The 144,179-nt window shown below is 44.8% G+C and overlaps 2 protein-coding genes across 2 annotated transcripts; both read left to right on the forward strand.

Moving 5' to 3' along the window:
- Positions 1-26,352: 26,352 nt before the first annotated feature.
- On the forward strand, positions 26,353-104,357 carry WIPF2 (WAS/WASL interacting protein family member 2). Its single transcript, XM_082271511.1, has 9 exons — positions 26,353-26,486; positions 62,410-62,443; positions 71,012-71,150; positions 73,183-73,315; positions 76,867-76,986; positions 79,814-80,437; positions 86,863-87,075; positions 95,623-95,724; positions 102,826-104,357. The coding sequence occupies exons 3-9, from the start codon at positions 71,088-71,090 to the stop codon at positions 102,864-102,866; spliced, it is 1,296 nt and encodes a 431-aa protein (XP_082127637.1). The 5' UTR covers positions 26,353-26,486; positions 62,410-62,443; positions 71,012-71,087; the 3' UTR covers positions 102,867-104,357.
- Positions 104,358-122,243: 17,886 nt separating this feature from the next.
- CDC6 (cell division cycle 6) lies at positions 122,244-137,450 on the forward strand. The gene is made up of 12 exons (XM_082272334.1): positions 122,244-122,369; positions 128,168-128,338; positions 128,421-128,690; positions 129,756-129,955; positions 130,163-130,335; positions 132,167-132,273; positions 132,412-132,551; positions 134,186-134,286; positions 134,657-134,721; positions 135,464-135,675; positions 135,766-135,906; positions 137,352-137,450. The coding sequence occupies exons 2-12, from the start codon at positions 128,170-128,172 to the stop codon at positions 137,436-137,438; spliced, it is 1,665 nt and encodes a 554-aa protein (XP_082128460.1). The 5' UTR covers positions 122,244-122,369; positions 128,168-128,169; the 3' UTR covers positions 137,439-137,450.
- Positions 137,451-144,179: the final 6,729 nt, after the last annotated feature.

Genomic DNA, 144,179 nt, shown 5'->3' on the forward strand with positions numbered 1-144,179 from the left:
ATACAATGTACGGTTAAAAGCAAACACACACACATCATAGGTTGAACTGGATGGACTGATGTCTTTTTTCAACCTCACTAACTATGTAACTATGTAAAAGAGAGAATTACAGGAATTTGAAAAGGGAATTGAAAACTTGAGGCCAAAGTAGCAGAGTTGGAAATATTCTCCCATTCAGCTGCACTTCTTCTGCCTAAAGTTTAAAATTCTCATCACAATTTCCTGCAATTGTAAAGTGTCAGCTTGTCGGAAGGTGCTCTGCCTCCCCCTGCTGGCGGATTTCGGAAAGTGCACCATGCTGACACCCTGCCTCCGGTGACACGTTAAATTTGTGACAGGCGGGAAGAGTGAGCGGGCACCGAGAGAGAGACAACCTGCTGCCAGAACTGCAACACATAGCTGGGGTGAGAGCGACACTGCATGGAACAAAATTTAAAAAAAAAAAAAAAAAAATTTTTTTTTTTTTTTTTTAATGATTTACAATGTCCCTGATTAACAGGGACAATGTAAATTACCCGGGACAGGCTCCTATTTGCCGGGATTGTCCCGGGAAAAAGGGGACAGTTGGCAGGTATGGACTTGCTACTTTATGGTGCATAGTCGCAATACCAATTCAGACTTTACCCTGCTGTTTTATTTAGATGTTTATAAGGTGGTCAATCTTCCACTGACCACCAAAGCAGAACTTCCAGTATGAAGTTCAGACCTAATTTTATTAAGATTCTTAGATCAATAAAAATACAACATATTTCAGGGGTTCAAATGGTCATCAGGGATACAAATAACACTGTTACAATGCTGTATTAACCACTTAAGCCCCGGAAGACTTTACCCCCCCTTCCTGACCAGGGCCTATTTTGCGATTCGGCACTGCGTGACTTTAACGGACAATTGCGTGGTCGTGCGACGCTGTACCCAAATGAAATTGACGTCCTTTTTTTCCCACAAACAGAGCTTTCTTTTGGTGGTATTTGATCACCTGTGCGATTTTTTTATCATGCGCTATAAACAAAAAAAGAGCGACAATTTTGCAAAAATAACAATATTTTTCACATTTTTTTATATGAAATTCCCCCAAAAAAATGTAAAAATCAAAATTTAACATTTTAGGCCAATTTGTTTTCTGCTTCATATGTTTGGTAAAAAAAAATAGCAAAAAGCATATTTTGATTGGTTTGCGCAAAAGTTATTGCGTTTACTAACTAAGGGAAAGATTTTTGTCATTTTTATTGTTTTTTTTTTTTTTAACGAGTAATGGCAGCGATCTGCGATTTTTTTTGCGGGACTGCAACATTGCGGCGGACAGATCGGACCCTTGACTGACATTTTTTACACTTTTGGGGGTACCAGTGACATTACTACAGTAATCAGTGCTATACATATGCACTGTTACTGTAAAAATGACACTGGGAGGGAAGGGGTTAACTTTATTGGAGAGGGAGGGGTTAAGTGTGTCCCTAGGGGCGTGCTTCTAACTGTGATTGGATGTGGCTGTGTGTGTAACAGCACAGATCAACGGTCCTACATAGCAGGACCGTATGATCTGTGCTTTTTAAACAGGAAAGAATGACAGGCGGCTTTGTTTACATTAGCCGCCTGCCTTTCTCCCTCTCCACCCAACGATTGCGAGTGGCCGGTGGACATCGGGTCCGCCGGTCACACGCGCGGGCTTCTTAGGAGACGAGCGGGGGCGGGAGCGCGCCTCCGGCGGTGCGCGCTCGCCCCCTATTGGCTCCCAGGCTAGTGACGTACCGGTACGTCACTTTGCCTGGGAGGGGCTGACCGCCGCCGTATATAGTCGGGCGGCGGTCAGCAAGTGGTTACGAGATCCTGTGCCCCATGCCTTTCTACTTCACCAATTTAGGGGACAGTCTTCCTCTTACTGACCACACACAAAAGGGAGCACTTCTCCACTGACCACCCATGAAGGGGGCACTACACCAATGTACTGTAATTGGGCACTTTTCAACTGACCACCAATGTAATGGGGCACTTTTCCACTGACCACCGATGTAAGAGAACTTTTTTCCTCCCACTAACAACCAATTTCAAATCTGTTTTCCATCTACTGACCACCAATATGATCTATAACTGGCCTTCACAGCAAGGAGTACATGGAAGGGCAACACATGAAAAACAAAACCAAAGAAAATTCCCAGCTTAACTCAAAAGCCAATCTGCTACTAACTGAATTCTCCTGTCTAACAGTCTGCTTTAAAAACAGAGGTTTAGTTAGCACACATTTGCAAACACATGCTGCAGAGACGCTCCAAGGCACCCCAATATTTCAGCAGTCCTAATTCTTGTAAATTTATGAGACCCCTCTATAGTAGAAGCACATGCATTCTAATGGATATATAGAGGGCAGGTGAGTCTGGAGGTAGCCCACCCATCCTTAAAGGCATAGGGGCACACAGAGGCACATAGCTCGTGAGTTGAGCTGGGAATTTTCTTTGGATTTTGTTTTCACCACCGATATTATTAACATTCCTTCACTAAAATGAAAAGAGCACTACAAAGACCACCAATGCAATGTGGTTTTCTCCACTGACCACTAATGTAATGGGCCAGTACACTGACCCCTAAAACCAAATGGTTTTTACCTATGCAATACTCTATCCATCCTTTAGAATTCTATCATGGAGCAGCACCAAAAGTGACGGTGCTTATGGCCGATTAATCTGTTGGGGCCTGTACTGAGGTCGAAATGATCCTGGTGGACATTCTTTCCTCAGTACTCTCCTTACCTGGCCACTGCACCCATCACACGGACAGATGCAAAGCTGAGGAGTTTTTTTTACTAGGGTTGGGCAGAGTCTGATGGGGAACTGAGAGACTGGTCCCCCATAAGGTCCTATGTACTTTTATGTGATTGCACATGGCAGTGGGTGGATCGATAGGCACTATTTAGTCCAATAGCGGCTTTCAAATCTGCCCACTACTGTGCGCTGTCAAACAAAAGTAAAGTGGACTGGATGGGGAACTAGTCTCTCAGTTCCCCATCAAGCTCTGCCCACTCAGTAAAAAGTAATTTCCTAAATATGGGCACTGCCATATGTGGGTAATGACATCACCTCTATCCCCGTTACCAGTGTTAATATTTAGCTTTCGGCAAGGAACTGTCCCAACTGATTACCAACAGATAAGTGGAGCTGGGGATACACAATCATACGAACAAATTGTCATATACTGAATTCTCCTGAATGTGCTCTTTATGGAGAAATCAGGAGCATTAACCCTTTTACTACCAGGTCCGTACAGCGTACGGACTTACAGCACTGCTTGCAGCTGGCCAGGGCCGTACGGACCTAATTTCTCCCCCTGCTATAAGCTCATGGCCATGAACGTAAAACAGTATTGTTCAGCAGACTGCGCTAATCAGAGTTATTAACTTAAAATGCCATGCCCCCCCCCCCATGCCCGCCGCTTCCCTGTCCCCAGCCTCTCCACCTCCCGCCGCTATCTGTCACATAAAATGAATCCCCCACCCTCCTTTCCTATCCCTATCCCCTTTATTGCCCTCTACTTCCCCCAGCACTGATTCCCCCCCCCCACACCCGATCTGCCCCCCCTCCAGCAAACCGATCCCCTGCAGCTACCTTTAGAAGCCGGTATCCCTCCTCTGCCACTCCTGCCAGCTTCAGGTGCTGCTGGGGCTTGGGGGATCACAGAATGTCCACCCCCCACGACCCCTGCACCTCCCATCCACCCCCCCTGGCGGCATCCTTCCCTTTCCCTCGTGCCACCTGCAGCTGCTTACGGTTACTGTGTCCGGCCAGCTGTCATGCTGAGCAAAGGGGAGGGGGGTGCTGGTGAAGCTGGGTAAAAGGGGGGGGGCTGGGTAAACCTGTGTTTACCCACCCCCTCCCTGTAGTGCAGTGGACTGAAGCAGCCATCGCTACTGATGGCTCCTATGTCCACTGACAGCTCAGCTGATCATAGTAAACTGAGAGTTTACTATGTGTCAGACTGACAGTTTAGGAATGGATAAGGAGTCTCTGTACAGACTGCTTATTCATTCATGTAAAGTGCTGCAGAGAAAGGGACTTTCTTAAGACCTTCTCTCTGTCTCAAAAAAAAAAAAAAATATGGGGGGTCTGTTTAGACCTCTGATATCTCACCAAAGACCCCCCCCAAAAAAAAAAAAAAAAATATATATATATATATATATATATATATATACAGTATATATATATATATATATATATATATATATATATATAATTGTAAAAAAAAAAAAATAAGAAAAAAAAAGCGGACTCTGTAAAGCAGATCTGCCTGCTCAGTGCAGGATCTCTCTGCTAATCAGTTTTCACCATTTCACAAAAAGGTGCAATTTAAAATGTACAAATATTTTTTATTTATTAACTCAATACAGTTTTAACTTTTAAATTTAGTAGGAATAGTACATTTTGCCATGTATGTATGTATGAATCCACTAATAATGGTTTTAGTGTATTTTTAGCGAAAATATTGGTTTGATAAACATTTGCGCAAATATTGCAGTGCCTTAAAATTCAGTAGCACCTTCTTTTTCTTCTACTGGCCATGTGCTTTCAAGGTTTGGGGGGTCTTTTATAAACTCTGAAAGCTGTATGTGAAAAAGGAAAACCTCTAGATTTTTAGAGAAATTTTTGCGTATGTCCGATTTCCACTATTTCTCAAAAAGGCGCAATTTAAAATGTACAAATATTTGTTATTTATTAACTTCATACAGGTTTATATTTAGAAGAAACTTAGTAGGGATTTTGTAAAATTTGCTGTGTCTGTATCTGCTAATAATGATTTTAGTGCATTTTTTAGTGAAAATATTATTTTGGCAAACATTTGCGAAAAAAAATTACGGAGCCTTAAAAATCAGTAGCACCTTCCATTTCTTCTACTAGGCCTTTGCTTTCAGAAAATGTGTAGTTTGGGGGGCCTTTTAAAAACTCTGAAACCTGAAAGTGAAAAATGAAAACCTCCAGATTTTTTGAGAAGTTTGGTTATTTACAGTTTTATGTACGTTCGGTTTTCCCCATTTTGCAAAAAGGTACAATTGAAAATTTACAAATATTTGTTATTTTGTAACTCAATACAGGTTAAGCTTTTATGTTTAGTAGGAATTTAACAGGAATTTTGTAAAGTGTGCTGTGTTTATATCTGCAATAAATGATTTTAGTGTATTTTTAGCAAAAATATTGATTTGGTAAACATTTGCGCAAATATCGTGGGGCCTTAAAAATCAGTAGCACCTTCCTTTTATTCTACTGGTCCTATGCTTTCAGAAAATATAGGGTTTGGGTAGGGGGGTCTTTAACAAACTCTGAAAGCTGTAACGGAACAATGAAAACCATCAGATTTTTAGAGAAATGTCGTTATTTACATTTTTGCGTATGTTCAATGTTCACCATTTTGCAAAAAGGCAAAATTAAAAAATTACAAATATTTGTTATTTATTAAATACAGCTTAACCACTTCAATACAGGGCACTTTCACTCCCTTCCTGCCCAGGCCAATTTTCATCTTTTAGCGCTGTCGCATTTTGAATGACAATTGCGTGGCCATGCAACACTGAACCCAAATTTTTATCATTTTTTTCCCCACAAATAGAGCTTTTTTTTGGTGGTATGTGATAACCACTGGGTTTTTTCTTTTTTGCTAAACAAATAAAAAAAAAGACTGAAAATTAAAAAAAGTTTTTCTTTGTTTATGTTATAAAATGTTGTAAATAAGTAAATTTTCTCCAGCAGTGAGCACTGATGAGGCTGCACTGATGGGTACTGATGAGGCAGCACTGATGAGGTGGCACTGATGATGAGGCACTAATATGCAACACTGATGGGCACTGATAGGTAGCACTAATAGGTGGCATTGATAGGCAGCACTGATGGGCACTGATAGGTGGCACTGATAAGCAGCACTGATGGGCACTGATAGGCGGCACTGATAGGCGGCACTGATGGGTACTGATAGACGCTCTAATGGGCGCTTATAGGGGGCACTGATGGGTGGCACTGATGGGCAATGATGGGCACTAATAGATGGCACTAATAGGCAGCACTGATGAGGAGGCACTGACAGGCATTACTAATGGGCACTGATTTTCATCCCTAATAGGCACTGAGTGGCATCTTTGATAAGCACTGATTGGCATTCCTGGTGGCCTAGGGTTGACATCCCTAGTGGCATGGGTTGGCATCCTTGGTGGGGCTCCAGTGGACATCCCTGATGGGTCTGCACTGATAATCAAGGCACTGATTATCAGTGCAGACCCATCTGTCCGGAGAGCCACCGATCGTCTCTCCTCTACTCGCGCCATGTCAGTGCAAACTGCGGAAAGCCGATAAATGGCACTTCCTGGTTACCATGTAATCAGCTGTGATTGGACACAGCTGATTACATGGTAAAGAGCCTATGTCATAAGCTCTTTACCGAGATCGGCGATGCGTCAGAGTGACACACCGCACCACCGATCGCCGTTCTGCATGCCCTCGCGGGTTCGTGCGATCAGCTTATCCTATTGGATGTCATATGACGCCTAGTCAGGATACCTTAACCACTTTGCGGCCGTCATTCTGCTATATGGTGGCGGGAAGTGGTTATGCTTTTATATTTAGTAGGAATTTAGCAGGAATTTTGTGAAATTTGCTGTGTTTATATCTGCTAAAAATGAATTTAGAGAATTTTTTGCGAATATATAGTTTGATAAACATAGCACCTTTATTTTACTGTGCAGGTCATGTGCTGTTAGAAAATATATGGTTTGGGGGGGGGGGGGTTATTTAACAAACTCTGAAAGCTGTAAGGGAACAATAAAAACCTCTAGATTTTTTGAGAAATTTGGATATTTCCTTTTTTGATTTCGATTTTCACGATTTCGCAAAAAGGTGCAATCTAAAATTTACAAATAGTGGTTATTATTTTACTTAATACAGGTTAGCTATTATATTTAGCAGGAATTTGTAAAATGTGCTTTATTTTTATCTGCTAACAATGGTTTTAGTGTATTTTTAGCAAAAATATTGTTTTTGATAAACATTTGCCCAAATATCATTGTGCCCTAAAAATCAGTAGCACCTTATTCGTATTTTACTGGTCATGTGCTTTCAGAAAATATATGGTTTGGAGGGGGGGGGGGTCTTAAACAAACTCTGAAAGCTGTAAAGGAAAAATAAAAAAGCAATGGAAAATTTAAAAAAAATGGCCTGGCCAGCTAAGTTTAAAAGTAGAGCACCGGGCCTGGCAGCGAAAGGGCTAAAAGAGAAGTACGGGAAATAATTTTTTTTCTTGAATCATACTTACCGATGTGGATGCAGCATTGGTCACCCACCGGCTCTAACACTGAGAACCGAGTGATCAAACACTACTGATCGCTTGGTTCTCACAGCCCTGACAGTCACCGGCTCTCTGCTCTACAACCCCCCCACCACGCGCACTCACTGAAGTGCTGGGCTGTGGAAGGGGCTCTCTGAGAGGCTGAGCCGGGTGCTGGTCCAGGCATGTGGGTGGATCCCAACCATAAGGTCACAATCTTTCCTGAGCCTGGATTGGCTCTGGGACGTCAGCCGACAGCGGCATTCAGCCCACTGTCTGCTGAAAACTGGTCACAGGAGTGCTGAACGAAATGAGCTTTGGCTGTACTTCTCCTTTAAAGCAAGGGGAAACATTTAGAAAATATCTCCCTGTTTTATCAAATTATATTTGCTATGCTAAAATTGTACAAGAAGAAATTAAGCCTGTCTCTGCAAAGTCTGCTATTTAGCTAGGCTGTTATTACCTAGGTTATTTCAAAGTCAAATTTACATAAACCCACTTGATTGCAGGTTAATGGTGTATATAAGTGTGGCATAGCAAGGTGCTCATGTTGTGCACACACTGGGGATAAAAAAATAAATGTATTTTACATCAACTCAGTAAAGTTTAAAAAATTCTTAATATAGTTTGTTTTATTACTTGCAGGGAAAGAAAAAAAAGGCCCCTTTTTCATTTACCAGTCCTTAGATGGGGTTACTGCAATAGTTTTTCTTTTTAAGACTAAAAACATTTTATGAAGTTCGAAAAATATCTTCTGATGTTGCCAGAAATGAACTGGAAGCAGAAACAATTGTATCTTTCTTGTGTAAACTACTAATCCCCCCACCATGTAATTGCGATGTCATGGAAATTAACAAAGGCAGACATGTTTGAAGTCAAGCCTGGGTGACAACAATGGCTCCTTTAAAAAATTTTCCACCCTAGTAGCCTGGAGTACCCACTATATATCAATGCCTCATATACTACAGCCGTGGTCAAAGGTTTTGAGAATGACACAAATATTAATTTTCACAAAGTCTACTGCATCCGTTTTTATGATGGCAATTTGCATATACTCCTGACTGGTATGAAGAGTGCTCAGATGAATTGCAATTAATTGCAAAATCCCTCTTTGCCAATGAAAATTAACGTTAATCCCATTAAAAGCATTTCCACTGCATTTGTGAAGAAGGCTTCAGGGCGCCCAAGAAAGTCCAGCAAGCGACAGGACCGTCTCCTACAGTTGGTTCAGCTGCGGGATCGGGGCACCACCAGTGCAGGGCTTGCTCAGGAATGGCAGCAGACAGGTGTGAGTGCATCTGCACCCACAGTGAGGAGAAGACTTTTAGAGGATGGCCTGGTGTCAAGAAGGGCAGCAAAGAAGCCACTTCTCTCCAGGAAAAACATCAGGGACAGACTGATAATCTGCAAAAGGTACAGGGATTGAACTGCTGAGAACTGAGGTAAAGTAATTTTCTTTCGATTGTTTGGAAAAAACCTTGTCCGGAGAAGAAGGTGAGAGCTACCAGTCATGCCAACAGTAAAACATCCCAAGAACATTCATGTGTGCGGTTGCTTTTCAGCCAAGGGAGTGGGCTCATTCACACTTTTCCCTAAGAACACAGCCATGAATAAAGAATGGTACAAAAGGGGCGTCTCCTCAGTGTTTTCGAGGCTGTGGTCAGGTTGGTACTATGTTCCACATTTGGTGGCAATGCCCCAAGGTGAGACGTTTCTGGATCAGAGTGTATAACTGCATATACTCTCTTACGCAGGTAAACCTGACAAAGTCACCGCAGCAGGCCCTACTGGGCAGAAAGGTGGACACAGCGACAAGGGCACAGAGGAGGCTCATAACATTTATTTTTACTGTGGCCAAAATTACGATTGCTAGATCTTGGAGGTCTCCTGTCCTGCGGTTTGAGCAGCTCAGACATAAGATATCCTGGATAATGATGAATGAGAGACTGTCGGCTCAACTGGATGATAAGATGCACATATTCGACAAAGTGTGGGAACCTTGGCTCAACTATCTTACTGGGTGAGGAGTCCGCTTGAGTCTGCGGGTGGGGTCCGGTGAGCGGGGTTGGGTCCATTTCTTCTTCTTTCTCTTGCCTTTGTTTCCATCTCTCCCTATCTTCTCCTTTCTCTCTATCTGTTATATTAGTCTCTCAGCAGACTATCTTTCTCAGGTTCTCTCAGTGGTCACCCGCTGCGGCTCAATCTTTTGATTTGGTTTCAGCCCAGTTTTCTAGTAGTAGCCTGTATGCTTACCAATTTGCAGTGGATGTCTTTGTTAGTTATTAGAGTTCTGGTGCAATGCGGATAGATGTCTCTATATACCTACTTGTGTGGGACCCCTCGGGCCCTTACACCGCACAGTTTCTCTTGTTGGAAGTAACAAGTTTTCTGATGAATTTCTTATGTTTGTCTACTTAAGGCTGTACTAGCCGGCCACTGAGATTGTTATACTGTTACCTAACGTTTTCTATTGTTGCCTTTTTTTACATATTTGTACTCTGAAAAACTTTCAATAAAAATCATTGAAAAAATAATGGTACAAAAAACATCCTCCGAGAGCAACTTCTCCCAACCATCCAAGAACAGTTTGGTGACAAACAATGCCTTTTCCAGCATGATTGAGCACATTGCCATAAGGCAAAAGTGATGAAGAAGTGGCTTGGGGAACAAAACATCAACATTTTGGGTCCATGGCAAGGAAACTCCCCAGACCTTAAAGTGTTTGTTAACCTAAAACAAAAAAAAAAAAATTGATCCTGCTCCTTTAAAGCATGTTATACAGCACAGTACTTGTGCTGTGTAATTTGGCCCCCCGTATAACCTAAAATACCTGGCTGATCCTGCCTGGCTATATCCTCCCTCCTCTAAACTGACCACGGTGTATCATGGCTGCTGAGCCCTGACCCCGTGGTCAGGTTACATTCCTCCATCATCTGCAGCTCTCCTCTCTGTCTCCTGCGTCCCCCCCCTCCCCTCCGTGCCTGTCAGCTCTTACCAATCCTGCCCCTCCTACTGCTGAAATACCCTTATTAACTTAACACAATCCCCTCTGTTATAAAGCCTGCAGGGTATGTTCTTTGTAAAAAGTCAGCTGAGCTTCTGCTCATTTACTAAGCTCTGGAGCAACTGCACTTTGCAAAGTGCACAGTCTATTTGCCTTTAGTAAATCAACCCCACTGTCTCAGTGAGGCAGATTCCTCTATTCACCTTGATTTTGTGGATGGAGGAATCCGTTTCAGCCTGCTGGGTGGAGGAAAAAATTACTAATTTAAGGCCAGTCTTATATTGTAAATGGTATTTTCTTTAGGCTGGGTTCACACTATTGCGAATTGGATGCAGGTTTTGCATGTCAGGAGCTTGTGACCGTCTCTATGGAGCAGGTTCACATATCTTGGGAGCAGCTCTGGTGCGAATTGCACAGGAGTCCTGTGTGTCTTCTGGTGCGTTTCAGGCCCAAATTCAGCCAAAAATTCTGATTGAAATCGGACCTGAAGCGGTGAACAGGAACGCACTGGACCCCCGCTGTAAGTCACTCTGTGAGGCAGTGTGAACCCTGCCTTAAAAACATCTTAAAGCACAATTACCCTTTTTTTAAAAATACGTTTATTCATGTGTAGCGCTACTCCCATGGGAGCTGCCGAAAGCGGATTCCCCTGGGTTACCCATAGCAACAACTTGGATATACTTATTACTTTAAGTGCTTGGCTCATTCAGTAAACAGTCCAGGGGATTTGGTTTTTGTTGTTTTTATTTTAACTTGGGATGGGAGAAGGGATGAGTGGGATACTCCAACTTGGTGCACAAACTTGAGGACTTCTGACTATGCTGAATGCGGCAAGGCTGCTGCTTCACCTCGCCACTGAAGTGAAGGGATTGAAAGGTGAATTACTTGGTAGATTACTCTTCAGGGTTATACTTGACACCCCCTTTATTCACTAACTGTGTGAGCTGACCTCCTGTTCACTGACCTCACTGGAGTGGTCCCCCTTTCTGGGCAGACAAGCCCCCTGGTACTCACGGACACTGTTTTTCCCAGGTAGCTCTGTCTGCAGCCACACCTGGTTCACTGGGCCGACTGCCTGTGACCACTTTCCTCAGCATACAGAAGGAGAGACAGCCGTCACCCTCCTCCTGGGACTCTGCTTCCCCCCAAAGACGCCCTGTCACATGTGCCCTTGGCTTTTATGACCAATCCCAGGATGCACTGCAGTTGTGCCCTCCCACTGGGACAGCCACAAAAGCCGGTGTGTCATTGCTGGGTTTCCTCCACTGTCCAACAGGCTCCCCTATTGGATACAGTGGGGACAGTCCCTCAGACCAAATGACTCGCACCTGGACACATGTAACAGGCATAACTAATAGATCAGGCTCCCCTGATAAGCAGATGGAGCATAATAAATGCTTTTTCCTAGCACCTATCTAGGTGGGTGCTACACATGTTCCACGCATACATGAAAAAAAAAAGAAAAAAAAAATATATATATATATATTTATATACAGTCTATACAATATTATCTAAAAACAAACCCAGCATGATGGGTGTCTAATATTGCGAGGCAGTTGTTATAATGAGGAACCGATCTCTCTTTAGACATATTAATCATTTTCCTTGAAGAGGCCACGCTCATTTGTAAAAAAAAAAAACTACCAAGAATCCTATGTTTTTTTTTTTTTAGTAAATCAACCAGACAAATCATCTCTATCCTGGAGGGGGTGTAACCAAAAGGGTACTATGACACATCTTTGGTGGGAATGTACGAAGAAAGATACGAGAGTAATAACATAGAATATTTTCTATGGGAATAAGGTCTGGAGACTAGCTAGGCCACTCCAGGACCCTAATTCTTGAACCACTCCTTTGTTGCCTTGGCTGTGTGTTTTGGGTTGTTGTCATGCCGGAATACCCATCCACGACCCATTTTCAATGCCCTGGCTGAGGGAAGGAGGTTCTCACCCAAGATTTGATGGTACATGGCCCCGTCTATCGTCCCTTTGATGCAGTGAAGTTGTCCTGTCCCCGTAGCAAAAAAACACCCCCAAAGAATAATGTTTCCACCTCCTTGTTTGACGGTGGGGTGTTCTTGGGGGTCATAGGCAGCACTTCTCCTCCTCCAAACACAGCGAGATGCCAATGAGCTCGATTTTGGTCTCATCTGACCACACTTTCACCCAGTTCTCCTCTGAATCATTCAGATGTTCATTAACAAACTTCAGACGGGCCTGTACATGTGCTTTCTTGAGCAGGGGGACCTACTGTTTTCTTTGAGACTATGGTCCCAGCTGCCTTGAGATCATTGACAAGATTCCTGTGTAGTTCTGGGCTGATTAATCACTGTTCCCATGATCATTGAAAGACCGAGGGAGATTGACAGTTTTTTGTGTTTCTTCCATTTGCGAATAATTGAACCAACTTTTGTCACCCTCTCACCAAGCTGCTTGGGGATGGTCTTGTAGCCCATTCCAGCCTTGTTGTAAGATTCTGGTACCTTCGGTACCCTTCCAGCCCAATTCTTCCGCATATAGCTACCTGTCCCTTTAAATCTCATGACGTCATCACTAGGCGCCGCTCTGAGCGGCTATTTCAATCGCCGGTTTTCACTCACAAGGTGTTCGTACAAACCGCTTGTTATACAGCCTTGTCTGACACTGCCAAAGCCTCCAGCTATTTCCTGTATCTCGTTACGGATCCTGTATCTCGCTACCGATCCTTCTCCTCATTACCGGACCCCTCATCTCTCTAAAACCAACTAGTGATAAGTACCCCACAGGGGATTCCTTCCTATCAACTTGCACTATCTACTCTTGTATACTAAAGACTGTTGCTATCTATGCATTACTATTTCTATCGTCTGCACTGTTACATAGATTGCTAGCTCTTGAGTCTACTACCATCTATATCTTTGCACTGAGTTAGCAATTCCTGTACACTTCATCTGCTGTCCCCTACCACCTGTTAATTGTACATGATTGCTAACCTATCTGCATACTATCTATCACCATCTGCTAACACTCCTGAACATTACTATTGAGCGCCTATCATTGCTATCACTACTCACGCCTGTCCTTTCAGCACATCACCTCGATACTATCGTATACAACCTATCACTCCAGGAACATCTTAACTGAGTGCCTGTATATTTGCATGCTGAGGCAGGCTGGGCCACAATGATGAGTCTGGAGAGTTGGATATGGTGATTCAACACATCTCTGCACGACTACTGAGTGGAAATTCTGCAGCTGCATATCCATTTCACTAAACAAACGCCGGAGCGTTACAGATTGTACGAACCAGAAAAAAAAAAAAATGGATTTAGCAGAATTAGCCACTCATGTGTTACAACTAACACAAAAAGTAGATGCACTAATCCTTTCCCTTACCGAAGTGAAAAATGAAAATCAGTCTTTGAGACAGCAGGTAGCTCGTATTTCACAGCTTACTGCTGCTCAACCTCGTGAGCCCAAAATAAACCCTCCTCTAGTGTTTACAGGTGATCGAAAAAAATTTTGTGAATTTAAAAACGCATGTCAATTGCTTTTTAATCTAAAACCTCGTACTTACACTACAGACCAAATTAAAGTCTGCACCACTATCTCATATTTGTCGGGTGATCCACGGGCTTGGGCAGACTCTCTCTTTGAGAAAAATGACCCTCTTCTTAACTCCTATCCTTTATTTTTAGCAGAACTCGCTAGCCTATATGAAGACCCAAATAGGCAGAGTACTGCTGACAGCCAATTGAGGGCTTTAAAACAAGGAAGGAGACCTGTTGAAGACTTCGTAGCAGAGTTCAAAAGATGGACCCTTGATTCAGGGTGGAATGATGCATCTTTGCAAACCTAGTTCAGACTCGGGTTATCAGAAGCCGTTAAAGACGAGCTCGCCCGAGCGGATTTACCTGGCACTTTGGATGCCTTAATACAACTCAGCATCAATATTGACAGGCGACTGCGAGAAAGAAAGGCTGAGAAAATGGGAATACCATTATCCAATCCTTCTCGGGTTTCGCCCGTTGACCCTACTCCTATGGAGGTAGGAACCATACGCCCACCATTATCGTCTACTGAACGAGCCAGGAGAAGATCTGAAAATCTCTGCATGTACTGCGCCTCCCCGGATCATTTGATAAGCGTCTGTCCCCTTGTCCGCAAAAAAGAGGGTGAGTGTTCACATGTCTTGCTGGGGGGATTAACGACTTCTTTTTCTAATCCCTATCTTTTTATTCATTTGACCTTACAGTGGGACCATAATAGGATCACCACCGAGGCTATGATCGACACAGGATCTTGTGGGAACTACATTGACACTAGTTTTGTTGCTTTAAATAAAATACCTATTATTTCAAAATCTAAACCTGTCTCTGTTAGTTTTATTAACGGTATTCCGTTATCTTCTGGTCCAATTACCAATCAGACACAAGCACTCCTTGCTACTGCTAACGAGTCTCATGCTGAGACCACCACTTTTGATGTATTACCTTCACCCCATTTTCCCATTATTTTGGGACTTCCCTGGTTACACATACATCAACCAATCATTGATTGGAAAACACGGACTTTAACCTTCCCCTCTCACTACTGCGAGACCACGTGTAACCTTCAATCATATAAAAAAATCCTGTCCATGGTGTCAGATGAAATTTCACCACCACCATGTTATCAGGATCTATCAGAAGTCTTCCTTGAGAAAAATGCTCATGTATTGCCTCCCCATAGGGACTACGATTGTTCTATTGATCTACTCCCTAATAGTAAACTACCTTTCGGTCATGTTTATCCTCTTTCTCAGGATGAACTTTCTCATCACAAGGAATACTTGGATGAGAATTTAGCGAAAGGGTTTATTAGACCCTCTACTTCTTCCACAGCTGCAGGACTTTTCTTTGTCCGCAATAAGGATTTAAGTCTCAGGCCTATTATTGACTATAGGCAATTAAATACCATTACGATAAAGGATCGCTATCCTTTACCTCTCATTCCCGAACTTATTGAACAAGTGCGTGGAGCTACCTACTTTTCAAAATTGGACCTAAAAGGGGCATACAACCTCATCCGAATCCATAATGGGGATGAGTGGAAGACGGCATTCAGAACCAGATACGGATTATTCGAATATCTAGTGATGCCTTTTGGGTTGTGTAATGCTCCCGCAGCATTTCAACGATTCATAAATGACATCTTCAGAGACTTACTTGATGTTTGTGTTGTGGTATATCTGGATGATATACTAATTTATTCTCAGTCCTTGTCCGAACATGTAAGACATGTAAGACTTGTGCTATCCAGATTACTCGCACACAACTTATACGTAAAATTAAAAAAATGCCTATTTCACAAGGAAGAAGTACTATTCCTAGGATACATCATATCTAAGAACGGTATCAAGATGGATATGAGCAAGATATCATGTATACTGGATTGGCCTGTACCAACAACTCGTAAGGCATTACAACGATTCCTTGGATTTTCAAACTTCTATAGGAAGTTCATCAAGAACTTCTCTTCTATTGTGAGACCACTCACACAACTTACAAGTGTAAAGAAACCATTCAAATGGTCTGAAGAAGCAAATAAAGCTTTCCGCTTGTTAAAATCAAGCTTCACTTCTGCTCCCATACTACGCCATCCAGACCCATCCCTTCAATACATCCTGGAGGTAGATGCGTCAAATATGGCTGTAGGAGCAGTTCTTTCCCAACGACCAACGAATACTTCACCACTCCACCCAGTTGCTTTTTTCTCTAAATCACTAAGTAGCCCAGAGGTAAATTACCCAGTGGGTGAAAAAGAGTTGCTTGCCATAAAATTGGCACTAGAAAATTGGCGACATTTACTTGAAGGTACTCGATTGCCAATACTCATATATACAGATCATAAGAATCTCCAATACCTTCAGACCAACAAGACTCTTTCCCACCAGCAGGTACGTTGGTCATTATTCTTCCTAAGATTCAACTTCCTAGTGACCTACACGCCTGCAGACAAAAACAAAAAAGCGGATGCGCTATCACGGCTAACCGAAGATAACTGCGCTGAAATCCCTTCACTTCCTATAATACCCCATGACCGTATTATTGGTGTTGTTCGTTCCTTGAAGGAAGAGATTCTGCACAGTATAGGACTGGATTCACCACCACCACAACTAAGTGCTGATGCAGAAGGCTTCCTCTACTTTAACGACAAACTCTACATACCTCCTGGTATGCGTACCAAGATCTTGGAATTATCACATGACGTACCTATGGCAGGACATATGGGTATGACTAAGACATTCAATTTGCTCACCAGGCAATTTTGGTGGCCTGATATGAAGACGTCTGTACAAAAATTTGTTTCCTCATGTGACATCTGTGCAAGGTCCAAAATTGACACTACAAAACCATCTGGTCTACTTTGCAGTCTACCAATACCCAAAGTTCCATGGGAAGTTGTGTCCTTAGACTTTATAGTAGAATTACCACCTTCCAAAGGATTTACTACCATTCTAGTGTCAGTGGACCATCTGACAAAGATGGCACATTTCATTTCTATTCGCAGACTACCTTCATCTAAGGAAACAGCAGAATTACTAGTGAAACATGTGTTCAAGCTACATGGAATTCCAAAGACTCTTTTATCTGACCAAGGTTCGCAGTTCATCTCCAAGTTTTGGCAAGCTCTATGTCATATACTACGAATTGAGCGAAAACTTACTTCTCCCTACCACCCTCAGACCAATGGACAAACTGAAAGAGTCAACCAGTGCATTGAACAATATTTGCGTTGCTACACCTCATACCTACAGGATGATTGGGTGGACCTCCTCCCTCTGGCAGAATTTGCTTACAATAACGCAACCCACAGTACTACTAAGCAAAGTCCATTCTACCTAAACTATGGGTTTCATCCCACACTTCTTCCACCACGCATCCTGCCATCAAGTAACCCAGTAGCCTCTGACTATCTTACCCAAATAAAAGACTCTTTGGGTTTACTTAACACCACCATCTCACATGCCCATAGCCAACAAAAAAGGTACTACGACCTCCGTAGAAGACCTTCTCCTCAATATGCTATTGGGGATCTCGTTTGGCTATCTACGAAAAACTTAAGGTTAAAGATCCCCAGTAAAAAGCATGGGCCTTTGTTTCTAGGACCTTTCCCAATTGAGAAGCTCATTGGGAGAGCTGCAGTTCAACTCACCTTACCGGCAGATCTTAAAATACACCCCATCTTTCACGTGTCGCTACTGAAACCACATGTTCCCAACCAAGGAATAAGACCTACCATCTCGCCTCCACCTCCTGTACAAGTTGAAGGCGGAGAAGAATTTGAGATTAAGGAGATTTTGGATTCTCGTATCCACAGAGGGAAACTCCAATATCTCATAAGATGGAAAAACTATGGACCCCAAGACGACACCTGGTTGGATACTTCTGACGTTCACGCTCCCAGGCTTATACGAAGGTTCCACTCCAAATACCCGGAGAGACCAGTGCTATAGGCCTTCCGGAGCCGGCCTTAAGGGGGGGGGTACTGTAAGATTCTGGTACCTTCGGTACCCTTCCAGCCCAATTCTTCCGCATATAGCTACCTGTCCCTTTAAATCTTGTGACGTCATCACTAGGCGCCGCTCTGAGCGGCTATTTCAATCGCCGGTTTTCACTCACAAGGTGTTCGTACAAACCGCTTGTTATACAGCCTTGTCTGACGCTGCCGAAGCCTCCAGCTATTTCCTGTATCTCGTTACGGATCCTGTATCTCGCTACCGATCCTTCTCCTCATTACCGGACCCCTCATCTCTCTAAAACCAACTAGTGATAAGTACCCCGCAGGGGATTACTTCCTATCAACTTGCACTATCTACTCTTGTATACTAAAGACTGTTGCTATCTATGCATTACTATTTCTATCATCTGCACTGTTACATAGATTGCTAGCTCTTGAGTCTACTACCATCTATATCCTTGCACTGAGTTAGCAATTCCTGTACACTTCATCTGCTGTCCCCTACCACCTGTTAATTGTACATGATTGCTAACCTATCTGCATACTATCTATCACCATCTGCTAACACTCCTGAACATTACTATTGAGTGCCTATCATTGCTATCACTACTCACGCCTGTCCTTTCAGCACATCACCTCTATACTATCGTATACAACCTATCACTCCAGGAACATCTTAACTGAGTGCCTGTATATTTGCATGCTGAGGCAGGCTGGGCCACAATGATGAGTCTGGAGAGTTGGATATGGTGATTCAACACATCTCTGCACGACTACTGAGTGGAAATTCTGCAGCTGCATATCCATTTCACTAAACAAACGCCGGAGCGTTACACTTGTGTAGATCTGCAATCTTATTCCTTGGATAGCTCTTTGGTCTTGGACATGGTGGAGAGATTGGAATCTGATTGATTGATTGCTTCTGTGGAGAGGTGTCTTTTATGCAGGTAACAAGGTGAGATTAGGAGCACTCCCTTTATAGAGTGCTCCTTATCTCAGCTCATTACCTGTATAGAAGACACCTGGGAGCCAGAAATCTTGCTGATTGTTAGGGGATCAAATACTTATTTTTCTCATTAAAATGCAAATCAATATGTAACTTTTTTAAATGCGTTTTTTCTGGATATTTTCGTTGTTATTCTGTTTCTCACTGTTAAAATATACCTACCATTAAAATTATAGACTGATCATTTCTTTGTCAGTGGGCAAACATACAAAATCAACATGGGATCAAATACTCTTTTCCCTCACTTTATATGGGGGAGCTGCCTCTTCCCTCCAAATGTTGATCTTTTTAACTGTTTACCCCCCTTTTTATTTCTTAAATCTACCCTGCTGCATTACTGGTCTGGCTACAGCAGTGCCAGAGTTTTTTCCTACTGAGTAGTGTTGACCCTTATGGACTCCTGAGATGTTGGAGAGGACCCTGAGAGGTCCGAAAATATTCCCATTGAAACCAAGACACTGGGATTGGTTCCAAGTCCTGTTCCTCTCTGTGTATCATCTCTCTCTCTGTATCATCTCCATAGATTTAATCTTGTTTATCTCACAAACCTATTCTGTAGTAGAGGGAGTATCCAATTAATGCCAATTTCTTGCTATGATGATACAGCAGCAGAGAGCATATGGAGCAAAAGGTCTTTCCTAATAGATTTAAGGGATCCAAGTAAGATTGATGGGAGGGTGATTTGGTTTAGCAGATATCTCCATAATTTTGTTTAACTCTTTATTTTTATTTTTTTTAGTAAGAAAGGTTTACAAAAGTACAAAAGATAATATAACACATCCTCATATAGAATTATACAAGTACAGAAGACAAAAATTTGACAAAAATCAAGTTTTGCACGGGTCAAGTTAATCAACCAGAGTGAACCTTATTGTTCCAAATACAATATAGCATTTCAACGTCTGACTTGGGGTATATGGGTATGACCTGTGGGATGTGTCCATCATTTTATTATAGATTTGGATTAGAAAATTTTGTTCCAGAAAGGGTTCGTAAGGGTGCATTTGTTCCAAAGGTGCCCTCAGCTGACAAACACCTCCAGCCCTTGTCAGAGTTATTTGGATCAAAATTATGCAAGTCACTATGACATTTATACCATCGAGATATACATTTTGTAATTCTGCTCTTGGTGTCTAGCAGACATTGATAGTTTATGATTAAACTGCAAAGATTTATTTCATTCAAATGGGGAGATGTATGGTCTAAGTTATTTTTCCCATTTAGAAGTGTGGGTCCTGGGGACAGAGCTCTTGGAGAAGTAATATAACATACAGTAAAAAATACATGGGTTAGTTTCTACTCCTTCAAAAGAAGACAATTGGAAGTTCGGTTTTTGGTGGAGGTGGGATAGGTTTCCTGGAAGAGATGAATTTTAAGGGATCACCTATAGGTAGACAGAGTAGGAGATGGCCAGAGGGATTGGGGCAGCAGGGAGTTCCAGAGGATAGGAGAGACTCTGGGGAAGTCTTGTAGAAGGACATGGGATGAGGTGACTAGGTCTTTTTTGATAACAAAGAGATGGTACATACAAATAATATATATATATTGTTAAATAACTGTAAAATCTTTAAACATTTAACATTAAAATTGTAATTACCCAAAATAGTTACAAATAACTATATATTATAGAGTCCTTTTAAGGGATGTGGACTTGTTTCAAAATCTTTGCAAAAAAAGTGATTGTCTCGTTTTTTTCTAATGAAATAGCCTTTGCCTACTGTTCTTCCAAGAAACAAAATCGGCTGTAATTCCAAGGCACTCTCGTATGTGTAATAGATGACGACTGCTTTATTATGATGTTGTTAAAGTATTTACATTGTAAATGTGTTAATTTTAAATTAAGTACAAAGTGACATCTTGATTCAGAATACAGCTGTATACAAGCTAAAGTCTCAAAAATTACTAATGCGGGGACAACAGGCTTTGATTGGAAAAGACAAAAAGAATTGGTTTTAAAGATTTCAAAACATTTTTTACTCATTTTGTATAGAGTAATAGAGGGTTATACCCCGGTCAGTTTTTTTATGCAGTTTGTTTCCCAGTATGGTGATTCCCCTTCACTTCCTGTCCTATAGACACAATAGGAAGTGAGCGGAATTCCCTCCAAAGGGAAGGAACTCTCTTGTTGTCACCAGAACAAGTGTCCCCATCGGAAGATTCTTCCTGTATTCCTCTTCTGGTGACAACGCAAAATTTAGGATATCTTTTGATAATAGGAAATTTTGGGAAATAACACTAAATTGAGGGGAAGTCTCATCTTAGATCATTGTCTCCAGAACATTTTTCCCCACTGGAAGATTTCCCCTCACCTTTTACTCTGTTTTCTCCAAACTTCTCAGTAAGAGTGCTTTACAGAAGAGACAGCAACATAAACCTGACAGAGGGTCTAGCCTTTTTCTACTTCATCTAAAATAACAAAAAAAGGTTTATCTTTACACAAATTGTAAAGCCCAGCTTCAGAAAAAACCCTCTTTTAGTTTTAGATAGAGTGGAGAAGGGTTGGAATCTCTGTTAGGTACAGGAAACAATGTCAGATTTCTCTCCTGAAAATACGGTGTCTCTGCAAAGGGCATCATCCAACTGCATTCCCTCGCTGGTCCTTGTCCCCCTGTATCAGCAACTCGGGCAAGTGTTCATGTCACTCCTCTGGTCATGTGACAGTGCTCAGGCCTACCTATTAGCTACTAGGCCTAGGGGAGAAAGTCACATGCTCCTCTACTGCTGGAAGAACTGGGTATTCTCGTCGGTTGCAGAGGAGCAAGGAGCTGCGAGGAGTTTATGTATGTATAAGGAGGTTGCAGGATCCCATTTTCAGAGAAGCTGGCACTCTGTCTTGCATGGGTGACACTGTCTCCTTAGAGTATATCAAAAGTAGGGGCATGCTGCTATTGAAGTAAAGTATGGTGACCGCTTAGGTGGCACTTGCGGGGGAGGGGGGGGGGGGCGCACTGGGCCCTGAGTTTCTACATCTGACACTGCAGTTCAGTAACATTGCCCTATATACACAGTGCTGTATTACTAAAGTTGTTGCTAGGATGCTGGCAGCTGGGCCACGCAGCATCGTTGGTTGTTAAGGTGTAGGCAGCCACCTGCACCATAACAACCAGTAACACTGTACAGTCCAGCTATCAGCATCCTAGCAACCTATGACTCTGTGTGGCAGAACTGTGACCAACGCGATGGCCATCGTGGCATTAGTTGCTGTGCCAGCATCCTAGCAACCAAAGGGGAATAGCAAAAACAGCTGCCTCAGGCAGCATATTCCCTATGCACGCCAATATTTTTTTGTGTTTTTTTAATTTAGCATTGGTTGGGAATGGTTGCCCCACATATTTTAAAATAGAAAAGCAGTTGTCTCCCCACTGTTGTCCCCAGCAAACGCAATAATACTCCAAGGTCTAATGCTGCTTCTCTGTACTGGATGGGTATAGTGGAAACTGGCTTTCAATTTCATGAGTATTGTCATAGGAATATTGTCATTATCTTTAGTCATTCTTTTATTATTTTTTATAGAACTCTGATCCTCCCCTAGGTGTTTATTTCTGTGTTCCTGCTGGGTAGATTAACCCTCTTGCTATCCTGGTGACTAGTATTGAGCTTAGGTGGGTGTGGACATGAATCTGAACCCACCTGAGCTGTCAAAGCCGACAGCCAATCATAGGCAGTAGAGCTATCCTCCTCCCTGCATCCGCACACATATACACTGCTAGCATATGTGATGCTGCAGGACAGGGAATGCCACCACCAACTATGATTGGCTGTCATTGGCTCCTGCGGCTGTCGATCAAAGTCAGTTAGCTAATCAGGAGAGAGAGGAGGCGGGACCCAACTGCAGCTCGGCTCGGGAACCCCCATAGCAAGCTGCTTGCTGTGGGGGCACACAACAGGAGGGAGGGGCCAGGAGCAACGAAGAGAGACCTGAGAAGAGGAGGATCCAGGCTGCCCTGTGCAAAACCAACTGCACAGGGCAGGTAAGTATATGTTTCTTATTTAAAAAATAAAAAAAGGGACTTTACAATAACTTTAAGTACTTACTGTATACTTAAAATCCACTGAAAGGCATGGTTTTTGTAACAGAAGAGTCCCTAGTGGTCTCTTCTGTCATAAATGTCCCCTCTGCCTGTCAGCGGGTAATGTCATCTGAGCCACACATGCGCAGTTCAGATCACATTTAAGGCCTGCTGCACTATTCACGTGACTTCCTCAGGGACCCTGTTAATAAAAACCACGTTTACTGAACTTTCAGGACTGTGTATAAGGTGAGTGAGGGGATTGGTGGCTAAAAGCGGTACTAAACCGCAGTTGAAGAAAAAAAAAATTCCCCTGCAGGGCAATGTCATAATGTGCTAGTATGCATTGCATACTAGCACATTATGAGAGACTTACCTTTAAATGAAGCCCTCCAGTGGCGCAATGTCACTACTAAGAGGGCTGTCATCTTTACCCAGTCTTCCTTCCGGGTACATGTGATCCGGCCAGGTGCGCGATGACGTCACTCTGGTGCATGCACACTGGAGCCACTGTTTATGGCACGATCTCTGATGTCAGACCTTCAGAACGTATGGGCTGGTGAAGTCACTGACTGGGGACACTCTGAACATCTCCTAAACAGTGTAAGTATAGGAGATATTCACAGTACCTATAGGTAAGCCTTATTATAAAACAGAGTTTTTCTACCACTTTAAGTATATCTGAATATTCACTATTCATTGTTTGTTTGTTTTAAAGGATTTTTATGGAGCACTTTATTATGGACACTTGCTACACTTTATAATTACGAGCATGTTTTTCAACCCATCACTGATTGATTTTTGCATCAGATGTTTACCCCAAATAAGATGTGTATGTTGTTATGATTTAGGCCCTTTTCACACGGGACAGATTTGTTTTGACGGACTCCGCTTGTTCAGTGGGAATCGCTCCGTTGATCCAGGTGGATGACAGGTCCGTCTCGGCTCTCTGTGCAGAGACTGACCTGTCAGAGTGCCACTCTTCTCTATGGGGAGATTGGATAAAAACGGACAGCCTGTCCATTTTCATCCAATCCTATCCGATCCGACCCGCTGGACGGATGGCAAATGTATCGCCATATGTCTATTTTCAGCAGATCTTGTTGGATCGGATGCTAGACAGGTGTCAGCAGACACATGTCCGCTGACATTTGCCTCCCCATAGGGGTCAATGGGTGGCCTGATCGGGTCAATCTGAAAAACGGACAGGCGTACCTGATCGGTTGATTCGCGAAAGGGGAAGATGATCTGCGGGGCCGGTGGCTGCGATTGCCGCCGGGCACCCGCGATCACTCCCTGGGAAGTCTGCCATTGTAAACACGGCAGACCATTGTTCTGCCAGTTATGATCACAGGGCTCCTGTGTTCCTCCTATTTATGTTGATCCAATAAGCCCATTCCCCCTATAGTTAGAAAACACCACCTAGGCTCACATTGAACCCTTTAATAGCCCCTGGGTTATCCCCTTCCCTGCCAGTGTCATTATTACAGTAACAGTGCATATTTTTAGCACTGATTACTGTAGTAATGTCACTGGTCCCCCTTAAAGTGTCAAAAATGTCAGTTAGGGGTCCGATCTGTCCAACACAATGTCGCAGTCCCGCTAAAATTAGCTGATCGCCGCCATCTATATTTTGTGCAAACCAATCAAAATATGCTTATTGGGATTTTATTTTACCAAAAATATGTGGCAGTATACAAATTGGCCTAAAATGATGAAAAAAATTGATTTTTTTTCAGAATTGTCGCTCTTTTTTTGTTTATAAACCAAAAAAAAAAAAAATTGCACAGGTGATCAAATACCTCCAAAAGAAAGCTATATTTGTGGGAAAAAAAGAACATCAATTTTATTTGGGTACAGCGTCACCCCACCGCGAAATTGTCCATTAAAGAAACTCAGTTACCTTTAAAAAAAAAAAAAAAAGAAACTCAGTGTCGAATCACAAAAAAGGCCTGGCCATTAAATAGGTTGTAAACCCCCTTGATGACTTTTGCCTATAGGTAAGCCTATAATAGGCCTTACCTATAGGCACTGTAAATATCTCCTAAACTTGCACCGTTTAGGAGATATTTACATTTCATGCAGCCGATGACGTCATTGGTGCATGCGCTCTGAAGGAACGGCCACCCTGCCGTTCCTTCAGAGCCCTGTGCCGTGCACGGCAGCTCCTGCGTGCATGCGCAGGAGTTATGTCATTGCGCCTTTGGCAAATCAGACACCACCTAGGCTCACATTGAACCCCTTAATAGCCCCTGAGTAATCCCCTTTTCTGTCAGTGTCATTATTACAGTAACAGTGCATCTTTTAACCACTTGCCGACTGCCGCAAGTAAATATACTGCGGCGGTCAGCCCCGGCCAGGCAAAGTGACGTATATATACGTCACTAGCCTGTCACTGGCTTGTGAGCCAATAGCGGGCGAGCGCGTGCCCGCCGCGGCTCGTTCACTAAGGAGTCAGTGCGTGTGACCGGCGGACCCGATGTCTGCCGGTCACTCTGCGATCGTCGGTAGAGAGGGAGAAAGTCAGGCGGCTTATGTAAACAAGCCGCCTGTCAGTCTCCCCTGTGTAAAAATGGAGATCAGACGGTTCTAGAACCGTTGAACTCTGTTTTTACAATAGTAGACATGTCCCATCACAGTTAGAAACACACCCCTAGGACACACTTAACCCCTCCCTCTCCAATACATTTAACCCCTTCCCTGCCAGTGTCATTTTTACAGTAACAGTGCATATGTATAGCACTGATTACTGTAGTAATGTCACTGGTAACCCCAAAAGTGTCAAAAATGTCAGTCAAGGGTCCGATCTGTCCGCCGCAATCCCACAAGAAAACGCAGATCGCCGCCATTACTAGTAAAAAAAAAAAAAAATAACAAATCTTTCCCGTAGTTAGTAGATGCAATAACTTTTGTGTGCAAACCAATCAAAATACGCTTATTGTGATTTTTTTTTTTTTTACCAAAAATATGTAGCAGAAAACAAATTGGCCTAAAATGTTAAAAAATTTTGATTTTTAATTTTTTTGGGGAATGTTATATAGCAGAATGTGAAAATATTGTTTTTTTTTTTCAGAATTGTCGCTTTTTTTTTTTTTTATAGCGCAAAACATAAAAATCGCACAGGTGATCAAATACCACCAAAAGAAAGCTCTGTTTGTGGGAAAAAAAGGACGTCAAATTCGTTTGGGTACGGCGTTGCATGACGGCACAATTGTCTGTTAAAGTCACGCAGTGCCGAATTGAAAAAAGTGGTCTGGTCATTAAGGGGGGAAATCCTTCCAGTCTTAAAGTGGTTATTACATGAAAACTACAGGTTTAAAATGACTGCAAAGATTTTTGAAATCACACTTATAAACTGCCAAAAAAAGACATCAGAGATCTCCACAATAGAACTCTCCCAGAGATGACAGCCTGCTCTGAGAATCTGAATTGACTGGCCCCGCCCTCCTCACTCAATACACACGGATGCCCCCGCCCCTGTCACCCTACACGCAGCGCTGCCCCTCCCAAGATGGCCTCTCCCTCACACATCGTCCGGTAGCTGCGCTCTGACGCGATGACGTCCCGGGGCGGTGCGCCACGCCCCTTGCGGTGACTCCATTTTGTGCTTGTGGGCGAAGCTGCGGCTTCTATTTCCGGGTTGTCGGAGCCCGGGGAGAGCGGAAAGTGGAGGGAGCTGCGGAGAGAGGGTGAGGTGGCGGGGAAGGGGTTGGCGCTGGTATAAAGCGGTGCTCCTCACTTCATTGACGGCTTGTGCAGCCTTGTGTGCGCGGTGACAGGAGCTGGGGGAGAGGGGCAGGCACGTCCTCTACACCGGCCTGTGTGAGGATACAGAAGAGTCCACACAGGCTGTGCTGGTACTTGTAGCTCTCCACCACCAGGGGGTGTAACGTTCACCTCCCTTCTCACCTGTGGGGGGCTCATGGAATGCAGTCACCTATAGCAACCAATCAGAGTTTGTTGTTGCAGTGACAGCTGACTGGTTGCTATGGGTTACTGTGTGCTTGGCTGTGTTACTATTAGCCTGTTTATCTGCTGTGGAACTACAAATCCCAGCCTGACATTCCTGTCACTGTATGCTTGGCCTCATAGACTTCTATATATGTGTGTGTGCGGTCCAGAGGAGGCATGAGATTTCATCCGTATAACTACAAGTCCCAGCATAGCACACATGGCTTCTGTCTACTGGGAGTTCACACTTTCCATTAGATTTAAGGTGCCCATACATTGTACAGATCTGATTGTACAATCTCCTGTAAGATGTCTCAAAATTGTACAGATCTGATTGTACAATCTCCTGTAAGATGTCTCAAAATTGTACAGATCTGATTGTACAATCTCCTGTAAGATGTCTCAAAATTGTACAGATCTGATTGTATAATCTCCTGTATGATGTCCATACACTGTACAGATCAGATCTGCACAATCTCCTGTAAGATGGACCACATTGTACAGATCTGTACACTCTCCGGTAAGATGCCCATACACTGCACAATCTCCTGTAAGATGGACCACACTGTACAAATCAGATCTGTACAATCTCCTGTAAGATGCCCATACATTGTACAAATCTGTACACTCTCCAGTAAGATGCCCATACGCTGTACAAGTCTGATTGTACAATTTCCTTTAAGATGCCCTCACATTGTACAGATCTGATTGTACAATCTCCTGTAATATGCCCATACACTGTACAGATCTGATTGTACAATCTCCTTTAAAGTGTTCCTAAACCCACAACAGTAAAATCAGTGTGTATAGGCAGTAATGCATGCTTGTTATATTCACTGTAGAACCTAAGGGGTTAATCCTCTGCATTGTGTAAAAAGGCTGTTTGATCCTGTCTTCCCTGAGCCTCCCCCTTCTTCCCCAATCCATCTCCTGATAGTACAGAGCTTTAGCAGTCACTCTGCACATGCAGTTTGGTGTGTATTGCTAATGAGATTGTTTTTTTTAAGAGGGTGCATGTGATCAGCACAGGGCCAATCAGCACTGTCCAGATAGAAGGTCAGGGGTCATGCAGCCTCATAGGACAATCAGGGGAGAATTCAAACTCCTACAAGTTTTAACCAGACACTGATAGAAGTCACAAGACTGCTATATACTGCTAACAGGTATTTAGTAGTTTATATTTACTAAAATAATTGCATTGCCTTGTTCTGTGCTCTGTGGGAGATCAGATATAGTGACTGCAGGGTCCAGGGTTTAGTAGCACTTTAAGATCTTCATAAACTATACAGATCAGATTGTAGAATCTCCTTTTGATTTACCAAAGCAATGCAGTATGAGGATAACCCTAAACAAACCATTTGATTAGTATCAAATCAGACAGACCAATGGACTAGGTAGTTAATGGCAGATCTAAAGGAGATGGTGCAATCAGATTGTATAGTGTATGACTGGCTTTTGATTTTCTAAAGTATATAAAGACAATGTGTTCAGTTTATTTTACACAAGGCCATTGCACTACATTGATCTAAAGGTGATTGCACAATCAGATTGTAGAGTGTATGATCAGCTTTAAGGGCCATACACACTATAAGATTTTCTGAAGACTTTTTCCTTTAGATTTACCAAAACCATATAATATGAGGTCAAACCTAAACACTTTCAATTTGTATGCAATCTGGCAGGCCCTTGCACTACATAGAAAAGGTAAATCTGAAGGAAAAAGTCTTCAGAAAATCTTATAGTGTGTATGGCCCTTTAGATGGGTTGCTGCTGTTGAACAGTATGCTGTGTATGAGTTGATGGACACTGTGGCGGATTAACCTCTTGGCGTCCGCGTCTCCTGGTCCTTTTAAAGGTTTATGACACCGGCAAGCAGGGGGTGGCCTTAAGATCACCTGACCGCCACGATTGGCAATGAGCGATCTGGAGCTTTTGGTTAGGCAACTGTAATTGTGCTGAGAGTGCGCAACGCACACACTTTCTGCACAGGTGTATACACAGCAATTCACATAGATATCCCACCCCTTGGCACTAAGGACCAGGCACCCAGAGGCGGCATATTTGCCAAGGGGTTAATGAATAACTACACAGGTGCATCTCATAAAATTAAAATATAGAAAAGTTAATTTATTTCAGTAATTTAATTCAAAAAGTGAAACTCATATATTTTATATAGATGTGTTACACACAGAGTGACATGTTTCACATTTTATATTTTGATGATTATGTCTTACAGCTAGTGAAAACCCCAAATTCAATATCTCAGGAAATTAGAATATTATATCTGAGCAATAAAAAATAATTATTTTTAATGTAGAAATGTTATCTTACTTAAAAGTCTGTCCATGTACAGTATAGCATGCATTCAATACTTGGTCGGGGCTTCTTTTGCATGAATTACTGCATCAATGCGGCGTGGCATGGAGGGGATCAGCCTGTGGAACTGCTGAGGTGTTATGGAAGCCCAGGTTGCTTTGATGGCGGCCTTCAGCTCATCTACATTGTTGGGTCTGGCGTCTCTCATCTTCCTCTTGACAATAACCCACAGATTCTCTATGGGGTTTAGGTCAGGCAACTTTGCTGGCCAATCAAGCAGAGTGATACAATGATCATGTGACCAGGTATTGGTACATTTGGCAGTGTGGGAAGGTGCCAAGTCCTGCTGGAGAATGGAATCAGCATCTCCATGTAGCTGGTCAGCAGAGGGAAGCATGAAGTGCTCTAGAATATCCTGGTAGAGGGCTGCGCTGACTTTGGATTTGATTTGGACTGACTGTGGAAATGTTTGCATTTCATTTTTAAATTGAGGTTCCAGAGTCTGGAGGAAGAGTGGAGAGGCACAGAGAATCCAAGTTGCATGAGGTCCAGTGTGAAGTTTCCACAGTCAGTGATGATTAGTGATCAGGAAAAAAGTTTAATTCAACAAACCAATATACATTTTAAGCACATTCCAGAGAATTCTGTAACCATTTATACTGCAAGGCTATTTTAATATACATCTTAATGATGGCCAGTCGCCCCCCTCCAGGGGTAAATTATACTTTTGTCCTACACATATACACGTGAGGGACTGGTCACTACATCTTCCAATGGGCAGCACAGCATGGATCTTCCAGGAGTGTGGACAGAGGAGGTTCTGGGGGGAGGAAATGAAAGGATAATTATAAAGGATTGTTATCCTGTACATTTCCCATCAGTTACAGGTGTGTGTTAGTGGTGCACATGATGTAGAAGCACACAGCTTGGAGCTCTGTACATTGGAACCCTCTCAGTGTAGACTGGTGTCCAGTCTAAAAGCAAACATTTTCTTATTGTGCAGCTTACCAATTCTTAGATGTGATGTCTGCATTAGTTTCATTTTTTTTTTTTTTTAGGCTTTTTCTTCTGTTTTCATCTGGTGATCCAGCCAATAAATCTGTTTTTTTTTTTTTTTTTTTTTCAAAAAACACAAGCTCTGTTACAGGGGCGAGACAAACAACTTAACAGTGGCAGGGGTGCTTACAAAGATCAGCTTTTTTTAAAATGTAAAACCTTTATCCAAAAAGGGAAAATGAAACTGATTATAAAGTAGAAGTTGGAATGTTCAGCTTCAATTGGTTACAATATCTAAAGTGTAAGGCTCCATGTACACGGGACGTTGTTAAAAGTCCCTTTGAATGCTGGAATTTTTAGGACGTTTGAAACGTCCGTTCAGTCGCGTTTGTACCCGCGTTTAGCGGGCGTTTAGCAGCGTTTCCAGGCGTTTGCGTTTAGAAGCGTTCCTAGAGGTCAAAAAAAATTATTCCCCTTTAAAATGGAAAAAGACGCGTTTAGACGCGTTCGGACGCGTTTGTGCGTTTGAAACGCCGGGAAACACACGTTCGAACGCAAATAATTGCGTTCTAAAAACAGTCCCTGAACGCAACTGCCTGCAAATGACTGTAAACGACCCTGTGTACATGGACAGATAAGATAAAATGTAGATGGGTTCAGGGGCTTCTGAAAAAAACGCCCAACTGCTCCTAAATGGCCATTTCCAGCATCCCGTGTACAGTCTGTATATGCAGTAAAGCATGCTTGTTTTACTCACTGTGGAACATAAGGGGTTAAACCTCTGCATTGTGCAAAAAGGCTGTTTGATCCTGTCTTCTCTGTTCCTCCCCTTCTTCCACAGTCCTTAAACCGTATCCTGATCAAACAGCGCCTTGGGGGGACACTTTGCTCTGCTCAGTTTGGTTTGCATTGAAAGAGAATTTTTTTTTTGGAGAGTGCATGTGATTGCCACAGGGCCAATCAGCACTGTCTAGACAGAGGGTCAAGGGTCATGCAGCCTCATAGGACAGTCAGAGTGGAATGAGAACTCCTCCTGCAAGCTTTAATCAGACGCTGATACAAGTTACAAGACTGTTCTATACTGCTGAGGAGAAAAGTTATTTAGCAGTTTATATTTACTAAAATAATTGCGTTTCCATGTTCTGTGGGAGACTGGATATAGTGAATGCAGGGTCCTGGGTTTAGTAACTTTTTAAATCTGCAAGTACATATAACCCTACCCCCCACCCCCCTCCCAGACTGACAATGCTGCTGTCCAAATCTGCCCCCTGTGCTCCTTCATCCAGAATGGTGTCTGTATAATACTTTAGGTGTGTTACTGACCGGATAACCAGGAAAAAAAAAAAATGTATCCCCCTCCATAATTTTCTGGTGCAGCAGGAGTTCATTGAGCCAAGGGACCGGTAATATGCACTCATCAAGAGTACTAGGTCTGCCTTTTCCACCTTCCTCCTTTCATAGATATACTGGATTAAAGGTTCACCTCCTCCATTCATAGATCATTTTATTTCATAAAAGCTGTAGTACAGCTTCTATGAATGGAGGGGGAGGGTGGAAAGGCCGGGCATAGTCCAGACTCTGGATGAGTGCATGTGACTCTATTAACCTGTGCCGCACTGGAAGATTATGGCTGAGGGCGAATCAGAGGAGAAATATTTTAATTAAACCAATAGCCAGTAGTGCAAGGGACACATCAGATTTATAGTAGTAATGTCCCTTATGCGTTTTTTTTTTTTTTTTTTTTTTAAATTGGTTGTTAAACCACTTAGTAAATTACATGCAATTCCCTCTGTTAAAACACGTCCTATGCTCCAGTGTCTGTGCTTTGTAAATATGCCCATTTCTACCTTATTTCGCAGCGACGCTCACATAATTCCTCACTGCAATTTACTCAGTAAATTCAGCAGCAGGAGGGAAGGGGCAGGCACTTTCACTAGCCGACAGGCAGGGGGGGGAGAGGACGGAGGAGAGCTGCAGATGACGGAGGCACGTAAACTGACCACGGTGTCCGGGCACGGCAGCCATGATAAACCGTGGTCAGTTTACAGGGGGGAGGCAGCACCAGGCAGGATCAGACAGGTATTTCAGGGGATAGAGCGGGCCAAACTACACAACACAAGCTATGTGCTGTATAACATGCTTTAAAATAACGGGATTCTTTTTTTTTTTTTTTTTTTTTTTGGGCGGCTACAAAGACTAACTAAACCTAGGCTTTAGAGCCCCTCTTCTGGCAAAATATGAATTGACTCTGAACCCTTCCTCTCAACCCCTCTAACAACCCATCCTAATAGTTTTGTTTTTCTCGGTAAAGAAAAGTTGTACTTGCCTCAGTCCCTCATCCAGGACCCCCGGCCCTGTTGTTTGCAGGTGCAGGAGGCCATTAATCCAGTGGGGGAAATCAGCAGAGGTGACCTTTGCTGATGGTTCTCTTCTGAATCCTGAGAGGACTCAGCAATATTACTGTATAATAGCTGATGGCTGTCTGACTTTAATATTTTGAAAACCCGGATCCAGAACAGAAAGGCAGAGTGAAGTTAGGCTCCATTCACACCTGGGCGTTATTGAGCTCCAAAAACGCAAAAAAAAAAACGTTACAAAATGCCCAACAAGTAAAACCCCATTCATTTAAATGGCCCCTGTTCATATCTGAGCATTTTAACGCCTGAAGCAAAACGCCTGTAGCTGAAAAAAATACATGAGCTTCTTTTTGGGCTGATTACCAGTGTTTTTGATAGATGTCAATGCCTGCCTCTAAAAACGCCTGAAAAAATTGAGGTAAAAAAACGTGCGAAAACGCTACGCTCAAGTGTGAATGCAGCCTAAGAGTTCCCAATCTGCATACCTTGTTCAATGTCAGTAACATAGAAGGTACTGAAGCCATTGGTTCAGCATAACAACCTACTACGGGCTTCCTCTGAAAAATGCTGTGATTGCACGTACAGTTGGGAGAACCCTGCTTGCTTCTTTGCATGCATTATCATGTTCTACTACCACACTTTAAAGCCCTTTGCAGACGAGGGAGTCTAGCTGCTGTGCGTACATCCTAGCATTTTATTGCCCCTGGGAAGCACAGGTACAGCGCCCAGCCTTGCTGTTTGCAGCCTGTCAAAGTCTCGGCAGGGTGAATACTGTACTGAGTGGTACTTGTGGTTAGGGCCCTGTGTGTTCAGGGATGAATGTCTTTATAAATTTACAAGAGGACTGTGCTGGCAAGTGTATAGTTAGTGAAAAACTCATATACTTCAAGTGATTATAAAGGTTTTTTTTTTTTTTTTTTAAAACCAAACACGTTATACTTCTATGCACTGTGCAATCGTTTTGCATAAAGCAGCCTCATACCTCCTATTCTGGGGTCCCTCTCTGGTGCTCTTAGCTCCTTTTATCTCTTCTCCGTGTGCCCCCATAGCAAGCAGCTTGCTATGGGGGCACTCGTGCGGGCTTGATCCCGAGCTGGGCTGTGTGCGTTTATAGACACACAGCATAGCTTGGCCCCGGCTGCTGCCGAGTCTCCTGTGAGAAGAGAGAAAGGGGAGAAAAGGTGCTGCAGACAGGTACAGTTAGATCGAGATTCGGCTCAGGTAAATGTTTCATTTGGGTGGGAGCATTTAAAAGTTTTTTGACTTTAATGCAGAAAATGCGTTAAGCTTAAAAAAAAAAAAAAAAAAAACACCACTTTACGTTAATATCCACAACCTTTTGACAAAAAAATTGGCACGAGGGTCAATACTTGCAATCAATGTGATGTCTCTCTGGCTGCTGGCTTCTGCTTTAGTTGGATCCCCACTAGAGATCGACCGATTATCTGCAACGCCGATATGCACTTTCCCCGATATATATCGCAATCGGCCCCTGAGGTTACCGATATTCCAGGAAAGGCATGTACCAGGGTAACCGACTCTCAGCTGACTTTTAATGACAACCGATGCGGCTCAGAAGCCACTCTGCTGTCATTACAAGGAGCGGGAGGGGATGTCTCCCCCCCCCCCCCCCCCTCCCGCTGCCTTGCACGGCTCACCCGGGTCTTCCGCCCCACTGGGAGGCCCAGGCATCCTACCCCCGCCACCAAAGAGAAGACCAGGTCTAGCATGAAGATGTGTCCCCGTGAAAGCTGGTATCCCTGCCGCAAGTGCGCATGCACCGGTCTCCATGTAAAAAACCCGAATGTCCTGACATCACTTCTGGGTACTCGGTGCCGAATTAAATGACTGCATTCAAAACAACCGAGGAGGGGTTTGGGGATCCCTCCACAAGGAGTACTTGAAGAAGAAAAAACCTTTTTTTTACATGTCCGAAAATATTGGCCGATACTGATATCCGATGACCAAAATATCGGTATCGGCATTAAAAAACGATAGCGGTCGATCACTAATCCCCACCCCCTGCACTGTAATCTTCCATGCAGCAGGAGTTAATAATGTCAAGGGACCTGTCATATATCTGCTCTCTCAGGAGTGGTGACTATGCCTGCCCTTTTTGCTCCACTTAGGCTTTAGTTATACCCTCTTGGACTGGGGGAAGAGGGGCAAAGAGCCAATGATATGGATAATGTAGCCAAATTTCAAATCACTCCTAAGAGCTGGTTCACACTGCCGCGACCATAAGCCGCCCCATGTCGGAGCGACTTTACCGCGACTTCAGCGCGACTTGTGAATTATTTTGCGCAACTTATATGACAGACGACTTTGTATTTGGCCAATCAGAATATGATGTGTTGTGACCTAATTCCCCTTTTCTGTTTTTTTTTTTTTTTATTTTTATTTTTTTACTCATTTCCTCATTGCCCACCAGTGCCACGTATGTGTCCACCAGTGCCACTTCCCACCAGTGCCACGTATGTGTCCACCAGTGCCACTGCCCACTAGTGCCACGAATCGGTGTCCACCAGTGCCACGAATCGGTGTCCACCAGTGCCACGAATCAGTGTCCACCAGTGCCACGTATCAGTGCCATGAATCAGTGTCCACCAGTGCCACGTATCAGTGCCATGAATCAGTGCCACGAATCAGTGTCCACCAGTGCCACGAATCAGTGTCCACCAGTGCCACGAATCAGTGTCCACCAGTGCCACGTATTAGTGCCACGAATCAGTGTCCACCAGTGCCACTCACACAGACCAAGCAGAGATAATGGAATATATATACCATTTTATATATATATATATATATATATATATATATATATATATATATATATACATATACCATATAGGCATGGCTAATCTCTTTCTTCTTCCTGGAAAGTCTGATAAGTCGCTTCAAATAAGATAAGGATATGACTTGGAGGCGACTCCCATTGAAGTCTATTGACACAAGTCATCTCAAAGTAGTACAGGACCCTTTTCTGAAGTTGGAGCGACTTCAGTAGTGCAAATTAAGATGGCTTTCATTCATTTACATTGCATTTGTAATAAGCGACTTGGGGCGACTTGAGGGCACACAAGTCGCCTGACAAGTCGTGCTAGTGTGAATGGAATCTAAGTCTGTATACTGTTTACTAAGTAGTTTGTGTATCTAATATTTAGAGCTGCCTCAACCTTTTTACCTTGGAGGAAGCTTTTCAGGTCTTGGGAACCCCTGTTTAAAGTGGAATTTCACTCTCTCAATCAACATTGACTATTTTTCATTCGTATCCTGCTTGCGTTAGTAAATACACTGCTCAAAAAAATTAAAGGAACACTTTGAAAACACATCAGATCTCAATGGGGAAAAATATCATGTTGAATATCTATACTGATATGACTGGGTAATGTGTTAGGAAGGAAAGGATGCCACATCGTTTGATGGAAATGAAAATTATCAACCTACAGAGGGCTGATATCAAAGACCCCCTCCCCCCGAAAATCAAAGTAAAAAAAATGATGCAGCAGGCTAGTCCATTTTGCTGGAATTTTTTGGAGCAACTCAAAATGGTACTCTTTGGTTGTTTGTATGGCCCCCATCATGCTTGTTTACATGCCTGACAACGTCGAGGCATGCTCCTAATGTAACAACGGATGGTGTCCTGGGGTATTTCCTCCCACATCTGGACCAAGGCATCACTTAGCTCCTGAACAGACTGAATGCAACCTGGCGGCGTCTGATGGACCGAAACATAATGTCCCAGTGGTGTTCTATTGGATTTAGGTCAGCCGAGTGTGGGGGCCATTTAATGGTATCAATTCCAATCCTCCAGGAACTGGCTGACTGACTGCCACATGAGGCCGGGCATTGTCGTCCATCAGAAGGAACCCAGGACCCACTGCACCAGGGTAGGGTCTGACAATGGGTCCAAGGATTTAATTCCAATACCTTTTTAGCAGTAAGCCTGTTGAGGTCTGTGCATCCCTCCATGGATAGGCCTCCCCAGACCATCACTGACCCACCACCAAACTAGTCATGCTGAATGATGTTATAGGCAGCATAATGTTCTACACGGCTTCTCCAGACTCTTTCAGGACTGTCACATGTGCTCAGGGTAATCCTGCTCTCATCTGTGAAAAGCACAGGGTGCCCATGGCGGACCTGCCAATTCTGGTTTTCAATGACAAATGCCAATCAAGCTCCACGGTGCCAGGCAGTGAGCACAGGGCCCACTAGACCTCCCTTAAAAAGTCTGTTTCTGATTTATCAGACATTCACACCAGTGGCCTGCTGGAGGTCCCTTTGTAGGGCTCTGGCAGTGCTCATCCTGTTCCTCCTTGCACAAAGGAGCAGATACCTGTCCTGCTGATAGGCTAAGGCAGGGATCGACAAACCCCAGGCGCCAGGTCGCACTGGCGACTAGAATTGGCTGTCTGGCACCTGGGCTGTACTGCAAGAGGTGTCTTGTCCCTGTGCATCAACCCCCCCCCCTCCCCCATGGGTGCACGGACTAGGATGCCAGTAATTGAGGCTGCGGCTTTGCGGCCTTCTGGAGGGAGACGCTTCTTTCAGGAATTGGCGCTCTCTTGTGTTAGCCAGGGGTGTGACAAGCAGTCGCTCACGGCGCTGAGTGTTTCCCCTGCCTGTTCTCACTGCCCATCTCCTTATCCGTATTACGTAGGTTTTATTAAAGATTTTAAAAATATACTCGCAAACACACATGAATGAAGGCAGTGATCGTAACAGTGTATCCGGAACGCATATGCGTTCCAAAGACCCGAAGCGGAAGTGACGTAATGATGCTCTACGTGTTTCGTCGATATGGCGTCATGAGGAGCAGCCCTGGCACATATCACTTTTTATCACGTATCACTTTTTGATGAATTAAGTCATAGTATATAGAAATTTGTCATATATATTTTGTGTTTTTAGTCCTAATTTATTATTCATTTTTGAATCACTAGTGATCACTTTTTTACACTATATACATAATTTGTTTATCACTATATCGTTCCTGGCCCCAGCCCTGCCAGATCTGCATTCTATCATTTTAATATTTGTATTCCTAGGCAGCGCCACCCATTACTCTTTTTGGGTCTTTATATCTGTATAACCCTTTGGGTTATATTTGAGGTAGGCTGCAGCCTGTGATTTACCTTAACGTGGATCCTTTTCTTTATAGGATTTATATAGCGCCAACAGTTTACGCAGTGCAATACAGTTCAATAAAAAAGGAATAGGAGGGCCCTGCTCGTGGAGTTTACAATCTAAAGAGCGGGTTGAAATCCGGTGGTTGGAATCGGGAAGGCTTTTTAGGGAAAGGGGACCCTTTTGTCGATCAGTTGGAGATGTGCTCCTTTAAAGGGGGTGTTATTGGGAAGAATGTCCCCTTACAGATTGCTAAGGAGGGCTGGCGGCGATGGCACATATATTAAGCAGGCCTCCTACTGCAAGGTCCAATTTTAAGCAGTAACAAAGGGAGCAAGGTAGTCAGGATAGGGCATTGCTTTAAATGATGGGTCAATTCTTAAGCAGTTTATTGCTCCTTTTAGTGATTGTAAAGTGATGCAGCCTCTAATTATGTGTGTTTTGTACATCAGTCAGCTATAAATATGTCACTTTATAAGCCTTCTGAAAACTGGATTACATGTATAATTTTTATTTTCAAATATGACGGTGTGATAGTCACAATTTATGGATCGCTTTAAGCTCAAACAAGTTATATAATATAAAGAAGCTATTAGTAACATGCATAAAATATGAGTGCAAACATTCCCTTAACAACACAGAAATAATCACCTTGTCGTGAAGGCTAAAATGTTATGTACAAAACATTCTGCAATTTATGCCAACATTTAAAACCTACCCCACCTAAAAATGAGTTGGAACCTCTGCTGTTTTTTTTTTTTTTTTTTTTTTTTTTTTTTTTAGCAGTATGTGAATAGGTACATTTTACCTCTTTTTGATTCCAGTGACATAAAAAAAAAATGAGGGAAACCGAACAGGAAGGCCCTGTTCACACTTTTCTATGGCCCCTGTTCACATTCGAGCATTCTGTCGCCTGAAGCTCAGAAATGTACATGGGCTTCTTTTTGGCAGATTACAAGTGTTTTTGGCCCCATAGATTATAATAGAAACGCCTGACTTGAGCAGAAAAACGTTTGTTAATTGCTTGTAAAATGCTCAAATAGCAGCTCTCCACTCCTTATTTCCTCTCCCTCTCCTTCCCTTGGTGCTTTCTATTGGCTAAACAAAAACGCCTGAAACTGTAAAACGCTTGTACTACACTTCTCAAACGCTTTAAAAAAGCTTAAAAAACCGCCAGTAAATCGACATGCTCAGGAATGAATGGAGCCAAAGGCATCATCACCTTTGACATCCCCCATAGAAGTTTTTTCCTGATCTACAAATGTTTTTTTATTCACTGCTATCTTCTTCGGTTGGTGGGATTATATTAAAGTGTAAAGCGGACCCAAACTCAAATGTTAAAATAAAATAAAACTTTCTCTTTTGTTCATTGACAAACACAGCTCCAGAATCTTCTTAACCATTGGGTTATGCTGCCCCCTACAGAAGTAGGACACTAGGTAGGAAAAAGCTCTACCATGCCTAAGGGGCAGTCCCAGGGGATATACTCCCACACTCTGCTATAGGCATCCATTTTTTTTCTGCCTATTAAGGACCTAGTTTCTTGCTGGGATCTCTGGTCCTAGCATTTTTTCCTTTTTAAATTGAATTTTTTACACTTTTATGTTCTGTTCCTGTGAGAACTACAATCAACTGCTGGACTGGGTGACGGACTGGATATTCTAGATCCTTAAGGTCTCCCCGGTCCGGTCAGCGAGCGCGCGTAGGCCTCAGCTCCATGCTAGGTCGGCTGCGACCTAGCCCCACATGACGGGGACTGGCCTGCTAGTTAAACGTCTGTCGAGGGCGCATATGACCTTGTCCTGGCTTGAGTCGCAGCGTGCCTCTTGGCTCGCAGCACCCCCATTCCGATGGTGCGGTCTGCCCAGAGCAGTGCCCACCCAGTTCTATGGTGTGGTAAGTAGTGTCCCCCCCTCTCCCCTGGTGGTCTTTTGGGGTGGATGTGGGCCCCTCCCTGAGATGGTCGGACCCCCGGGTTCCCCTCGTGGGGAAAAAAACTCCCAAAAGCTGCAGGTTGCGATTTGGCTCCTGTTGTCCAGCAGTTGGTCATCTTTCAGGACTTGCATGCGGGTGCTGTGCCTGATGGTTTCTACCTTCGAGCCGGTTCCATTTGCACAGTTCTGCTCAAGACCTCTGCAAAGACAGTCTTGCCAAGTGGGACAAGAATCCGCAGTGTCTAGACAATCTAATCCTGTTGAGCTGGGATATGAGAGGGTGGCTTCGCTGTCTTGGCACTTCGACAGAGCTAATCCATCTTTCCCCTGTATTGGACGGTGGTCTCAACGGTTGCCAGCCTGTCCGGCTTGGGAGGTGTTTTGGGCACGAATGTGTTTAAGGGGCCTGGACTCTGGAGGAGTCAAGGCTACCACTCAAAATACTGGAAATTCGGGCAATTAGGATTTCTGTCTCATTGTACAAATCGCCATTAGGGGTGCCCAGTAAGGATTCAATGGGACATTACCACGGACGTGACGTATGTCAATCACCAAGGGGGCACAAGAAGTGTCCTGGCCCCTCAGGAGGTAGCTGGCATTCTAAGGTTCAGCTGTGTCCCTGGTGGGGAACTTGCAAGGTGAATCTGTTGGCCACTCATCTCAACAGGAAGGTACATAGAATTGAGGCAAGGTCTCGGGATGCTCTGGCCGACGCCACAGATGCACTGGTGGCTCCTTGGGGCCAGTATCAGTTGATATACGCCTTTCCCCCGCTAAATCTTCTGCCAAGTCTTCTGTGAAGGATCGAGGCAGAAGGGATCTGGTCATCCTGGCTCCAGACTGGTCTCGCCGGTCATGGTACGCCGTTCTGATATGGCCGGTCGCAGATGCCTCTTGGAGACTTCCTCTCAGAGAAGATCTATTTGCCCAAGGGCCAGTCTTTCATCCTGCTTTACAGTCATTGGCTTTAACGGCTTGGCTGTTGAAAGCCAGGTGCTGAAGGATAGGGAAAGGTGCTGAAGGATAGGGGGGTTGTCTGAATCGGTGATTCCCACGCTGGCAAAGACTAGAAAATCTACCTCTAGGAAGATTTACCATCGCGCCTGGAAGACGTACATTGCGTGGTGTGAGTCTCTTGGGGGTCATCCCCTTTCCCCTTCGGTGGCTCGGATTTCGGCATTCCTCCAACGAGGTGCTGAGCAGCGCCTGGCCTTTGGCACCGTCAAGGGCCAGGTTTTAGGCCTTGGCGGTCTTCTTTTATTGTCCTTTGGCTACGCATTCTTTGGTTTGCACCTTTTATTCACGGGGTTTGCAAGTTGGCTCCCCCAGTACCGTCTCCATTGCCTCCGTGGCATCTCCTGAAGCAAATTGCCTGATGCTCAAAGTGCTTCTTTTTTGGCAGATTGCAAGTGTTTTTGTTAGATGTCAATGCCTTCCTCCAAACACCTGCAAAAAAAAAAACGCCTGAAAACAATAAGCTTAGGTGTGAATGGATCCTAAGGGTCCTTTCACAGGAACGATCAGAACTGCCTGTTAGTTTTTCAGGCGGACCTGATCGGATGCCCCATGCATTCTTATGGGGCAGCAGATGTCAGCGGTGATATCTCCGCTGACACCCGCTGCTATCCACTTCCTATCCTACCCGTGAAACCTGGATTGATGGATGGAAACCCCATTTTCCATCCGTTCAGTGGATCGAGTGGGATCAGATGAGAACGGGCAGGCAGTCTGTTCTCATCAGATTCCCCCATAGAGGACAGCGGGGATCTGACAGCTCCATCCCGCACACAGAGCAGAGATGGAGCTGTCATTTGCCTGCTCAGCGGCGGTGGATCGTTCCCCGCTGAGCAGAATGGAGTCCGGCGAATGCAGACCGTGAGAAAGGACCCTTAAGGTGAATTGTACAATACAGAACTGTGACTTGCTTATTCAGCACATTGGGCTATATATAATTTTGTAGTTTAAATTGTAAAAAAAAAAAAAAAAAAATCTGTCCCTGAAGTTCTGCTTTAGAGCTCTTTTTTACTGCTTGTTAAGAATATGTAAATACTTTAAATGTTATAGTTACAGGTGTGCTTTAAAGTGTAACTAAAGGCAAAACTGTTTTTTTCTATTTTTAGATCTAGTAAAGGAGGGTTATAACCACTGTCAGTTTTTTGGGAAGATTTCCGATTTTCCCTTCACTTCCTGTCCCATAGCCAAAACGGGAGGTGGGAGGAAATCCATCCAGGGGGAGGGAATCCCAATGGGTCACTAGAAGTAGTATCCCTATTGGAAGACTTTCCCTCTATTCAAGTTCTGGTGTCAACCCAAAATTTGGGATTTTCTTTTACTTTCAATGAAAGCAGTAAACGGGACACATAGAGGGTGAATATCTCTAATAGGGGGGCACAGCAAAAAAAAAACTGACAGGTATTCTAATCACACTCCACTCTATCTAAAACTAAAAAAACACGTTACTCTTTCCGCATGGATAGATATATTGAAATGTGTTCAGTTTATGTATGGGCGCCTGACGTTCGACTTCTTTCAAACTGGACTAATGGAAAATATTTGTTCAATCATTCGCTGCAGCGCTGATCAGTGTAGTCTGGCAATGGAGGTGTCCCCGCTGTCAGAATACAATAGCACAGCAAGGAGGATTCCTCCATCTACCACGTTTGTGTAGATGGGGGGGATTCCTTTTTTTTTTTTAACCACTTGACCTCCGGAAGATTTTCATGACCAGGACATTTTTTGCGATACGGCACTGTTACTCTGACAATTGCAGTCATACATCGCTGTACCCAAATTCAATTTGTAATTTTTTTCCCCCATGAATAGAGCTTTGTTTTTTTTTTTGTTTTTTTTGGTGGTATTTGATCACCTCTGGGTTTTATTTTTTTGCGCTATAAACAAAAAAGGCTGAACATTTTGAAAAAAATATATATTTTACTTTCTGCTATAAAACCTTTCCAATAAAAAATTTAAAACCTCTAATTCCTACATAAATTTAGGCCAACATGTATTCTGCTACATGTTTTTGGTTAAAAAAAATCTCAAGTGTATATTGATTGGTTTGAGCAAAAGTTATAGCTTCTACAAACTATGGGATATATACTTCTTTTTTATTTATTTATTTTTTTTACTAGTAATGGAGGAGATAAGCGACTTATAGCGGGACTGCGATATTATGGCGGACAGTCTGACACTAACTGACACTTTGTGGGAACCAGTGACACTAATACAGTGATCAGTGCTAAAAATATGCATGGTCACTGTACTAATGATGCTGGCTGGGAAGGGGTTAAACATCTGGGGCAAGCAAAGGGTTAATTCTGTGTCTAATCAGTGTTTTACTATGTGTGCTGCTTTTACTAGGAAAGTGATGGATTTTTTCCCCTGCTTTGGGGACACAAGATCAGTCACTCTCCCCCACTGTCAGAATGGACACCTGCCTTGTTTACATAGACAAAATTCAGTTCCGTCTCTCCACTCTTCAATCATCGGGTGCCAGCGGACATCTATTGGCCAGCACCCGCTGAGTGCCTTGTGCTGTGTCAAATTGCAGCACAGCTGCGGCGCTGTAGGCATGGGCGCCCCCACCCGGAAGTGCCGTTGTTCCGTTAAAAAACCCTACCCTCGTCACTTCGGTGAGGGTACGTCAGGCATCAGCTGAGCTGCTTCCCAGTGCGCATGCTCGCACAGTAAATGATCTTGGCTTCCGTGAAATCCCTACCCTCCTTCCCAGTCCTTAAAGCGTTGGCTTCCCGTCAAAATACCCTACCCTCGTTCCCTGGCAGGTCCAGAAAAATGTAAAAGTGCCTCCTAACGGAAGAAAATGTATATATGTTCGAAATGGTATGATAAAAAAAATATATTTATATATTTTAAATTTTCCTCCATTAGGAGACACTTTTACATTTTCCTCGACCCGCCGGGGAACGAGGTTAGGGTATTTTCACGGGAAGCCGACATCATTTGCTAACCCAACACTTTAAGCACTGGGAACGAGGGTAGGGTTATTTCACGGGAAGCCGTTGTAACGTTAAAAAAACCCCTACCCCGTGAAAATTCCCTACCCTCGTCACTTCCGGTGTGAGCCGATCATTTACTGCCTGAGGCTGCGCACTGGGAAGCGGCTCAGCTGATGCATGAGGTACGTGCACAGGAAGTGATGAGGGTAGGGAATTTTCACGGGGTAGGGTTTTTTAACGTTACACCGGATCATGTACTAGGTACTTGTTCTGGTGCAGGAGAGCCACTCTGCCGCCATGTACCTAAACTTTGCAGTCCGCAAGCAGTTAATCGGCCCCCTGGCTGATCGCAAAAAAAATAAAAAAAAATACATCGATCTATGGCGGCCTCAGGTATGCTACCTCTATTAAAATGGATGATGCAAAGAAGATTGGCGTATCAATCAGAGGCCATGTGCCTAAAGCTAAAGGGGGGCATTGTGCAATGTTTTCTCCCTTTTTTCAGAATCTGCAGGCTGCGTGATTGCTTTGCTGTGCTATCACTGCTTTATGTCCTTACCTGTCAAGAATACAGGTCTGTTGATCTCCTTTCACTTGCAGCATGCTTTTTACAGGTCAGTGACACTAAGGTGCTATTTATAAAGCAGCAGAAGAGCCTAACTGTGACCATACTGATGCTTGAAGGGACTCTGTGTCACTCCAATCATGATTGGGAGGGAGTGCTGGAAGAGGAGTCAACCTGTCACATGACTGGTGACAAGGACTGCCTTCCAATCTGGGAGTGTTTTTGCAGCATTCTGCACAGATCACACCACAGGCTTCATATTTTGGCCCACTGGTCCGCAAAGTTTTCTGCTTTTTGCTCTTAATGGATCCAAGAGTATAGAAGCCAGAAACAGCCAGGGGGCTGTCATTTTCATAAAGAGGTCTGCTTAGGTTTTTTTCCCCCCCAGTGACTGGTGTCATGAATGCTTTTGCTTCTCATTTCTGGATTATCAGCAAAGTAATGGGGTTCGAGTGAATTCGGGGAAGTGTTTCCATTGCGGTTCTTGCCTGTACAGCTTCGAGTCTTGAGGTGAGGTGCGATGCGATGGGGGGAGTGCGGGCCCTGAAGGTGTGACTGCATAGCTCTGCTGCATACCTTACTTGAAGACAGGTACAAAACTTCTAAAAATGTGGATTATCCAGAAAACAGGAGGTACGTGATGTGGGAGTTGAAAGCCTGATGCTGCCTCTGGCAATCCGGTTTTCTTATTTTAGTGCATTACAGTCTTGAGGGTCAAGGTTTTGTGGCCTTAGAAAAACATGCAATGATTTACCAAGTTTAGTTCATTCTTTTCCTCAATTAGGAGCTGCTATGCAGGAAACTTAAGATTTTATTGCTGGATTTACTCTCCTGGACTCCTAGGTTTTTTACCACACTGTGCAAAGTTCTTACCGGCAATGAAAAATCAGCTTTTTAGGCTCCTTTTACATTAGTGCATCGATTTCCAGTGCAGCTTTGGATGGGAGTTTGATCTGCATTTTCAGTATCTGGACCAAAGTCGCATAAAAAGTTGTACCAAAGTAGTGCAGGAACCTTTTCTGAAGTCGCAGTGACTTCTGTAGTGTCAGTAGGAATGGCTCTCGTACAAATACATTAAATTTCACATGTCCTGCGACTTGGGGTCTCACAAGTTGGATCCCAAGTCGCACAGGTGTGAAAGGAGCCTAAATCAAATGGGGTTAGTTTTCAGTTGATTCTGATGGAATGTCATGGTTAGCAGGCTTTATTGCTCTTGCCTTTGAAAAATCTTGTGTGGTATGTTAACCACTCCCGCAGTGCTATGCAGGAAATGGCAACAATGATGTATGCAAATACTTCTCTGATCTCTGAACTGATTGATAAAAAAAAAAAAGTCACAAATGCATCAGCAGGAAGTAGCATACCTGTTCCTGTAGAATTAATGCATTCTGGTACTGCCCAGAGCCTCCCATCTTAGATATGTGAAAGCTGCTTTATGCATAATAGTGCACATGAAGTAAGCAGTGGTTTCAGGAAGTGCTGGACAGCATTGATGTTGGAACAGGTATGAATGGGCCCTAAGCGTTTTCTGTTACATTCATGGGTATTATCATATCTGATGCTGCAACAAGTAGTATAGGCTGAGGGGTTTGCTGTCATTTACCACCCAGGATGGTAGTTATTTGACTTTTGATTTTTGCAGGTTTCTTTTAAAGCGGTTGTAAACCTGAAGGAAAAAAAAAAAAAACCTGCAAGACAAAGGCATAATGAGGTAGTATGCATCGCATACTAGTTCATTATATATTACCTTAGAACGAAGCCCCGACACGGACCCCCGGACACCGCTGTGGGAGCTGACATGATCCCTCTGCGTTTCTTCCGGGTTCGGCGGCTCCGGCGCTGTGATTGGCCGGAGCCACGATGACGTCACTCCCACGCATGCGCGCGGGAGTCATTTTCCGGCAAGCTCTCGGCATGGAACGCTAAAGATCCGCCGGACCTTCAGAGCGCATGCGCCGCTTGCGTGAGCGGCTGCATGCAGTGCAAATATCTCCTAAATCGGCACGGTTAATTGTACGATATTGATTGTACCTACAGGTAAGCCTTATTATAGGCTTACCTGTAGTTAAGTGTCAAAAAGCGGTATACTACCGCTTTAAGTATTCATGCTTTTAAAACTATGACCTGTGAGCCACATCCAGTCTGCTGCGAGATTTTATCTGGATTGCAGCTAGTTTTAGTGGTGTATCCTCTAGGGATGTAACGATATTGCCGCTATCGCGGTATCGCGGTGGTTAACATGGCCCGATATCGTCGTGGTGGGTGCACGGTTGCAGGTGGCAGAGCGGCCGCTAGAAGAAAAAAAAATAATTGCCACACACAGACACAGTAAATGTCGCGGCTGGCAGCCGCGGCTGGGACTCGTCTCGGAGTATCATTGACTGGTCTGGCCGCCGTCTCTGTGTCTCCTGTCTGTCACGGTCACTCACCTCTATGCTGCACTGTCTGCTACTGGCCGAGCCGAGGCGAGCGGCTGCCAGTTGGTTTGGAGCAGTGTGGGTGGGCGGGCTTGTGGGGCGGAGGCGGAGCCAGCGCACGAGAGCGGCGGACTCGGCGAAGCAGCTTCCAGGCAGGCACCATGGCAAGAGCAAGACAGTGACACCGGACCGCCGGTGAGTTTAATAATGTGTAAAGAAATTAAATGAAAAAAAAAAAACACTGAAGCCACTCAAGGGTGTACTTTACTGGATTTACACAGAAAGAGGATAGTAACAGAGTAAGCACATTGAGATAAGACAGTGCTAAGAGAACAGGGAGCATGAGCAATCTGATAGAGGTATCATAGGTGCTAGTGGGGACAAGAGCATGAGGCCCAAAATGTGGTGTCTTAGAGAGAAGGTAGAAGGGTGGGAGCGTGAGGGGAGTGTTTTAAATGCAGGGGTGTAAGGGTTTGAAAGTGGAATGAAAATGGGGTGCCTGCCTGGATTGCTTTTGGGCAAATATTAAGTGTAAGTATAGCTAAGCAGTGCATTCCTGCCTCGCTTAATGCATTTGCACCAGTATAGAAGGAAAGGTATGGTATACATAATTTAGCCAATAGCAAAAAGAAAATGTTCAAAAGCTTAATAATAAAATAGTGTCCAAGGATAATGCCTATAGACCATAATACTGTGGTCAAGATCATCACAAACACTATCGTGAGCTATTTAACAATACCGTGAGCTTTTCCACAATATCGCAATAAATATCGTACCGTGAGGTCAATATCGAAATTGTATCGTACCGTGAGATTTTGATATCGTTACATCCCTAGTATCCTCTGACTCGATGCATAGACTGAGGATTCAGATCAGTTGTTTGCTGCTTCTGATTGTGACTCTGATGCAAGGGGGGACCCTGATGTGGATGGGGAACTCAGAGAGAGATCCTGATGTGAGGGGGGGGGGCACTGAGTGGGATCCTGGCGTATGGGGGGGACACTGAGCGGGATCCTGGCGTATGGAGGGGGACACTGAGCGGCATCTTGGCGTATGGTGGGGACACTGATGGGGCTCCCGATGTATGGTGGGGACACTGGTGGGGCTCCCCGTGTATGGTGGGGACACTGGTGGGGCTCCCCGTGTATGGTGGGGACACTGGTGGGGCTCCCCGTGTATGGTGGGGACACTGGTGGGGCTCCCCGTGTATGGTGGGGACACTGGTGGGGCTCCCCGTGTATGGTGGGGACACTGATAGGGATCCTGATGTAAGGGGGGGGGGCTATGATATGGATAGGGGCTCTGATGGGGACCCTGATGTAAGGGGAACTCCGATATGGATAAGGGGGCTCTGATGTAAGGGGGGACCCTGATTTGGGATTCTATTGAAAGGGGGGACTCTGAAATGAATAGGGAGCTCTGATGGGGATCCTGATGTAAGGGAGGACTCTGATATGTAAGGGGGACCCTGATTGGAATCCTCATGTAAGTAGGGGCTCTAATTGGGATCCTGATGTAAGGGAGGGCTCTGATATGGATGGGGAGCTCTGATGTGAAGGGAGGACTTCTTATGCGATGGGTGCTTCTGCTGTAAAGTTTTATTTTTTTGGAGTGTATTTATTAATTTATAAAACTGATCTTTCTTGGCCTGCAAATAGTTTGCATTGTGACCCGTATACTGAAGAGTTTGGAGACCTCTGCTTTAAAAGTGGTAAATGCTTTGGTAATGTAAAGACTTGGTGAAAGAAAACCTGTATGGTAAGACAAATGTAGACTGCAATTTCTGCCCTCCAACTAAAAGTTTGTTGCCTGGCTTTTCTGCTTTTTCTCTGGTCCAGAGCTTTGTAAGCCACTGACCCTGAACAATTTGTGTTGATTTAGTGCTCACTGGTTGATTACTTGGTCCTGGTCCCCCTGTTTTTCGGTTTTCCTTTTTTATCTTTCTTTTCTTTCGTCAATCCTTTTCTCCTGGTCTTCAAAGACGACACCTGCTTCTTATACAGTGGGTATAGAAAAGAATCACACCCCACCTTTTAAAATAATCACATTTTGTTGCTTTGCAGCCTGAAATGATGAAATGAAAAAAAATTCAAAAACAGATTCACCTAGTTCGAAAAAGGATCACCCTCTTGTATCGGTATTTTGTTGGACCACTATTTGCGTTAATTACAGCCTTTTGTCTGTTGGGATAGGCCTCTACTTTGCACATCTAAACTTTGCAACATTTGCCCACTCTTCTTTGCAGAACTGCTTAGGTTCAGTTAAATTTGATGGGGATGGTTTGTGGGCTGCAGACTTCCTGTCATTTCACAAATTTTCAATGGGATTTAAGTCTGGGCTCTTACCATGCAAGAACAGTCACCTTTTTCTCCTTCAACCACTGTGTGGTCAATGTTGCCATATGCTTTGGGTCATTGTCATGTTTGAAGGTAAACCTTCTTCCCATTGACAACTTTGGCAGAGGGCAGCAGATTTGATGGTATTTTGCCTCATCCATTTATCCTTCTATCCTGACAAGTGCTCCAGTCCCAGTCCTGCTGCAGAGAAACACCCCCATACCAGCATATCATCACCTCCATGCTTTACTGTAGGAATGGTGATATTTGGATGGTGAGCTGTATTGGATTTCCGCTAGACCGTTTGGTGTTGAGGCCAAATAATTCAATTTTAGTCAGGGGCGCACCTGCTGTGATTACTCACAGCAGAAGCTGATCTGCGGGTGCCAGGCAATGGATGTCCTCTGGCAGAGACACTGAACGGAGCTCTGCCTATGTAAACAAGGCAGGGCTCCGTTCTGACTGGGGGGGGGGGGAGTTATTGATTTGCTGATCCCCCAGTCTCCCTATTATACACAGACCAGCACAGCTAGGCAGACAGTTGCTGCGAGCCGAAAAAAAGCTGATAGTGGGCCAGTTGTGGCCCATGGGCAATAGTTTAGAGACCGTTGTTCTAGTGGGATACAGGGAAAGCCGAGTATCTTAAAGGATAAGTCCACCCTAAAACTAAAATCCCTGCATCTATAGACTTCCACAATCTAACACTAACCTATCTAAATCGAAATAAGAAATCGGTATACGTGCCTTTTTTAAAGCCGATTCGACCCGGTCTCCAGCGGCGGAAGCTCTGCAGAGGAAACGGCCGACAATGATTGTGAAATTAATGGGAAGTGTCGTCACCACTAGAGTTACTAATGAGGCTTCCGTTGTCGCCTGTGTCCTCTGCACCCGAAGCCATGGCTGCCAGCTCAGTGTAGGATTGGGTCGGATCGGCTTAAAAAATAAATATATAGTCAACATGACAGCGTTGAAGATGTGTCATGAAGACCAATTCATTTTTTCCCACAAATAGAGCTTTCTTTTGGTGGTATTTGATCACCTCCTGCGTTTTTAGATTTTGCTTTATAAATTAAAAAAAAAGTGACAGTTTTGAAAAAAACAATATGTTTTTACTTTCTGCTATATAACATTCCCAAGAAAAAAAAAAATTAAATCAAATTTTATTTTATCAGTTTAGGCCAATTTATCTGCTACATATTTTTGGTAAAAAAAATTCCCAAAAACAGTATTTTAATTTGTTTGCACTAAAGTTATAGCGTTGGCAAACTATGGGATAGATTTTTGGACTTTTTTTATTTTTTTATTAGTAATGGTGCAATCAGCAATTTTTAGCGGGACTGCAACATTGTGGCGGACAGATCAGACCCCTAACTGACATTTTTGACAATTTTTGGGGACCAGTGACATTAATACAGTAATCATTGCTAAATAATATGCACTTTCTGTATAAATGACACTGGCAGGGAAGGGGTTAATACTGGGGGTGATCAAGGGGTAAATGTGAGCCTAAATGTGCTTGCTAACTGTGGGGGGGGGGGGGGGAGGGAGGGCTCTGTGACAGGCACACAGAGATTGGTGTTTCAGCTTAGCTGAAACACATAATCTCTGTGTGCCTGTGGGACAGAAGAGCCGCCTGCAGCTCTTCTGTCAGTTTCTCTGAAGAACGTGGTAGGCTGGCGGCGATCGAGCCTGCTCCTCCTGCGGTCTGCCTCCCACTGTCTAATCACAGCGGGAGCGTGACTCTGCCGGCGCGAGACCACGTGCACCTAATCGCGTACATGTACGTGATTATGCGCAGCCGAGCCGCCCTACTGCAGTAAATCTGCATGCGGCGGTTGGCAAGTGGTTAAGTAGTCTTTTGCCCTCTGCCTACTTTGTTTGGGAACCGCTTTCGGAGTTCAGTTCCTCTTTAAGATCTCATGCACACTGGGCATTTTCCCAGTGTGCATGAGATCTTAAAGAGGAACTGAACTCCTGGCTGAAAAAAGCAGCTGAAAAAACTCTTAAGATGTGTTTTGCACACACTTTTAGGCGTATCGAGCATTTATTTCATTGGCCAGAATATTTATTTTGGACAATGGAATGAATCAACATTCAAGCGCTAAACGCGCCTAACGTTTGTAAGCGTTTACAGGCAGTTAAATGTGTCAAGCATTTTTTCTGCTTAAACGCAACTCTCTGGAACACACAAGTGATTTTTTTTCTTTTTTTCCAGCCTAAAAACATCCCTCTTCTAATATTTATGACTGTAAATTCCTATCTGTGCATGGCCCCATAGGCTAAAATAGAGGTTAATTTAAAAGCTGAAAAAAGGTTAAAAAATCCAGGCAGATATAAAAGGCATATTTTAAAGGCTAAGTTCACCTTTCTGAACATATTATATCTGCATTTAGGGTCTAACGTGTTCAGCATCAGCCCCCCCGATCCCCCTGCCCACCCTGTGACTGCAGGTGGGTGATCCTCCCCCGCTGTCTTTATTTGAAAACCTTGTGGCCGTGCCAGGCTCCATTCACACTGTGGCATCATTCATTCAGTTTCCTGTGAATGAATAGACTACAAGTACCACCAGCCATTGCGGCTGACGGCTTGTAGTTCTCAAACTATGAGGGTGCTGGTCCAACTCTCGTAGTTTATTTTCCTGGTCCTAAATACTGCCTACCTATATCAGAGGTACAGGCAGACTGCTATCCTGAGAATCTGCAGGAGCCTGACATTGCACCCACCACCTGCTAATGGTGGATGCAATTCTATGCAGGATCCAAAGAAAAAAAATTAAAAAATCCACTTTTCTCTTACGTCCTCCAACAGTCGCCGCCTCTTCATATTCGTCACAATGGGGTAATTGACCTTTTCTCCGTAGGAGTAGCTAGGCAACAGAATATGTCAATATTAAAGCTTTTAACATATCCCACCCCCAGGGGGTGGTCCCCTCAGTCAATACCCTCCTCCTTCCTGTATCCATACCTCAGTTTCATTGTCTAGCTTGTCAGGAGTAGCTGGATGTCTCTATGCTGGGGCATTTTGTCTCAGCCTTTCTCTTCTTTTTTGATTTTATTTGAGTTTTTTTCTCTCTCTTTACTTAGCTGTTACTTTTGTCAGCATTAGTTAGGTCTTCTGATGAAGAGGATCATGCGGGCTGGGTCTCGGGCTGGCCCCCCTGGTCGCAGGTTGTGGGTCAGTGGCTTCCCAGCCTGCCATCGAGCGTTGAGTCAGGTATTTTTTCTGGCACAGTGAACGACCCATCCCTGTTCGCTGCAGGGATGCTATGGTGAGGTGGCTACCTCACTGGACGCCATGCGGTTTCGCACCGCAGTTCTCCTGCGTCCTGGCTGCGACTCTCCCTGTCCCATGTGCAGTGGCTTGATCGCTTGTGCGGGTTCCCCACGCCATTTAGGAGGTAAGTGTATCTGTGTGGGGACCTGTCTGTTTTGGGGGGTGTCAGTCTGGGACTGTGTAACCCTGCCTCTGTTCACACTAAAGGACTCCCTATCTGTCTTGGCTGCATTCTGTGGGCTGCAAGGAGGGCGGCTAAGCTGCACTGTTTGTCAGACTGTGTGCTGTTTTTTACTGTGTGACAGGCTGTGTGCTGCGGGGCATGATTGGATCGTGTTATGCACACTTGCGGCGACCGCTGCTGCGGTCCGCCATTGTTTTATTATACTGCACGTGTACTGTGGGTTTCACTGTGTGTGGGGAGCGGCGTTTTCGGCGCCAAGCGCCGCCATTTTGGCGGCGATCGCTCCGGCCTCATGCTAGCACTGCGGGCGGCCATTTTTCTGTAGCCTTCCATAGGCTTTAACAGAGCGCCCTGTGTTGCATCACTTCCTTTTCCCTGGGCGCACCGATCGAGGCAGCAGCAGCGGTGGTCTCTCCAGGTTTTATCCTCTCTATCCCTGTTATCCTTGCCTGAGTTTGTACTTTTCCCTGTGGGGGTCGGCTTTGTGCTGGTGTGTGAGTGCGGTGGGCTGCGCTCGCTGCGCTTTTAAAGGGGCAGTTACCCTTTATTCTTCTGCAAACTTTTGGGGGCATGGATTCTCAGGAAAGCAAATTTCCTCTCACTCTGGTGGGAGGCCAAGGGGCTGCTGTTTCCCCCCCAGGGGGTGATTTGGCTACTGTTGTGGCTAACCTTGCTGCTCAGGGGCAAATGCTTGTGGCTGCTCAATCCACAAAACGGCCCAGAGTTTCAATTTCCTCTGATTCAGAGGGCGAAGGTGATGGGGCTGCTGTGGCTGGGGTCTCCTTATCGGGGTCCCGTTCCTCCCTGGATCTTGTGGGGTCTGAGGTGGAGGCTAAGGTTGAAGGGGTTGATAATTCTCCCCCTGGCTCGTCTGAAGAGCTTGCACTCATGGATGACTTGGTTGCTTCTATCAAACAAACACTGCGTTTGCAGGATGAACCATGTCCTCCTGCTGTCCTGGCCTCTTATGGGACGCAGCGAAGACGCAAGAAATCGCAGGTTTTTCCTTGCACTGAAGATTTTCAGCGCGCTGTTAGTGAACAATAGCGCAATTTACGCAAGCCTTTTGCTGTACCAAGTAGGTTCAAGCTGCGTTATCCTTTCACACCCGCTACTGATGAACGTTGGTGTGTGCCGCCTTCGGTGGATCACGCGGTGGCAGTTTTGAATAAGTCCACTGCGATCCCTGCTGAGGATGCCACGGACAGGAGGCTGGAGTCTCTTGCCCGTCATACTTATTCGGTTACCGGTTCTATGCTAAAAGCTATTTTTGCTTCACTTATGGCAGCTCAGGCTGTCGCGAATTGGACGCAGGTGCTTCGGCGCGTCCTGGTGGCTGACTGCCCCACCGGCGACTCTGGATATGGTGGATCAAATCCATCAGGGTGTCATGTATTTGTGTGATGCGGACTTGGATATAGTACCGTTGGCTGCACGTGTACACAGTGTGGTGGTGTTGTCTCGCCGCCTGATTTGGCTGAAGTGTTGGTCTGTGGACCAATCTTCGCGCAAAACCTTAGCTAATCTACCCTATAATGGATCTCGCCTTTTTGGCGATTCCTTGGATACACTGATAAAGGGGATCACGGGTGGTAAGAGCATGCTCTTGCCCCAATTCCACAAGGCTAAGGCTGCTACTGGTAAGAAGCAGGCTTCTTTTCGGCCCTCTCAGGGGTCCTTTCGTGCCTTTCGGTCGCACTATAAGGGCAAGCCTTTCAAAGGTCAAGGCTCCCAAAAGAAGCCGTGGACAGGTAAGCAGAAGTCCGGCCAGTCCGGAGCCGCTGCCCATAACGATGTGGCCTGAAGGGGCGCCCCCCCACCCAGTTCTGGGGTGGGGGGACGCTTGCTCGGTTTTCTTCAACCCTGGCTGGCCCGTGTTCGGGACAGGTGGGTTAAGGAAATCGTTTGGTCTGGTTACAAGATCGAGTTTCTCTCTCGGCCGGAGAGCAGATTTTTTCCCTCAAATCTTCAACTGTCTCTGGAGCGTTTGCGGGATCTGCACCTGGCGGTGCGGGACCTGCGGGCTCAGGGAGTGGTGGTCCCGGTGCCTCATCGGGACAGATTTCGGGGGTTCTATTCCAATCTGTTCACTGTGCCCAGGAAGGAGGGCAAGGTGCGTCCAATTCTGGACTTAAAGGCTCTGAACCGCTTTGTGCGGGTTCGCAAGTTCCGCATGGAATCCCTGCGGTCGGTGGTGGCTGCCCTATTTCCAGGGGAATTCATGGCTTCCATCGACTTGAAGGATGCGTACCTTCACATCCCGATTTTCGAGGGTCACCAGAGGTACCTTCGATTCGCCATTGCGGAGGATCATTATCAGTTTGTGGCGTTACCCTTCGGTCTCGCTTCGGCTCCGCGGGTTTTCACCAAGGTGCTTGCACCGGTTCTGGCCTTGTTGAGAACCCAGGGCATCTCTGTCCTGGGGTATCTGGACGACATTCTAGTTCGGTCTGCGACCAGCCAGGGTCTGGTGAAGGACCTGTCCGTCACGATGCAGACTCTGCAGGAGTTTGGTTGGACAATAAATTTTCCAAAATCGACGCTGTGTCCGTCGGTTCGTCTTCCCTACCTGGGAATGATTCTGGACTCGGTCCAGGCGAAGGTCTTCCTACCGGACGACAAACTCAGGACTCTTCAGGAGGAGGTCAGGTCCCTCAGGGACGTTCCGTGCGCGTCCCTCTGAACGTGCATGCGATGTCTGGGATTGATGGTCTCGACCTTCGAGGCGATTCCCTTCGCCCAGTTTCACACGCGGGGTCTCCAAGCGGAGATCCTGTCCAGGTGGGACGGGCGCCCGCAATCTCTGGATCTCCAGATTTCGTTGAGTCATCGCACCAGAAGGGATCTTCTGTGGTGGCTCCAGTCCCCGGCGGTGTCGGGGGGCAAGTCTTTTTGTCCTCTTTCATGGACGGTGGTCACCACGGATGCCAGCCTGTCGGGCTGGGGTGGTGTTCTGGGCGTTCTGTCCGCCCAGGGAACTTGGTCGGAGGAGGAATCCTCCCTTCCGATCAACATTCTGGAATTGCGAGCGATAAATCTCTGCCTTCGACGTTGGACGGACAGGCTGCAGGGCCGTCCGGTTCGGGTGCAGACGGACAATGCCACGGCGGTGGCCTACATCCACCACCAAGGGGGCCCCAGGAGTGCCCGAGCGGCTCGGGAGGTGGCCGACATTCTGTCTTGGGCCGAGACACACGTCCCGGCGATATCGGCGGTTCACATTCCGGGGGTGGAGAACTGGCAGGCGGATTATCTGAGTCGCCAATCCCTGGTCCAGGGGGAATGGTCCCTCCACCCGGATGTTTTCCAGATGTTGTGCGCGAAGTGGGGTCTTCCGGAGGTAGACCTGTTCGCGTCTCGTCTGAACACCAAGGTGGAAAGGTTCGTGGCAAGGACGCGCGATCCTCGGGAAGACACGTTGGTAGCTCCGTGGCATCGGTATCGACTGATGTATGCGTTTCCACCGATTCAACTGCTGTCCAGGTTCCTTCGCAGGTTGACCTCGGAACCGCACACGGTGATTCTTGTGGCGTCGGACTGGCCTCGCCGGTCCTGCTACGCAGACCTCGTGAATCTGGCGGTCGACGCTCCATGGCGTCTGCCTCTGTGAGAAGATCTCCTGTCTCAAGGACCGATATTCCATCCTGCTTTACAGTCGCTGTCTTTGACGGCCTGGCTGTTGAAACCGAGGTCCTGAGGGATAGGGGTCTCTCCCCTGAGGTCATTCACACTTTGATCAACGCGAGGAAGTCTTCCTCTGGGAAGGTCTATTACCGTACTTGGAAGGCCTATTTTGCCTGGTGTGAGTCCAGGGGGTATTCCCCTCGCACATACTCGGTGTCTAGGGTGTTGTCCTTCCTTCATCGTGCTGGCTAAGATCAAGGGTCAGATTTCTGCGCTGGCCGTTCTTTTTCAACTTCCTGTGGCATCTAACCTCTTGGTTAGCACTTTTGTTCAGGGGGTGCGGCACTTGGTCCCTCCTAGGAGGGAACCTCTGCCTCCTTGGGACTTGAACCTTGTTCTGTCCGTGTTGCAACGTGCTCCTTTCGAACAGATCAGGAAGATCGCTTTGTCCATGTTGTCCAAGAAGGTCGCCTTTTTGGTGGCGATCACTTCGGCTCGCAGAGTGTCGGAGCTGGCAGCTTTGTCCTGCAGGTCTCCGTATCTGGTCATTCACTTGGATAAGGTGGTCTTGCGACCTAACCCTTTTCTTCCGAAGAGGATCTCGGAATTTCACCTCAATGAGGACATTGTCTTGCCTTTGCTCTGCGCGAAGCCTAACCATCCGAAGGAGGTGGATTTGCATTCCTTGGATGTTGTTCGGGCGCTTAGGGTTTACCTGAAAGCGACTGAATCTTTTCGCAAGTCGGATTCTTTGTTTGTCCTTCCTGAGGGACCTCGGAAGGGCATGGCGGCGTCGGCTTCTACCATCGCCAAATGGATCAGACAGACTGTTGAACAGGCCTATGCTTTGAAGGGGAAAGTTCCTCCTATGCCTGTGAAGGCGCACTCTACCAGATCTCTGAGTACGTCTTGGGCCTGTCATCATCGGGCTTCTGTGGCCCAGGTGTGTAAGGCGGCGACTTGGTCGACCGTTACACATTCACAAAATTCTACAAGGTGGATGTTCAGGCATCGGCAGATGCTTCCTTTGGCCGCAAGGTTCTTAGTGCGGCGGTTCCTTAGGGTCCTTTGTTTTGGACCCTTGGCTGTTGGGATATGTTTTTTATCCCTAGGTTATTTGTTTTTCCTGGGTTGTTGCTCCTGTTGAGCAAGTTTTTTTCATGCTTCCCAGCTGGTTTCCTTCCTTTGGTAAGGTTCCTTTCTCTGATGTGGAGACTGCGTTGCCTTGGGCGCGGCTGCGTTTCCCACCCCTCATGTTTGCACTGCTTTGGGACGTCCCCATTGTGACGAATATGAAGAGGCGGCGACTGTCGGAGGACTCATAGAAAGGAATTTTACAGGTAAGATTTTACAAAAATTCCGTTTTTTTTTTTTTTTTTTTAACTCACAAAAAATGTGCATCTATTATATTTTTAAAAAGGTGAACTTCTCCTTAATGCAGCTCTGTATTCATTAATGCATGTTCTGGGTGCACTCTTGTGACCCACAAGACAAGTATGGCCAAAAAGCTCACATTTAAGAATTGGTAAGCTGCAATACGGCATATTACGTTTTTGGGTTAATAGCGCTTTAAGACCCCGTTCACACTGGGGCGAGCCGACTTTGCCGGGCGACCTGTGAAGTCGCGGTGCGCAGCTCGCACCGCAACCTCGGAGCGGCCGGCACGGACTTCATATCATTGAAGTCAATGCAGGTCACTCCAGGTTGCCCCAAAGTAGTACAGGACCCTTTTTCTAAGTCGGAGCGACTTGTGTCGCTCCTATTAGAACGGGTCCACAGCTTCTCTATGGCAGGCGACCTACGGCGACCTGTCAGGCAACCAGGTCGCCCCAGTGTGAACTGGCTCTTAACTGTCCAGTCACAGGCTAGGGAGGGACAAGGCTTGTAAATGCCTGCTTAAAGTGTAATTTAGGGCAAAACCTTTTTTTTTTTTTTTTTTTGGATAGAGTGGGGAGGGATTCGAATTCTTGTCAGTTGTTGCTGTCTGGGCCTCCGTAAGGGAGATTTACCCTCTCTGTTGTCCTGTTTACCATTATTATCAAAAGTGAAAGTAAAAAACAATCCCAAATTTTGGGTTGTCCATAAAACAGTATTCTAGGGGGAAATTTTCCAATGGGGACACTAGTTCTGGTGACACCCTGAGATACCTTCACTTTGGAGTGGTTTCTATGGGACAGGAAGTAAAGGGAAATCTCACCAATGGGACACAGATGGTAAAAACCAACTGACAGGTGTTATAACGCTATTCAACTACTCTACTGCTACACTATCAAAAATGAAAAAAAAAAAAAAGATTGCCTTTAGTTACACTTTAACTGCAGCAGAGAAAAATCAGGCCTCTTGCCTTAAAGGAGAAGTCCACTTTTTAGAAAAAAAGATTAAATGCCTATATTTTTTTTTTTTTGCAGGTAAAAAAAAGTAGATTTTATTTATTGGAGCCTGTAAAGCATTGCACTAGCGATTAGCAGATCGCTGGTGCCATGCAGGTCTCCTGTGTATCTGCTTCCACGTACATCCCTACGGGCAAGCAGATACAATCTGATAAGAAGCATAAATTAATTACCACGACTCCCCACAGCGCCGTGGTAGTTCATTGAATACTACAAGCCGACAGCCACAAAGGCTGCTGGACCTTGTAGTTTTCAATGAACATAGCCCTGCCAATCAGTGACAGCTAATGGGGAGGGAGAAGAACCCCGCTGGCTGTCACAACGTGGATCAGGGAGGTGCGGGGGCCGGTCCAATCATAACATGGCATAACTTGAGTATAGGTGTAACATGTTACGAAAGGGGAACGTTTCTTTAAATTAGAACTTAAGTCAGAAAATTAAGTTCTGATCACTTCAGGCTGGCCCCTTTTGCAGGTGAAGCTATTGTGACATTGGGGTGATTTAAAGTGGGAAAAAGGTTCAGGTTTAAAAAAAAAAAAAAAAAAATGATACATAGATATATTAAACATGCTATACCTACCTGCTCTGTGCAATGGTTTAGCACAGAGCAGCCCCAATCCTCCTCTTCTTGGGTCCTCCGCCAGTGCTCCTGGCTCCTTCTGCTTGCTTAGTGCCCCCAGTAACAAGCCACTTACTATGGGGGGCACTGGTGCGTGTTTGCTGTCTAGCCCTGCCCTGCCCTATGCGTTCATAAGACACACAGTGCTATGGCTTGGCCCCACCCCCGCTCTCTCCTCAATGGCTCCCTGACTATGATTGACAGCAGTAGGAGCCAATGGCTCCCACTGCTGTCTTAGTCAATGAGGAGAGGGAGTTCCTGGACAACCGAAGCTCTTGTGCACATCGCTGGACTAAGAGGGGGCCAAGGTTAATATATTGGGGGGGGCTTTGGGGGGAGCAGCACACAGGTTTTTTACCTTCCTTCATAAAATTCAGCCTTTACAACAACCACTTCAAACTCAAGTGGTAGGTGCGTTTTACAATCGGTTGCGCCAGTCCAAAACCGTATTTTAGGTCATGGCAGCCCACTTCTATTAAGTAAACGGAAAGTTTACGTGCAGAGGTTTCTTCCACACAAAATCCAAACCATAAAAATGCGGAGCCATCGGTCTCCCTTGTTGGGCAGCACTACTGCTCCTCTTACCAGTCTCTGACTGTGTTGTCCAGCTCTCCTGGATCACTTTGGCTCTCTTAGAACTTGGTTGCAGCGCCCTGCTGCACAAGCCCGCCCCTGGCCTATAGATTGGGGTTCTCCTGACACCCCAATAGGAGACATCCTGACTTCAGGAACGAGACCTCCTGGCTGCTAGCTGGGGCTCCTCTGACCCCTCGGTGAGACCCTCTGACTCTTGGCTTCTAGCTTGGTGCTCCTCTGACCCCTTGGTGAAACCCTCTGTCTCTTGGCTTCTGGCTTGGTGCTCCTCTGACCCCTTGGTGAAACCCTCTGTCTCCTGGCTTCTGTTCTGGCTAAGGGCTCCTCTGACCCCTCAGTGAGACCCCTCTCTCTCTTGGCCTCTGGCTCGGGCACCTCTGATCCCTCGGTGAGACCTTCTGTCTCTTGGCTGGGGCACCTCTGGCCCCTTGGTGAGACCCTCTGTCACCTACTCTGGGATCAGTCTCCAGCTGGGAACTCTAAGCTATCCTCAGACCTGAGTATATAATGACCCTTCACACCTGTGTACTCGGACAGGTTGCAGGCATCTGGTAAAACCTGGACACAGGATTAAAAGTTCCCATCCAGTACTACAGAGCCTGGAAAAAGCCAAACTCAGTTTTCCCTGCTCAGAAACAATAGTGTGTAACTTTGCATCAACCCTAAATGTGGATCCTGTGTCACATTTTTATATATTCATAGTGACAGGGCCTCTCATTGTCAGATTATGTAAAACATTAAAAAATAAGTGTCTATGCTGTTTAAAGTCCAGTAATACACTCTCGCTCTGCATGTGCTCAGTTGCTCTACATTTTTGGCCTTGTGCTGAAAATCGGAGCCACCAGATGCCGATCTGCTGATAGCCTAAAGACTAAAGCCTCATACACAAGATCAGATTATGGAACTCGTCCATTTTTTGTTGCATGCTAGTCTCATATCGAAAGTAGAGGTTACTTTTCATACGAAAATTCTTGTACGAGAATACCATAATACAACTTCAGAAGTGATGTAATGTGTTGAATTGTTTTGTATGTGTTCTTTTGTGTCTGAGCATGCGTAGTCTTGCTCTTATGACTTTTTCAGACGAAAACTGTACTAATTAAATGAAAATCGGACGTTGTGTTCACGTACGATAAAAAATATTATAGCCTGCACATTCAGTTTTTGTCATCAGAAAATTCGTGATGGACTGTCGAAAGCACTATACTAACGATCTGAAAATCAGCAGAACGTTCGTCGGACTAAATTTTACTTATGTTTACAGGCCTTTATTGCTGCTCAGAGGCTCTGGGCTTCAGAAAAATGGCAGCCTCCAGAAAGAAGAAACGGGAGCAATGCTGCAGGGGATTTACTGCACACAATCATTTTGTTAGCATAATTATTAATGATGAAAGTATGTTCTTTGCTAAAGAGCATTATTTTTTATCAAGTTGCTATGGGTAAATTTCCACTTTATCAGACAAAGCTGTGCTGTTTAGCAGAACTGTATGAATAAACCTATATCCTTTAGCAGGTAAAAGGGCTCCTTTAACCACTTCCCGACCACCCGCCGCATATTTACTGCGGCAGTGTGGCTCTCCTGCGCAAACCGACATAGGGGTATGTCGGTCGTGCGCGGGAAACTAGGGGGGCGAGCGTGCGCCCACACTCGGCAGCGGGGAAGCCGAAGCTTGTGTCAGGTGGCTCCGATTGCCGCCTGACACCCGCAATCGCTCCCTGCTGAGAGAGAAGAGCAGTCGGCTGTTGTAAACCGTTCTTCTCCCTGCAATGACCATAGAGCCCATGTGATCCTTCTATATAGGATCACAAGTCTCTCTGGTCATTTTAGAAGCCACTCTCCTAGGCTTACATTTAACCCCTTGATCACCCAAAAGGTTAACCCCTTCCCTGTCAGTGTCATTATTACAGTAACAGTGCATATTTTTAGCACTGATTACTGTAGTAATGTCACTGGTACCCCCAAAAGTGTCAAAAATGTCAGTTAGGGGTCCGATCTGATTGCCGCAATGTCGCAGTCCCGCAAAAAAAACGCAGATCGCCGCCATTACTAGTAAAAAAAAAAAAAAAAAAAACAAAAGAAAAAAAAAAACAATAAAAAATGACATAAATCTTTCCTGTAGTTAGTAGACGCTTTTGCGCAAACCAATCAAAATATGCTTATTGCGTTATTTTTGGTAAAAAAAAAAAAAAAAAAATGTAGCAGAAAACAAATTGGCCTAAAATGTAAAATTTTTGATTTTTTTTTTTTTTTTTTTTTTACTTTTTTTTTATTTATTTTGAAAAATGTCATATAGCAGAATGTGAAAAATACCACCAAAAGAAAGCTCTATTTGTGGGAAAAAAGGACATCAATTGTATTTGGGTACAGCATCGCACGACCGCGCAATTTTCCGTTAAAAGAACGCAGTGCCGAATCGCAAAATAGGGCCTGGTCATTAAGGGGGCAAATCCTTCTGGTCTTAAAGTGGTTAAATGTATTTTATCTGGGTATTTAGATTTTTGCAGGAAACAAAAATCTGATTCTTTTTCATAAATACTAATCATTAATATAAAATGCTTATAGTACTCCTGGTAGCCAGGGACCATGTTACCTAGGCTTTAGTTCACACAAGAGGGGCTCATAAGCAGCTTATTTTATTAATAGCCCACTTTTTTGCTAAAAATAACTGATTTGGTAATAATGGCATTTGCTTTACTGATAAATATGATGTGTGATATTAAACAGGCCCAATTTAATCTTTGTGCATTGGGAACATTGACAACATACCATAGAATGGCAGTACTAGGAAAACATTACTAGTTTATTTTAACATATAGATTAGTGATTTATTTTTGATTCAGCCCCAACTGCTTGTGATGTTGTAAACAAATGCACCTATTCAATGCTCTGCTGAACTGTATATGAGTCGCTGCCTTTATTTCAATCTGTCACTGTCTCTTCTGGTTCTTACATTTGTTCTCTGCTTTCAGGCCATGATCCAGATCTTGCGGCTGTGTATTTAAGGTGAGGCTTCTATTCCTGCCCATTTTTATAGTTTATCACTTTATTTGCTCATAACCCTTCCACTTGTTTATATTCTTTACTGAAAGTCATTGTAAAACATTTGACCTATACTGATCTGATTTGACAAACGTTGTTCTGTGCTTTATTTTAAGAAAAAGAAAAAAATGTAGTAAAAATTCAGTCCTGATTCATATATTTTTTGTGCCTTACCATATGCATTGCAACAAAGTTGGCCACACAAATACTTGTGTTGCATCGATACCAGTATCAGTGCTAATACTAAGCATTTGCACAAGTATTAGTACTGAAAGTTGTACTAAAACTAGCTCAGTTTTTTAAGCTGCTTTGGGGTGTCGTTTATTAAACATGGACACCCGTAGCAGATCGATTGAATGTTGTGCGGTTTCAGTGCGGTGTGTGAAAAGTACAGGATTCACTGCGTTACCCTCATTGCAAATATGTGAACCAAGGCAGGACTTTTTTTTTTTTTTTTCTCAAATCGCACTGCGGCCGGCCTGCACGTATGTGAACAGGCTGTAAAAACTCACGTGGAAACTGATGTCTCTGCAAGTAACATCTGTGCAGTTTTTCCATCAGTTTTCAAACATGTATGATATGAATGAGCCCTAAAAAAAAAAATAATGCACATTACACTAGATAGGTCCTCTTTATGGAGCGATCTCGAGTCAAAAAGACCCCAAATCTCTTCTTTATCTTTAAAAGCAAAAGATCTTTCGTCCCGCCTGGACCGAAAGTGACATCACTCCAAGGCCATAGAGTGGATCAAAGAGTGTTAACTCTTTTAACCCCTATGGGAGCAGCCAGCTGCACCATTTGATTGTTTCTAGGGGCTTACAGAAATGGTAAGCCCCTAGAAACACTGGAGAGCAGCGGGAGGCGATGTCCCCTCCCGCTGCTTCGGAAACCGTTCCAGCTGCGCAGAACGGATCCATGAGAAAGCCGGCCGCCTACAGAAAAAAATGGTACCGGGGGTTAATGCTGATATCTTGGTGTTGACAGGGCCTCCTGCCTGCTGATCGAGGCAGTTGAGCAGGAACTAGACACAATTTGCAACGTTTATGGCCAGCCGATTGCGTTTTTTTTTTTTTTTTTTTCCAGCACACAGATTGATCATATCTGTAGGTTGTGTTGCGTTGGGGACATGGTTGAGTGTGTTGGGATTGCCTTTCAAAACGAATGGCACTAAATCTGAGTTTCTGTGATTTCAACACAAACATGTACAGTGCTGTAAAAAAGGATTTGCCTCCTTCCTGATTTGTTAATTTCTTTGCATATTTGTCACACTTAAATGATTCAGATCATCAAACTAATTTGAATTTCTCTTTCGTTCATTGGCAAACACAGCCCCTGATATTCATAACCATTGGGTTATACTGTCCCCTACAGGAGTAGGACACTAGGCAAAAATAATTCTGGCTACACCCATGGGCAGTCCGAGGGGGCTATACTCCCTCTCTCTGCTATAGCCACTCAGTTTTTTTTTTTTCTGCCTAATCAGGAGTAAGGACCTAGTTCCTTGCTGGGATCTTTGGTCCTGGCAATTTTTTCTTTAGGTAGAAAATTGTTTTCTCCCTGATTTTTTCCTGTGAGATCTACTGAGAATGAATTGCGGGACTTGGCGACAGGCTGAATAATCTAGATCCAGTGGTCACCCCAGTCTGGCCAGCTTGGCCATGACATAGCCCCACTGGATGGGGGCTGGCCTGCGATTTAAATGCCTCGTGGGGTTGCATACAACCGGGTCTTGGCGCGAGTCGCAGCGTTCCTCCTTTTTGATAGGGAGGGGTTCTGTCTGGAGCTCTGCCCGCCTGGTTCCTGGTATGGCGAGTAGCTGTCCCTCTCCCCCCCCCCCCTCCTTGAGATGGTTCGACCTCCGGGTTCCCCTCCTTCCCACAGGCAACCCCCCTTGCCGAGTCCCTCACCCCTACCCCCCCCTTCCCCTCCACATAAGCTGGGGCTGTTTGGGTGTTCTGGCAACTGTTCCTGGGGAAGGGGCAGGGCGCTTGCTAGCGAGGGGGCCAGGGGGGTGCACCACTGGCGATCAAAGGATCGACTGTGGGGGCTCCTGCCAGGGCCCCCCATCCTGCCTGGAAATGTCATTGAAGCCTGGTCTCCCTCCTAGGTCCCTATATGCCTCATGGTGCTGCCATTCTGTTGTAGCCTGTGTATTTCTATATATGGCAGCCATGTTTGCGTAGTCCGGCAGCCATTTTGCTGTGGTTTGCCATTAAAAATAGCAGCAGCCATGACGGTGGGGCCCTGTGGGTGGCAGTTTTGGCGGTGGGAGTCCCTCCTCATCCCCTGGTGCGGACTCCTGGATCATTTTACTTCCTCCAGATCGCCGCACGTGAAGTGCAGATTATCCTGGTGGGTTCTGCAGGTGCTCTGATGATAGTGAGTCTGGGGGGTTCCTCTCCCTCTCTGCTGAGGATCGCTTTGTGCCTGGCAACTGGGTGGTGCTGCCAGTGTGGTGGGGGTTGTCCCTTAGCAGTGTTTTACACCTTTTGTGGGGCCCCCCTGCTGAATCATGGAGTCTTTGGCGCAAATTTCCCCACCTGATACCCTCTCTGAGGCTGCAGGTCCCTCTGGGTCCCAACCATTCATCCATGCACTGACGGCAGTCCTGGAGTCTCTTGTGTATCTGGAGGTGGCTTTCGGGCGACTGGCTAGCAAAAAGCGCCCCCAGTCTTCCCCTGCTTCATCGGTCTCCTCAGATCCTGAATCTGGACAGACGTGGGTCACCCTGCTGGGTCTGCAACCACACTCCTGGAATCCTCTGATAGGATGATTCCTCCACGTCTGCGACCACGCACAAAAAGGCACTGGTGGATGCACTGATTGTATCTGTGCGTGAGACCGTAAAGATGGAGGACGCAGCTGAAGCTGCAACGGAGGCGCAGGTACCCTATGGCACTCACAAGCCATCCAGAGCAGCAAAGGTGTTTCCTTTTTCTGCCTATTTTGACAGAATTGTCGCTGAAGAATGGGGACGACCAAAGCGTCCCTGTGGGGTTTCTAAGCGCTTTACTAGGCGTTACCCCCTTTGAGTAGTCCCTTCTTAAGAAATGGACTGTGCCACTGGTGGTGGACCCTCCAGTTTCCAGATTAAACAAGGCAACCATGATTCCGGTTGAAGAGTCCCCGGCCTTTAAGGATACGGCTGACCGGAAGGCGGAGGATGTGGCCTGCAATATGTACATTCTGGCTGGTTCGGCAATGAGGCCGGTATTCAATGTTGCTCTAGTGTCCCAAACTCTGACCGTGTGGGCTAAGCTCTTACACCGTGACCTGGAGGGGGCACAGCTCCCCCCTGCCTTTGCCGAGCTGGCGGACCAGCTGGTTCAGAGGCTGCAGTTTATCTGTGATGCATCTTTGGATGCAGCTCCCCTGATTGCTCGCCTCTGTTTTGGCAGTGGTCATTCGGCGTGTCTTTTGGCTCAAGTGCTGATCTGTGGATCAGACTTCAAAAAAGGCCTTGACTGATCTTCCTTTCCAAGGAGATCGCCAGTTTGGAGCTACCGTGGATGGCATCATTAAAGGTCTCACGGGGAAAGAGTACTTTTCTGCAGGCTACTAAGGTAAAGGAACCTTGTTGCAGACGTGGGCCTTCCTTCTCAGCTCAGAAGACATTTTTTCGTCCCTCGGGGTAGACTGACAAGGGCTCGAAGCCTTTCAGGGCTTCTTCAGGAAATTCCAAAGGAACCTGGTCTGGCAAGCCAAGATTGGGCTTCTCCAGACCAATGGACAAGACTCCTTCAACATGAAGGTGCGCCCTCGCCCGTATCGGGGATGGGGGGATGTCTTCGCTGTTCTCCAGATCCGTGGACTTCCCTGGTGCAAGACAAGTTGGGTCCATGAAGTAATTTGGTCCGGCTACAAGATCAAGTTTCGCTCTTGTCCCCTGGCAAGGTTTTTTCCTTCCAACTTGCGCCTGTCCCTAGACCGCTTACAGGGTCTGTTTGGGGCAGTATAAGACCTGTTCCTTCAAGGGGAGTTCCGACTTCAGAACGTTTTCAGAGTTTTTACTCAAACCTGTTCACAGTCCCCAGGAAGGAAGGAAGGCAAAGTGTGTCCAATTCTGGACCTCAAGGCGCTCAACTGCTTTGTGCGGTTACAGAAGTTCAGAATGGAATCCATTTGACCGGTGGAGACATCCCTGTGTCGGATTTTATCGCCTCTGTATGTGCCAGTCACTAGCGTTTTCTCCGCTTTGCTGTGGGGGAGGAGCATTATAAGTTTGTGGCATTAACCCTTTGGTCTCTCCTCTTCTTTGCCCAAAAGACTGTGTATTCTTTTTTGTTCCGCAGTAGCCTTCGCCTTGGAACTGTCCCATGGAAGCTATTTTTTCCCAGTCTATTTCTTATTGTTGAATCTTCAACACTGACCCTAACTGAGGCAACCTGCAGTTCTTTAGATGGTGTTCTGGGTTCCATTAGGACCTCCTGGATGAGTTGTTGTGCTCTTGGAGTAATTTTAGTAAGCCAGCCACTTCTAGGAAGGTCCACCACTGTTCCAAGTTTTCTCCATTTGTTAAAAATGTCTTTCACCGTGGTTCGCTGGCGTCCCAAAGCCTTAGAAATGGCTTTGTAACCCTTTTCAGCCTGATACATGCCAATTGCTTTTCTTCTCTCCTGCTCTTGATTTCAACAGCGTTGGCAGTTAAAGTGGAACTTCCGCTTTAAATAGTCATAACCCCCTGACATGTTTGGCATGTCATTTTTTTTGGGGGGGGGGGGGGGATGGAGCAGGTACCTAGTTTTGACAGGTACCCGCTCCCACTTCGCTCGGAGCGCCGCGGCGCCCTGAGCGGAACTTCTCCTCTCTCCCTCCCTCCCTGCAATCTTCTGGGACATGTCAGAGGTCCCAGAAGATTGCCAGCCAATCATGACACATAGTGCAACTCGCGCATGCGCAGTGCGTACCCGGCTGTGAAGCCGGAAACTGTCACAGCTGGGTGCCCACATCAGTGATGCCGGCGCCGCAGAGCAGAGAGGGAGAAGACGGCGCATCGCTGGACCGTGGGACAGGTGAGTGTGCGGTTAGGCTGGAACTCCGCTTTAAGTTTCAGTTCACACTGGGGTGACTTGTCAGGCAACTTAAAAAAAGGTTCCTGCACTACTTGGGGGTGGGGGGACTTCAGAGCAGTTTGCATTGACTTCTATTACAGAAGTCGTTGGCAAGCTGCGCTAAAGTCAAGCTGTGCGAGGCTGCTTCAAAGTAGGGATGTAACGATCCGACTTTTTTGGACCCGATACCGATATCTGGCGTTGCGAAATCGCCAATACCGGAACCGATCCGGAGCTACACACAAAGCAAGCGGCTGCAGTACAGAGCAAAGCTGCTGCTTCATGTGTACGGCTCCTCCATTCACAGGCGGAGTGCATCTGATATCACTCCGCCTGTGAGCCAGACCTATACAGGAAGTAGCGGCTCCCATCCCATACTACTACTGCACCTAGTAAGGGATGGCTGAGCCGTTACCAAGCAAAAACCGGATCGGCCAGTGGATCGGTCAATGTTACCGATCCAGCTATAATAGCCATATCGGCGCCGATATCCGAATATCGGATCGGTGCATCCCTAGTTCAAAGTCGGACGACTTTAAAGCTGTCCCAGTGTAAACCAAGTCTAATCGGGCAAGTGAAATTTTAACTCTGCTTTCCTAAAAATTTGGTTAATCACAGTTCATTCATTCATAATTTAGCAAGGGTGGGCAAATACTTTCACATGGGGGTCAGGCTGAACAGCTTTTTTCCCTTAATTGAAATCATTTAAAAACTGCATTTTGTATTTACTTTGGTTATCTCTGTGCAACATTAAAATTGGTTTGATCTGAATTATTTAATTGTGACAAATATGCAAAAAAATAATCGGGAAGGTGCAAATTAATTTTTTTACAGCACTGTAAATCAGGCATTGCCATTCAGAATAGGCAATGTTCCCAAGTGTGTTACATTTGTAACCTGCTAGTTTGTTTCTTTGACACTACACTAAGATTATTATCGACTTTGATGGACCTTTTTTCGACTTTTTTATATGGTAATTTAGAGGAGTACAGTAGTGTCACTCTTGTGTCATTTATCTATTTTATTTACAACTTCTGGCAAACCTTATATTTTCTGCTCTAGAATCTCTATGCACGGCTTAGTTTTGCCTACGACAGTTCTGCTGCCCGATAGTTTAGATATCAGACATGTTCTGGAGCACAATTTTTATTTTTCCATTCTCTTTGGCACCGAACACCCATCCCGCAAAGTAGTATATTGCATCTGTACTGGTATGTTGCAGTGAATAGTTTTCAGTAATTCTCATACACTCACTTGCCACTTTTATTAGGTACACCTTGCTAAGTACTGGATTGTACCCCCTTTTGCTTTCAGAACTGCCTTAATTCTTCATGGCATAGGTTCCACAAGGTGTTGGATATTTTGGTCCATAGTGACATGATAGCATCACGCCGTAGCTGCAGATTAGTCAGCTGCACATCCATGATGCAAATCTCCCGTTCCACCATATCCCAAAGGTGCTCTATTGGATTGAGATTTGGTGACTGTTGAGGCCATTGGAGTACAGTGAACTCATTGTGTTCAAGAAACCAGTGGTGAGATGATTTGAGCTTTGTGACATGGTGCATTATCCTGCTGGATGGAGCCATCAGAAGATGGGGACACTGTAGTCCTAAAGGGGGTTGGACATGGTCACCAACAATACCGGGTAGGCCGTGGAGTTTAAACTAGTGATTGACCGATATCGGTTTTTCGTTGCCGATACCGATATTTTGCCCATTGCATATCAATATCGGCCGATATTGGCGATTATTTTCGTACATATAAAAAACTTTTTTTTTTAAATTTTTATCACTTGATAGGTACTCCTGTGGAGGGATCTGGGGGTCTAAAAGACCCCAAACCCCTCCTCTGAACATAAAAGAATTCAAAACACCAAGTTTGGCGGTTTTGAATGCTGTCATTTTTTTTAACCTGGCGCCAGTACCCGGAAGTGATGTCATGACATCACTTCCGGGTTTTTACATGGAGACCCGATCAGAGCCAAATCTGGCTTTGATCGGGTCTTCAGCAGCCGTGCAGGCTGGTTGCCTGGGTCTCCTGGTGGGATGGGAGACCCGGTAAGCCGCGGAAGGGGGGGGGTGGAAACCTCTCCTCCTGCTCCTTGTAATGACAGCCGAGCAGCTTCTCAGCCGCATCAGTTGTCATTACAAGATAGCCGACCTTCGGCTATGGACGCCAGTACCAGGGGGATGCCTCTAGCTTCAGGCACCACTCCGGTACAAGCACTTTCCCGAAATATCGGTAGCCTCAGGGGCCGATTCCAAATTATTGGCTTGGCCGATGTACTGGAAACCCAAAACTCATGGGTTTCCATAAATAAAATGGCTGCTAATCGGTCAATCACTAGTTTAAACAATGCTCAATTACTTCTAAGGGGCCCAAAGTGTGCCAAGAAAATATCCGAAAACCATTACACCACCAGCCCGAACCATTGATACAAGGCAGGATGGATCCATGCTTTCATGTTGCTTACGCCAAATTCTCAGCCTGCCATCTGAATGTCTCAGCTGCAATCAAGACTCATCAGACCAGGCAACTTTTTTCCATTCTTCTGTTGTCCAATTTTGGTGAGCCTGTGCGAATTGTAGCCTCAGTTTCCTATTCTTATTTGACAGGAGTGGCACTCGGTGTGGTCTTCTGCTGCTGTAGCCCATCTGCTTCAGGGTTTGATGTGTTGTGCGTTCAGCAGATATGGTATTCTGCATATCTTGGCTGTAACAAGCGATTTATTTGAGTTACTGTTGCCTTTCTATCATCTACCAATTCTCCTCTGACATCCACAAGGCATTTTTGTCCACACAACTGCCGCTCACTGGATATTTTCTCTTTCAGATCATTCTCTGTAAACCCGAGAGATGGTTGTGCTGTAGCGGTTCTGCAGCAGTTTTTGAAATGCTCAGACCAACCTGTCTGGCACCAACAACCATGCCACGTTCCGTCATGTAAATCCCCTTTCTTCCCCATTCTGATGTTTGGTTTGAACTTCAGCAAATCCTCTTCACCACGTCTAGATGCCTAAATGCATTGAGTTGTTGCCATGTGATTGGCTGATTATCAATTTGGGTTACCTAGCAATTGAACAGGTGTAACTAATAAAGTGGCCGGTGAGTGTATAGGATTATGTACAGAGTTTGCATGTTCTCCCTGTGCCTGCGTGGGTTTTCTCTGGCTACTCCGGTTTCCTCCCACACTCCAAAGACATGCTGGTATGTTAATTGTCTCCTTTCTAAATTGGCCCCAGTATGCGTATGTATGAAAACGGAGTTGGGGACCTTAGATTGTAAGCTCCCTGAGGGTTAGGAACTGATGTAAATGTACAATATATATGTAACAGCTCTGTGTACATCGATGGTGCTATATAAGTACCAGTAATAAATATTAATATAGTAATAATAGTAACAGTATAGTAATATTTTGTTGCTGCTTAGTTTGTGATGCTGAGAGTGATAATACTTTTCTTTTGTTTTTCTCATTACAGCAATTAAGTGGTTCCCACCCCTTTTGTAGGGGCTGGTTCTGGGAGCTTGGAGGGAGTAGCGTTTACCAGCAGAAAAATGCCCATCCCTCCTCCTCCGCCACCTCCTCCGGGGCCTCCCCCTCCCCCAACTTTTGCACAGGTAAGGTTATATTACAGGGAATCTATACTCTGTTTCCAGTTTGTTTTTCCCAATATGTATGCAAATATGTCCAGTTTAATGTAGACGGTCTTCAAGCTTGACTCCATTTAAAATATTTGCATTTCACTTTAAATGATCAGGGGAGGGTTAAAGCCCCTGCCAAGCTATCTGTGTCCCCACTGGGGAGGATTTCGTCACTTCCTGTCAGGAAATGGGAGATTCTAGCTGCATTGTATTGTACCCTGACTGCAGGAGCTTTCTTATACTGATATATTTGCTCTCTTCGTGATGTGGTAATCTGAGGATGAATTACTGGTATAGTTATTCAGTTCACATTATGTACAGAAAGTGAGGCATGATTTGTCAGGGGGTGTTGCCTTCTGCAGATAAGTGCTTGGCTCTCCTCCAGTGTTAGTCCATTTCTGTGTTTCCACACCTTGCTTCCTGACTGATCATGATATCACATGCATGAGTTCATGAACCAGTATAAATCAAGTATAGATCTAATCTAGTTTTTAAGTGGTTGTCATGCTGGAACTAGTAGTTCTCAGGATTAGTTTGTTAAACTTGAATTATCTCACAGTAAATAGTAGAAAAATAGATAGAAAAAAGAGCTAAGTGTCATGAATGCTTAGAGCAAGCAGTCCTATTCCAGCATCCAGTTTAAACCTGTGCTGGGATCATTAAAGTGGTTGTAAACCCTTAGGGCTCTTTCACACACTGAGTCTGTTGGACGGACTCAGTTTTTCTCAGCGGGGGATCGATCCGCCAATACCCTGCTGAGCAGGAGGATGACAGCTCTGTCTCCGCGCTGTGTGCGGAGACACAGCTGTCAGTTCCCTATGCATCTCTATGGGGGAAATCGGATGGGAACTGACCGTCGGGCCGTTCTCATCCGATCCGCTGGACGGATGGAAAATAGGGTTTCCATCCATCCAGATTTGACGGATCGGATGTCAGTGGACATGTCTCCGCTGACATCCGATGCCCCATAGGGATGCATGGGGGGACCGTTCTGATCCGCAAAAAAACGGACAGGCGGGTCTGAACGGTCCGACTGTGTGAAAGGGGCCTTAAATGTACCCGGTGAAGTGACTGGCCTCAGGTGATACACAGAGATGAAACAAAGCCTCCTGCATAAGTTGTACCTGTTTACCTGCAGTCCTCTCTACATCAGTTCAAAATCCAAAATGTATAAAGCTTTTTTGAGCTGTCAGAACAAAAGTTGGTGGGGAGCTAAAATTGCAAACTGGAGAGCTCTGAGAGCTGATTGGGGGAAAGGGACACGCCTCCCTTCACACGGCACACAGGAACAGAGCTGAGGCTGTCAATCACAGGCTATGATGGAGCTCCCTCCCTTCACCTTTTCTCTTGGTTTTTTTCAGAAGTGTCAGAATACAGATAGCAGAGGAACAAAGCAGCAGACAGAAATGGCACTTGGTGCTCTCAGTTGAGACAAGTACACACTTTAGAGACAGGCTTTGTTCATATTTTATGTATGAGATTTACAACCACTTCAATGCTGGCCATACACATACAGAATTTTGACCGTTAGCAGAATGAACAATCATTTTTCGGCCACTAACTGACAGAATAAACGAATTTACATGATCGTTTCCATGATTGTTTTTTGGCAATAAAAAGCTATATAAATTATACAAGACAGAATATTCTTTTTGTTTCCATTATATAATATACATTTACACTTTATTAGAAGCTGTAAAGGTTTTCGTTTCTGGTCCATCGACATCAGCCAGGCCCACGTTTGAAATTGTTGCTGAAGTTGGGTCCACTAACGGCACGAATGTCGAATGATCTTTTCAAAATTGACCAGTTTCGGCAGAAATTCTGTACATATATGGCCAGCATAAGTCTGGCTGGTTGTACTGGACAGTAAACACATTTCCAGTATTCATAAAACAGCTGAGTGTTGTTTGTTTCTTTTTTTTTTGTTTTTTTTTTTCACATGGTTGCTTACTGATTGGTCTTCCATATCTGATTATTTCACCATTTACTGATTTTTTGTCCTCAGGCTAATATTGAGCCTCCTAAACTGAACCGTGATGAGCAGCGGGGACGAGGGGCTCTTCTAAATGACATCTGCAAAGGAGCAAGGCTAAAGAAGACCGCTGCGGTCAATGACAGAAGTGCCCCTGTATTGGAAAGTATGTGTGACCCAGGAAGTGTTGACAGTGGGGCATTTAGTGACCAAGCCCATCTGTATAAATACTGATGAGAGAACAGCCTTCGTTTGAAGCAGTATATTTAGCTGGACTCTTAATCTTCTTTATGGGATAAGTTTCTAAACACAATGAGTGAGAGCGAGCGTGCAAAATCTGGTGCATCTGTACATGGCAGCCAATCGGCTTCAAACTTCAGCTTGTTCAATTTAGCTTTGACAATAAAACCGGGAAGCTGATCAGTTTTTATGCAGAGCTGCATCAGATTTTGTACTCCAGTTTTAGTAAATTAACCCCAATGTGACTAGGTTTGTGTGTATATGGGTGTTGGGCCTGATGGTGTCAACCTTCGTGGTAGCTCCGTTTGCATAGTTCTACACGAGACTCCTTCAAAAAGAGATTCTGGTCAAATGGAATAAGTGTCCCAAGTCGCTAGACAATGTGATTTGTCCGAGTCAGGCTACAAAGAGTTCTCTGGTCTGGTGGCTGCACGCCCCAACCTTGCTACAAGGCAAGTGCTTTCTCCCCTTGTACTGAACAGTGGTCACAGCAGATGCCAGCTTGTCTGGGTGGGGAGGGGTCCTGGGGCTGACCTCGACCTAGGACTGTTGGATGAGTCCAGATTGCCCATCAATATCTTGGAACTTCGAGCGTTCATGCTTTGCCTGGATCATTGGGCGGAGCAGTTCCGGGGGCTCCCGGTGCGGATTCAGTCGGACAATGCCACATTTGCGGTTTTTGTGAATGCTTCTAACAACTGAAGCCTCGTGGGTATGCCAAAGCTCCTTCTCTTCCTCAGTTTCCTCTTCCTGTGCCCGCACATATAAACGGGGAACTATATATACTGCAAGGTCTTCCTTTCCTTTTTGGAGCCTCAGGGTCACCCCCCCCCCACTGACCCCCTCATGGAGGTGGCAGGTCCCTCTGAACCCCAGCTTCCCATGGTTGCAGTGACTGCTGACGGCAGTCCTGCAGTCCTTAGTATCCCGGGTGGAAGTGGCGTGTGGGCAGAGGCCCAGGAGGAAGCATCTCTGCCTTCTCCTGCTTAGGCTTTGATACAGAATTGATATTAAATTGAAGTTGACATAGTACAGTAATCCCTTTTTAGACATAATAGCCTATAATTATTTAGGTGATATTACAGGTGCTTGTGATCAATGACGTCAATCTCAACAAACTGAAATGGCTATGTAGAGGGAAAAAAAGTGGGCAAGGAACACCATACTAAATAAAATAGAAAAGTCGCAGTAGATTTGGTTGTTTTAACTTCTACATCTTGCATCACGCAGGGAGCTGAATAGCAACAAGACACAAGCTGGTCTTCCTGTATCAGCACGTTCTCACCCAAGCAGATAGGGGTTTTTATTAGGTTGCTGACCGATTGAACAAAAATAATCTGTTTTGAAGGTTTTCTGTAACATTTACATTTTGTTTTTCTTATTTACTGGGTTTGAAAGAGTTTGTGATAAAAAAAAAAATGTGGTCCCCTTCTACCCCATTGCTTTGTACGTTATCTGGTCAATAATAGTCCATCTATTTATACATAGTAGTGTTCTAGGGCGCTTTTACAATCCCTCTTTCATCTGTACATGGTTCTTTGTGGGACTCTGAGCTCACTTTTCCCACTATATAGGAAGCAGGATAACTTTGCTTTTAAGAAGCCTTTATGGTCGCTTCTACACAGAGGGGTCAGGAATCCAAAAGTGTTTTTCATTTTTCAATAGGAAACACATATCTTATATAGTGACTCAGGAGATGACTGATTATTTTTAGTTTTTTTGATGCTCCATCTGGAATCCTGGTCTTAATGGATAAGTTCACCTTCTTTTTTTTTTTTTTTTTTTTGCAGGTTAAAAAAATATGCATTTATTTATTTTTACTTGGAGCCTGGAAACCATTGCACCCACAGTCTGCAGGTTGCAAATGCCATGCAGGTCTCCTGCTGATTTCTCAGTGTATCTTCATGCTCCTACCTTGTACGGGCAAGCAGATGCACACGGACAGGAAGCATGAATGAACTACCACAATGCTCAACAGCACCATGGTAGGATATTGAAACTACAAGCTGACATCTGAAAAGGCTGTTGGGATTTGCAGTTTCCCGTTATCAGAGAACTGGAGAAGATACCCTGGGTTGGGTTGGGGAGAGGTAGCAGCTGCTGGGACATGTTAACATGCTCCACCCTAAATGTGCATTGAACATGGAACATGTTCCAAAAGGTGAACTTATTCTTTAGGTACAGGAGCCCTCTTCAGATCTACGGTGTTCTACACTATATTGTCAAGTATTGGGGCGCCTGCCTTTATGCGCACATGAACTGTAATGGCATCCCAGTCTTAGTCCGTTCAATATTGAGTTGGCAAACCCTTTGCAGCTATAACAGCTTCAACTCTTCTGGGAAGGCTGTCCACAAGGTTTAGGAGTGTGTGTAATGTTTGACCATTTTTTCAGAAGCACATATGTGAGGTCAGGCGCTGATATGGATGAGAAGGTCTGGCTTGCATTCTCTGCTCTAATTCATCCCAAAGGTGTTCTATCGGGTTAAGGTCAGGACTCTGCAGGCCATTCAAGTTCTTCTACCCCAAACTCGATCATCCATGTCTCTATGGACCTTGCGGTTTGCACTAGTCCAAATCATTTGCTGGAGGGGGATTATGCTGTGGGTTGTTTTTCAGGGGTTGGGCTTTGCCCCTTAGTTCCAGTGAAGGGAACTCTTAAGGTGTCAGCATACCAAGACATTTTGGACATTTTCATGCTCCGAACTTTGTGGGAACAGTTTGGGGATGGCCCCTTCCTGTTCCAACATGACTGTGCACCAGTACACAAAGCAAGGTCCATAAAGACATGGATGAGTGAGTTTGGGGTGGAAGAACTTGACTGACCTGCACAAAGTCCTGACCTCAACCCGATAAAACACCTTTGGGATAAATTAGAGCAGAGACTGCGAGCTAGGCCTTCTCTTCCAACATCAGCACCTGAACTCACAAATGCGCTTTTGGAAGAATGGTCAAACATTCCCATAGACACACTCCTAAACATTGTGGACAGTCTTTCCGGGAAAGTTGAAGCTGTTATAATTACAAAGGGTGGGCCAGCTAAATATTGAACCCTACAGACGAAGACTTGGATGCCATTAAAGTTCATGTGCGTGTAAAGGCAGGCGCCCCAATACTTTTGACAATATAGTGTATTTTGTAGTATTCTCATGAATTCAGGGCTAATATATGCATGCAGACTGTAGACTTGTTGAACAATGAAGGTGAATGTAAATATATGTTTACTTCCATTTCTGGACCTCTCAGTTGCCTGCTAAAAAATATCTTGGTAAAGACTCCCTCTATATGCTAAATCCAGTTCCTCAGACTTGGGAGGTGACCTGCATTTCTCCATGGATTCCTGGGGATTTGATATTTGGTGAAGACACTTGATGTTTTAACAGAGTCACATTTCAGATTCTCAGACAGGGTGATTGAATGTTTTCTATGGTGCTTCCTTTTTTGTAGTAGCACATAACTAATTTGAGTTGTTTTTGCAGAAGCTAAAGGTGCAGGAGGGGGTTCTGGACCCATGCCTGGTGGAGCACTACAGCCCAGAGGAGGCCTCTTCCAAGGAGGAGTACCTAAACTGCGGCCAGTGGGAGCCAAGGATAGTTCCGGTAGGTAGTTTGTAATAGGTCTGCAGCAAGTTTTAAAAAATACAGTATCTCACAAAAGTAAGTGCACCCTCACATTTTTGTAAATATTTTATTATCTTTTCATGTGACAACACTGAAGAAATTACACTTTGCTACAATGTAAAGTAGTGAGTGTACAGCTTGTATAACAGTGTAAATTTGCTGTCCCCTCAAAATCAACACACAGCCATTAAGGTCTAAACCGCTGGCAACAAAAGTAAGTACACCCCTAAATGACCATGTCCAAATTGGGCCTAATTAGTCATTTTCCCTCCCCGGTGTCATGTGGCTTATTAGTGTTACAAGGTCTCAGGTGTGAATGGGGAGCAGGTGTGTTAAATTTGGGGTTATGGCTCTCTCTCTTACTGGTCACTGGAAGTTCAACATGGCCCCTCATGGCAAAAAACTCTGAGAATTTGAAAAAAAAAAAAGAATTGTTGCTTTACATAAAGTTGGCCTAGGCAATAAGAAGATTGACAAGACCCTGAAACTGAGCTGCAGCACGGTGGCCAAGACCATACAGCAGTTTAATAGGACAGGTTTCACTCAGAACAGGCCTCGCCATGGTAGACCAAAGAAGTTGAGTGCACATGCTCAGCGTCGTATCCAGAGGATGTCTTTGGGAAATAGACGTATGAGTGCTGCCAGCATTGCTGCAGAGGTTGAAGGGGTGGAAGGTAAGCCTGTCTGTGCTCAGACCACACGCTGCACACTGCATCAAATTGATCTGCATGGCTGTCGTCCCAGATGGGGAAGCCTCTTCTAAAGATGATGCACCAGAAAGCTCGCAAACAGTTTGCTGAAGACAAGCAGACTAAGGACATGGATTACTGGAATATGGATAAACGTATTTGCTTCAGATGATGTCAAGCATGTGTGGCGGCAACCAGGTAAGGAGTACAAAGACAAGTGTGTCTTGCCTACAGTCAAGCATGGTGGTGGCATTGTCATGGTCTGGGGCTGCTTGAGTGCTGCCTGCACTGGGGAGCTACAGTTCATTGAGGGAACCATGAATGCCAACATGTACAGTAACATACTGAAGCAGAGCATGATCCCCCTCCCTTCGGAGGCTGGGCCACAGGGCAGTATTCCAACATAACGACTCCTCAGATTGTATGTAGGATTAGTATCTGCCTGTGTGTGGTCAGCCAGCTGGATTGGAGTCTCCCTCTAATGGTGACCAAAGGCAGTGCGGGCTGTGAAAGTGTCGCAGCCAGTCTTATTACTCGGTTGGCATTTCCCTTATTCCCCTTTACTCCCCAGTCACGAAACCACGTCTCGGTCAGCTAGTCGCCGTGGGCGTGGTCAAACGTGACAGACAAACAAACCTCCAAGATGACTACTACCTTGCTAAAGAAGCTGAGGGTAAAGGTGATGGACTGGCCAAGCATATCTCCAGATCTAAACCCTATTGAGCATCTGTGGGGCATCCTCAAACAGAAGGTGGAGGAGCGCAAGGTCTCTAACATCCACCAGCTTTGTGATGTCTTCATGGAGGAGTGGAAGAGGACTCCAGTGGCAACCTGTGAAGCTCTGGTGAACTCCATGCCCAAAAGGGTTAAGGCAGTGCTGGAAAATAATGGTGGCCACACAAAATGTTGACACTTTTGGCCCAATTTGGACATTTTCACTTAGGGGTGTACTCACTTTTGTTGCCAGCGGTTTAGACATTAATGGCTGTGTGTTGAGTTATTTTGAGGGGACAGCAAATTTACACTGTTATACAAGCTGTACACTCACTACTTTATATTGTAGCAAAGTGTAATTTCTTCAGTGTTGTCACATGAAAAGATTTTTGTAAGATGTTGTAGCTGTAATTTTAATATGGTAAGAAGGCTTAATTCATATTTAATGAGACGAACCTTGTACAGAAGCAGAATGCTGTCATTGTTGATGACTTCCTGATCTGTAGCTTCGATACTTAAAGGTCAAGGAGAATATGACACACAAGTATGTAAAAACTGTGAAAATTTCACCTAAAAATATTTTCAGGAAATAGTTTAAAAACAGATGGTGTCTAGCTAGAACCAAGGAGGGGTCTATTACCAAGCTCCTACTGATTGTGTTCCTCTGTCTCTGGCCTTGGTACTTCAGTCACTGACTTGAACAAGCATTAAAGTGTTACTAAACCCACAATGGTAAAATCAGACTGTATATCCAGTAAAGCATGCTTGTTATACTCACTGTGGAACCTAAGGGGTTAATCCTCTACATTGTGTTTTAAAAGGCTGTTCTTCCTTTCTCCTCTAATCACCATCTTCCACTGACTCCATAAATTTCCCAATATTTACAGAGCCAGGGGACAGGCTGATCATGCTCACTTTGGTGTGCATTGCTAGAGAGTTTTTTTTTTTTTTTTCTTGGGAGAGTGCATGTGATCAACACTGGGTCAATCAGCACTGTCCAGACAGAGGGTCATGAGTCCTGCATTCTCATAGGATAATTGTGGGAGAAAGAAATCTCCTCCTACAGGGTTTAACTAGACACTCATAGAAGTCACTAGCTATAACTGCTGATGGGAAAACGTTTTTAGCAGTTTATATTTACCAAAATAATTGCATTTCTGTGTACTGTGGGAGACCAGATATAGTGAATGCCAAGTTCTGGGTTTAGTATCACTTTAAGTCCGGGAAAGTCAGAACTCCTGGTTCGTATAGTTCTTTTACATCAGTGGCTCAAAGCATTGGAGCCATTTAGAAACATGGCAGCAATGCAAATACGGTTTTCTTAAACTAGGTTTCTTTTAATACAGACAACCTTCTCTGACCTTGAGGCAAGTGCTTAATTTCTCTCTCTCACTTATTTTCAGAAGGTCCATCTGGTCGGTCTCCTCTTCAGGGTTCTGCAGCACGATCTGCTGCTCCTCGCCCCCCAGTCTCTGGAGGTAGACCTCAAGATGACTCTGACAACAGCAGCAATCGATCCTCCCCACCGGACGTTGGCCGTGCACACAGACCCTCCCTGCCTGATCTCACACGACCCCCCAGTACGAGTAGTCCTGGCATGAAGCACAGTTCTTCTGCTCCTCCACCACCTCCTCCAGGCCGGAGACAAACGGGACCTGCTCCGCCTCCACCACAGGATGCCAAACCATACAACAGGGACAAGCCCTTACCGCCAACCCCAGGACATCGTGCCCCTGCTGCACCTCCAGTAAAGCCCCCACCCTCTCCTGTGAATATGCGAACCCCTTCTTCCCAGGGACAGCCTCCCCCACCACCACCTTACAGGCAGCCACCTGCTTCTGTCAATGGACCGCCCAGTCCAATAAATGACCAGGCACCAGAACTACCACAGAGGCACAACTCGCTTCATCGAAGACAGGCTGCTCCAGTGCGAAATTTGGCTCCCCCTCCTCCTCCTTCAGCCAACCTTTCTCCAGGTGGTCACAGGCCACCACCTCCAAATAGGGATCCCCCAGGGCGAGGACCAGGTAAGAATTTTCTTTAAGTCTATGTTAAGGTGGAACTAAAGTCCACATTGCGGGGGGTGGGCTCTTGCCATACTGTGCAAGTATGCACAGCATATTTGTGCGTTAGGCAACACTTACATCCTAAAACGACCCTTCCAGTGTGGCACTGTCCATGATATCCTCCTACGCTACTGACATCTTCTCTAGGTCGTCTTCCAGGTTCTGCATTTTAAGTTAACTTGTTTGGCATATGCGCATGGGTTATTTCGCTATGGTACCCATGTCCTGCACGACTCAGTGTACCAGCAGGCAGAGAAGAAACATTTATTCTAGAAGAGACAGTCTCTTCTGCAGTTAAAAGCCTACTTGCTATTTTCTTTCTAGCAAACACTAGTTCGCTTTAAGACTTTAAAAGTCCTGTATCTGCATTTAGTTTGAAATTGGGTATAAAATGATGATGGTCATATTTTCTTAATAAACTTGCAGGCATTGCTTCTTTCTAAGTAGTGCTGTACATCAGGGCTTGACAAATTTGCTTTGAATCTAGGAGCCAGCTAAAAAAGTTAGGAGCCAGTTTTTAACTAACAAATCTTACAGCTGGAACATGAAGCATGTTCCCGATCGTGATCTGCTGCCAGAGCTGCTTTTACGGGATGGTTTTTTGCACACGTTTAAAAAAAATACTTTTAGGCCTAAAGTTTACCCCCCTAACATATTTTCTGAAAGCAGACACCATAGAGAATAAATATTGACAATATTAAACAATAGTCTCACAATATTCCTGCAAAAGTACAATTTAGGGGGCACAAAAACGCAATAAATTACCCGATTTTTAGGTAAAATATAAAAGCTGAGGTTACACTGAGTAAATATTACCCAATATGCCAGTACCCTATATTTTCTATAGGCAAGACTTTTTAAAGCCCCCTATAAGTCATCAGTTTAGCGTTACAAAGGAGATCTGGTGCTAGAATTATTGCTCTCATTCCAGCATGCGGTGGCACCCGTTATGGTCCCGGGCAAGCAGACCTCGGGACACATAGCAGGGTGGCGCGCGGGGAGCATATGGACGCATAGGAAGCTGTTCAGAGAATTTACCTGTGCCTAATGTATGCTAAAATCGTTGTAATTCAGTACTAAAAATATAGTACAGTTAGAAAGTTAAAGTATTATATTGCATTTCATAAACAGTACAGGTAGTCCCCGATTTACAAACCTCTGACTGTCTTCTCTGATCTTACCCATTCCACAATCCATCCCCTGAAAATAAAAAGCCTTGGGGGCACTTTGCACATGCTCAGTTTGGTGTTTATTGCCAGAGAGGTTTTTTTTTTTCCTTGTGAGGGTGCATATGATTTGCACAGCACCAAATAAGTACTGTCCAGACAGAGGGTCTGGGGTCCTGCTGCCATATAGGACAGTCAAGACTAGAATGAAAACTCCTCCTACAAGCTTGAGATCAATGTTGAGATCAGGGCTCTGTGGTAGCCAAACCATCACTCCTTGTTCTTCTTTACACTGAAGATAGTTCTTAATGGCATTGGCTTTACATTTGGGATTCTTGTCCTTCTGCAGAATACATTTGGATGGCATTGGCTTTATATTTGGGATTCTTGTCCTTCTGCAGAATAAATTTGGACCAATCACACGCCTCCCTGATGGTATGGCATGATGGATAAGTATCTGCCAGTATTTCTCAGCATTGAGGAGAACAGGATTTCAGATCAAGTCTCCAACTTCATTTGCAGAAATGCAGCCCAAAACTTGCTTCACTGTTAAGTCCTAAGTTCCTAAATTTTCATGCGTAGTTGAATCTCTTAGCCTTGTTTCCATGTCGGAAGTATGGCTTTTTTGGTGCAATTCTTCCATTAAGATCACTTCTGGCCAGACTTCTCCAGACCGTAGATGGGTGTACCTGGGTCCCACTGCTTCTCACCAGTTCTGTGCTGATGCCACTGTTGGACATCTTCCAATGTCAAACGGAAGTAAGCATGGTGTCTTCCATCTGCAGCAAACACTGCGTCTATGGTCCTCAACATTGCAGCAGTGGTGTCCTCAATGTTGAGAAATCCAGATATATACTCATCCATCATGCCATACCATCAGGGAGGTGTGTGATTGGCTCCAGATGTATTTTGCAGCAGGACAACGACCCCAAACATACAGTCAATGTCATTTAAGATCTATCTTCCGCATGAAGAATGAGTCCTGAAGTGATGGTTTGCCCCCCACAGAGTCCTGATCTCAACATCATGTAGTCTGTCTAGGATTACATGAAGAGACCAAAACTGTGTGCAAGTATACCTAGAAGAAATGATGCTGGTTTGAAGCCAAAGGGTAGTCAACCAAACATTGATCTGATTTTGATTAATAAAAATGAACAATTAAAATGTTTTTTTTTTTTTTTTAAACTTTTTTTCTTACATTTGCAGCATTTCTTTACACCTACGTCAAACTTTTACACAGTACTGTATGTGTATTTATTGCCTTGTACATACAGGCTTGTCTAAGAGCAGTGTGCATAGCAAAGGTTCACAAAACCTTTTCAAAATTTTCAATCAAGTTTGAGCAGCTTTGTTGAAGCCTTTACTGTAAAACACTCATCACCCACAGTTTGTGGCTATTAAACCAGGGCTCAACAAAGCCCAGGTCGCCATGGCGACTAGATATTGCGTCCTGGCACCTGGGCTTTGGTCAGTGACAAGTACTTCAGCTCAGCTGCCATTACAGCCCAGGCTTATGAGAAATGTGATTAGCGGCAGAAGCGGAGATGAAGACTACCCAGGGATGGAGCAGGAAGAGAGCGGCTTGGCAGCTGCTGACACAGCGGGAGGAGCGAACGGTCAGCAGAGTGCAGTAAAGTTAGGGTATCCCCGGTGGCAGGTTATCCCTGCTGCTGCTGCCACCCTCCCTCGAGGCATTCCTGGAGCAGGCTGAGGGAGTCGGCGCCCCGGCTTAGAGATGTGGGGGTTCCAGAGTCCATGGTTTTCTGGCATCAGAATACCCTGCTCCAGTGGCATAACATGGTGGAAGTAAGCCACAGAAGTGGCGGAGGGGGGAACTGAGAGTGTAGGCACTGGGAAAAGAGCTGTTGTTCATACCATTTGGATATTCAAAGCTAGCGGGCCAAGGGAGGGTCTCATTGCCGCATCCACCATCCCCCCTCCTACAAAGGTGTGCTGCATGTCTGCTGCAGAGAGGAGAACTGAGCTCCAATGTCTGGGTAGGATTATGAGATGTAATGTTGGGAAAGGTTCCATCTGCCCATCTGCGTCTGCTGCTGTGAAGGGGGGGTGATCTCCTCTCCCAGTTAAGCTCTGATGGGGGTGAAAGAGGAGTTCCACTATCTGCTTCATACCATCTGGGGGACTGAGATGACTGGCAGCAGCTCCACCTGCGCCTTACCCTGGGAATGCTTGCACACCTGAGATCTCCTCTCCGCTCCTTCTCTTTGCCATGGCATGGATCATATTATGGGGGTTCAGGGCTGGACCAGCTCACTGAAGCCTCCCCTCCCCAGTACACACCGGTCAGCACTCTTGGCCTTTGGCTGAGAGTGCTGATCGGCAGACCTTTTTTGGTCATGTCCCATGGACAGAGGCCGGCTTCTCGCTACATCAGAGAAGGGGTTTTGTCCTCAAAATAAAGCTTTGTTAGTTAAAAAAAAATACTGGCTCCTAGATTTAAAGCAAATTTGTCAAACCTTTATTCAACAGATATACAGTATCTCACAAAACTGAGTACACCCCCTCACATTTTTGCAAATATTTTATTATATCTTTTCATGTGACAACACTGAAGAAATGACACTTTGCTACAATGTATAGTAGTGAGTGTACAACTTGTATAACAGTGTAAATTTGCTGTCCCCTCAAAATAACTCAACACACAGCCATTAAGGTCTAAACTGCTGGCAATAAAAGTGAGTACACCCCTAAGTGAAAATGTCCAAATTTGGCCCAAAGTGTCAGTCTTTTGTGTGGCCACCATTATTTTCCTGTACTATCTTAACCCTCTTGGGCATGGAGTTCACCAGAGCTTCACAGGTTGCCACTGGAGTCCTCTTCCACTTCTCCATGACAACATCACTGAGCTGGTGGATATTAGAGACCTTGCGCTCCTCCACCTTCCATTTGAGGATACACCACAGATGCTCAATAGGGTTTAGGTCTGGAGACCTGCTTGGCCAGTCCATCACCTTTACCCTCAGCCTCTTTAGCAAGGAAGTGGTTGTCTTGGAGGTGTGTTTGGGGTCATTATCATGTTGGAATACTGCCCTTCGTCCCAGTCTCCAAATGGAGTGGTTAATGCTCTGCTTCAGTATGTCACAGTACATGTTTGGCATTAATGGTTCCCTAAATATGTGTAGCTCCCCAGTGCCGGCAGCACTCATGAAGCCCCAGACCATGACACTCCCACCACCATGCTTGACTGTAGGCAAGACACACTTGTCTTTGTACTCCTCACCTGGTTGCCGCCACACACGCTTGACACCATTTGAACCAAATAAGTTTATCTTGATGTCATTAGACCCCAGGACATGGTTCCCGTAATACATGTCCTTAGTCTGCTTGTCTTCAGCAAATTTTGTGGGCTTTCTTGGGCATCATCTTTAGAAGAGGCTTCCTTCTGGGACGACAGCCATGCAGACCAATTTGATGCAGTGTGCGGCATATGGTCTTAGCATTGACAGGCTGACCCCCAAACCCCCCCCACCCCTTCAACCTCTGCAGCAATGCTGGCAGCACTTATAAGTCTATTTCCCAACGACAACCTCTGGATATGACGCTGAGCATGTGCACTCAACTTCTTTGGTCGACCATGGCGAGACCTGACCTGTTAAACCGCTGTATGGTCTTGGCCACCGTGCTGCAGCTCAGTTTCAGGGTCTTGGCAATCTTATAGCCTAGGCCATCTCTTTGTGGAGCGATCATTCTTTTTTTTTTTTTCAGATCCTCCGAGTTCTTTGCCATGAGGTTCCATATTGAACTTCCAGTGATCAGTATGAGAGTGAGAGTGATAACGCCAAATTTAACACACCTGCTCCCCATTCACACCTGAGACCTTGTAACACTAACGAGTCACATGACACCAGGGAGGGGAAAATGGCTAATTGGGCCCAATTTGGACATTGTTATTTAGGGGTGTACTCACTTTTGTTGCCAGCGGTTTAGACATTAATGGCTGTGTTGAGTTATTTTGAGGGGACAGCAAATTTACACTGTTATACAAGCTGTACACTCACTACTTTACATTGTAGCAAAGTGTCATTTCTTCAGTGTTGTCACATGAAAAGATATAATAAAATATTTACAAAAATGTGAGGGTGTACTAACTTTTGCAAAATACTGTATTTATTTAAACTTCTTGCAGACCTATTACAAACTACCTACCAGAACTATCCTTGGCTCCCACTGGCCGCAGTTTAGGTGGTACTCCTACATTGTAGCAAAGTGTCATTTCTTCAATGTTGTCACGTGAAAATATATCATTATTTTCAAAAATATGAGGGGTGTACTCACTTTTGAGATAGTGTAAATGCTGGCTTTTTACTAAAGCTTCTAGCGGGCTTTCAGAGAGCTTCCACACAGCTTGAAACTTGGTGAAAAACGTTTGTAGTCATATAGAAGTTTCTTAAGTAATAGCCTGGGCTTCAATTACGATCTGTGTTTTAATATCCCTAAATTAGACGTAAAGGGTGCATTAAGGGCAGTGAGGAGGCATGATGTCATCTCCTCACCACCTGATTAAATCCTGTAAATGCCACACTACCATTGTACAATTGCGCATTGCATTTGGTTGCAGCATGGCCCCAACCATTGATGACGTTTCGGCAGTGGTAACGCCCACTAAATGCAACATGCTGCTTCGTTTTTGCCGTGCCCACAACATGTGTACAGCCTCGAGTGGCTGTGTACCCATGTTCAGGGGGGGTGGTAAAGCGCAGCTCGTCCACCTTTTTTGTTATTGGTCACCTAGTTGCACGTGAGACCGAACAATTTCTTTAACTAGTTTTGTACAAGCTGCAGATGAACTGTAAAGACCTCATATAGGTATAACTTCTCAAAATAGTCAAAGTACTCCCACAATCCATGCCTTAATCTTCCTCCCTCCTCTTCAGATGATTGTCATGTTTGCCCATGCATAGTTCAAAAAAGCAACTACTGTCGTGCTTTTTATGTTGCTACCACAAAATTTGTACACATGTGGTCTCACAAGGATCAGCTCCATGCTGCTGTAACCTCTCACCTTCTGGACGATAAATACATTCTTCCAAGATGTTTCCTTAGTTACAGGGACTTGGTTGGAGCTGAATTACAATAAAGGGATTTTTTTATATAGATCTAAAAAGGTATTGGTGGCTATTATAGCTTGATAGGAATTTATTTAAAGCAAACTTGAGTGTTACTAATAGGTTAACTTAAATCTTAAAAATTATTTTTCAGCTCCTCCTCCACCGCCACCTATAGTTCGAAATGGAGGTCGTGATCCTCCCCCTCCTCCTCCTCCGTACAGAATGCATGGTGGAAGCGAAGTTACTCCGAATCGGGTCAAGCCACCCCCACCTCCCTCTCGAACACCATCTGCACCTCCTCCACCACCTCCTCCTGTGAGGAATGGACACCGTGACTCAATACCTGTTGGCAGGTCTTTTGCTGGTAAGTGTGTTTTACTTTTTCTGCACAATTGTGCATGGCATTATCAGAGTGCATGTTAACGAACGCCGTGCAGTCACAACTAAGTGAGTTTCAGTGGTGTCCTAGTGCCACTCACCACACAATGTACAGATCTGAGCTTTCTCTGCATTGTGGTGCTGCCTTGTCAAAAATGTTGCAGGTCCATTAAAACTGTGTTGTGCTGGTAGCTCATTTAAAATGAATGGAATGTCTTCCTGCAGCGCCCTTGTGTAGTAACACAGTATTACGGACCAATCCGATTGGACCCTAAGAGCCCATTCTTAATTTTCTTAGTGGTACATCTGTATTTTTTCATTTGAGTCATCCAGTGAAATAAATTGTGACTCATGAAAATGTATGTGAACTGAACCTTTACTGCAACTGTGCATCTAACTTTCTCTATCGCTCATTGACAGACGTAGTCTTCTTGATTCTCAAGAGCTGGGTTATGTTGTCTCCGCAGGAGTAGGACTAGGCAGAATGACAAAATGTTCTGGCTCCACCCTAGGGGGCAGTCCCTGAGGGTATATCCTCCCTCTCTCTGCTACAGGGAATCAGTTTTTTTCTGTCTAGTCAGGAGTAAGGACCTAAGTTCCTTGCTGGGATCTTTTGGTCCTGGCAAGACTTTTTTTCTTAAGAAAAAGACATTTTTTAGGTAGTTTTCTCCAGTGTTTTTTTCCTGTGAGATCTTCAAGCAAAAATGCCGGACTGGGCGACACTTGTGGTCACCCCAGCCGGCCTACGAGCGCGTGCAGACCAGGCATTGCGCTTGGTCGGCCGCGACATATTCAAGTAAGTATGCGGGGCCGGGCGACGGGCTGGATGTGAGATCCAGTGGTCACCCCGGTTTCTGCCTAAAAGCGCGTGCAGACCAGTGCGCTGAGTCGGCCGCGACGGAGTCCCAGTAAAGGGACTGACTTTGCGAGTTAAAAGCTCGCTTGGACGCCAGGACCAGAGAGTCGAGGCGTCCACAAACCCCCACCTCGGTGGAGAGGGTATTATGAAGAGAGGGTGCCTGTCGGTTCGGTATGGTGAGTAAACGTTCCCTTTTTTCCTCATTTATGAGGCAGTATATATTATGGGCCCCTCCATATATGGTCAGTATATATCTGACACTTACAAGTCCCCCTTGTAATACAGCATGTGTTTGTGGGAAGTGGACTCGGTTCAAGAGCTAACACTCTACCCAGCAGACTGTAACATTACAGCAAACATAGGAGGTATAATCCTACCTTATGTGCAGTGTATCTCTGTAGATCCATATGTCACCTCTCAGCAGAGTGCAGGTGGATGTGCTGGGAAGACGATATCGGCGGTCCGCCGCCATTTTGCCGTAGACCGTATGCATGTATGTCCTCAGGTCACGCCGGCCGCCATGTTTTTGGAGTCTTATGTCTCTTCTATGGGGGCGGCCATGTTTTGTGAGCCCAGCTTCCTCGTGGAGGGCTGGGAACGCCGGAAGGCGTACACAGGGGGCGGAGCCACGCCTTCTGCCCGGGAAAAAGCAAACAGCTCCTTCCAGTCTGTGTAAGACAGACGCTGGCTGCAGTTTGTTGGAAACTGCACTGCATCGGTTGGTGAGCCTTGGGGGTCCCTCTCTCTCTCTCTCTGGGATCGAGAAGCAGGTACTCTGAGGGGCGCTATTGCGCTAGGGGGAGACACACAAAAAAAAAAAAAAAAAAGTTTTTTGTTTATTGCTGGCAAAAGTGTCCTGTATTAACATGGACCCTGCCACTCATGTATCTCCTCCGGATCCCCTCGAGGGGTCTGCGGGATCCTCCAGCACCCCATTGACAGTTGAATCTTTGTCAGCCATTATGGAAACTTTTGTGTCCCGGGTGGAAGTGGCTTGTCAGGGACAGGGCGCAAGAAAGCGACCCCCGCCTAACCCCTTATTATCTGAGACCTCGGATTCAGACTCTGAGCCTATTTCTGCAGTTGCAGGTACTTCATCTGGTATTGGTGTCTCGGGTCCTGTCTCTTCAGACAGTGAGGAGGATGTTTCGGCATCCGCCATAGCCCGAGAGGAAGCGTTGGTAAACGCACTCATTGTATCTGTTCAAGAGACTTTAAGGTTACAGGGTATTCCATCAGAAATAGCTGAAACTGAGATCCCTTTTGGGACTAAAAAGCGCATCAAAGTGGCAAAGGTTTTTCCATTGCCCAAATGTTTTGGCAATCCAATCGATGAAGAATGGCGTCTGCCAAAACGCACTTTTAATATTTCCAAACGCATTGACAGGCGTTATCCGTTTGAGGAAACCCTTATTAAGAAATGGACAGAACCACCTGTGGTGGATTCACCAATCGCTAGATTGAATAAAGCCACGGTTATTCCTTTAGAAGACGCTCCGTCTTTTAAAGATCCAGTGGATCGCAAGATAGAAGCTATGTCTCGCACCATGTTTTCCTTGATTGGATCAGCTTTCAGGCCAATAATTGCTATTGGTTTGGTTTCGCAGGCTGTAACTGAATGGACCAAGTGGTTACGCCGGGACTTAGATGAAGTCCCTCAGGCGGTATCAGATTTGTTGGAACAAATGATACAGGGGTTACAGTTTGTATGTGATGCGGCGTTAGACGCCACTCCATTAATGGCGCGAGCATCAGTCTCAGCAGTGGTTCTCAGGCGTACACTGTGGCTAAAAGGTTGGATAGCCGACCAAGGTTCCAAAAAAGCATTGGCTAATATCCCCTTTTCAGGAGAACGTCTATTTGGAGCCAACTTAGATGAGATCATTAAGGATCTCACCGGTGGAAAAAGCACCTTTTTACCGCAAAATTTTAAAGGTAGAGGAACTCGTCAAAGACGAGGGCCTTCTTTTTCTGCTCACAAGAGGTTTTTTCGTCCAGCGGGTGAAAAAACTAAGTCCTCCAAGGTTCCTACAGGAGGCGTCAGGGGTCGTTGGTCGGGCAAGCAAAAGCCCGCCCCCTCCAGACCTGAAGATAAACCATCCAAAGCCTGAAGGTGCGCCCCCACCCATAACTGGGGTGGGGGGACGTCTTCGCCGGTTCCCGGATCCATGGCTTTCCAGAATCCCGGACAAATGGGTTTGCGAAGTCATAAAGTCAGGGTACAAGATCGAGTTTCGATCTCTCCCACCGGCGCGATTCTTCCCTTCCAATATCCGACTATCTCCGGATCGTCTAGAAGATCTGCGGAGAGCAGTCACAGATCTACTACAACAAGGAGTGGTAGTCCACGTTCCTTGGACAGAACGGTTTCAAGGGTTTTATTCAAACCTGTTTACAATACCCAGGAAAGAGGGCAAAGTGCGTCCAATTCTGGACTTAAGAGCACTCAATTCTTTCGTCAACATAAGAAGATTCAGAATGGAGTCCATTCGCACGGTAGCAGCCTTCCTGCATCCAGGGGATGTCTTAGCGTCCATAGACATCAAGGACGCCTATCTTCACATTCCCATTTTCGCAGGACATCAGCGTTTTCTACGCTTTTCCGTAGAGGAGAACCACTATCAGTTTGTGGCGTTACCTTTCGGTCTCGCCACGGCTCCGCGGGTCTTCACAAAAGTGTTGGCCCCTATGTTGGCACTTCTGCGCCAAAGAGGTATATCGATTCTAGGTTACCTAGACGATCTTCTGCTTCATGCAGAGTCTCCTCAGACCTTGCTACAAAACATAGAAATTACTATGATTTCTTTACAGGAATTCGGGTGGCTGGTGAACCAGCAAAAGTCTTTTCTGGTTCCCACCCAGAGGCTCGAATATCTGGGTCTAATTCTAGACACAGTCAGGACAAGAGTGTTTCTTCCGGTAGGGAAACTTCGAAAGATTCAATCAGCAGTCCAGTTGTTACTGTCCAACAGCTGGTCTTCCCTTCGGACTTGCATGAGGGTTCTGGGGTTGATGGTGGCTTCATTCGAAGCAGTCCCATTTGCCCAGTCCCATACCCGAATTCTTCAGCAAGAGATTCTCCTCAGATGGAATCGGAATCCGGAATCCCTGGACAATCAGATACGATTGAGCAAACAGACCAGAGAGTCTCTGGTTTGGTGGCTTCGGTCTCCAATGCTCAGCCAGGGAAAGTCATTTCTGCCAATATATTGGATGATAGTGACCACGGATGCCAGTCTATCCGGATGGGGAGGAATTCTCGGTCAATTATCTGCCCAGGGACTTTGGTCCCCGGAAGAATCCAGATTACCGATAAATGTATTGGAACTGAGAGCGATCAGACTTTGTCTGATTCACTGGACCGAGCAGCTCCAGGGCAGCCCGGTTCGGATCCAGTCGGACAATGCCACGGCCGTGGCTTATGTCAATCACCAGGGGGGCACCAAGAGTGTCCGAGCGGCCAAAGAAGTGGCTTGCATTCTTCGCTGGGCGGAACGATTTGTTCCAGCAATCTCTGCGGTGTTCATTCCGGGGGTGGAGAATTGGCAGGCAGATTATCTCAGCCGTCAGACCCTGGATCAGGGGGAATGGTCCCTCCATCCAGACGTTTTCCACCAGTTGTGCCTTCGGTGGGGCACCCCGGATGTGGATCTGTTGGCATCACGATTCAACAGGAAAGTTCAGAGATTCGTGGCTCGCTCCCGCGATCCTCTAGCAGAAACCGCAGACGCACTGATCGCCCCGTGGGGGCAATACCAGCTAATATATGCCTTCCCTCCTCTCGCGTTACTGCCAAGACTTCTTCGCAGGGTAGAGGAGGAAGGAATCCCAGTAATCCTGGTAGCTCCGGACTGGCCTCGTCGAGCTTGGTATGCCGACATGGTCAGACTGGTGGCGGACGTCCCGTGGAGACTTCCTCTCAGAGAGGATCTACTGTCTCAGGGACCGATCTTCCATCCTGCTTTACGATCGCTGGCTTTAACGGCCTGGCTATTGAGACCCAGGTGCTGAAGGACAAGGGATTGTCAGCTTCAGTTATTCCTACTCTAGTTGAAGCAAGGAAAGCGACTTCCAGAAAGATTTATCATCGCACATGGAAGTCCTACATTGCATGGTGTGAACCTTTGGGGTTCCGTCCTCGGTCTTATTCGATTAGTCGAATATTAGCTTTTCTGCAACAGGGGGTTGAGCAGAAACTGGCCTTGAGTACTATCAAGGGTCAGGTCTCAGCATTAGCCATCTTCTTTCAGAAGCCTTTGGCTACTCATTCCTTGGTGCGGAATTTCATCCAGGGGGTGCGACATCTGGCTCCGCCAGTGCACGCGCCGTTACCCCCCTGGGATCTTAATTTAGTGTTGTCGGTTCTTCAGAAACCTCCCTTTGAAGATATTAGGGAGATTCCTCTACCCACGTTGTCCCAGAAGGTGGCCTTCTTGGTGGCTATTACTTCTGCACGCAGGGTGTCAGAACTGGCCGCATTATCTTGTCGTTCACCATATCTGGTGGTTCATAGAGATAAGGTGGTTCTTCGTCCGAATCCATCCTTCCTACCAAAAGTAGTTTCAGAATTTCATCTGAATGAAGAAATTGTATTACCTTCCCTGTGTCCTAAGCCCAGTCATCCTCGGGAATTTGCTTTGCACTCCTTGGATGTGGTCCGGGCGATCAGGGTATACTTGAAAACGACAGACTCGTTTCGCAAGACGGATTCACTTTTTGTGATCCCAGATGGACCCAAAAAGGGGTTGCCTGCATCTGCCGCGACCATTTCCAGATGGATCAGACAGACGGTAGTGCAGGCTTATTCTATTAGGGTCGGGAGCCCCCGTTCCCTGTTAAGGCGCACTCCACTCGGGCACTTAGTGCGTCATGGGCCTTTCGCCATCAGGCGTCAGTGGTCCAGGTGTGCAAGGCGGCTACCTGGTCGTCGGTGCATACCTTCTCTAAACATTATAAAGTTGATGTAATGGCATCGTCTGATGCCTCATTTGGCCGCAAGGTTTTGCAGGCCGCAATTTGAGGAGACCAGTGGTCTACCTCGAGGGTTTTTTCCGTTGGAAAATTTTTCTTTAGTCTCATTCTTTGTTTATAATGAGCCTTTAAAACTTCTAGTTTGGCACCGGTTGGGCCTACTAGATTGGATTTGATTTAGTCAATCCCACCCCTCATTTGTGGCACTGCTTCTGGATGTCCCAGCTCTTGAGAATCAAGAAGACTACGTCTGTCAATGAGCGATAGAGAAAAATGGATTTTTGTAAGAACTTACCGTAAAATCCTTTTCTCTTAAGCTCATTGACAGACGTAGTACCCGCCCCTCTATCATTGAGTTGGGTTGGGTTAATTTCTCTGTACTGCTTTAAACAGAACTGATTCCCTGTAGCAGAGAGAGGGAGGATATACCCTCAGGGACTGCCCCCTAGGGTGGAGCCAGAACATTTTGTCATTCTGCCTAGTCCTACTCCTGCGGAGACAACATAACCCAGCTCTTGAGAATCAAGAAGACTACGTCTGTCAATGAGCTTAAGAGAAAAGGATTTTACGGTAAGTTCTTACAAAAATCCATTTTTTTAACCTTGCATGGTGCTTAAATATATGAATTTTAAACACAAATAAATGGTACTAAAATAGACCTTACACTAACAAGCAAGAACCTCCCTTTTTTATTTTTAGGAAGCTTTGCTTTATTAAAGGTGTAGTAAACTCATTTGTTCATTTATTTATTTTTTGTAAATCTGGGACCCTGCAGCTTTATGCCATAATGTGCTAGGTATGCACTGCATACTAGCACATTATAGCAGATTTGCTTGCCTGTCAGAGGAAACCCTTCTGCTCTGTTAGTATGGGGGAGCGTCTATCTTCACTCGGTATTCATTCCAGGTGTGCTTCATTCGGCACCTTGAATGGCCGCGGTGATTTCACTTCTGTGCATGCACATGGGAGTTACATTGCCACGGTACAGAACGGGTGCCATAATGTACTCTGAGCTGTGCATGCACATTACCGCTGACAGGCAGGAGAAAGCATTTAGACAAATAGTCTCTTCTGCCTTTAAAACCCTGCCTGTTGGTGTGTTTTTTTTTTTTCTTTTTTTTCTTTTTTTTTTATGTTGAATACCACTTTGGGCAAATATTCTTCTTTTTTTTTTTTTTTGTTTTTTTAGGCATGTTTTACACAGGCATCAGCTTGTAAAAGAGCCGTTTTAACAAGTCTTTAGAAAGCATTTTCAGCAAGCTTTGTTGAAGATTTAAAATACCGTTCAACTCCAGTTTGTAAATGTTATACACAGATCTTAATGGGAGTGAGTGCTGATCACCACTTTAAACAAGCTGCTGGCAGTCTTCAGCACTACCTAAAGCTTGCTAGCAGCCTTTTTAAAGTTTCAATCGTCACTCCCTTTTGGAATGGAGTACAACATTTCCAGGCAGGACCCGAAGAGCGCTATAAAGGATTAGAGAGAGCTGCTTGAAACTTGCTGAAAGTTTCAAAAAAGCTTTCTGTTCACACTGCTCTTATACAAGCTCAAGTCCAGCTTAAGGCCCCATTTAAAATTGCTTTTTGGTTTGAAGCGTGATCCACATGCAGACCACGCTTCCGACAGCAATAGACAGGCCATGGGGAGGTGTTGTATCACCTCCTCACTGCCTGCTTTATCCCCTTATTGCCAGAAAATGGCGCAGTTGTTGGGCGGCTGAGCATGGCACCATTTACACACAGAGTGCAACGGCTATAATTCTGCCAAGCTTTGTGGTTACGGCATATGTACACCCACACCCGCTTACTAAACAGTACCAGTGAGAGTGGTTGAGCATCGGTAAAAACACAGCTCAACCACACAGGTATTATCTGCTCTTCAATCACAAGTGTAAACGAGCCCGAAGTGTAATATCCGTGCTAAATCATGTAAAAGCTTTGAAATTCTTGTGCATTTTCCTGTGGTACAATGCTTTAGTTTTACTATGCAAAATGACATGACAAGTTTAAATTCTTTTGTTCCTTGTTGACACTTGCTATGCTTGTGATTGTTGGAAAATGGGGCTTGTCCCCAGGGCCGCAATAAAAATTACATTTCCCCCATCATGCTTGTGAATGCCTAGGCATTGATGCGTATTCTAAATAAGAAAATAAAGAATCTGTATAAGTGTGAAAGTGTCTTTTGCAATAGAAAAAAATGATTGAAGCAGCGGTTGTTATAAAACCACATTATTGCACGAGCATGGTTTGTACATTAAGAGGATTGCAATTAACCATAGCAGCAAATTGTATATGAACACACAGGAGCGACATCAATGACAGATTAAGCCTTGTTAGTACTTATGAATAAGTGCATTTAACTCCTCATTTTAAGCCTTTAATGAATAAGTGTATGTATATAGACCCTAGTTTGTCATTGCCTTTTCCAGTGTTGTGCATAATGGCTTCCTTCACATGGGCGATTGTGTACATACAGTGGATCTCAGTGACGGGTATCAGCGGGACTGAGAGGAGCCCATCTCTGTTTGCATGTATACACACTCCCAGCGGTTACTTGCAGTTATTGATAGACATCCAATCATGGACTTATAAGGACCCTATTTCTTATGTACATTGGGTATTTTAGTGCCTGAGGACGAGTGTTCTATAATAATTGGTGCCTTTTGAAAACTGTCGCAATAACATTTTAATTATGTATTACAGATGACTTTGAGTCAAAATACTCCTTCCATTCAGTGGATGAATTTCCTGCTCCAGAGGATTATAGACCTTTCCAGAAAATCTACCCTAGTAAATCGATCAAAGGTGAGAAAATAGTTATCAATGAAAGAACCATGTGCTATCACCTAGAAAGTTGCATAGTCCCTCATTTCTCTTTCGTTCATGGACGGACACAGCTTTCCAGGATTCTTGAACTGGACTACATCTATTAGCAGTCCCTGGTGGTATACTCCCCCTCTCTGCTATAGGTCCTCCATTTTTTTTTTTTTTTTGCCTAGTCAGGAGTAAGGACCTAGTTACCTGCTGGGATCTCTGGTCCTGGCATTTTTTTCCTTTTTTAAATGGCTTTTTTCGTCCGTTTTTTTTTTTTTTTTTTTCATGCGAGGGCTACAATCAACTGCCGGGAGACGGGCTGGATAATATACATCCAGTGGTCAACCCTGTCTGGCCAGCGAGCGCATGCAGACCACAGCTCGGCACTAGGTCGGCCGCGACACAGTCACACTGGACGGGGGCTGGCCTGAGAGTTAAACGCCTCGTGAGGTTGCATACGACCGGGTCTTGGCCTGAGTCGCAGCGTTCCTCCTGGCCGACAGCCCCCTAATTTCGATGGTGAGGAGGTTCTGTCTGGGGCGATGCCCGTCTGGTTCCTGGTATGGTGAACAACTGTCCTCCCTCTTCACTTGGAGGGTTTTGGGGTGAACATGGGCCCCTCCCTAGGACAGTCGGACCCTTGGGTTCCCCTCCTTCCCATCAGACCCCTCTGCAAACCCCTCCCCGCCATTTTGGGTAGTGCTGCAGCTGGTGCTTCTCTGTTGGGGTGGTGGGGTACTTCTCTCTCTGCTGCAGGATTGTGGGTTGCTCTGTTTGCTGGCGATCTGGTGGTGCTGCCAGCGCGGTGGGAGTGTCCTTTTGCAGTGCTAGACACTTTTTTGCTTTCGTTCATTGACCGACACAGCTTCTAATCTTCTTAACCATTGGGTTATACTGCCCCCTACAGGAGTAGGACACTAGCCAGAAAAAAAAGTTTGGCTATGCCTTTGGGCAGTCCCAGGGGGTATACTCTCTCTCCCTGTTATAGGTACTCATTTTTTTTTTTCTGCCTAGTCAGGAGTAAGGACCTAGTTCCTTGCTGGGATCTCTGGTCCTGGCAAATTCTTTCTTTTTTGTTAGATTTTTTTTTTCTCCTGGTCTGTTCCTGTGAGATCTACAATCAACTGCCGGACTGGGCGACGGGCTGGATAATCTAGATCCAGAGGTCACCCCAGTCTGGTCAATGAGCACCTGCAGAGCTCAGCCTCAGCTCCGCGCTAGGTCGGCCGCTACATACCCCCACTGGACAGAGGCTGGTTTGCGAGTTAAAAGCCTTTTGAGGTCACATGCGACTCGGTCTCGGCCCGAGTTACAGCATTCTTCCTGGCCGACAGCCCCTCAGTTTGATGGCAAGGGATTCTGTCTGGAGCGGTGCTTGCCTGGTTCCTAGTATGGTAAGTTGCTGACTCCTGGATCCTTTCATTTCCTGATCGCCGCTTGTGCAGTGCAGATTCTCCTGGTGGCTGCGGTGCCTGGTTTCTGTGGGGTGGTGAGTTTGGTGGGGTCCTCTCCCTCTCTGCTGAGGATCGATTGGTACTCTGTGACTGGCAACCGGGTGGTGCTGCCAGAGCTGTGGGGGCTGTCCCTTAGCAGTGTTTTTTTACTTTTATGTTGGGTCCCACTGGTGAAACATGGAGTCTCTAGAGCACATCTCCCCACCTGGTCTGCTCTCTGAGGCTGCGGGCCCTCCTGTCCCAACAATCTATCGATGCATGGCCGGCGGTCCTGGAGTCCTTTGTGTCCCAGGTGGAGGTAGCTTTTTGGGTGACGGGCTGGCAAAAAGCACCCCCCGCCTTCCCCTGTCTCATCAAATCCTGAATCTGATTCGGCGGACGTGGGTCAAACTGCTGGGTCTGCGACTACGCGCCCTGAATCCTCAGATAAGAGGATTCCTCTACTTCTGCAACCACGCACGAAAAGATGCCGTTGGATGCACTGATTGTTTGTGCGTGAGACCTCAAAGATGGAGGACGCAGCTGCGACGGGGGCGCAGGTTCCCTTTGGCATTCACAAGCTATCCAGGGTGGCATAGGTGTTGCCTTTCCCCTCCTATTTTGACAGAATTGTCACAAAAGAGTGGGAATGACCAAAGCGTCCCCTTGGTGTCCCTAAGCGATTTTGCTAGGGGCTACCCCCTATGAGGAGTCCCTTCTTAAGAAAGTGGACTGTTCCACCGGTGGTGAACCCTCCGGTTTCCTGATTAAACAAGGCAACCATAATTCCGGTCGATGTGTCCCCCTCCTTTGGGGACCCGGCTGACAGGAAGGCGGAGGCTGTGGCCAGCAATATTTACACCCTGGCTGGTTCGGCACTGAGGCCAATATTCACCATTGCCTTGGTGTCGCAGACTCTGACCAAATGGGCTAAGCTTTTGCGCTGTGACCTGGAGGGGGAATGCTAAGCTGGCGGACCAGCTAGTTCAGGGGCTGCAGTATGTCTGGGATGCCTCTTTGGATGCGGCTGCATTAGTGACTCAGCTGTGTTTTGGCAGTGGTCCTTCAGCGTGTCTTTTGGCTCAAATGCTGGTCTGCGGACCAGACTTCTAAAAGGGCCTTGACTGATCTTCCTTTTCAAGGCGATCGCCTGTTTGATGCTACCCTGGATGACATCAATAAAAGTCTCACAGGGGGAAGAGTACCTTTCTTCGGCAGGCTACTATGGGCAAGGACCCTCGTCAAAGACGTGGGCCCTCCTTCTCGGCTTTTTGTTCCTTTAGGGTCGACTGACAAGGGATCGCAGCTTTTCAGGGCCTCTTCTAAAAGGATCCAAGCAAATGTGGTCTGGCAAGTCGAGAGCGGGCTTCTCCAGACCTGTGGACAAGGCCACTTCAGCATTAGGGTGCGCCCTCACCCGTATCTGGTGTGGGGGGGGGGGCGCCTTTTGCTGGTTCCCAGACCATATGGTCCGGCTACAAGATCGAGTTTCGTTCTCACCCTCTGGGAAGGTTCTTTCCTTCCAGCATGCGACTGTCCCCAGTCCGCCCACAGGCTCCCTTTGGGGCAGTGCAAGACCTCTTACTTCAAGGGGTGATCATCCCGGTTCCGACTTCGGAACGTTTTCAAGGGTTTTACTCCAACCTGTGTACAGTCCCTAGGAAGGAAGGCAAGGTGCGTCCAATTCTGGACCTCAAGGCGCTGAACCGCTTTGTGCGGGTGCAGAAGTTTAGAATGGAGTCTATTTCCACGGTGCTGGCTTCCCTGCATCAAAGGGATTTTCTTGCCTCCATCTACATCAAGGACGCTTACCTTCACATTCCAATATGTGTCGGTCACCAGCGCTTCCTCCGCTTTGCCGTGGAAGAGGAGTGTTATCAGTTTGTGGTGTTACCCTTGGGTCTCACCTCCGCTCCTCGGGTCTTCGCGAAAGTGTTGGCCCCGGTGCTAGCATTGTTACGTCAGCAGGGGATCGCAGTGCTGAGCTACTTGGACGACCTTCTTCTGCGGGCAGAGTCTCCTACAGCATTGGTGAAAAACCTGGAAATCACCATACAGACCCTGAAGGAGTTTGGCTGGATTCCAAATCTTCAGAAGTCTGCCTTGGTTCCTTCCACGAAGCTAGACTATCTGGGTCTGACTCTGGACTCAGCACTTAGCCAGAGTGCTCCCTCCTCTGGAAAAACTCCAGAAGCTGCAGGCTGCAACTCATCGCCTTCTGTCCAGCAGATAGTCATCCCCCTGGACTTGCATGCGGGTGCTGGGCCTGATGGTGTTGACCTTCGAGGCAGTCCCGTTTGCACAGTTCTATAAGAGGTCCCTGCAAAGGGAGATTTTGATCAAATGGGACAAGAATCCACAGTCTCTGGATAACCAAATTCAGCTGAGCTGGGGTACAACATCGGGGTCCCTGATCTGGTTGCTTCGTTACTCGGCGCTCCGGCAGGGCAAATCCTTCCTCCCCTTGTATTGGATGGTGGTCACCACGGATGCCAGCCTGCCTGGGTGGGGAGGTGTTCTCGACAGAAATTCTGCTCAAGGGGTCTGGAGCCTGAAAGAGTCCGGACTACCGATGAATGTCCTGGAGCTCCGAGCAATCAGACTGTGCCTGGAACATTGGATGGAACGTCTCCAAGGGTGTCCAGTGCGCATTCAATCAGATAATGCCACGGCCGTGGTTTGTCAATCACCAAGGGGGCACAAGAGGTGTCCAGGCGGCTCTGGAGGTAGCCGGCATGCTCAGGTGGGCAGAACTTTTCGTTCCAGCCCTTTCCGCCGTACACATTCCTGGAGTGGAAAACTGCTAGGTGGATTACCCCAGTCAGCAGGCGTTGGACCAGGGGGAATGCTCTCTTCATTCATAGGTGTTTCATCAGTTGTGTCTCTGGTGGGGCACCCCGGAGGTGGATCTGTTGGCATCTTGGCCAAACAGAAAGGGTTCAGAGGTTCGTGGCACGATCAGGGGATCCTCTGTCAATACCACAGATGCGTTGGTGGCCCCGTGGGGTCCGTATCGTCTGATTTACGCCTTTCTTCCTCTTAAGCTTCTGCCATGACTTCTACGCAGGCCTCCCTGGGCCTGGTATGTCGGTCTGGTGAGGCTGGCTTATACAATTAGGCTGTTTAAAGCCAGGTGCTGAAGGATATGGGGTTTTTCTGAATCTGTGATTCCAACGCTGTTAAAAGCCAGGTAATCTACTTCCAGGAAGATCTACTATCGTACGTGGAAGACGTACATTGCGCGGTGTAAGTCTCTTCAGGTTCATCCTCGCTGCTTCTTCTTGGCTCAGATCTTGACCTTCCTTTAATGGGGGGTTGAACAGAAACTGGCCTTGAGTACAATCAAGGGTCAGGTGTCGGCTTTGGGGGTCTTCTTCCAACAACCCTTGGCTACACACTACCTGGTGTGTACCTTTCTTCAGGGTGTTCGACATTTTGTTCCTCCAGTGCGGTTTTCGTTGCCGCCTTGGGACCTCAATTTGGTGCTTTACGTCCTCCAGAAGCCTCCCTTTGAGAATCCTCAGTAGATTCCCTTGCTTACGCTGTCTCAGAAGGTGGCTTTTTTTAGTGGCTATCACCTCTGCGCGCAGGGTGTCGGAACTGGCGGCGTTATCCTGTCCTTCGTCTTACTTGGTGATTCAAAGAGATAAGGTGGTTTTTCGCCCTTGCCGGTCGTTCCTGCCAAAGGTTGCCTCTGATTTCCATTTGAATAAAGACATTGTGTTGCCTTCCCTGTGTCCCAGGCCAAAACATCCTAAGGAAATTGCCTTGCATGCCTTGGATGTGGTTCAGGCAATTAGGGTGTATCTGGCAGCTAAAGGGTCTTTTAGGAAGTCAGACTCACTATTTGTGCTTATGGATGGGCCTTGGAAAGGATTGTCCACTTAATCTGCGACCATTTCCAGATTGATCAGACAGACGGTGATTCAGGCCTATTCCATCATGGGTCAGGTTCCTCTTTTCCCTATCAAGGCTCACTCTACTAGGGCCCTCAGTGCCTCCTGAGCCTTCCATCAGGCGTCAGACGCAGGTTTGCAAGGTGAGGATCTGATCGTTGGTCCACACTTTCACAAAGTTCTATAAATTGGATGTGTTGGCATCTGCGGATGCTTCCTTTTGGCCTCAAAGTTTTGCAGGCTGCTGTTTGAAGGATCTGTTTCCTCTTTGGGGGTGTATTGTTCAGGCTGGGCTCCAGTTGTTTTTTTTTTTTTTTGTTAAGGTCCTGTTACCTGATTGACTATTGTTTAGCCTTTGGGATTTTTTTGTTGTCCCACCCCTCACTTCTTTGGGACGTCCCAATGGTTCAGGAATCCTGGAGAGCTGTCTGTCAATGAACGAAAGAGAAAATGTGATTTTTGACTTACCGTAAAATCCATTTCTCTGCGTTCATTGACGGACACAGCTCTCTCTAGGATTCTTGAACAATTGGGTTATACTTCCTCCTACAGGAGTAGGACACTAAGCAGAAAAAAGAGCTTAACCATGCCTATGAGCAGTCCCTGGTGTTAACCTCCCCCCTCTCTGCTATAGGTCCTCAGTTTTGTAACAAGCAGTGTCTGAAGTATTACAACCCCATAGAGGGGTGGGTGCTGTGTCCGTCAATGAACGCAGAGAAATGGATTTTACCGTAAGTCAAAAATCCCATTTTTTGCAAGCCCTTCTGAATAGCTTACATGGCCTTTGTTTGCTGCACATTATTTTTCCTTTTTCATTATGTGTTTTGGACTGACTGAAACTCAAGCATCAAGCCAAATCTGAAAAGCTAATTTAGGGTGGGCTGACTGTTAATTTCTGTACTTTCTGCTTTTTAAGCTGTAAAAGTTGTGCCAATGGCTGCGAGCACTAACTGGTGTGCTGTGGCAGGGGGGCAGTACCCTCTATCAGTAGTATAGATTTTCCCATCGCACACTTTCATGGATAAGGCTTTAGAAGAGGAACACAATAGCTCAGTGGGGAGATTGCTGTACTAACCTTGCATAATTAGTACAGTGAGCTCCTTGTGTGTGTGTGTGTTCATTAATCTCTCTCTCTCTCTCTCTATATATATATATGTGTGTGTGTGTGTGTGTGTGTGTGTGTGTGTGTGTGTGTGTGTGTGTTTTTTTTTTTTTTTTCATTCAGCCTGCTGGGTTGAAGGGGGAAAAAAAAACTGTCAAGTGTGTACCAGCAGATACTCACTGTCTTATGTACATGGCTAAAGCTGTGGTGGGCTTAGGCAGCCCATTGATGGTGCAAATTTTTTTTCCTGCAACCATGGGACTCCCTCCTGGGAGAAGACCATGATTATGGCTAGAGGCTATAGCAGCCACTTGCGATAATCAGAAGTTTAGCCAGCAGGCTGATCGATCGATCAACTTGTTACAATCCGCATGCCCATTAATGATTCAAACCATGTATGGCCGGCCATAGGGAGAGAGTAGAATGCCTGAACTGGTGAACACACTGGCCTACATTATTGCAGCTTTTAGACATTTTGCCATTGGAAACCTAAGCGCAACCATTGAGATTTGTGCAGTAGTACAGTGATCTGTATGAATAAATGTCCTCATAAAAATAAAAAATAAAACCCTCAGCAGTTAGGTCCTTTTTTAAATGGTTTTTTTTTTTTGCAAAGTCATAATCTGTAATCTTTTTAACAATTCCAATTTTGCCTTTTTAGGAACTCGTGGTGCTCCTCCCCTGCCTCCCATCCCAAGGTGAGACCATGTCGCCAGTCTGCTGCCTGGACTGTTTACCCCAGCCCACCCTCCTCGCCTGCCTCCTCACACCTTACAGAGAGGGGTCACTCTCGCATGAAAACATTTGTGAACAAAACAGAACTGGGAATCTTTCCCCCCCCCCCCCCTGCTGCCTGTCTATGCATTCCACATCCTTGCCTCGGGCACAGCCGCCTTCGCTTCTTGCACAGGAAGGGGGGTATTTTATGGTCTCAGCTCCTGGGTGTAAACCAGGAAACTTGCCACTGCATCCAGTACAGCTTTCCATCTTGTCCACATCAGAGTTAACGGATCCTCCATTTTCCGAATGCCATGACAAACTGAACTTGATGTCCATAAGACGTGGGCTCCATATTATAGAAACTATGAAAGAGCAAAGAATATATACCAAGGGATACACTACAGAGAGGACCGATAGCCAGGGCAGACAGATCTGTGTATTCTGTACCAGGCTTCAGCCTCACCACAAAGCACTTTCTGACTGTTACCCAAAGACTCTGGGCAGATCCGTGTGCAGGCTCTTTCTGGACATGACCGTGGAGCTTGGACTGAGGATGTGGGTTTTAAATGGTTGCCACTGGGCAGCTGGGAGACTGTATTGTCCACATTGCAGCATATGGCAACAATAAACCTTCATGTAGGGTGGCTGGAGAAGACACAAGAAAAGAGAATGAAAGTGCCAGATTTTAATGACTTTCTGAATTGTGGCATGATATTCGTGCGGGCTGTTTGTGTGTAATAAGGTGATGGGAACAAACTTTCTGAATGGTAATACATATGACTTTCTATGCAGATGAGGAGGGGTTTTTCATAAGTGGTGTTCTCTTTCTAAGGTCACTGGATCTCTTGTCCGCTTCACCTTTTTCGTTTGGTCTTGTTTGATGACCATACTTAAATTCTAATATTTTTTTTTTGCCATATCTTAGTTATCCAGCCCATTTTAAATCCGAGCTCCATTTTAAACCTCTTGTGTGTCTTGTCAATATCTGTTCATGGTCTCTTGTTACTACTATAATCACTACATGACCGTGACCTACTTTATCACTTTAGCCAATAATGATTTTACAGGTAACTGTTTACCAGCCCTGGGCATCAGGAATGCTTTGTGGCTGCTAGTCCCCTGTCTGGACACTTTTTAGGTTGATTAGATGATGATGTTATTAAAGAGCAATGCTAGTGCTCGTAGATGTTTCATAATGTAGATGGCACAGCACATTCGGCACAGTGCGGCAATGCTCTGAATAGACTTTCAACAGTTATACGCTGACATTTTCTGTTGCAGCATGTTTTATTATTCATGTATAGAGAAGTCGACAACACTATAGGCTGCAGCATGTTCATGACTGCCAACACCCCCACTGCTGCTTGGATTTGCAGGAATTTATTTGCCTTATAGCGGGGGCACATCCTAAACACTTGCAGCTCATAGGCCAGGCTCTTGGGATAGCCTACAGCCCAATTTAGCAGGTAATGCGGGTCTAGGGTCACCCTGTTTACTTCAACTAAGTTGAGTGAAAAGTACATAAAGAAAATAGTAGCACAAAGCTGTCAGTTCTCAGGATTTTGACATGTAACTGTGTAGGAATTTTGTCTTGTAGAGGTGTCTGGGTGGGTGATGCAAATTTTTAATGCAATTTGCTCTTTGTGTCTGACACATACTTTCTATAAAGGTTACCTGTCACAAAGCAAAATCTATATCTCAAGATTAGTTTCTGATGGAAGCAAGCTGTGTTGGATGTCTTGAGTAGCGAATTAAAAGACAACTGCACCAGTGATAAAGTACTTGCAAATTGATAAAACGGTCATGAAAGAAATCGGTAGACTGCCATTGTGGACCTCTTTCTGAAAATGCTAGTTGCCTGGCAATGTTGACTGCCTGCAGTTAGTGAGGTGCACGGACCTGGAACAAGCAGGCAGTGATGTAAAATCCGAGAACCAGTCCTTTTCTTCATGCTTGTGCTGGACCAGTGGCCCACTGTATGATAGCAAGAGGAATTGCCAGGCTACTAGCATTTTTGGAAGGAGCCTTCCGGTTTCTCTCATTACCTATTTAGTTAGTGGTTGTAAACTCTTACCTAATACCCAGTGAAGTGACTGGCCTCAGGTGATACACAGAGATAAAAAAAAATCTAAGTTTTACCTGTTTATCTATAACTTTCTTAACCCTACAACAATTCAAAGTGCAGATTTTACACAGGATGTCTCAACTCTAAAAAGCAGGGGGCGGAGAGCTGAAGTTATATCAGTGAGAACTCCGAGCTGATTGGAGGTAAGGGGCACACAGGAACAGAGCTGAGGCTCTCAATCAGCTGGAGTTCCCTCCCCTGTCACCATTTTTCTTTTGGTGTCAACAAAATTTGTCTGCTGATAGCAGAGGAATGAGACAACAGAGAGAAATTACACTTAGTGTTTAGGATTGAGACAAGCACACATAAAGGGATATGATTTGTTAATATTTCATGTCTGAGGTTTACGACCACTTTAAAGCAGGCAAACTAAATCCTACATAAAAATAAATAGTACATAATGTCTTGGGGCAAATCCATTCGACCTGTGGCATCTGCAGCCATTGCTTGCTGTGATTTGTGTCAGTTCTCCTCAGTCCAGTCCACCTTCTGGAATACAGGGAGGCAGGTCACAGATCAGGCCTCCCCATATCCTACTGCACAATAAGGGTGGGCAAGAGTCATGAGAACGATGCTGCAGCAATGTAGCGAAGAGCTCTAGATGCCACAGTCCGGTTCTAAACTGACATTTCTGCTGCCACAGGATGCTATTACATATGCTTTTTGTGAAAGCATTCATGTTTAATTTAAAAAAAAAGTACATTATAGAGGCTGTTATCTTTTAAGCTGCATTGAAGCTTGAAACAGTTTAGTGCACATCCTGAATCCAACATCCACCCGGATCAGAGAATGGTTTCGGAGATAGGCATTTTGCTTTTTGACAGACCCCATTTAAAGCATACATAGAGGTCATTGTTGCCAATTTCCTATTTTGATATGCTTGAATTGTCTATTGTACGCAGCGGAACATGTGTTTGCTTGCTGACACGGGACAGTTGTTTAGTTTGTTTCTTCGACAACTGTAAATCAACCTCCATGAATCAAAGTCTAAGGGTCCATTCACACTTGTGTATTGAAGCAATGCTTGTGCTACCGTAGCATATTGTAACACACCTGCTGTTGTGTGTGGTGCATTTGCAGTGCCATTCATAACGAATGCAATCCCACTGCAGTGCCTTTGCGTTGTGCTGCACTTTGTTGCTTAATGGGGTCATGTACATCTTTTTTTGATTGTGGAATGAATGGCCTCCCGAACACAACACAGCGAAATGCATTGCAGAGGATTGCAGAAGTGTGAATCCAGTCTTTGTGTTTTCCACTGCACATTACTGATATATTAAAAGCTTGTCTAGTCATAATGGAACAAAATGTCTTTAATACAGTTTACTAAATAATATTGTCAGAAGGGAGGGACTGTACTTTGAAAAAGCAAATCAGAGATGGGGCAAGTTTTTGAATGAAAGCTGTGATTTTTTTTTTTTTTTTCTTTTTTTTTTAATCAAAAACAAATAGCCTTTGTTAAGAATAACTGATCTTGTATACTGTGCACAATTGGGAAGGATTGGTCTGTAGCCTGTATCCCAAAGAGCCAAGTCTATGCGCTATCATGGTGTTAATTGGGCCCCCTTCCTTATACACTACTCAACCCTTTTACCTGCTGATGGAAGCAACGCATGGATCTGCAGAGCACAGGCTGGTATGCACAAACCACTGCTGTGAAGCCTAGAGTGGTCAGCATATGTTCCTCATGATGCACTACTATGTGGTTACTGCAGACCGGCCCACAATGCATTGCTTCTTTATCCAGCAAGAGAAAGGGGTAAACCTTGAGCAAAATTTGGTACTATTATTTTCTAATGTATATTTTACTCTGAAATAATCCAAACTTATAGAGATACTGATGTCTATTTTGTATGTTGTAAAATAGGACTATGAGAAATGGTTGAAAATACTAAAATATAAATATATCTATATATAAAATAACCTGCAGTCTGCCTGAAATAATTGCTTTATGGTGGCCATGCCATACAGCACTTGTGTTGAAAGGAATTGATGGTCTTTTTACAATAAATCTGTCCTCTGAGGGGCTGCCATGGGTGATCCTCTTTTGAAAATGCTTTGCTGTTGCACCGTCTTGCTGGTTTTTAGCATGATGGCAAACCAAGAGACATTGTCAGGAGAGGCTGTCTATGGCAGATTCAGTGTTTTTCTAACAACAGGTTTTCTTTTTAGAAAACCTGCTCTTTCCAGTTTTTAAACATATGGGTGCAAATACAGGTTCTTCTCAAAAAATTTGCATATTGTGATAAAGTTCATTACAGTATGCCAAAAATCATCAATATTAAAACAATAAAAGGCTTGCACTACTTCATTTGTGTGTAATGAATCTAAAATATATGAAAGTCTAATGTTTATCAGTACATTACAGAAAATAATGAACTTCAACACAATATGCTAATTTTTTGAGAAGGACCTGTATAAAATTGTGGATTCTCTCTACATGTATTGCTTTCTGTGTAATATGGGTATCTGTGGGTCAAAGTAGCAATGTGTTTCTAAAAAACTGTCCCCAGTCACTTTTTATTTGCATAAAAAATTATTTCCTCAGGTCACACTTCCCCAAGCTTTGGGTTGGGACAGGTACGCGCACTGTAAAGGACACCTGATTGAAGGAGAGAAAACTGGAAACATAGTGCTGGACCTGTAGCTTTATTTTACTGTTATTGTTATCATAAGGTATTACGGTTGATGGAAATGATCTGGTTCCTAAGCAATCGGCTTCTAAATCCCAGAGGATATCCAATCATCTCCTTGGCTTGTAGTGTGATGTAAAAAGAGTTGAAATTGAAGCGCCACACCACTGTAAGAGATCCAGATACATCTTTATTCCATTAAAGTCAGGGGTACCATTAAAAAAGAGTGCTGCGTCACACACAATAATATGAAAAAGGGTGAATGTAAATAAACATAGGCAGATATAGACGCTAATAGTTATAGATGCAAATAGTAATAAATGAACTATAAAAAATCATATATCTACACATGCGATATCAAAAAGTTCATATTGTGCAAAGTAAGCAAAACTGTGCTAAAACGTGCAATAACAAAGTGCTTTTAGTGATGAACAAATAAAGTGCTTGTGCTGTCCTCCACCCCAAAAAAATGGCCGCTCACCTCACGTTCCGACCCCTGTATTACCAGCAGGTCAGAACCAGCAGTTCCCCACAGGGGATAAAAGCAATCGGGTATCAGTGAACTGAATGAAGCCAAAAACAGTCTCTTAGCTTCCTTCAGTTCACTGATACCCGATTGCTTTTATCCCCTGTGGGGAACTGCTGGTTCTGACCCACTGATAACACAGGGGTCGGAACGTGAGGTGAGCAGTAATTTTTTTTTTTCGGTGGAGGACAGCAGAAGCACTTTATTTGTTCATCACTAAAAGTACTTTGTTATTGCACGTTTTAACCCAGTTTTGCTTATTTTGAACAATATGGACTTTTTGATATCGCAGGTGTAGATTGTGAATTTTTATAATTCATGTATTTATTACTATTTGCATCTATAGGACTATGTTTACATTCGCCCTTTTTATATTATGGTCAGTGGTGCAGCACAGTTTTGAGTTTTGATATTGTATGCAGTGAAAGCATAATTAGTGGCTACAGCCTTTTCAATTTGTAAGATTTTGTTAATTTCATTATTAGTGTGAGTTGCGCTGATTTTCAGAGTTTTTGATATATACCATTTAAAAAGTAGCTAATGCGTTTTTGGGGTTTTGGCACGTAGACCCCCGAAATGCGTTGTCTACTTTTTAATTGTAAACCTGACTTTTAATGGAATAAAGTTGTTTCTGCACCTCTTAGCAGTGGTGTGGGGTTTTTAATTTCAACTTTTTACATCACATGATTGCAGGAGGCAACACTGCGAGTCCTATAATCCTTTGTGCCTTTACCAAGGGGCATATGGTACCAGATTTGGTGTTTTTCTGGTCTCTCCACACACAGCTGCCAGTCAGTACTCTGAGGAGGATTTAGGGATTGAACCATTCATGGTGGTATAAGCTGCCTTTTCCAAGGTGTAAAAATAAAAGGGGAAAAAAAAAACTGATAAATGTTGAACTTGTCACCCAATCTTAATACTGATGAGCTGCAATATTACATTTCTGTTCTTGGGTTTATATACACTTTAACTGAAGGCCTCTTCAACATTAGTGGTTCGATCGGTGTCCGTCTGTCTGTTTTTCAGGTGGACCGTCCATTCTCCTTAATGGAGCGGGGGGGGGGGTGTAAACAGACGTGTGTTCGATTACACCCGCTTACTTCAATCCTGGAAGGTTTATTAATTGGCTAAGGCCCCTTTCACACAGGTGGACCGTTCAGATCCGCCTGTTCATTTTTTTGGCGAATCTGAACGGTCACCCCATGCATCTCTATTGGGTATCGGATGTCAGCGGAGACCTGTCCGCTGACTTCCGATCCGTCAAATCTGGACAGATGGAAACCCTATTTTCCCTAAAACGTCTTTCAGGACAGCACCTTAGAGAGATGGCTCCTCCCTCTCCTCATCAGGAAACACCCCATCCACCAGATTTTAAAAGGAGGCTTCTCCCACCATTCATCAGTTTTTGTGTTTCCTCCGGCCAAGGAACACCTCTGTGGGGAGCTGGGCTCTTAAGGTGCTATCCTGAGAGACCGGGCTTCCTACGTCCACCTACCCTTTTTTGGAGACGATTGCTTCTCCCATTCACGCGACCGACTGCAGTGCATGGGCTCCTTCTTCCTCTTCAGTGCTCTAGGCTGAGTCAAGACCCCGCAGAGCACAGCCCTGGGAAGGCATCTTGGAGGAGCGGAACGATTTTCTTAGGTTTCCGCCGCCTTTTTTTTTTCAAATTTGCCGCCATTTCTCCGGATCGAGTGACGCTCGTCCGGACCGGAAGTGATGTTCCGGAAAGGGCAGCGTTCTGCAGGGGGCGTATGGCGTCATTTCCGCCGGACGCAGAGGAAGAAGGGAGGAGCAAGCTGGTGCCTTATTCCGGATCCGGTCCAGTGCAGGTGCGCTTTGGTCTCCGGAACTGGTACCGAAGCCACAGGTGATACCGCTGCCAAGCGATGGAAGCTTCTTCAGCGAGTGGGACAGGCACAGGCACCAGTAAGGCCCAGGTAAGGGGTATCTTTATATGGCCTATCTTACTGTGGGGTCTCTCTCCATCCCTTTTACTTTCCCCCCGGTGGCTGGGGGCCTGTCAGGGCACATGGGACTTCCCTTTAAATGTCTTTCTGTGCACCTTTGGTGGCCCTGAGAATCAGGCTGACTTTTAAGAAGCATGTGTATGTTTTCCCATTCATGTCTTCCAGGCTAAAAGCTCTGAAACTGTTTTCAAGAGAAAGTGTCCTTCATGCAAAGCAAAGTTGTCGGAAAGTTGGAAAAAGACACTTTGCCAGGGATGTATTGATGCACTAGTAAAGGAAGAAGCATCTGCAGTTTGTGGCGATTTAGTCGCATCTGTGAGGAAGGAATTGGATGCTACCATCCAATCTTTTCGGTCATCCCTACAGGACCCTGCCCTGAGTCAGCCATCAGCCTCACTGTCCTCTCAGGGTTCACAATTGGTTCCTTCGGTGGGGACAGAAGGGGTTCCTTCCACCCAAGGAGATAATTCCCCCTCACATTCCAAGGAGGATTCAGAGGAAGAAGAGGAGGGAGGGGCACAAAGCAGGCCCACTAAATACAAACTATCCTTAGAGCAAGTGGATGGTCTCCTGAGGGCAGTTTACATCACCCTGGGTCTAGAGGAGGAAAAGAAGGAACTGTCCCTACATGACAAAATGTATGCAGGCTTGGAAGAGCCTAAGGGCCGTATCTTCCCAGTGCATCAGACCATCTCAGATGCAATAAGTGAGTGGGCTGATCCGGAAAAGAAAACCTTCTTCCCTAAAGCCTTTAAAAGGCGATTTCCTTTTGATGAAGACCCAGGAGCTCCCTGGAATAAGATGCCAAAGATTGATGCAGCCTTCTCCCAGGTTTCTAGGTCAACAGACCTAGCATTTGAAGACATGGGAATCCTGAGGGATCCCATGGATAAGAAGATGGACCAGCAACTTAAGAGATCCTGGCAATCCATCATGGGGAGTCTGAAACCTGCCATGGCAGTAACCTGTGTGTCCAGGAATCTGGAATACTGGCTTAGCCAGCTAAAAGCACACATCACAGCAGACTCACCTAAACAGGAAATTTTGGATTCCTTTTCCACGCTCTCCACGGCCATAGCCTTCATTGCTGACGCTTCAGCAGAGTCAGTGAAGATGACAGCAAGATCTGCAGCTTTATCCAACTCAGCCAGAAGGGCTCTTTGGTTAAAGACATGGCCTGGAGATACAGCTTCTAAAAATAAGCTGTGTGGACTTCCTTTTCAAGGGGATCTACTATTCGGGCCTGGGCTAGACTCTGTTCTAGATAGAACAGCAGACAAAAAGAAGTCTTTTCCTGTGAAGAAGAAACAGGCAGCAAAGAAGCTTTTTCGACCTCAAAAAGCTCAGCAAAATAGCAGACCCCAGGAGAAGAGAAGAAACTGGTCGACACAAAAACCCAAAGGGAAAGGAGGTGTTCTCTTCCATCCTCCTGTGTCAACCAACAAAACACAATGACAAGACATTGCCGGTGGGAGGAAGATTGAGGGAATTCCTCCCCTATTGGGCAGCCATAACAGAAAATCAATACATTCTGGATATGCTGTCCCAAGGCTACAACATAGAGTTTTCAGAGACGCCACCCGAAAGGTTCTTTGTCACAAACCTCCCAAGAAATGCAGAAAAAGCCCTGGCTATGATGGACCTGTTAAAGGACCTGAGGCGACAGGGAGTTGTCTGTCCAGTTCCAGTGGAGGAACAACATCAGGGATTTTATTCCCACATATTTTTGATAAAGAAACCATCGGGGGATTTTCATCTTATACTGAATCTGAAACCATTAAACAGGTCAGTTCTGTACAAAAAGTTTCGAATGGATTCAATTCTTATAGTCAGAACCCTGTTAACAAAAGGATGCTTCATGGCATCAATCGACTTAAGGGATGCTTACCTACATATCCCTATTGCCCCTCGCTCACAGAGATTCCTAAGGTTGGCAGTAAATCTGGGAAAGGAAATGCTCCATATCCAATTCAAAGCACTCCCTTTCGGGCTATCATCCTCCCCTCGTATTTTTACGAAGGTAATGGCAGAGTGTCTAGCTCCCCTCCGCCTTCAGGGAATCTCTGTGGTGCCTTACCTGGACGACCTGCTTTTCTTTGCCCCGTCAAAGGAAAAACTTCAAGAGGACCTGCACAAGGCAAGAGGTCATCTAGAAGCTCTGGGATGGATAGTGAACATCAAGAAATCGAATCTCACACCGGCTCAGCGGGTTCAGTTCCTAGGGTTTCAGTTATGCTCTGTGGAACAAAGAATCTTCCTACCAGAAGACAAACAGGTCAAAATACAGAATTTGGTAGCAAGGCTACAAACAAATCAGTGGTGGTCGATCAGAGAGATCATGTCAGTCCTTGGAAACCTGACTGCATCAATTCCAGCTGTCCAATGGGCAAGGCTGCATTTTCGACCACTCCAATATTTCCTCCTCAGAATCTGGGATCACAATCCAGAGACTTTGGACTTAAAGGTAAAAATCCCCACCAAGGTCAAGAGGTCCCTTTGGTGGTGGAGAAATCGGATAACCTTGTCTCAGGGTTTGGCCTGGTCCTTCCCGGCAGACCAGAGGTTAACAACGGATGCCAGCAGTTGGGGGTGGGGAGCCCACTGGAACCAAAACCTGGCACAGGGGGTTTGGTCTCAGACCGAGACAAGAAAATCCTCAAATTGGAAGGAATTAAAGGCAGTCGGCCTAGCCCTAACTGCCTTCTCTCAAAATCTTCAGGGGACTCATGTTCAAGTCCTTTCAGACAACGCCACTACAGTGGCATATCTAAACAAGCAAGGGGGCACAAGAAGCAAAACCCTACAGCTTTTGGCAACGGAAATTCTGCAATGGGCGGAAAGGCAGTTACTTTCCTTGTCAGCAATCCACCTAAAAGGTACACTAAACAGTGTGGCGGATTATTTAAGCAGGCAGAAGATCCGAGAAGCAGAATGGAGCTTGAACCCAGAAGTCTTTATGTTGATAACCAAGACTTGGGGAAAGCCAGAGGTGGATCTGTTTGCAACGAAAGAAAACGCAAAACTTCCACTTTACTTCTCACTCCACAGAAGCGACAACTCTCTGGGAGTAGATTCCCTGGCACATCCCTGGAGGTTCAGGTTGGGGTATGCCTTCCCCCCCTTCCAGCTCATTCCATTGGTGTTGAGAAAAATCCAAATGGAAAGAGCCTCAGTGATCCTGATCACTCCTTATTGGCCCAAAAGGGTTTGGTTTTCGACTGTCCTTCAACTATCAGTAAAACCTGCTTTTCAGCTCCCTCTTCGTCAAGACCTACTGTTTCAAGGTCCAGTTTATCATCCAGAAGTGGAAAAGCTAAAGCTCACCGCCTGGTATCTGAGGAGCAACTGCTGAAAAGGAAAGGATTTTCAGACGCATTAATTGCTACTCTACTTTCCAGTAGGAAAAAAGTCACAAGGAATATATATGCAAAAGTTTGGAAGACATATAATACCTGGTGTGAATCGAAAGATCAAAAATTGGACAGTATTACTTCAATTTTGGAGTTCCTACAGGAGGGCGCAGGAAAAGGTTTGGCAGTAAGTACCCTCAAGGTACAAGTTACAGCCCTGGGGGTATTCTTGGAAAGGCCCATTTCTTCAGAATCTTTAATCATCAGATTCTTCAGGGCCCTTACCCGCTCCAGACCAGTGCCTATCAGAAGATTCCCCAAATGGGATTTGTCGGTGGTCCTTCAGGCTTTCACAAAGGAACCTTTTGAACCACTAGAAACGGTTACACTAAAAAAACCTTACCCTCAAGACAGTCTTCTTGGTGGCAATAACATCAGCAAGAAGAATCAGTGAATTACATGCTTTATCAGCTATCGAACCTTTCTTGTCCATATATCCAGATAGGATAATTCTCAAGACGGATCCAGGGTTTCTCCCAAAAGTAGCTTCAACGAGAAACCGATCACAAGAAATTGTGTTGCCTACCTTCTGTCCTAATCCATCAGGAGATAAGGAAGAAAGCTTTCACTACCTAGATGTAAGAAGGGTTCTTATACACTACTTGGAGGTTACTAAAGAGTTTAGATCATCAAACTCTCTTTTTGTTCTTTTCTCTGGCAACAAAAAAGGTCGCCAGGCATCAAAAGGATCAATAGCCAGATGGCTCAGATCCGCTATTTCAGAGGCTTACTCCCAAATGAAATTGTCTCCCCCGCAGGGGATCAGAGCTCACTCTACTAGAGCGTTAGCCACTACATGGGCAGAGAAAGCTGGTGCCACTCCAGATCAAATCTGCAAAGCGGCTACGTGGTCAAGCTACTTTACATTTGCAAGACACTATAGGTTGGACCTTTTGGCAGCTGAAGATCAGGCTTTCGGCAGAAAGGTCCTGCAAGCTGTGGTCCCTCCCTAAATTGAGTAAGTCTCGATAATCCTCTCTAAGGTGCTGTCCTGAAAGACGTTTTAGGGAAAATTCAAGTTAGACTTACCGGTAACTTGTTTTCCAATAGTCTTTCAGGACAGCAGGAGGATCCCGCCCTATTGTATAAAATGTATTGCTGTGATTAACCATATCTGTTTATGTGTTCCAGCATGGGCCGGAGGTACTCTTCTACAAACTGATGAATGGTGGGAGAAGCCTCCTTTTAAAATCTGGTGGATGGGGTGTTTCCTGATGAGGAGAGGGAGGAGCCATCTCTCTAAGGTGCTGTCCTGAAAGACTATTGGAAAACAAGTTACCGGTAAGTCTAACTTGAATTTTCCATCCGTCCAGCGGATTGGATCAGAACAGACAGATGGTCCGTTCCCATCCGATTCCCCCATAGAGATGCATTGGGCCTGACAGCTGTGTCTCCGCACATAGTGTGGAGACACAGCTGTCATCCTCCTGCTCAGCGGGGGATCGGCGAATTGATCCCCCACTGAGAAAAACTGAGTCTGTCCGACGGACTCCGTATGTGAAAGGGCCCTTAAGGTTTTCTATAAGGAAGGGTAGTGCTTCCCTGTTGTTAATGGTTGGGTGGGGCCCTTCATTTGCTGTGGATTCTGGTTTCAGGAGTGCCCTTTGCCAGATGGGTGTAAACGGACAGGTTTGCCGTGTACATCCAACGGCCCATAGAGGAGAACGGGCTGGGTCTGTCCGCTCTGAATAAGCGGCAGGGACATGGACCAGTCATCTGCCTGCTCACCAGGGATCAGATTCCGTCTAGTGTGAAAGGAGCCTTGGGCTCCGTTCACACCTATGTGTGTTTTTAATGCTTTTTGCAGAAATGCACTACAGTCCGTTTAACATGGTTTTCTATGGGACACGTTCTTATCTATGCTTTTGTCAGCCGCTCTGTTTTTGGAAAGGGTCAGGAACTTTTTTAAAAGCAAAATGGTGAGTTTTTGGTTCAATAGACTTCAATGGAGACGCTGCAGAAAAGCATGTAGTCCTTTTTTTTTTTTTTTTTTTTGCCATGTTACAGCCATTTGCGTTTTTTTAATCCACCCAACAACAAATTGGCCAAAAATAAAAAAAGCAAAAAAATGCAAAAAAACATGTGAAAAATGCACCGCAGAAACAGATCAAAAGCAAATAGCATAGGTGTGAACCAAACCTTAAGGCGATCCACATAAATGTAGGAGTTCATAAACATGTAAATATTGGGCAACAAACCAAATTCAGGAACCAACTTTTTTCATATATAGTGTCTCTGCTTTCATAAAATGTATAGTTTTAGAATAGGAAAACTGGTTGATGTGATGGTTAGGTTGGTGTTTGGGTTTGGAATTAGGTTAATATTGAGAAGCATGATATTATGGCATTAAAAGTATTTAGGTTTGAAGAGCACCTGCCACCCAAATTATGGATATTAAAGTACTTGCATATTCTTAACAAACAGTAAAAGGGCCGTAAAACAAAACATCACTGCTCTCTCAAGCTGCTTGTACAGTTAAGGAACTCTCTAAAAAATCACAACAAAGACAATGAAGTTGGGTTTCAGTTGTTAATAAAGGACCCCATTTACAAGGGTGGTGTTCATTCAGTCTCAGCAGGGGATCCTAGATCGACCTCCCCCCCCCCCCCCTCCCCTGCTGGGTCAGATCAAAACAGTACAGATGTCTCCTATGTGATCATGTGAATTCAGATTTTCTTCCATAAAAAAAAAATGAAAACGATAAATATAATCCCCATTTGTAAGCAGATGAAAGTGGACTTGTGTTCGAATATATATGCCCATTCCTGGTCGGTAAAAGTGGACCCGCACGCAAACTTTTTTTAGAACAGCCCCAGAGATGGGCAGATGCAAGTCTGTGTATATTCGCCCCCCCCCCCCCCCCCCCCCATAGGGATGTATTGCTGTCTGTTTTGATTGGTGTAATCACTAGTTAGAAACAGCTGAACTGCCCATATGAAAGGGCAGAAACAGGTTAGAAACACCCGCTGTGTGTTTACATTAAAGGCTGACACCTGCTCTTTGAAAAGGAAATGTATTCAAATTGTCTATAGATACAGTAGTGAATGAGGGCTTGTTTTTAAAGCTTCAGTTGAGGTAAAAGTTTTTTATTTTTTTTATTAACCGATTTAGTGACATTACTTGCACGTAATGAAGTATGTCCCATGTCATCTAGGCTGCTTAATCCTGTCGAAATGTTCTGTGCAGGGATGCTGGTCCTCTTCCTGTCTCTGATCTTCTAGCACTGCAGTCGTTAATAGCTCTGGGCAGAACAGCTTTGAGGCTGGGTTCATTCTATTGCGATATTAGACCTTGCATGTGATTCATGCTGCGCTGCTGTGCAGATCACATACGATGTCTGTGCGATGCAAATTTAGCCATACAGATTGTATGGCTGAATTTGCATCGCATTCGCACCAAAATGGTGCAGGACCCTTTTTTTTGGTCTGCACTGGAATTGAGTTGCATGGGTGTTCACTCCTATACGATCCGATTCCTGCACTATTTCACAGTTTGCACTGGGATCCCATTTGGGGGTGTCATTCGCTTTGTATTGACACCCTCAGCATAGGGCAGTGTGATCTGCCTGCGCGAGACATGCGATGCAGGAAACTTGCACTGGTTCCCACATTGCATATGTGTGAACCCAGCCTAAAGATGGTCTGACAGGGACCCTGCCCCTTCCTCCTCCATTAGGGAATGTTCTTTCATACTGTGTAAGATGATCTCTGACTGGGGTCCAGGATCATATCATTTATGTAAATTTCCCCCATGCAGAGATCATTATGTGTAGTATAATGAATGAAAGAATCGGTGTCTTATTGCATACATTTATCTTCAGTTCCTGTCCTTTAGCCAAAAAGGAAGTCAAAGGAAATCCCTGCAAATTAAGGGAATTCCTTGGGGGATCCCAGCTCACCAGAACGAGTGTCCCCATTGGAAGATTTCCCATCTATTACTTTTCTTGGGACAACCCAAAATCTGGGATTTTCTTATACTTTAATGATAATAAACAGGACAAATAGAGGGGATGTATCTCCCTGACAGAAAGAGACAGCCATAAAATTGATTGGGGTTTTAGTCCTCCTCCGCTTTATCCAAAACGAAAAAAAAAAAAGGTTTTGCCTTTAGTTGAACTTTAAGCTCAGATTGTTTCTGGCATGGTGGCTAAGAAATCCAGCTCTGGATTTGGGGAAGTCCTTCCTTTTGTGCTATTGGAAGATACTGAAGCCTTGTACACACGTAATGAATTTCCGCCGACCGGTCGTCCGTCTTTTGTCCAGAGTGGTGTCTGTTGGTTGGAATGTGCTCTAGACTGCATACGAATTTTCCCGCATGACAGAATTCTACTTCAGAAGTGATGTCATGTGTTGGATTGCTTTCTTTGTGTTCTTTCATCTCTGAGTATACCTAGTCTTGCTCATAAGATTTTTCCCCATCGAAATCTGTACTAATGAGACGAAAATCGGACGTGTTTTGACGGTCGACAAAAATTATATAGCCTGCACACCAGGATTTTTTTGGCCGAAAAGTCGGAGTTGGTTGTCGGAAGCACCATACTAACAAGCTGAAAATCGGCAGATCGGTCGTCGGACGAAATTTCCCGGCCAAATTTCTACTCGTGTGTACGGGGCTTTAGAGGTCAGCCTATCAGACTGGGGAGGGGTCCTAGACAAAGTGTTGGGGTGCAAGAGCTTTGGACATCAGGAGAATCTCCTCTCCTGGTCAACATTCAGGAGCTTCTGGTGAATTGGTTGTCCCTGTAATGCTAGATAGACATCCTAGGTGGAGAGTTCTCTGAACTTAAAAAGAGCACATTTGTAATAAACATAGATATTTAAATGCAAGCTAAATAAAATCTAGCACGGAGAAGGGTTAAAATTAGGTATGGTGTGTTGCTAGCTCATTCAAGTGAATAGGAAGCCTCAAAGCTCAACTTGGATCTCTGTTTCTGAATAAAAACCACAGATTATATCCATTCAGTATTTTGTCTTCGGAGACTCAGTCTTTAGGGTAAAGTATGAGGTTTTTTTCAGAATAACTAAATGTAGCCAATTACCTTTTTTTTTTTTTTTTAATTCTAAATAAGCCACAAGGGTAAAGCTCACCATATATGTTACACTTGCCAAAGGTCTATTAAACTATCCAATCAGACCAGCCCTTGTCCTGCCTAAATATGGAATGATCTAAAGGAGATTGTTATATTTCCATAGCACTTTTTTCTCTGGGGACTCAAAGTGATTATCAAATAGGTACTGGGGTTGTCAAATTGCTGAAAAATGTAATGCTAATTTCTGATATGAAGGTGTCAACACAAATTGCATATGGGGCTGGAGACTGTTCAGGGTGTCCATAGCCAAAAGTACCTACAATGGGAGCATGAGCATCAGAACTGGACCACAAGCAATGGAAGAAGTTGGCCTGGTCTAATGAATTCAACAATTGGTTTAGGGAACGCAAAAACAAGTTTTAGGTGTTGTCTTGGCCTCCAAATGTGTGGGATGTGCTGGAAAAACAAGTCCAATCTAAGGAGTCCCCACCTCACGTCACGTCACGTCACGTCACGTCTTACAGGACTTCAAGGATCTGATACTGATGGCTTGGTGGCAGATACCACAGCATACCTTCAGAGGTCCAGTGGAGTCCATGCTTCCATGGGTTATTATAATGCTATGGCTGATTGGTGTGTATGGCTAAGCCTATGCCATTGTGAGTTAGTTACTGGTTTAAAGCAAACCTTTCCCCCTCATTTCACTCAAAATCATATCTGAACACAACTCTGCATGCTGATATAAAATCATCTTATATCTATTGGTTAGCCAAAATCAGCACAAGGGACATAACCTACAGTCAGGATGTGTCCCGTGTGCTGATTCCTCATCTTTTAGTTGAAATCCCCTTCTGTTCAATCTCCTAGTGTGGTGGGGGTAACATGGCTATGGAACAAGAGAGCTTGACTATGCTTACTATTTCCATCCAGCTGCTCCATTTATAAAGTTGTTTTACAGCTTCTATTAAAGATGTGATCTATGAATGGAGGAAAGGCAGATGATTGATCGGTCCATCCCCTCCGTTCTCGGATCCTGCCTCATTCATACAAGCTGTAGTTCGCTTCTATGGATGAAGCAGCTGGGTGAACAGGCTCTTTTGGAACAGCTCCTTAATAGTATTATTATGCACCATACCAGAAGATTGCAAGGGAGGGGAATGAGCGGAGGAGGATTTAAACCAGGCATGTCCAACCTGTGGCCCGGAACCGCAGGCAATGCGGCCCACTGCCCCCTGACAATTTTTATTTATTTTTTGCTGGGGAGGAAGGAAGGCAGGTTTTAGGCATGGCCACAGCGGCTTCCAACTAACTGTAGGCAGATCATCCTCTAGTTGTGTTAAATTAGTGCTGGGGGGGGGGGGGGGGGGGTGGCAGTGCAGGAAGGGCGCTGCAGCATTTTATTACTTATATACCTTAACTATAGTATATATTTTATATGCGGCCTGAGAAAATTCCTCTACACTCAATGTGGCCCAGAGAAGCCAAAAGGTTGGACACCCATGATTTAAACTAAAAGATGAGGCATTAGCATGAAGGACACATACTACTGATTGTAAGTTAATGTCCCCTATACTGATATTTTTTATTATTTCGGCTGCACTTAGCTTTGATTCACATCTGTGCATGCTGTGTGTTTAAGGCAGCTTTCATTTCAATTGGCTACCCTACCCGTGAGAAACGCAGGGAAAGAAGTCCCCACACTTATGTAAAATTACGAGGCACTGCATGGTGCTACGTGAATGTACCTGGTTACCGATGCGTGGGGGCACCATTAAGAATTAATTCACACATCCGCTAAAATGCAGTACATTTCTCTGCGTGTTGGGAAAGCATGTGATTGTGCACGCATTCCTAACATGAAAAGATGTGAACCGTCGATGGGGCACTGCGCCTTCCACTGACATTTTTTGTAGCTGCTGCCTTTTAGTTTTACCACACGTGGCTGGAATTCCTCTTTAACATTACTGCCCCCACCCCCCCTTCCTGGTTGAGTGAGGCACTGGTGATGTGACAAGGGCCCTTACAGATGCATTCTGGGAATTTCCTGTCACATGTTCCAGGAGGCTGACCCAAAGTTCCAGGAAGTAAAGTGAGACAGATTTATCTGCCTTAACCACTTGCCGACTGCCGCACGACTATTTACGTCGGCAGTCAGCCCCTCACAGGCAGAGCGACGTAGTACTACGTCGCTCTGCCTGTGAGGGTCCAGGGAGCGAGCGCGCGGTCACGGACCCCCCCCCCCCCCCGCGCGTGTGACCGGCGGACCCGATGTCCGCCGGTCACTCAGTGATCGTCGGTGCAGAGGGAGAAAGGCAGGCGGCTGATGTAAACAAGCCGCCTGTCATTCTCCCCTGTGTAGGAATAGTGATCATACGGTTCTACTATGTTCCTACACTTCAAGCCACAGCCAATCACAGTAAGAATCACGCCCCTAGGGACACACTTAACCCCTCCCTCTCAAATAAAGTTAACCCCTTCACTACCAGTGTAATTTTACAGTAACAGTGCATATGTATAGCACTGATTACTGTAGTAATGTCACTGGTAACCCCAAAAGTGTCAAAAAGGTCAGTCAAGGGTCCGATCTGTCTGCCGCAATGTCGCAGTACCGCAAACAAAATCGCAGATCGCCGCCGTTACGCGTTAAAAAAAAAAAAACAAAGATCTTTCCCTTTGTTAGTAAACGCGATAACTTTTGCGCAAACCAATCAAAATACGCTTTTTGCGAATTTTTTTTTTTACCAAACATAGGTAGCATAAAACGAATTGGCCGAAAAAGTTAAACAATTTTGATTTTTACATTTTTTTTTGGGGAATTTCATTTAAAAAAAATGTAAAAAATATTGTTATTTTTGCAAAATTGACGCTCTTTTTTTGTTTATAGCGCATGATCAAAAAATCGCACAGGTGATCAAATACCACCAAAAGAAAGCTCTGTTTGTGGGGAAAAAAAGCACGTCAATTTCATTTGGGTACAAGCATCACACGACCGGGCAATTGTCTGTTAAAGTCACGCAGTGCCAAATCGCAAAATAGGCCCTGGTCAGGAAGGGGGTAAAATCTTCCAGGGCTTAAGTGGTTAAGTAAAAATGGCCACCAAGAGACAAATGGTGGGGTAAAGAAAACCTTATCATGCAATAAAAAAAGCCTACAACTATTTATAAGTAACTGTTTTTTGGTTGCCATTACTAAAAATAACACTTCTAAAGGTGCCTTTGCTGTATTTTTTATTATAGAGGAGCAATTCCTTATTCTACTACACTATTAACGTTAAAATCAATGCAAATTACAAGGAGGAACTCAAACCACAGGAAGAGACTTGTCAAACATAACGATTTAAAATGAATACTACAACCCCTGTTCCAAACCGTTTATTTATCATTATCTGGGGGAAAAAACCGCCAACGTACTGTTGCACTATTATATCCCACCGCGAACATGGCCGCACACTATACTGGCGACAAGTCATTACGGGCATGTCATTGGTGCTGCATAAACACATGGGTTGGTCCCCGCCCTCGCCTCTATTAGGTTTTTTATTGGAAAAGAACAATAAAGGCGGGATGTCGACGTCAGCACTGTTGTTGGGGGAAGGAATTCGGCGCTAACCAAAGCAGCTTGCTTGTTGGACGAATCAGAAAGAGCTTAGTGTGGAACCTCATCCAATTGGAGAATTTGGCGCGAGATTCCGAGCGCGCGCTTTAACCAGCTGGTTGAGTTTGGCGGGGAGAGTGCAGTCTGCAGCTGGACTTCAGAGAGGAGACATTTATCATCGCTTTATCCATTGCTCAGGTATGTAAATTATTTTCTATTTATTCTTCTTATTAATATATATCTGAAGGGAGTGTGTGGAAGTATTGTTGGTTTACTGTGTGTGTTATATCTGTGAGAGAGCATAGTGCAGAGGGGTCCAATATACATTCAGAGGGGAGGCTGTAGTGGATTTAGGTTACAATACATTTTTAAATATAAAAGTGCATGCATTCATACATTTTTAGTTTTTCTAGTGTGTGTGGGGGTGTTTTTTTTTTAGTAGTGAGAATAGTGGTGATAGAGGTTGAAAGGCAGAGGAAGTAAAAATGGGGGTGATGGGGGGGGGAGACCTGGAATTGATCTGTGACCCCCCCCCCCCTCCTCTTTATTTTTTATCCTTGTTCAGTGGTTTGGAGTAAGATGGCTACAGCTGCCATATTGAAGATTTTGTATTTATTGTCAAAGGTTATCTCTAGGCAGTAACCTGTATTATTAGTTTTGTATAGGGTTGGGGAGAGGGAAGGGTTAGGCTCACAAAGGTGATGAGTTTTAAGACTCCTGTAGCATTAAGGGTCTTGTTGACCCCAGATGCAAACGCTGTGCGAATGTAAAAAAGTGAAAGCATTCCGGTGAGCCTGGCTTACACCATTGCAGCGCTTTTGTGAGTTTAAAAAAAAAAAAATGTACAGCATGCTGCATTTTTTTTTTTTGCGTCACAAGTGCATGCAAACCCACTGAAAATACATGTAAGTAACTTAAAGCGGAGTTCCATTCAAAAGCGGAAGCAATCCCCCTCCAGTGCCACATTTAGCACCTTTTGGGGGGGGGGGGTGTACCTGTTTGACACTTCCTAGAGACCTAGCCGTGATGAGATCACTCAGAAGTTCACTCCCCCCACTCCTTCCCCCCCCCCCCCAACTGCTGGGCTATTAACCACCTCAATACAGGGCACTTAAACCCCCTTCTTTCCCAGACCAATTTTCAGCTTTTAGCGCTGTTGCATTTTGAATGACAATTGCGCGGTCATGCAACACTGTACCTAAACCAAATTTATGTCATTTTTTCCCCACAAATAGAGCTTTCTTTTGGTGGTATTTGATCACCGCCAGGTTTTTTCTTTTTTGGTGCACAAATAAAAAAAGACCGAAAAGTTTGAAAAAAAAAAAAAAAGTTTTTTTGTTTAGGTTATAAAATTTTGTAAATAGATACGTTTTTTTCCTGCACTGATGACGCCGCACTGACAGGCACTGATGGGGTGGCACTGATATGCAGCACTGATGCACTGATATGCAGCACTGATGGGCACTGATATGTGGCACTGATAGCACTGATGGGCAATAATGGGCACTGGTGGGTGGCACTGATAGATGGCAATAACGGGCACTGGTGGGCAGCACTGATAGATGGCATTGGTGGGCAGCACTGATAGGGGGGCACCACTGGCAGGCTCTCTGAGCCCTGTTTGCCATCCCTGGTGGCCATGGTGGGCATCTCTGGTGGTCATGGATGGGCATCCCTGGTGGCTCTAGTGGCATCCCCTCCCCCCAGGGCTGCACTGGTAATCAATCATCTGATTACCAGCACAGACCCCCCCTGTGATCAGTGAGTATTTAGAAATACTCACTGATTCCCCCCCCCCCCCCCCCAACCCCCCCAGCTCCAGTATCGATTCTCTGATCTTCTCCTCACTGACAGGATCTGTCAGTGAGAAGAGATCGAAGCCGTTACAACGGCTGTATTGACATTACATGACGGCTGTGATTGGTCACAGCCGTCATGTGATCAGGAGGGCCAATCACAGGGCCCTCCTGCCGAGTCTTGTTGCTCTGTGTCCTAGGGACACAAGCACATCGAGATCGCGCCGCTGCGCGTGCCCGCGGCGGCGCAATCTCTCTCCTTCTGAAGGACGTTCCGGAACGTCCATTCAGAACGAGACTCCCACCCGGCCGTATATCTACTATGGCCCGGGTGGGAGGTGGTTAGAGGAAGTAAACCTGTTTAAAAAATTTGGAAAAAAAAAAACTGTAAAGGCATAATGAGCTAGTATGCATCGCAAAAGTTTACTTTTGGCCACCTAATGGGCTGACCAACTAATTGATTATGTGAACAATTGACAACTATTTTCATCAGTTGTCGATTAATCTATTAGTTGTTTCGGCCTTAGCAGAATACATTTTGCCCTAAATTGAATAAATGTGATTTTTTTTTTTTGGATGTTTTTATAGGAGAAAGTAAATATTGTGTTTTGGCTTTTTTTTTTTTTTTTTTTTTTTTTTTTTTTTCAGAATGATGGGTCTTTTTTGTTTATAGAACAAAAAATTAAAAACCTCAGAGGTGATCAAATACCACCAAAAGCAAGTTCTATTTGTGAGGGAAAACAAGGAAATACATTTTTATTTTGGTATAGTGTTGCACGACCATGCAACTGTCAGTTAATGTAATGCAGTGCCGTATCCCAAATATAGCCTGGTCGTGAAGGGGGTATAACCTTCTGCGGTCAAATGGTTAATAAGAATAGACCCCATAGAAATTGGTGTAATTTCCTTTTTCATTCAGAAAGTAATGGGAAATCCAAAATGTTGGTGTTTGAGGCGAGGTGAAATCTTCAAATGGGGACAACTGTCTTAGGGGAGTTGTCCTCGTGTTGAGGGATTTCCTCTAACTTCCTGTTTCGTCCCAGGGACAGGAAGTGAAAGAAAATTTCCCCATTAACATACTCCCTGTTGCTAGACAGCAGAACATTTTTACAGATTTTAATCCTTTCCTACTCTTCCAAAAACAATCAACCTGGCTATACATATATCATGTATTTCTGTTAACAGTTTAATCGTGGTGCCATGAATTTTATTTGACTTTACCAAAGCTTAGGGTGAGGTTTCTTCCTTGCCCTGGCAGTAGTTCTTTATGCTGTCCTGAATGTTTGTTTTTTCACTAGATGTTTCCCTAATAAGCCCCCCCCCCCCCCCGCACAGCTTTTTATCCTGTGTGCACACAGCCCCCATCAGATAGTAATCCGCTGGTTTTGGTAAACAGCAAGGCTTGTCTTTTGTGGGGAATGGCTTTATCTGACCCTATGCAGAGAGGGAACCAAATTTTATTTTATCTATGGAGACATCTCGACCTGCAGAAGAGTTTGGTCGATTCAGTCATCTCTTGCTATCTCTAGTCATTTTGGGACCTTCGTTCAACCCATTTCATCATAGTATTGCACCACGTGTGCTGTGCAACGCTGTGCGTAATTTGTGGTATCCTACAGTGAATACACATTGACCTATATGGAAGCTGCTTCACTGTTTCTTGCTGGCACATGTGCATACAGGGCCATTGATTGGGCCAAGTGCTGCCCTTCCTAGTTTGCACTCTGGTATAAGGTGGTGGGGTGGAAGTCTACACACCTATTTGTTACACCAACAAAGCAGCTGTGCAATATGAGGGGAATATCTGAATGGATGTAATTAAAAAAAAAAAAAAAAAAAAAAAAGTTAAATTTTTTTAATTGGAAAAAAAATTAAAGTTACACCCAAGCACACATCCACCCCCCCCCCTCCAAAAAAAACAAAACATAAGTGGTGTTTTTTTTTTTTTTTTTTTGAGGCTATTGCCCCCCCCCCAACGTACAAACGTATGTCTCCTTCAGTAGCATTGTTACTGAATGTGACGATTGTCTTTTTTTTTTTTTTTTTTTTTTTTTTTTTTATAAAAGCCATTAATTATAATTGCCTGCATCATGGGACCGACAGGTTAAGTATTAGTAATTTTTAACTTTTATTTTATTCTGCCATTTTATACTCTGAACAGAAAATAAAGCTTTGTTTAAGAAAAAAAAAAAACTGGCTCCAACTTTTTTTTTTTTTTTTTTGCTGGCTCCTAGATTCAAAGCAAATTGTCACGCCCTGACCAACAGAGGAAGAGTTGTATTTACAATCCATGATAGTGACCACCTATACTTTCCCTTCCTTTTTAGAGTAGTATTTTTATCACTTCATCTAAAGTATTCTAAGGGGTTAAATCTTGCAGGCTGTTTTGTAACACACTGATTAAACTTGTTAACCTGTGTGCTATCCGGCTGTCTCATTCATTAAGCTATAACTGCTCCCTGTTGATGACTTAATCTGAAGCTTCCCTGAAGCTCGTTATCGTTAATGGGAAGGCCATGCTCATTAGAGCAGCAAGAGCTTTGGGCTCTGAACTAATATTGAGCACCGTTGTGACTGTTACAGGGGGATTGGTGAAGTGAAGGGGTGCTGTCAGTAGCATTTTTCCTTTTTAGACCTCCTTGCTAAAGGTAAATGGCAATGAAACTTGGTTGCCAATCCTTCCTCCATGTTTATGCAGTACCTCTAGTGTTAAGTATTGCCATTCATTTTCAAAACCTAGATCTAATTTTGAGGAAATAATTTTTTTCTAAAGTGTATACTAATGTCAAAATGTCAGGGGGGCATTGAGTTAAAAAGAAATGTACAAAATACTGTGCAGCGCTAAAAAGAAAAAAAAAATGTAATGTATAATTTGTGATTCCAGCAAACTTGATGCATATTTAGTCTTACAAGATTTTATAGATATACCCTCGCGTATAGAATGTCCTATGAGAATGCGTAGGGCGGAGCCACACTCACAAGCTACCATGCATGCACAAATGATCGGCCATCTTATTTTCTGGAGAAAAAGAATCTCTTGCCATTTTACATGCTTTTGACATTTCTACCCATGTGAGTGTTAGTGTGATTATTTTTTTTTTATTAAAAAAAAAAGCCAAAAATGTTCGCATAGGTAGAAATGTCAAAAGCATGTGAAACAAGAGATCCTTTTCCTCTAGAAAGTAGGATGGCCGACCATCATTCGTGCATGCGAGGTAGCGTGTGCACGTGGCTCTGCCCTACGTGTTTTATCATATACGCAAGGATATTCAACAATCTAGAGCATTTGCTTTGTTTTTGTAAATGAAGTGCAGATTGACCACTCTTAGCTAGGGGGGGTCACACAATTTCTGGTAAGCGCAGCATGAGGTTTAGCTGGTGACATCCACTCCGGTCTTGCTTTTTACTAGCACTGCAAGTGGGAATCCTCATCCTAACCGATCATCTAGGAATATCTATCAAATCTTTTGGGACAACAGATCTATCAAATTTCCTGGAATCGCAAGATATATATATGTGTATGTATGTATGTGTGTGTATATGTATGTGTGTGTATATATATATATATATATATATATATATATATATATATAATGTGTGTGTGTTAATTGCATGGTTATTTTTATATCTTAGCGCTGCACTTTTTTGCACTTCTTTTTTTTTTTTTGTATTTTGGTTTCTTTTTTTGGTCAGGTGTCAGGGCATTGAGTTCAGCAGCTGTTTTTTGTAATTTTTCACCATTAGCGTGGATTTAATTTTTTTTTTTTATATATATAATGTCTGGTTGTTAACCCATATTTTATTAAAGAAGGGCTAGGCCTAATCTTTTCATGTTCAGATTTAATGGGTTTTAAAACTCTTATGCAAAATGCTTAAAAAAAAAAAAGCACGGAAATACGGATGTCTCGCTTTTTTTTTTTTTCTCCTCTATACCTAAAACGGATGGATGAGCAGTCCAGGACTGATCTATGTCTTTGTACACTTGCAAATCTAGGGGGAGTGCAATGACAGGCATGCAGATACAGTTATTGATTTATACAGGCGTCTGTATGCAAACTCTTCTCACTCTGGCTTCAGAAACACAGGCACCTTTGTGGACGTGGCCTAACAGCTCACATATGGAATGATAGTGTAATTTTAATCTTATTAAACAAAATTTTTTTTTTGAGCTTGGTTCTAAAGTAGCATTTTGTCTTGTAGCCATGCCAAGCACCAGGTCCCAATCTCAGAGCTCCATTCAGTTCCCCAAGAAAAAGACTGCCAAGACTGGAGTCAAAGCAGAGCTGCGGGCCCGGGCTAAATCAGAAGCTGGTTCTGTGACACCCTCGCCTGTCTGTAAGGAACTACCTCTCAGTCCGCGGAAGAGACTAGGTAAAAACCATGCTTGTTTGTCTTGAGTTGTGTTTGCGGTCTTTTTTGGGAAGCCATTCACCATCTTGTCTCGCTTTTTTAGGTGATGATAATCTCTGCAACATTCCCCAGTCACTCCGCTGCTCTCCTCCCAAACAAAGTCGCAATGAGAATGGACCCCTTAGCCCTGCCAAGGGGAGGCGTTTAATTTTTGATGAGAACCAGGCGGCTGCAACTCCATTGTCCCCCAGTAAGAAGGCTCAGGATACTTTTTCATCCCCTCAAAGAAGAGGTCAGGAAACGCCATCCAGTATTTCCCACCGCGGCCCACAGGAGAGGAAGAGTGTATGTACACGTCTGTTCAAGCAGGAAGGTGAGGACACGAGTCAGTCCAGAGTGGACTTCAATACCTCCAAACCACAGCTTTGAACTTTGTTTTGCATTGATATTTTTGTAGTATGTCCCAACTTCATTTACAAAAAAAATATAAAAGTGAATTAAATTGTTCAACGGTCACTCTTGTAGATGGCTGTATCCTAGCTTTGCTTTCCAGATGGAAGCTGCTCCCCAAGGCTGATTAGCTTGGACTTGAGCACTTAGTGCTTGTAAACCCTTGCATACACCAACTGAAGTTACTAGTTTTAGGTGATTGAGATGCAAATCCTCCTACATAAGTTGAACCTGTTTATGTGCAGCCCTCTCTCTCCTCTATAAGCTCCCAATGCATACAGTTTACATTTCTCAGATGTAGAAGTCGGGGTGGGGACCTGATGTTAAACACTGCACAGAAAGGAGAGCTAAGTGTAATCTGAGACCTGAATGCAAGGAGAGGACACACCCTCCTCCACAGTCTCATAGTAAAACATGCACAGCTGAGGTTGCCAACCACATGCTGTAAACTGGAGGGGGAGGGTCAGGTCCTTCCATGGGATTTCTTGGTGTGGTCAAAGACTAATACAAGTGACTCAGATAGCAGAGGAATGACAGAAATCACACTACATACTTTGAATAGAGGCTAGTACACACTATCGATGAATATGCTTTTTTTATTTAAGGGATTGCAACCAGTTTTAACGTAAAGCCTTACTCAATCTAAAACTCCAAAACAAAGTTACATGGCTATAATGTCTATCAACTGTGTCTGTTGTGATCTGGAGAGTATCTTGGCTTTATCTGGTATCTGCGTTATTGGCACCCTAAAAATGTATTTAGTGGATGACCAGATGTCATTTCTGGCCCCTGGATTTCTATTGTAAATTTCCAGGCCTTTGGATGTGTTCAGTACAAGTATAAGCCAGGCACTACATGGCTCTTCCCTATTTTGTCTTATTGGGACATATCTTGGATGATACATCTTACCCCTAGTGCTGTGGCATATTCTGTATTACTCTCTAGTAATTTTACCTTGTGTTGCATATTTTCTCTTTGCTTTGTACAGGGACCTGCTATCAGAAGGCGAAATGTGCACTTAACACGGCTGTGCCAGAACGTCTGCTGGCACGAGAAAAAGAGACTGCAGCCATACTTTCCTTTCTGAAGACACATGTTTCTTCTGAGAAGCCTGGCAGCCTTTACATCTCTGGGGCTCCAGGAACTGGCAAAACTGCATGTCTGAGCAAGCTGCTGCAAGAGAACAAGGTATTTTACTAGTAGGGGCCACAAACCATTCTGAGGGGGGTATACTTCTGCCTTGTCATATTCAATTGACTTAAATTAAATGCAGATAGCCATGTAGGGTGAGCAAAATATGCTGTGGCAGTACAACCAGTTTCTTGAAAACCGACTTGCCAGTTCGGCTTATTCTAATGCTTTTTTTTTTTTTTTTTTTTTTTTTTTTTGCCATAGGAGATTTTAAAGGGTACAAGGACTGCGTATATTAACTGCATGAGTCTCAGAAGTTCCCTGGCAGTCTTCCCAGCCATAGCAGAAGAGATCTCTGGATCATCAAAGCTTTCATCCTCTGGGAAAGATATGGTCAGAAGTCTGGAGAAGATGGTCACCTCCAAGGGGCCTGTTATGTATGTGCATAAACATATTTATCATTTGTTTGATTTTTTGCGTATGAACTTTTGGTGCCCCCTCTTTTTGTGTCTTTGGGTTACATAGTTATAGGTTGTGAGGTTGAAAAAGACATCATTCCATCCAGTTCAACCTATGATGTGTGTGTGTTTGCTGTTAACCGTACATTGTATACCCCTTTATGTTATGGTCTTAAAAGTGCCCATCTAATAGTTTTTTGAAACTATCGATGCTCCCTGCTGATATGACTGCTTGTGGAAGAGAATTCCACATCCTTACCGCTCTGACAGTAAAGAACCCCTTACGTATTAACTTTCAATAGTTTTTTACAACCCCTTACGTATTTTAGTTAGTGGCCATGTGTCTTATTGTATTCCCTTTCTCTGACTAGTTTGTTCCTTATGCTAGGGTCGCCAGTACAGTATTTGTACATTGATATCATATCCCCCCTCAGTCGTCTCTTCTCCAGAGAGAATAAGTTCAATGCTTGTAGTCTATCCTCATAGCTGATGTCCTCCATTCCCCTAATTATTTTTATTGCCCTTCTCTGGACTTTCTCCAGTTCCAGCACATCCTTCCTGAGGACCGGTGCCCAGAACTGGACAGCATACTCCAGATGTGGCCGGACTAGAGTCTTGTAGAGTGGGAGAATAATCTCTATTTCTGGAGTGAATCCCCTCTTTTTTTACATGCCAGTATTCTGTTGGCTTTGCGGCAGCTTGGCATTGCATGCCACTGTCAAGCCTGTTGTCCACTAGTACCCCCCCCAGGTCCTTTTCCATCTTAGAATCACCCAGAGGTTCCCCCCCCCCCCCCCCCAGTGAGTAGCTTGCTTTCGTGTTTCTGATGCCGAAGTGCACTACTTTAGATTTTTCAACATTAAACCTCATCTGCCATGTAGTTGCCCACCCCATTATTTTGTTCAGGTCTGCTTGTAAGGTTTCCACATCCTGTATAGAAGTTATTGGCATGCTTAGTTTAGTATCATCCGCAAATACTGAGATTGTACTAGATATCCCCTCCTCTAGATCATTTATGAATAAATTAAACAGGATTGGCCCCAGGACAGAACCTTAGGGGACCCCACTTTCCACACCCGCCCAATCCGTGTACTCCCCATTAATCATCACCTTCTGGACTCTCCCCTGGAGCCAGTTCTCTATCCAGGTACTCACCTTATGGTCCATACCTACCTTCCTTAGTTTGTACAGTAAGCGTTTGTGGGGAACGGTGTCAAAGGCCTTTGCAAAGTCCAGATACACCACATCCACAGGCTTTCCCTTATCTAGATGGCAACTCGCTTCATCGTAGGCTAAGATTGGTCTGGCAAGAACTATTTTTCCTGAATCCATGAACTAATACGAATAATACCGTTTTCATTACTAAAGTCTTGTATGTGGTCTCTTAACATCCCCTCCAAAATCTTGCTGACCGGCCTATAGTTACCCGGGATATATCTCGGCCCCTTTTTAAATATTGGTACCATGTTGGCTTTTTCCAATCAGCTGGCACCATACCCGTCTGTAAACTATCCATAAAGATCAAGAATAATGGTCTGGCAATCACCTAGCTGAGCTCTTTAAGCTGGGTGTTTTGAGAATTCATAGTATGAAGAGCCTACAGGGAATTTCCTGCATTAGTTTGCATTTGGGCTTTCAAAAATGTTGGTATTTTACATGGCACTAACACCCTTATTTCTGCTTGGCAGTGTTAATATAAAACACTTTAATGAAAGAACTAGTTACTTTGCCCTGTATTCCCTTGCAGAACTCCTTAAGTCGTACTTGTGGTATTTACATAAAATTTGAAACCGGTTTTCTCCTCTTGCAGACTTCTTGTGCTAGATGAGATGGATCAGTTGGACAGCAAAGGGCAGGATGTGCTGTACACAGTGTTTGAATGGCCCTGGCTCCCAAATTCCAGAGTTGTGCTCATTGGTGAGTTGTAAAGTTTAAACTGTGTCTGTTAGGAATTGATATGGATGTATAGCCAGTAAACGGTCTGTTTGCTTGCATGCTGCAGAATATATAATTTTCCAGATGAATTACCTCGTCTTAATAATTTCCTCTATTTAGGAATCGCAAATGCTCTGGATTTGACAGACCGTATCTTGCCCAGGCTTCAGGCTCGTCCTAATTGCAAACCTCAATTGCTCAATTTCTCTCCATATACAAAGGATCAGATCGCCACTATACTACAAGACAGGCTGACACAGGTATGTTTGCTGGCCTATAATGTAGATATTTTCTGATTCTTCTCGCCAAGGCATCATTTTAAATTTGAGATAAATGTTTTTTTTTCAAAAATTTGTACTAACAGTGATCATGTTAAACTGACTCTAAAAGAGAGCTATAGAGAGAGTGCAGATTTTTAATTTTTTTTTGTTTGCCTATTCTGTGCAATGGCTTTGCACAGAGCAATCCTGATCCTTTGTTTTGGATTCCCCTCTGGCGCTTGTATAGGCTTACTCCCTTGTTACACTGTGTCCATTCACACACTGCGGGTTGGAACCACCCCTGCCTTCTCCTCATTGGCTCACTGGGTGTGTTTGACAGCAACAGGAGCCAATGGCTCCTGCTGCTGTATGAGCTAAAGAGGAGAGGGAGAGCCGCTGCTTTCATTCAGGTCGCTGGATCGGATTAAGAGGGTCTGAGAGGGGAAGCTGCATCCAGAAGGTTTTTTACCATAATACATTAAAGGTAAAAAAAACCTTGAGCCTTTACAACTAATTTAAAATGTATTTATTGGGTGTGGAAATTGCTTGCTTGCAATGTCTCTATTGTGGTGAACTTATCTCGAGTGCTACAGAAACTTTAAAAACTAAACTGTTTAAAAAAATGTTATGGTCCTAAAACAAAGCTCCACCTTGGGACGGGGAAAAGAAATTAGGGTTAGTAGAGCCCTGTGTTCAAAGTCCAGAAACTGGCAGAAAGCATTTCCTTCTACCTCCACTAGATGTCAGGCTCGCATGCACCTACTATACATCTAATATCTGCCCAGATGAAGGAACGTGTTGATCCTGCACATGCTCTGCTTGGTACTTTTTAAAAATTAAAATGTATGAAGCTTTTTCTTACAATGTAAATGTAATGCCTTCTCTCCTGTTACAGTAAATCAGTTAATCCCTAACCCCCTTTGCTTTTATTTAGTGAGATTAGCACGGTCCTTATTTAGTTTTTTTTTGGTTAAAAAAAAAAAAAAAAAAAAAAAGATACAGGATACACTTAAAGTTTTCCCACTATAAAACTCTAGTTGTAATCCTAACTGGTCATGTCAAGATGATACACAGACATTGTATTAACTTATACCTGACCTCCACTTTCCTGTTGGTACAGTGACTCCAAATAGAACTGTGCTGTCCAATGGGAGCTGGGTGCTCTCAGCAACTAGGCCAGGCGGATGCATCTCCCTACCTTCCTAACAATACAAGTCTGAGCACTATGAGCTGAGGAGTGTGACCATAATTTGGCATAGTGAGTGGGAGGGTAGGAAAAGGCATTTTCTGCACTACTTTTTTTTTTTGCACAGGATTATAAAGGAATAAAATAATTTCAATTTCAATTAGGCTCAACCTTTCATCTGTCACTGAAGAATGTCATACGGCATTAGGGGTTTTACACCCACTCTAAACTATATATTTTTATTTTTTTGGTATGTGGTAATGTTGGAATCTAGTGAATAACCCATATTCATTTTTGGTGGATTATGGCTGCAGTGATTCTCCTTTTTTAACAAGCCTTTCTTCATTCTGCTTGTCATGTTTAAGCTTGAAGTATCACAATGAGGAAAATTGTGTAATTGTTTTTTATGACATTGGTTCTATAATCTGTCCCTCTCTTTTGTCTGAAGGTGTCTGGGGACCAGGTTCTAGATAATGCAGCAATTCAGTTTTGTGCCAGGAAGGTGTCCGCAGTCTCTGGAGATGCCCGCAAGGCCCTGGATATCTGCAGGTAATTTATATTTGTTTACCCATTGCTTGTTTTGTACAAGTTCATAACAAAGTCCGACATCCTATTTATAAAAATCAACAATCAACTTTTTAGTAGAGGAAAATCCTGTCTCTAATTTGACATTTTATTCTCCTTTCCTCCTATTCGGTTTCATAGTCATTGAAGTCCTATTTACGGTTTTTGAAGTCTGACGTGAAAATGTTTGTACATATCTTTTTATACAACTTTCTGTAACAATAGTCAATCTGTCAGGATCCTTGGATCCATTGTGTTTGGGTTGTATATTTAGATGTGAATCCATGTGTTACTGACCCATTGATGCTTTAGGTTTCTAGTGTTTACATGCAATAAGTGTATTTCCTATTTCCAGGCGAGCAGTAGAAATAGTGGAGTCGGATGTAAGGAGCCAGACTGTCCTAAAGCCTCTATCTGAATGTAAGTAGATGTTTATCTCTGCTCGGTATTGGGGGGGCCTGGTCAGTGGACAGGATATTGTCTATTTCCCGTGTGGTCCTCAGTCAGTGCCTGTATGAGTGCTGTTCTGCTTTTTGTCTTTGCTCTGCTTGTCATAATGCTTCTAGGACGAAACTGCCCATTTACATTTGTTGTCCACAACAGAGGCTGAAACAAATTGCCAGTTCCTTGGCAGACTAACTTTTACAGCATGGTATCCATGTTACCTGAATTTCTCCTCTTCAGGTTCTAAAACCTAAGACAATAGGACATTAGGAGAAATCTCCCAACTGGTGGCAATAAAACCTCAAGTTAACCCTTCCCTCTGCTCAACTGGAAAAAACCAATGCCTGGATTTCTGAACTAACCCTATACTTTAACCCTAGTGTCAGGAAAAACCCTGCAATGGAGTTCCTAGAAAATGACAGTCTCATGGATGAATAATGTGATGCATTGCTGGGGTGGGCACAGACCTGCATGGCTCAATTTTGAAGCTGGTCAGACCCAGGGTGTTCCCTATTACTGTCTGCTTTTTAGATGAGCCCATTGTATATTGGCATCCTGCCAACTTCAAAATCTGAGCGTACGTTTCCTGCTCTTAGTGCCATTCTTGCTTAGTTTAAACGATGTGAAATTTATTGTGGGAAGTAGAATACATTGTATATCTGTCCATGCATGGGTTTTACATTTAGATTTAATACCATTTTCTCACTTTACCTCCCAGGTCCATCTCCAAGTAAAGAAGCTGCATCTACGCCTGTTCCAAAGAAGGTCAGCCTGCCCCACATTTCACGTGTTATATCTGATGTGTATGGAGACAAAATGACATCTGGTGCGGGAGGGGAGGATTCTTTCCCATTGCAGCAGAAGCTTGTTGTGTGCTCTCTCCTGTTACTAACCCAGCAAAGCAAGATCAAGGAAGTCACTTTAGGAAAAGTAAGCCGCACAGAGAATCTGTTTACTTGCCTGTAATTACTACTGTGTTGGTGTGCTTAGGCTGACATTTATTTGGTTCTGTTTTTCCAGCTTCATGAGACATACAGCAAAGTTTGCCGGAAGCAGCAGATGCCTGCAGTGGGCCAGTCAGAATGTCTCTCCCTCTGCCAGCTTCTGGAAACAAGGGGCATTGTGGGTCTTAAAAAATCTAAGGAGGCTCGCCTTACAAAGGTAAACTAATAAATGCTTTAGACTATACTGTTCAATAATTGATGTACACAGGCGATATTTTGACCCAATCTTACCCTAGTGCAGTGTACAGTAGTGAGATCTTGCATCTGGCTCAGCCATAGTTTTCTGCTCTTTAGCTTTTGTGAAAAAAGAGCAAATATTTTTATATATAGATTGTTACCTTCATAATTTTTGTTTTTTTTCGTTTTTTTCCCTTGTATGACAAATTATGAAATCCAAATAAAGTGATATTTTAAAACCCTAGCACTTTCCAACATGTATTTGCCTGCTCTGTGCAATGGTTTTGCACAGAGCAGCCCCAAAACTCCTCTCTTCAGTTGCCCCCAATAGCCAGCTTGCTATGTGTGCTTGCCATTGGACACAGAATGCGTCTTGGTCCGCTCCCTCCGCCTGGATGGGAGTGGGAGCCAATTGCTTCCACTGCTGTCTGAGCCACTGAGGAGGTAGAAAGCGTCTGCTCATGTGCACATCGCTGGATCGAGATCACTCGGGTAAGTATAAGGGGGATGGGGGACTGAATGCAGAAAGTTTGTTTTACCCGAATGCATTCGGGTAAAAAAAAAAAAAAAGAAAACTTTAGGCTTTACAGCCACTTTAAGGATGTTGAACTATTGCAACACTGACTGTATTGTAATTGCTAGCATTCTAATCATCCCTTTTGACAGTTTACTCATTAATCAGTTCATTGATCATATATGTTTAAAATGAGGTCTTTGTGAATGGGTTATGCTTCTGTGTGGTATTAAAGCTGGGCAATAAGTGCACATCAGGGTGACCGTTTGCTCTTTTGATGTGATCACTTTTTTTGGCTTGTGTGTGTTGATCGATCACACAAAGTACAGATTTGTGCAGGTCTGTGGGCAGCTTTCTGAGAAATGGATAGAAATTCAGTTTTGCAAAATTTTGCAGTCCAGCTTTGGAAATCATGCACCTAGTTTTTGTCTTGCCTTAAAGAGGTTGTAACTCAGTTAAATTTTTTATTTTTTTTACAAGCTGAAAGAGAAACGCATAATGAGCTAGTATGCATCGCATACTAGCTCATTATGAAATACTTAACCTTAGAATGAGCCCCCGCCGTGCCGTCCGCTCACCTCTATGACGGGCGACATGTTCAGTCGCCCGTCTTCCGGGATTGCGGCATCCGGCCATCTGATTGGCCGGTGCCGCGGTGAGTCACTAATCCAAAACAAGTATGCACATCAGAAAGTTGGTGAAGTTGGGGCTTTTAATCTGTACACTTGGTCTAGGTCAGTGACTCAAAAATATTAGATATTGGATCAGAATGACATTTGGAGAACCAGTATTCTAGATGGGGAGAACAGCAGTGGAAGCCTCATACATAACATATTAACACAGGTTTTCTTTGATTTTCCTGCATGCTTTTATCTGAAACTCATAATTATATTGCCTTTCTACCTTTCCAGGTGTCTCTGAAGATAGAGGAGCGGGACATAGAACATTCTTTCAAAGATAAAGTCCTTATTGGGAACGTTCTCCATGCAGGGATTTAAATGGCTTTTTTTCCCGTTTTTAGAGGTGCAATATGCACCAAATGTTTGTTTTTAAGACGCGGCTGCTGAAGAAGGCGATACATCGTATTTAGCCAGAGTATATTGGTAAAGAAATGGCTATTTTATTTTTATTTGACTGTACAAGTGGCATTTTAGCAAATTGGCCCCATTGAGCTGTCTTTGACAAACTAGTTTAATTTATACTGGTTTATTTATACTTGTATATAATTTTAGATGGTTCATGTGTAAGATATGACTGTTTGTTGCAATCTGCAGCAGATGTATTACTGTAAGATAACTGTTCTGGTTTTACAGACTCGCTTTTTTAATGTTTGGTTTTAAATAAACCCAAAATTCCAAGCTGTGTTTTTTTTTCTTTACATTTTGATGATTTAAGAACTAGCCTCAGGATCAATAACTGTGAGGCCAGAACGGTTTGCCAAGATTTCGGTGCTCAGGGTAGAATTAGGTATTTGTCTTTAACCAGGCCAGGGTGCAGGTGGTAATGGGTGTGGTGGAATATGGCACCAAAATGTAGGCAATATTAAATGCATGGCAAGCCTCTTCAAGTTAGTGCCACCAAACTAGAGGGAAACCTTTCACAGCCATACAGACAACCCAAGAAGCCATGAAAGCTGGTCATAGGTTTTCATTCAGTCAGTGCTGAAAATAATAGATTGGTCAATCCACAGAGGAGAGGGTGCCAGTTTGCTTGGTTTGAGAGCAGAGTCTTAAGCTGGATACACACTATCCAACTTTGTGGTTAGATCTCCTTCAGATTTAACTTTTCTATGTAGTGCAAGGGCCTGCCAGATTGCATACAAATTGAAAGTAATTAGGTTTGACCTCATATTATATGGTTTTGGTAAATCTAAAGGAAAAAGTCTCCAGAAAATCTTATAGTGTGTGTGGCCCATTATACTTTGCATTGACACCACACAAAATCCTGAATCGGAAGTACTTGTCTTGGAGGCTGACTATCAAGCAGGGTGTTTTAGCTCAGGGCCCGTTCACACTAGAAAGCAGTGTGGGAGGACCACGTTCCTGCACCACATGCTGATCACCATGCCCTTGCAATCTGCTGTGGTGGGTCAGTTAAAGGTTAATGACATCCTAAATGCATTGCATTGGCCTGCACTGGATTGTAAAACAAAAGTAAAATGCAATGTGATCGCTTTATGTTTAACCACTTAAGCCCCAGAGGATTTGGCTGCTCAAAGACCAGGACCTATTTTGCGATTCGGCACTGCGTGACTTTAACGGACAATTGCGTGGTCGTGCAACGCTGTACCCAAATGAAATTGACGTCCTCCTTTTTCCCACAAACAGAGCTTTCTTTTGGTGGTATTGATCACCTGTGCAATTTTTTTTACTTTTTGCGCTATAAACAAAAATGAGCGACAATTTTGAAAAAATATTTTGCACATTTTATATGAAATTCCCCCCCCCCCCCCCTCTTGCGGGATTTCGACATTGTGGCGGACAGATCGGACCCTTGACTGACACTTTTTTTTTTTTGACACTTTTGGGGGTACCAGTGACATTACTACAGTAATCAGTGCTATACATATACATATGCACTGTTACTGTAAAAATGACACTGGCAGGGAAGGAGTTAACTTTTATTGATCCATGGGTTAAATGTATCCCTAGGGGCGTGATTCTAACTGTGGGGGGCGTGGCTTGTGATGTAACCAGACATACGATCCTACATAGCAGGATCGTATGATCTCTGAAGTTACACCAGGGAGAATAACAGACGGCTGTGTTTAAATCAGCCGTCTGCCTTGCTCCAGATCGCGAGTGGCCGCCGGACATCGGAGCCGCCGGTCACTAGCGTGGGGATGTCAGGGAACGAGCGGGGGCGGGAGCGCGCCCGATTCCGGCGGTGCGCGCTCGCCCCCTAGAGGCTCGTGGGCCAGTGACGTACCGATACGTCAATTTGCCCAGCAGCGGGTGACTGCCATAGTATATCTGTGGTGGGCAGTCATTAAGGGGTTAAAGTACTGCATGTGCTATTTTTGGTGCAGTGCGATTTTCAACCCATTTACGATGAAGGGCTAAAATTGCACTGCACGGGAACCACAGTGTTCCTGTGTGATTTCATACATTTTCTAGTGAGAATGGGCCCTTGGGCTGCTTCCCTTTTGAGATACATAGGCCAGGCTAATCCTTGGCAAGCCATGACCTTGACAGGCCGAAGATTGGGGGGAGTGCAATGGGATAACCTTTTGACGGCCCATCTGCAAAGTTTTCCCTGCAGTGGCTGCCCCGAAGGATCCAAATTAGATCCCTGTCCTTATCCTGGTATCTTCACTGTCTCAGGGGCACAATTCTCCATTCAGCAGCCAAATGTGGGCTGCGGGATAAGCTTAAGGGGTTTTCACCGGTTGAGTACATGAATGGGTGAGGGCATAATGAGCCCTCACGGGGGAATCTCGGGGCCAGGGGCTTCTCATACAAAGAAAACCTTTTAGTGGGCTTCCTAGTGGACTTGGTGCGCACTAACCTTAACCACTTTACGACCAGTCACTGTGCCTTTACTGCGGCACAGTGGCTCGTTATCGTCCAGCGACATAGTACTACGTCGCTGGACTCCTCCCCTTCTGGACGGCGCTCCCAATGTATTCATTCGATCGTCGGGGAATCGAGTTTGGAGATCCGCCCGCTTGTGTAAACAGAGCGGGCGAATCTCCTATGTGACAGGCAGGGTTCAGCATAGCTGAACATGCGATCTGTCCCTGTGTCACTCAGTCCCCTCCCCGCCCACACGTTAGTAAGCACCAGGCATACATTAACCCCTCCCTCTCCAATAAAATTAACCCCTTCCCTGCCAGTGTCATTTTTACAGTAACAGTGCATATTTATAGCACTGATTACTATAGAAATGTCACTGGTACCCCCAAAAGTGTCAAATGTCAGTCAAGGGTCCGATCTGTCCGCCGCAATGTCGCAGTCCCGCAAAATCGCAAAAAGTGGCCTGGACATAAGACAGCAAAATCCTCCGGTGGCAAAGTGGTTAAGTTGTCACTACCAGAATCAGTCACTGGTTTTGGGTCCTGAAGCTGCCAAAAATTCCTAAAGTATTTCCAAGTGCTCTTTTTAGTGGTGAAGCACAAAATTTTCAATGTCTTTCCAATTTCTTGGGAGCAGTTTTATTATGCATTTTAATGACTGTAGTCCAGTGGGCACAAGAATTTGACTACACTGGCAGGTGCCCTCCAGACCCAGTTAATACCCTTGTACAAACCAATGAATCTGCCTTAGGAGGCTTGTGAGCAGCTGTTTACCTATTTAGAATGGCATTCTTTTTTTTTTTTTTTTTTTTTAAAGACATGTTTATTAATTTATAAAACAGATTACACAACACTAGCACAACGCAATGTGATTTACTACAGCACCCAAAAAAAAATCAATAAACAATTTCTCTCTCCACTCCTCTCCCCTGCAAGGTTATCCTATGTGCAGTTTACAATCAGTGATTATATAGAATGTACACAACTGCGCCTACAGTTTTACCAAAAGCAAGTATGCCATTTGTCAAAGTGTGTTGTATAGGTAGTGATGTATTATCACATTTTTATACTTGTGGCAATTCAGGAGTAAGGGTCAGAGGACAGGAAATCCACCGATCCCCTATTTTGTAAAAATGGTTTTTCTTTTCCTATTCTCAAAGGTAAAGATGGCATTCTAGATTGGCATTGCCCACCTTCTTATGAAGGGGTCAGAGGTGTGGTGCTTGACACTCCAGGGTGGTGGGGGCTGTAGTTGGTGCCACTGCTGTATGCCATGATGTGTAGACCTGGCAGATTCTACAATTCTCCACTAAAGGGTATCTAAACAGGTGGTAAGTAATTGTAAAGCCTTGAAGGTTTTTCACCTTCATGTATTCTATGTATGAAGAAAAAAAAAAAAACCTTGGGTACCATAGCCCCCCCCCCCCCCCCCCCTCATTTTAACCTGAGCCTGATCCAGTGATGTGAATGAGAACGGCTGCTGTCCTGGCTCTCTACTCATTGGCTCAGAGGCAGCAAAGGGAGCCACTGGCTCCCACTGCTGTCAATAGCAGCCAGTGAGGTGGGGCCAAGTCCAGTTTGGTGTCTTATGAACACGCAAAACGGGGCTCAGTAGCCGGCATGGAAGAGTGCCCCCATAGCAAGCGTTTTGCTATTGGGGGGGGGGACGGACTTAGCAGGGAGGATGAGCCCAGAGTACTCTTGCGTGGTCCCGAAAAGTGGATGACCGGGGGTTGCTATGTGCAAAACCCTTGTGCAAGTATAACATGTTTGTTAAAGTAATAAAGGTTTACTTTTTTTTTTAAAGGAAAAACAAAGTTCATGTGCCCTCCCCCCTTACAGGTTAATGCCCTCCAGCAGTGTGTTGTCACTGCTGCAGGAGTGTCCATCCTCTTCCTGTCTTCTTTCTGGGTTAATGCGCTCCAGCTGTTTGAATGGCTGGACCATGATGACATCACTCTTGTGCATGCGAATGGAAGTTGCCATAGCAACACGGTGCTCACTGCATCCCCAGCACACTCAGTGTTCCATGCATGTAGAGTACTGCGCATGCGCCAATTACATAATTGGCTTAAGCTGATGCCAGTATCTACTACACAGTGCAAGTTCAAGCCATTTCAAGGGTACCTAAAGGTATGATTTTTTATAGTCTTACCTATAGGGTAACATCAGATTTTTTTACTTTACTACCACTTCAAGGTCTCTCCAAGCAAAAATCATACGTGGCAGTACGGGGATATACCGATAAAATGGTGCAAAAGTTCAGTTCAGCACAAAATACAAATGTTTACCTAAATTTAACTAAAGTTACAACTTGGGGCTCTTTCACACGGCCGCTCCGCTTGTCCGCAAATCATCCTATTTTTTTTGCGGACATAATGTATGTCAATGGCACTGCGGGTGTCAGCGGATGACCATCCGCTGACATCCGATTTTCCTCCTTTGAGTTCTGTTCCGTTTTTTGGAACGGAACAGAACCCTATTTTTTTATCCGTTCAAAAAAACGGAAAGGAAGGAAAATTGGATGTCAGCGGTGTCATCCGCTGACATCCGCAATGCCTATAGACTTACATTATGTCCGCATATCATCCGCAAACAGATGGGATGATATGCGGGCACACGGAGCGGATGACACAAATGTCATCCGCTCTGTGAAAAAAAAAAAAAGTCCCGCAGCGGATTAGAAATCTGGAGCGGCCGTGTGAAAGAAGCCTTAGAACAAGGATGGGGAACCTAAGGCCCGGGGGCCGTATGCGGCCCTCAAAGTCATTTGGTCCGGCCCCCCATGCAGCTGAGTCTCTCAGCTGATCTGTCAGAATGGAGCCGATGCTTCCTGTATAGTTCCAGCTCTGTTCTGACAGTCTGAGTGAGGCACAGCAGAGTGACATCAAATGAACTCCGCCTGTGACCAATACAGGAAACATTGCCTCTTCCTCCAGCGCGGCGCCACTGCTAGCCAGCATTTCCCACCAGCAGTACCAGCCAGAGCCAGCAGTACTCACAGCAGTACCAGCCAGAACCAGCAGTACTCACAGCAGTACCAGCCAGAGCCAGCAGTACTCACCACAGGCTGGTACTGCTGGCTCTGGCTGGTACTGCTGTGTGTGCTGCTGGTGGGAAATGCTGGCTAGCAGCGGCGTCGCGCTGGAGGAAGAGGCAATGTTTCCTGTATTGGTCACAGGCGGAGTTCATTTGATGTCACTCCGCTGTGCCTCACTCAGACTGTCAGAACAGAGCTGGAACTATACAGGAAGCATCGGCTCCATTCTGTCCGATCAGACGCCAGAGTCTGCAGTATCAGCCAGCAGTACCAGCCTGAGCCTGCAGTACCCACAGCACAGTACCAGCTTAAGCCAGCAGTACCTACAGCACAGTACCAGCCTGTGTCAGCAGTACCAGCCAGCTGTACCCACCAGCAGTTCTTTTCAAAACTTACCACCACAAAGAGTCGAGTGTGCTCCAGACTGACCGACGCAAACATGGAAAACCAGTTGCGAGTAGCATCATCATCAATATCAGCTAACCTCACACACTTCACCAAAGAGAAGCAGTTGCAGCCATCACATTAGGGGTGAGTTAATTAAATGTTTGACCAAATATAACAGGCACATTTTTAAGTTGATAATTTTATACGGCCCCCGAATGATTTTATAAATACCCAAATGGCCCTTAGCAGAAAAAAGGTTCCTCACCCCTGCCTTAGAAATTAGAGTGGAGAGGGGTTAGAACACCTGTCAGATTTTATTGCTGTCTGGGTCCCTGTTAGGGAGATTTACTTTCTCTATTGACCCTGCTTACTATTCTCATTGAAAGTGAAAGTATAAGCAATTTAAGGGGCTCTCCGGTGCGCACCCTGCGGGACTCCTCCCCTTTTCTTCCTATTCTTTTCCTGACTTTTCCTCTTTCTTTTTTTTCCTCTACCTTCTAGTCTCCTCTTTAATGGTTTACTTGTGTATAATGGTTCTAACAACCCACCGGATCACTGAGTGTGGTCTTGGTGAAGATGGTTACAATGATTACATACCTTGTTAAAGTATCATTTGCTTCTTTATGCGAATGCTCATTTCCAACTAGCGGCATAACCTCACACCTTCCGTCAGTACCGTTTGATGCATAGGTTACAACTCATCACCCATATTAATATGAAAAATTGAACTTTCTATGGTTTCAGGACTTTTGTCAGTATGATATATTGCAGAGGTCTTAAAACTATGGCCCTCCAGCT

Source organism: Pelophylax lessonae (genome assembly GCF_965119305.1).
Source record: "Pelophylax lessonae genome assembly, chromosome: 11".
NCBI classification, from domain to species: Eukaryota; Metazoa; Chordata; class Amphibia; order Anura; family Ranidae; genus Pelophylax; species Pelophylax lessonae.

Bases quoted from the DNA above. Each gene is read 5' to 3' on its own strand.
- WIPF2 (XM_082271511.1), top strand. From the start codon at position 71,088: ATGCCCATCCCTCCTCCTCCGCCACCTCCTCCGGGGCCTCCCCCTCCC. The intron at 87,076-95,622 runs GTAAGTGTGTTT...TATGTATTACAG, and splicing joins TGTTGGCAGGTCTTTTGCTG to ATGACTTTGAGTCAAAATAC. The intron at 95,725-102,825 runs GTGAGAAAATAG...TTGCCTTTTTAG, and splicing joins CCCTAGTAAATCGATCAAAG to GAACTCGTGGTGCTCCTCCC.
- CDC6 (XM_082272334.1), top strand. From the start codon at position 128,170: ATGCCAAGCACCAGGTCCCAATCTCAGAGCTCCATTCAGTTCCCCAAG. The intron at 132,274-132,411 runs GTGAGTTGTAAA...TCCTCTATTTAG, and splicing joins TTCCAGAGTTGTGCTCATTG to GAATCGCAAATGCTCTGGAT. The intron at 135,676-135,765 runs GTAAGCCGCACA...CTGTTTTTCCAG, and splicing joins AGGAAGTCACTTTAGGAAAA to CTTCATGAGACATACAGCAA.